General features: G+C 32.5%; 15 protein-coding genes across 27 annotated transcripts in view; 7 read left to right on the forward strand and 8 right to left on the reverse strand.

Annotated features, from left to right (window-relative positions):
* The first annotated feature begins 3,122 nt into the window (after window positions 1–3,122).
* Window positions 3,123–6,792, forward strand: LOC105134042 (bifunctional L-3-cyanoalanine synthase/cysteine synthase 1, mitochondrial). The gene is made up of 10 exons (XM_011038286.1): window positions 3,123–3,446; window positions 4,002–4,111; window positions 4,192–4,249; window positions 4,352–4,615; window positions 4,768–4,905; window positions 5,022–5,073; window positions 5,580–5,659; window positions 5,774–5,833; window positions 6,093–6,173; window positions 6,436–6,792. The coding sequence occupies exons 1-10, from the start codon at window positions 3,267–3,269 to the stop codon at window positions 6,532–6,534; spliced, it is 1,122 nt and encodes a 373-aa protein (XP_011036588.1). The 5' UTR covers window positions 3,123–3,266; the 3' UTR covers window positions 6,535–6,792.
* Window positions 6,793–17,065: 10,273 nt separating this feature from the next.
* BRM (transcription regulatory protein SNF2) lies at window positions 17,066–29,192 on the forward strand. 3 transcript variants are annotated; one of them, XM_011038307.1, is made up of 15 exons: window positions 17,066–17,666; window positions 18,512–19,828; window positions 19,947–21,278; window positions 21,500–21,612; window positions 21,874–21,961; window positions 22,086–22,172; window positions 23,135–23,227; window positions 23,305–23,388; window positions 23,475–23,678; window positions 24,439–24,681; window positions 24,787–26,340; window positions 26,428–26,961; window positions 27,182–27,433; window positions 28,168–28,663; window positions 28,709–29,192. In XM_011038307.1, exons 1-15 carry the CDS (start codon window positions 17,496–17,498, stop codon window positions 28,945–28,947), a joined length of 6,807 nt encoding a protein of 2,268 aa, XP_011036609.1. In that variant the 5' UTR covers window positions 17,066–17,495; the 3' UTR covers window positions 28,948–29,192. The 3 variants fall into 3 exon arrangements, with proteins under 3 accessions (XP_011036609.1, XP_011036600.1, XP_011036616.1); XM_011038298.1 differs by having other exon boundaries at window positions 28,168–29,192; XM_011038314.1 differs by having other exon boundaries at window positions 24,529–24,681; window positions 28,168–29,192.
* A 1,537-nt stretch (window positions 29,193–30,729) lies between these two features.
* Window positions 30,730–33,668, reverse strand: UBC6 (ubiquitin-conjugating enzyme 6). Its single transcript, XM_011038327.1, has 6 exons — window positions 33,406–33,668; window positions 33,206–33,285; window positions 32,561–32,675; window positions 32,387–32,439; window positions 32,156–32,284; window positions 30,730–30,997 (listed from the first exon to the last, which is right to left on the reverse strand). Exons 1-6 carry the CDS (start codon window positions 33,447–33,449, stop codon window positions 30,867–30,869), a joined length of 552 nt encoding a protein of 183 aa, XP_011036629.1. The 5' UTR covers window positions 33,450–33,668; the 3' UTR covers window positions 30,730–30,866.
* An 8,347-nt stretch (window positions 33,669–42,015) lies between these two features.
* LOC105134073 (ARID/BRIGHT AND ELM2 DNA-binding domain-containing protein) lies at window positions 42,016–45,993 on the reverse strand. 3 transcript variants are annotated; one of them, XM_011038358.1, is made up of 3 exons: window positions 45,771–45,993; window positions 44,253–45,379; window positions 42,016–43,413 (listed from the first exon to the last, which is right to left on the reverse strand). In XM_011038358.1, exons 2-3 carry the CDS (start codon window positions 45,369–45,371, stop codon window positions 42,568–42,570), a joined length of 1,965 nt encoding a protein of 654 aa, XP_011036660.1. In that variant the 5' UTR covers window positions 45,372–45,379; window positions 45,771–45,993; the 3' UTR covers window positions 42,016–42,567. The 3 variants fall into 3 exon arrangements, with proteins under 3 accessions (XP_011036660.1, XP_011036652.1, XP_011036644.1); XM_011038350.1 differs by having other exon boundaries at window positions 44,253–45,398; XM_011038342.1 differs by lacking the exon at window positions 45,771–45,993 and having other exon boundaries at window positions 44,253–45,764.
* A 15,136-nt stretch (window positions 45,994–61,129) lies between these two features.
* On the reverse strand, window positions 61,130–61,681 carry LOC105138256 (protein TRANSPARENT TESTA 12-like). Its single transcript, XM_011044306.1, has one exon. The coding sequence runs from the start codon at window positions 61,679–61,681 to the stop codon at window positions 61,130–61,132; it is 552 nt and encodes a 183-aa protein (XP_011042608.1).
* A 1,396-nt stretch (window positions 61,682–63,077) lies between these two features.
* RLK4 (receptor-like protein kinase 4) lies at window positions 63,078–66,047 on the reverse strand. Its single transcript, XM_011038385.1, has one exon. It carries the CDS (start codon window positions 65,833–65,835, stop codon window positions 63,262–63,264), a length of 2,574 nt encoding a protein of 857 aa, XP_011036687.1. The 5' UTR covers window positions 65,836–66,047; the 3' UTR covers window positions 63,078–63,261.
* Window positions 66,048–68,155: 2,108 nt separating this feature from the next.
* On the reverse strand, window positions 68,156–71,331 carry LOC105134090 (E3 ubiquitin-protein ligase At3g02290). Of its 2 annotated transcripts, none has more exons than XM_011038373.1 (5): window positions 71,001–71,331; window positions 70,609–70,674; window positions 69,342–69,714; window positions 69,079–69,188; window positions 68,156–68,788 (listed from the first exon to the last, which is right to left on the reverse strand). In XM_011038373.1, exons 2-5 carry the CDS (start codon window positions 70,669–70,671, stop codon window positions 68,753–68,755), a joined length of 582 nt encoding a protein of 193 aa, XP_011036675.1. In that variant the 5' UTR covers window positions 70,672–70,674; window positions 71,001–71,331; the 3' UTR covers window positions 68,156–68,752. The 2 variants fall into 2 exon arrangements, with proteins under 2 accessions (XP_011036675.1, XP_011036670.1); XM_011038368.1 differs by having other exon boundaries at window positions 70,609–70,721; window positions 71,001–71,323.
* Window positions 71,332–76,484: 5,153 nt separating this feature from the next.
* LOC105134109 (Pentatricopeptide repeat (PPR-like) superfamily protein) lies at window positions 76,485–80,358 on the forward strand. 6 transcript variants are annotated; one of them, XM_011038413.1, is made up of 3 exons: window positions 76,485–78,629; window positions 78,734–79,300; window positions 79,762–80,358. In XM_011038413.1, the coding sequence occupies exon 1, from the start codon at window positions 76,660–76,662 to the stop codon at window positions 78,472–78,474; it is 1,815 nt and encodes a 604-aa protein (XP_011036715.1). In that variant the 5' UTR covers window positions 76,485–76,659; the 3' UTR covers window positions 78,475–78,629; window positions 78,734–79,300; window positions 79,762–80,358. The 6 variants fall into 6 exon arrangements, with proteins under 6 accessions (XP_011036715.1, XP_011036706.1, XP_011036722.1 ...); XM_011038404.1 differs by having other exon boundaries at window positions 79,858–80,358; XM_011038420.1 differs by having other exon boundaries at window positions 78,734–79,009; window positions 79,145–80,358.
* Window positions 80,359–81,020: 662 nt separating this feature from the next.
* On the forward strand, window positions 81,021–84,373 carry LOC105134144 (calmodulin-binding receptor-like cytoplasmic kinase 2). Its single transcript, XM_011038445.1, has 6 exons — window positions 81,021–81,341; window positions 82,157–82,398; window positions 82,487–82,655; window positions 82,790–82,879; window positions 83,002–83,303; window positions 83,567–84,373. The coding sequence occupies exons 1-6, from the start codon at window positions 81,092–81,094 to the stop codon at window positions 83,831–83,833; spliced, it is 1,320 nt and encodes a 439-aa protein (XP_011036747.1). The 5' UTR covers window positions 81,021–81,091; the 3' UTR covers window positions 83,834–84,373.
* A 415-nt stretch (window positions 84,374–84,788) lies between these two features.
* LOC105134154 (transmembrane protein-like protein) lies at window positions 84,789–92,862 on the reverse strand. Of its 3 annotated transcripts, XM_011038465.1 has the most exons (14): window positions 92,386–92,860; window positions 91,736–91,794; window positions 91,348–91,456; window positions 90,890–90,990; window positions 90,714–90,782; window positions 89,505–90,110; window positions 88,233–88,768; window positions 88,089–88,153; window positions 87,212–87,291; window positions 86,754–86,858; window positions 86,170–86,309; window positions 85,963–86,091; window positions 85,477–85,629; window positions 84,789–85,366 (listed from the first exon to the last, which is right to left on the reverse strand). In XM_011038465.1, the coding sequence occupies exons 1-14, from the start codon at window positions 92,579–92,581 to the stop codon at window positions 85,222–85,224; spliced, it is 2,493 nt and encodes an 830-aa protein (XP_011036767.1). In that variant the 5' UTR covers window positions 92,582–92,860; the 3' UTR covers window positions 84,789–85,221. The 3 variants fall into 3 exon arrangements, with proteins under 3 accessions (XP_011036767.1, XP_011036758.1, XP_011036775.1); XM_011038456.1 differs by having other exon boundaries at window positions 85,963–86,309; window positions 92,386–92,862; XM_011038473.1 differs by lacking the exon at window positions 92,386–92,860 and having other exon boundaries at window positions 91,732–91,794.
* A 942-nt stretch (window positions 92,863–93,804) lies between these two features.
* On the forward strand, window positions 93,805–97,298 carry LOC105134171 (syntaxin-71-like). Its single transcript, XM_011038485.1, has 9 exons — window positions 93,805–94,081; window positions 94,181–94,306; window positions 94,410–94,575; window positions 94,703–94,788; window positions 94,930–94,998; window positions 95,089–95,133; window positions 95,486–95,548; window positions 95,653–95,729; window positions 97,059–97,298. The coding sequence occupies exons 1-9, from the start codon at window positions 93,926–93,928 to the stop codon at window positions 97,069–97,071; spliced, it is 801 nt and encodes a 266-aa protein (XP_011036787.1). The 5' UTR covers window positions 93,805–93,925; the 3' UTR covers window positions 97,072–97,298.
* Window positions 97,299–103,250: 5,952 nt separating this feature from the next.
* On the reverse strand, window positions 103,251–105,069 carry LOC105134179 (uncharacterized). Its single transcript, XM_011038498.1, has 3 exons — window positions 104,684–105,069; window positions 104,357–104,421; window positions 103,251–104,194 (listed from the first exon to the last, which is right to left on the reverse strand). Exons 1-3 carry the CDS (start codon window positions 104,843–104,845, stop codon window positions 103,516–103,518), a joined length of 906 nt encoding a protein of 301 aa, XP_011036800.1. The 5' UTR covers window positions 104,846–105,069; the 3' UTR covers window positions 103,251–103,515.
* A 12,803-nt stretch (window positions 105,070–117,872) lies between these two features.
* LOC105134186 (uncharacterized) lies at window positions 117,873–121,097 on the forward strand. Its single transcript, XM_011038511.1, has 8 exons — window positions 117,873–118,105; window positions 118,660–118,681; window positions 119,378–119,434; window positions 119,523–119,604; window positions 119,802–119,897; window positions 119,995–120,119; window positions 120,204–120,222; window positions 120,533–121,097. Exons 1-8 carry the CDS (start codon window positions 118,006–118,008, stop codon window positions 120,770–120,772), a joined length of 741 nt encoding a protein of 246 aa, XP_011036813.1. The 5' UTR covers window positions 117,873–118,005; the 3' UTR covers window positions 120,773–121,097.
* Window positions 121,098–126,356: 5,259 nt separating this feature from the next.
* On the reverse strand, window positions 126,357–127,365 carry LOC105134195 (E3 ubiquitin-protein ligase RHA1B). The gene has a single exon (XM_011038522.1). The coding sequence runs from the start codon at window positions 127,209–127,211 to the stop codon at window positions 126,714–126,716; it is 498 nt and encodes a 165-aa protein (XP_011036824.1). The 5' UTR covers window positions 127,212–127,365; the 3' UTR covers window positions 126,357–126,713.
* An 11,973-nt stretch (window positions 127,366–139,338) lies between these two features.
* LOC105134202 (RAB6A-GEF complex partner protein 1-like) overlaps window positions 139,339–141,934 on the forward strand; it is an 11,349-nt gene continuing 8,753 nt past the window's right edge. The window contains exons 1-6 of the mRNA XM_011038536.1: window positions 139,339–139,736; window positions 139,844–139,951; window positions 140,470–140,618; window positions 140,811–140,892; window positions 141,017–141,432; window positions 141,756–141,934. The exon at window positions 141,756–141,934 is cut by the window's right edge and continues 254 nt beyond it. Coding sequence (XP_011036838.1) covers window positions 139,587–139,736; window positions 139,844–139,951; window positions 140,470–140,618; window positions 140,811–140,892; window positions 141,017–141,432; window positions 141,756–141,934 — 1,084 coding nt within the window. The 5' untranslated portion in view covers window positions 139,339–139,586. The remainder of the gene's footprint in view (window positions 139,737–139,843; window positions 139,952–140,469; window positions 140,619–140,810; window positions 140,893–141,016; window positions 141,433–141,755) is intronic.

The raw sequence follows: 141,934 nt of genomic DNA on the forward strand, positions 1-141,934 counted from the left end.
TGGAAAAAAAAAAAAAAACTAATAAGATTGTTTTCAGCAGCTCTATCTTGGACGAATCAACTCCTGGGATTCATCTGTCCTTATACACAATGCATCTGCTTGTAATTTGGATTGGAATCCTTGATAACATAAAACATGCAAGATGAATCTAAACTGTTGATTCGTCTATGGATAGGACAAGTCTACTCTGTCACGGATATATTAGAAAAACTAGAAGAAAATAATAAGAAAAGCCTGAGAATGACCCGTGCATTTCCTACTTAACTTTTCCACGTGTCCCCTGGATCATGGCCATTGCTTCTAGTGGAGCGAATCTTAGTACGATCTTACATTTTTTTATTATGTTATAATGAAATTACCAGTAAGTAGATTGAAATTTTACGTTGTCACTAACAAAAAAAAAAAAAAGAGCTGAAACCACCTCGAGGGGAGATGTGTTGCCCAGGAACAGTGTTTTGTTTTGGTACGCAGTGGCTGCGTATGAGTCCCCGTCTGCCACTCCGGCTGCAACAACGATGGAAAGCGAATACTAATTTAAAGTATTTGATTTATACCAATCACACCTATTTCAATGTGGATCCCACTCGAAAATTGAGATCGATCCTCAGTTTGTGAAAGGCAATTTACAATTGCTTCGTGCCCGTGTTCTTCTCTCTCACCGGCTGTGCATATTCTCTCTTCCACCCAGTGGAGAGTGAATTAATTCACTCTCCGCTGTGGGGATACAGGGTAGAAAGTCTAGTGTTATGAATAATGGATAATATATTTATTGATTTGGTCGGATCAATCTAGTTTAAATTTTATTTTTTATTATTTCACTTGACCGAATTCAGCCAAAACTTAAATATATTTGACCATGTCAGATCTAATAAAAAATTAATTTTTTAATTATATTTTATTTAAAAAATTAATATTTAATATTATTTAATGACAACATATAAATTAAAAAAATCATATAATGATATAACATTTGTATAATTTGATCAAAATTTTAATTTTGTTCTTAATAATATTTTACCTGATTTTATTGCAAGCTCAAAAAACTATCAAAATTGTAGTCCTTATTGTATAAATTTTATAAATAATGTAATTTTAGATAGTTTATGGAACAATAAAACATATTTAATATGAAAATATTATTTATTTAATAATGTAATAGTAATAGTTAAATATATAATATTTAAATTAAAAATCATCAACATATATATATATATATTATTTTATAATCTTAATTTGAAGAATATTTTTTATCACACATTAAAATATTTCTTATTCAATCACAGTTTTAACCAATAATATATAAATATCAAACTAATTTTGACTAAAATTACTTTTTATAAAATAATTTTTTAAATTTCAATTATAAAAAAGTATTTACAAGTTGACTAAAATTACTTTTTATAAAATAATTTTTTAAATTACAATTATAAAAAAGTATTTACAATATCAAAAACACTCGCTCGCTTGAAGAGGTAGATATTATATTTTAAAATAATTTTTATTTAAAAATTTATATAAAATATTTTTTTATTTTTTATTTTTTAAAATTTATTTTTAATATCATCATATCAAAATAATTTAAAATATTAAAAAATAAATAAAAAAATCAAAATTATTTACTAGCATAGTTTCACATCACTGCAACCATTACGAGGTTCAACTTGGATTTTTTTGATGGCTTTGCTCTTGTTTGGCTTATTTACGAATAAGAATCTGATTATTAAAAATAATTTTGCTGCCCTTTCCGACCGGCGAATGTGTTTGGTCGTGGCCAAAAACAGATTGAGGACTCCCCCCCGCTAAATGCCGAAGGCCCACCCACCACCATTGAGCAGGAATTGACAACGTTTCCTTCCGGTAGGACCTACTAGACCACTACAGACGAAGGCTTATTTCCTATCAACACTCACATGTGTCCATCTAATGTAAAAAATATTAAAGTAACTGAGCACTCTGTAAAAGTATCGCCAATGGTTTCCTTTGTTTGCTGAAAAGCCATGAACGGACCTCTGGATCGGTGCTTCGCTGTAGCTGAAAAGGCAAGGGCACGAGCACCTCTCATATTATGTTTGCAGGGGACACATGGAAAAGTTCTCATTATGCTCATTTATATCACATTCAAATGTTTTTCCATACAGGCTCACCGACGCAACCATTTTTATTTTTAATTTAGGTATTTAACTAATTTATATATTTTTTAACTAATTTTATAAATTTTAAAATTAATAATTATATAAATTTTTAATGAAAACTCAAACTAATGATTTATAATGAGTAAATCTAGAATTTGATTAATTTAGATATATCTCTCAGAATTAATTTAAATTTTACTTACTAAATTGTGTTGCTGTTATTAATTTAAATATCACATATTAAATCACTATGTCCGGTCAATTTAATTCTTCGTATTATATTCATGTTTTTGTTATTGAAAAAGGAAAATGTATGTTTCGGAAGGGGCGCAGCTAGTTTGATAATCCACTCACGTTTCTGCTTCCTGTTTAGCTCATGTAAGAACGAAAGGTGGCCATCTTTAACCAGTCGTGCCGCCTGGCCACATGCAGTGCATCGACCAGGCCCCAGAGGTTCGCAGTTCCACATTTTTAATGAATTTAACTCGAGAGTCAAGCCCGCCACGTGGAATAATTATTTTCAACTCTATGCGAATATTATTGGATAAGTCCGTGCATTTCATGCATTTAGAGATATGCATGCTTCTTATAGATTTTTTTTATTATTATTATTCATCAATAAATATTTGCATTTTATATATTTCGTGGATTTTTCTTCTATTAATCGCGGCGGCAATTATTGGCTTCCTCTATGTCATGTTTTTTATTTTTCTCTTGATGTTAAAATTAAAAATTATATTCATAAAATTAAAAATTATTAAAAAAACAGTTTACATCACAAGCTATTTAAATCCAAAATATCCACCTGGGGAATATTCACTGTTTTGATGACATTGTTTACGGTGATTTAAAGAAATGGAAATCATCTAGTATTTGTTAAAAATTATTTTAATAAATTTTAAAAAAATACTTTAAAAAATACTCGCTACAATAACTTTAAGAAATTGAAATGGACTGTCTTTTACTGTGGAAGCCAGAGAGTAGAATTTAGAAACCTTATAAAAACGCATCTCCCAGGACTCCTAACGCGCTCACCTTTCATGCGCGACTCTTCTTCAACAAGTGGCTTTTGCTCTAGTAACCTTCTGGGTGTGTTGTTGCTGGCTAGTGTCTACCGTGTTAACATCTCGATAAATGGCTGCTTTAAGGAGCTTGTTGAAGAAAAACTCATCATCAATCCCAACATGTAACGAGCTGGTGAGGATTAGAAGATTGTTCTCTTCGGAAGCTGCTGCTTCCCCTTCTTTTGCTCAAAGACTCAGAGATTTGCCTAAAGATCTTCCTGGCACTAAAATCAAGACACAAGTTTCCCAAGTATGTCCATCTCCCTCCATATCTATTGATCATTAATTTTAACAAAAAAAAAAATCTCTTTGCTTAATTCCTGGCGCATTAAAGCCGATAGTTTTCTGCTTTGCTATCTACCATTTTCTTCAAGTACAGTGGTACTCTTTTTCCTGGGGTTTTTATTTATGATTTCAATGTTTTTCTCCTCAATCCGGCTATATATATGTATGTATGTATGTATGTATATGTATATATTACGGTCCAATAAGAATCCTCATATAAAAAATGAATAGAAACATCTTTCTGTGCCCACCGGATTGGTCACTGCGCTGTCCGTTTTTTCTTCTTTCCGACAGTTTATGTCGAGCCACGAACTAACTGCACCGTTGCCTATTCAGCTCTGAAAAGACAAGTTGTCTTCATGTTTGCGAAGACTAGCCGTCGACATAGGTTTCAGCTAGTTCAACCAAGTTGTTCATAAGAAAAAGAGAGTGGATTTTCAGTGTCGTGGATTTTCTAATCTTGGACCAAATTTTGTGTCCAAACTAACTCAACTCTTTTTTTATAATTCAAAATATTCAGCTCATAGGGAAAACTCCAATCGTGTATTTGAACAAAGTGACTGAAGGATGTGGAGCTTATATAGCCGCCAAGCAAGAGATGTTTCAGCCCACTTCTAGCATCAAAGACAGGTATCACAGAACTCAAAACTATTTTCCTATGATATCATAAACCTTAAGGTCAAATAAAAACCATAATGTTTATGCTACAGACCGGCATTGGCAATGATAGAAGATGCAGAAAAGAAGAACTTGATTGCTCCTGGGAAGGTTTGCTCGTAGTCATAGCTCCAAAACTTTTAGATATTATAGGTTCAATCAGATGCTTGAACCTTTTGAATTTCTCTAACTTTTTTATTCTTGTTATACTAGACGACTTTGATAGAGCCCACATCTGGTAATATGGGGATCAGCATGGCATTTATGGCAGCCATGAAAGGGTACAAGATGATTCTAACCATGCCTTCTTATACTAGTTTGGAGAGAAGGGTGACCATGAGAGCTTTTGGAGCTGAGTTAATTCTGACTGATCCCGCTAAGGGAATGGGAGGAACAGTTAAGAAGGCTTATGAACTTTTGGAATCCACTCCAGGTGCTTTCATGCTTCAACAGTTCTCAAATCCTGCCAATACCCAGGTACTTGATCTCACAGTAGCAGTGACATTGCATAGCTTAAAGGGCTTGTCAAGAGCAATGTGCTCGAGTTATTATTATTTTGATGATTTGGGATTTTAACTCTCTTACTTTGTAACTATTGGATTGATTTCTGAATCCAAATGGAAAAACAGATCCATTTCGAAACTACAGGCCCGGAAATATGGGAGGATTCACTCGGAAAAGTTGACATCTTTGTAATGGGAATAGGCAGTGGAGGGACTGTCTCTGGCGTCGGGAAGTATCTCAAATCCCAAAATCCTAACGTTAAGGTATCTAATTTTAAATTCTTGCTGGTGCTTTCACAGCATCACTGCCATGTGCTGTCATAAATGCTACTACTTTATTTCTCCCATAATGTTTTATCTTCATTTTTATATGATTGTAGATTTATGGAGTAGAGCCTGCGGAGAGTAATGTACTTAATGGTGGTAAACCAGGTAAGAGTCTCGCTCTGCTCTAGTTCTTTTCGTTTTTACTTTTCTCCTCTTGTTATTAGGAAGATCTAGTTCTTTTCGTTTTTACTTTTCTCCTGTTGTTATTAGGAAGGAATTATAAAGAGTAAAGCTAGAATCTTCTCTCTGCTTCTTAGAAGTAGAATTTTGTTTCCAATAATTTTAAGCTTAAGGTATAATAACCTATAGAGGTGGAATGGAGGAATATAACATGATGGAGGTTATGATTTTTGTCTTTGTAATTTTGAAAATCTATGTCAAGTATGTGCTAAATTCTATACTTATAAGGCCCATCCCAGCTCAAGACAGGTCATTGGGGTTTGACTGGGTCAACCTCCTAGGTGGCTCCAAAGCAAACCCAGCTTGGGCAAGGCTCCGGGTTTGCAGGTCATCGGGTTGACCTGCCGGGCTGGGACGAGTTTGATTACCATGCTAAATCCCTTGCTATGGACAGAGAAGTTGAATCTCTATTGTTATGTCAATTGAAATAGGTCCTCATGACATTACCGGCAATGGGGTTGGATTCAAACCAGATATATTGGACATGGATGTAATGGAAAAGGTCCTTGAGGTAAGTACCGCTGAATTGAAGGAAAGGGTAGAGAATAAATGTAACTAAAAGATGAGGCATTTTCAATGTCAGATTTTGAAATGCCGAACTGACAGTGAAAAAATTAAATGGCAGGTTAGTAGCGAAGATGCTGTGAATATGGCTAGGAGGTTGGCACTGGAAGAAGGTCTTATGGTATTTACTCTTAACAAAGTCTGTTATCGTTGACATTTTGGTTGATTTTCTATCTTTGACAGCCTCTTGCACACATATGCTAATGCAAAGCGCAATGCTTTAATTTTTGTATATGAATCCGTTTTCTTTGAGCTCTGGCTGCAATTTTTGGGTTCTTGGATTTGTAGTTTTCAAGACTCGCATCTGCTTTCAAGAAATGAGCAGTGGCAGAGTACTGTTTGTTGTTTAAATTTTATTCAATTATTTTTGGTTTGTGAAGGTGGGAATATCATCCGGAGCCAACACAGTTGCCGCACTTAAACTTGCGAGAATGCCGGAGAATAAAGGCAAACTTATAGTGGTAAGAACAGCTTATATTCCAATTCTCAAAAACACGGAATTTAAATTTTCTACTGACAATTTACACTGTTTGCGGGATGAAGGTACGCTGTTAATAATGACTTTTCTATTCCTGAAGTTGTCATATTTGATTGTTAAGGAGGCTTAAGGTTTCATCAATTTAAGCAAATTTCCTCATCATTGAATCGGGAATTCTTTTTTTACCCAAGTAAATTAATTTAAGTATGAATGCTCCGTAAGAGTTGTTGCTGGTTGACTTTCAGACTATTCATGCAAGTTTTGGGGAGCGATACCTGTCATCTGTTCTCTTTCAAGATCTGAGGAAAGAAGCCGAGAACATGCAGCCAGTTGCTGTAGACTAATTCATTCAAACATCTTACTCGATGAATGTCGAAGGCCTCTTGCACAACCATGTCTCTCAATGTGGTTGTTGAACGATGTGCAGCAAAATATGTACTCTGTGTCCATGCAGGCGGCTTATCTCCATAACATTTGTGGTGATAGAGCCTGCTTGTCTCTTAAAGTTTGGCTTTAGTTTATAATTTCACTTGAAGAACATCCTCTGTATTACAGAATTTAGTTGAGCAATGGAAATTATTTTTCCTTGATGCCCGCTTGAACTTCTTGCAGTTGATTTTAACCAGAGTCAGTTGAGTTACTATTTGTTGATCAATGAATTTTCCAGTGAAAAACCATACTTTTTTTCTATGATTCTCTAAGATTTTAATACTTTCATGGCTAGGATGAAGCATCGCTACCTCAAAACTGCCGAAGATCGTAGATAAGGAAAGGGATAGGAATTTAGAATTTCCACGCTAATTTCTGCGTTATGGATGCAACATTTTCAAAATCTTGCCTAGCGCAACCTTTCTACACATTGATATTAATTGACCCCACTCTTAAGACCGACCTTAGCTCAGGTGGCAGAGAGGAAAACTGCAGTGGAACCTTAAATCAGTCGGCAGAGTGGAGGTGTGTTGCGAAAAATTTAACCCCGTGACATCTGGTCTGTCAGATAAGAATTGTTGGCGAGCATAATTATTTAAACTGGTCTGGTCTGTCAGATAAGAATTGTGGTAAGAATCGAGACTCCTGGATAAATCCTGGTGAGACCAGCTAGTTCAACTCTAAAGATTTTTTATATAATTTTGTTCCAAAACAACGTTGTTTTTTATATAATAAAACTAAGTGTTTTCTTATAGACTTGAAACATATTAAGAATTGATTGCTATTACCTGACCTGTCATATATTATTGTTGATAAATTCTCCTGGGTTTCAAGTCATGCATACGACGCATGTACTCGGTGTCCACCTGATGTGAACGCTGTAACGCCGAGTGTCTGACGCAATGCGCAGTAAAAACTTCTTTCATAACAAAAATGTTCATTTATTTCGAAAATTTGAGCCTTTTTTTTTGTGTGATATTAGCACAAAAAGATTAATATTTCAAGGAAATAAAAACATTTTTTATCAAATAATGTAATTTATATTTATGGTGATCCTATAAAGAAATTACAATTGAAAAACACGAAATTAAATAAATAATATATTTACAAAACATGACTTTCTTATATAAAACAACATTTAAAAAAGAAGGTTCGAGTTTAATTTTACGACAAACTAAAATTGTTTTATTTTTGTAATATTTTTAATTTATTATGCTAATTTTATTTAAAAACCACTTTTTTTCTTCTTTTTCCTTTCCCTTTTTTATTAAATTTAGCATATTTCTAAAGTTGGTTTCTTTTAGTTCCTTGGATCTTAGAGCATCCACATCCATGCATAAATTCTAGCTAAAATATCATTTTAACTAGCTTTCTAAAAAATGTAATCATGCTCATGCTCTTTAAAATAAAAAAAACCATGAATATTTTATTATTACATGTGAGGTGAAAGATGAATATTGAAGTGTATGCTATTTCCATTACCATGACATTTCCCCAATCCATTAAGGTTATTTCTTCATTTGCAGAGACCACAATGGCCTCCAATATCCACTTGTAGCTTCCCAGCGAACCTATTTTTTTTCAAATTAATGACTCTCAAATCATACAAATTTGCAGTTCCGTCAGGATTCCCTCCTTCCAACAAGTTATCAGACAGATCAAGAGAATGCAGCCCTCTCAAATACATATATAATTCAGATGGCAATTCTCCACAAAGGCCATATTCCTCGTGTTTCCGTGTCCCTGCCATTCCAAAGCAAAAGGGGGAGAAATCTGCTTAATTATACTAAAGCTTTTAGCTGTGCAGTATCTGAATATCCAGTTACTTCTAACTGAAATAGCATTGGATCAGAGCAGCAGCTTCAATGAAAATATGATTAACTCAGGAACCCGCGAATCAATACTATACTGATTGCCTAAATATATTGATGTGTTCCGTGACCAAAAAAAAATGGAAACCTGCTGGATATATGATTGCTGGCAGAATAGGATAACATATCTTGAGGAGCACATGAGGTAGCGTTGCTTTTGTAGTTTGGCTTGAATACTATCAAGCCAAGAACTTTCATCGTCGAACGTTGAGTCCAAACAATAAGCAAAGACATTTATTAAAAACCATTTTGGCAATTGAGGATTCAACTTCGCTAGCACCACAGATTAACTATTGTACGAGATCGCCATAGTTGAACTGTTAATTGCTAGGAAAACTAAAGCCAAGAATAAAAGACAAGACTCGGATGCCATGTACAATCTTTTTTTTTCCTGTGACCTTTCTCTCGCGTCTTTTCCAAAAGCCAATTGAAGAGTGCTACAGGATACATGTAAAAAAATTAATTCAATTTAAAAATTTAAATTGTTTAATAAGATTTTTAAATATAATTTATATTATTATTTAATATATTTTTTTAAATAAAAATTATTTTAACTTGAAACTTATACAAATTCATTATTCTGCAGCAAGCACGAGCCCCATTACCAATTCAAACTTAATTTTGACGGATTTTCTCAGTTTTCAATTAAGTCATCCATGCGACAATTCAACATCTAGCTTGTTGTGCACCTAAATTTCTTCTTAGATAAAAATGGGCTTTCCTTTTCCAAGTCGTCTTGTACTATTTTGCACTCTCACTGTTGAGTATTTGCTATTCTTTTGATGTTGTACACAGGATACAGCACCTGCTTCTCAGATTCTCCTAAATTTAAGTCATGCAACTCTAACTTCTGATGTAATGTTTCGTTTTGTTAGTTGATTGGAAGGCACAATTTTTTTTTCTGATGCGATTACTGAGATATTTCATCAAAAAATGTTTTGATTCACTTCACATATGCTTAAACTTCTTTTCTTTTCATTCCCATGTGAATCTGTCTTAAATATTGTTGGCTTTACAATCTCATTTTGCCAATGACTTGGAGGATAGAGTGGGTTTAAATGCTAAGACATGCACATTGTTGATACAGTTTGCGCACATTAATTCATGCAGTTAGGTTATCATATATGATGCTGACGAAGACACGGGATACATTTTTGTGTTCTTCTTGACATCTTGGGCCACTCAGACTTCCCTTACAGGCATTGCTGTATTAGTATGAACTCTAACAATTCTATTACTTTAGCGCATATCTCTGGAATTGCCATATGTAATAGTGCCTTGCTCGTTTTCATCATGAACTTAGAAATGCTTGGCATTCAATATCCTCGTACGTCGAATGTTCTTATGTTTTCTTGCAGTTTATTATGAACTGTCAGGTAACATCTGTCCTATAATGAAGCGTTGTTGTTTTCTGAAAAATAACAGCATTAGAGAAAATCAGGGGTCATGGTGGAATTATGAATTTATCAGTTTATTTGTCTTCAGTGTTTTTGCTTCTTCTTTTTTTCTTTTTCTTTTTCGTGCTTTTTCTTTGCAGACAAGAATATTAGCTTTGAATGCAGCTGATCTCATCAAAACAGGAGGTCATTTTGTGCTGTCAATAAAGGTTCAATCTAGCATTTAATTGTTCTTCTGTTCTGCACTTCTTTCCATTACTGAGAAATCTAAAGCAACCGTTAGATTATTATTGTTATTGCTATTGTTATTTGCAATCTTGTGACTAGCTTATAAATTTGCACATGTTCTTGAACCTCTTCAGGCAAATTGCATTGACTCCGCCGTGCCTTCTGGTAAAGTATACGATATTGAAGTTGCCATGTTGAGGGCGGATCTGCCATTGAAGTTGCCATGTTGAGGGCGGATCTGGTATACCATGCTATCTCTAGTCAGTTTTTTTTAAACAGAGATGGTGACATTAGATCGATTTGAGCGAGACCATGCCCGCGTCATTGGAATTAACAGAGTGCCAAAGAAACAAAAAATCGCTGCCTAACAACTGTTGGATGTTCAGCACTTGGATCCCCGCTTCCTCGAACATTTAGCTTAAAAGTTAAAATTACCGTTCTGGGTTTTGCTCGTTCATTTGAATAGTTTGGCAGACAATATAATTTAAAATTAAAAAATCAAAATTTATTAAAATTGCGGTGCATACACAGCCCTGTACGAGCACTTAATGATTTCAACTCTAGGAGTCGTCGTTTTCACTCTATGGTCATCGTGTGGAGGTGGTACGTGTACTTTCAGTTACCAAATGGTTCTTTCAGTAGTGGATTATGCTCGTCTGCAGAACGTGTGTGGATAAGAGATAGACAGTTGACCATTGTAATTAGATTTTAGGTGGCTGGCAGTAAAGCTACGCGAGGACATTTTGTGGATAGACGATTATTATATTAATAAAAATTGAAAATTTTGGTAATAGTTTTTTTTAAAGTATGTTTTATTTAAAAATATATTAAAATAATATTATTTTATTTTTAAAAGTTATTTTTAATATCAAGATGAAAAAAAAAATTAAATAAAAGTAAAATAAAAAATTTTATGTTTTTATTTTTAAAATGAAAAAACAATCTTACTCTATTATATGTACGCGAAGTCAAAGGCCAAAGTATGCGTTCGGAACTTTTTGAAGCATGTCAGTTACCCCAGCTAAAATTTATCTTTAGAGGCAGCGCAGTAGACATGTTATTTTAAAGAAACTCTTTCATATGTGTTGTGTTTTTTTATTATTATAATTATTATAGTTGCTTAAAATAGCCTGGATATATTTTAATTAATTTTATTAATTTTAAAATTAATAATTATATAAATTAACAATGAATTAAGTCTTTTGCTAAAACAAGTCGCCAGTATACTCTACACTCTACCCTCTAGTCAGTTTTTTTTTTAAAAAAAAATAGCATGGTAATAAAAATAAAATAGAAAGAATAACATGGTCAAAGATTTATTTAGAAAAATAACATAATTTAATTTAACTATTCATGTGAGATATTTATGATTCTAGTCCGAAATATTTGAATTGAGATGTTTTTTCAACTTTTTGTCATAAAAGAAATCAACTCAATATTTTACAAATTTATAATTCATAATCAAACATAATTATAATTTATTTAAATTTTTAATTTAATATAATTTAAACTAAATTCATAATCATAACATTAGGGAAATATATCTCAAGAATATCAAAATAATGAATGGTAACTCATTCTAGTTATAAATCATTTACCTCTCAGCATATCATTGGTAAAGTTGCTAGTATCAAATGCTCAATATAGAGCATTCAATTAATTTATCAGAACATAAAGGAGATGCATTAGAAAACAATTCATCACTAAAAAATAATATCATGTGCCTGGTGAGGGGGCAGGTACTTCTGTTTACTGTTTAGGAATATAGTCATGGATATGGTTATGTTTAAAATTATTTTTAAAATATATTTTTTAATCAGTCCATCAAAATTATTTAAATTTTTTAAAAAAAATATATGAATTTAAAAAATAAAAAAATTTCAAAATTTTCATCACTTTTAAAATACAAAAATAAATATGACTTAAGTGTATATATTGTATGCTACTTTTCAAGCTATGTCTTTTTTTCTAAATAAATTTTGAATTATATTAATTTATTTTTTTATTTTACCGGTGCTACTTTAAAAAAAACAAAGAACCAAAAAAAGCTCAATATTATACCAGGAAGTGATTCTATATTGGCCATCAAGGGACTCTTTGAAATCTGATCCTCTTATTGATGCCCGGATTGGACTATCTGCCCACGCATTCGGGATGGGATGCTCTTGAAAACTTTCGAACACTTTTGTTTTTGTTCTCAGGCCTCACTTGTAAGATATATATTCCTACAGAAGAAGCAAAATTCTACACGTGGCCTCCTTTGTCCCTATTCACTTCTTGCATTGCCACCTGTAGTACTTGTTTTAGATAGATTTAAAGCCAATAGATGCAAACTGTAGAGTGAAATGAAAAAATGTGGTGCAGATGTTCCTTTTTCTCTTCTTCTCTATCTTGCTCCGTATATATATTTTAGATAGCATTTTACATTGTGTTTCGGATATATTTAAAAAAATATTTTTTTAAAATTAATATTTTTTTTATGTTTTTGATATGTTAATATCAAAAATAAATTTTAAAATATAAAATAATAAATTTTAATAAACAACAGTTACCATATCCAAATACCCTATTAAATAGATATCAAGATAGGTATAATTTATAAATGTTAGTTAGTTGCTGTGAAGATGTAAAATATCTTGATCAGGGAAGCTAACCAGACTAAGTTCGTTATAGAAATCTTAACCGTAAATCTCAAACTAAATGAATCGTTTTTTATTTATTTTTAATACCTGTCCAGTCTCCTGAAAGTGGAATTTTTTATGGCTAATCATGAAAGGATTAATTATTAAATTTAATTAATATATTTGCAAAACCAGTGCAACATTTTATAGTATCTCGTGATATCATTAATCTTGCCATATCATGTTTTAACATACTCAAATAATCTCTAACAGGACTACTATATTGAGATAAAATACCAAGAGAGAGATTCGCGCCGTGATGTCTTTTCTTTTTTGCCCTTGGTGTTTTTTCCATTTAGACCCCTCAATTTTTTTTTATATATATTTAATTTTTTGACATTGTGTTATTAGTCTTGATGATTTATTTTTTATACATGCATACTAAGATTTTATAATGTGAATGAAATATTTTGTGGCTTAGATAATGCTTGGTCTAATAAAAATAAATTTTAATTTTATTAGTTTAAGAAAATTATAGCTTAGATGATCAAATTTGAAGCTTTGACAGATATTCAATCTTCTTTCTTATTGCTGGCATCATGGATTGATCTGTGTGAACAAGGAAAAAGTTTATGTTTTTTTTTTCAATCACTTGATTTTTTTTTTAATTTGATTCTTTTGCTTTGACTTTTATTTTGGATTTGACTTAATAGATTGTTTTGGTTGTCTAGATACAGAGATTTTGAAATATCAAAAAAAAATAACGCTTGGATAATGCTAAATCTAAAAAAATAAAATAAAATTTTATTAATCTAAAATAATTAATGCTTAGGGGATCAAATTTAAAACTAAAACAAATGTGATGGATTGAAATGCACGAGCGAGAACGATTTGACTAATGCTTGCAACCCATATGACAGTGTGCGAGGGAAACTACCACCCTCTAGCGGCGCGCGTGGCTTCCTTTAAGGTTAGAATATCAATGTCATTGATGTCATTGGATGTGTCTCTATAAATGCTTTTAGTGGATACAATGTGTGTCGATATAAAAGCGGCGATGAGGCTTCGACGACTATTTTCTATTCCTCCTTCTTTTTTCTCTCTCGTCTTCTTAAGATTCGCAGTGATCCATCCAAAATTGCAAGATATGCTGTCAATTTGTTTTTGTGTTAATTTTATTCTTATTGTTTAGATTGCTATTTTTTTTATTTTGAATATTTTTTTCAATTTCATCATTTAATATTAAATTGATCGTGAATCGAGCTTTCGTGTTTTTTTTTGATAGAGCGATCTCCATCTCTTAGCTCAGATCACAAGTTTAAAAATTTAACCTGGATCGATATCATACTTTTTTTAGGTCATTTTTTCTTAACTTGTTTTCATTTTCAATCTTATCATTTAATATTGGGTTTTTAGAAGTTCCATGATTTTAGTTGTTTTTCTTTCCATGAGGTATCTTGATTTCAAGACCCGTGTTGCGAGTTTGGCAAGTTAGTCTTGGGTCGTTTTTATAAAAAAATTAATTGTTTTTTTGTTTTGTCATTTAACGTCAAATTGGTTTGAAAAGTGATCTTTATAATTTTTCTTGTTTTTTATTTTGTTAGGTTATTATATCCACATGGTTCTAGTCACGGGGTTTGATAAACTAATCTAGGTTTGTTGGTGTTGTTTTTTTATTTTTTTAATTGTTTTTTATTTATTCTTCTAGTTTGTTATAAATCGAGTTTTATTATTTTTACTATTTGTCCTAGGCGGGTCTATCTCAACCTCATGACCTAGATTACAAGTTTGGCATGTTAACTTGAATTAACTCAGAATTTATTTTTAAATTGTTATTTATTTATTTTAAAAATTTTCTCATTTAGTGTCATGTTGATTGGAAATTGATCTTTGTATTTTTTTTCCTTTTGACAATTTTTTTTTTCAAAGGTCACTGTGATTTTTTTTTTAATTCATCATATTTACCATTATTTCTTATTTCTTATTACATAAGTAAATGAAAACCATCTCTACTAAACTCATAATGTTTGTTGTATAGTAGTGAATTTTTATCAAATATTACTTTAAAAGGCATAGTATTTTTACCATGCAAGCCTCCATTGTTCATCCTCTCAAACGTTACTGTAGATTGGTTGTGCAAAATTTCATATCTCTTCAACTTGGTCATCAAATTTCCTCCCAATAATATAATTATAATTAAATACCAATAGATCTTGATTTATTATGTTATTTTTAAATTGTTATTTATTTATTTTAAAAATTTTCTCATTTAGTGTCATGTTGATTGGAAATTGATCTTTGTATTTTTTTTCCTTTTGACAATTTTTTTTTTCAAAGGTCACTGTGATTTTTTTTTTAATTCATCATATTTACCATTATTTCTTATTTCTTATTACATAAGTAAATGAAAACCATCTCTACTAAACTCATAATGTTTGTTGTATAGTAGTGAATTTTTATCAAATATTACTTTAAAAGGCATAGTATTTTTACCATGCAAGCCTCCATTGTTCATCCTCTCAAACGTTACTGTAGATTGGTTGTGCAAAATTTCATGTCTCTTCAACTTGGTCATCAAATTTTCTCCCAGCAATATAATTATAATCAAATACCAATAGATCTTGATTTATGACGAGAATATGGGATTGAAAAAAGATAAATCAAAATGAAAAAAATATCAAATACAGGTGACATGCTATAAGTTTTGCAAAAATACATTTTGGTCATAAAACTTTTAAAATCATGCAAATTATACAATTTAAGTACCTTGATATTTTTCCAATTCAATTTTGGTGAGTTTATTTTGTTATTTTTTTAGTCTTTGATTGAGATAAGAGAGAGATAGATTGCTAGATTTTGATGGTATAGATAGAAAATTATTGTTGGCACCGATTTAAGTTATCAAAATAAATTATATTTATGCTAGGTGATTTCATTTGATAAGCAGAGTTCATATTAGCTGTTCTTGTACCTTTAAAGTTCGTGAAAAAATAAATATAAGTTTGAGTTAATTTCAGTTTTTAGCGGTTTTTTAGGCCATAAACAAGGTCATCACAATTTTTACGATATGTTTATAGGTGTTTTGGGAAAAAACAAGTTTTTGGATAAAAAATTTAAATCATGATTTTCTAGCTATCATAATCGCCGAAATTTGGACAAATTAGATGATGCGTCATTTGATTTTTTTTTTCAAAACAATCTAGAGCAAACATTCACCCTAATTACAAAAAAATAAATTTGAAGGCCTAGTCACGCGGGGGCTGACAAAATGGGCCGGACGGAGCAATGCTTTCTAACTTTTGTTTTTTTGTTTTCTAATTCTTTTTTTTTTTATAAAAAATTAATGATTTTCTTTAATGATTTTCTCTCTAAATTTTGTTAATTTATATTTAAATTAATACATTTTATCTTTTTTATCTTGTTTATTGAACCTTTTTAAATGACAATTATTTTTTTAGCTATGCATTTAAATTTGAAGGATTTTTCTATTTTTTCTATATTTTTTATCTTTTATATGGAAAAAATTTATTTTTGAAAATAAAAAAATATTTTCATATAAGATTTCTAATTTGTACAATCTTGGATAATGTTTGTTTTTCTTTTGTTTTATTTAATCAATTTAATTTATGTTTTCATTTACTTAAATAAAAAAATCTAGCAAATATAACACAGTAAATATTATGTATTTTGAGATTAAATATTTTAATCAATATTTATCTCTTGATTTTTTAAGTTTTATTTTTAGATGTTATTAATAAATTTTAAGTTTTATTTTTAGATGTTATTAATAATTTTTTTTTATTTACACATATAATTCTTGATTTATTTGATTATATATATATAAAATTTTTTTATATAAAAATGTATTCAAGATATTTAAATATACAGTTTTTTTATACAAAATAAAAATATTTTACTAACAACGAGCTACATATATATTATTTATCCAAGACACGTCAGCTGCACCTAAACATTCTCTATGATGTTAGAAAATTGTTTTGATCTGTAGCAAGTAGAGTGCAGCGCAGGTCACCAATCCTGCGAGAAATTCTCTCCACATTTGGCTGGGCACGCATTCACATCGAAGGAGCTCGCAGGAACCTAATATTAGAGATCTCACATCACATGAACCGAAGGACTAAAACAGTAATTATAACCAAACTGCAGGTTAAACTCCTACCCGACCTTTTCGTAAACTTGTAGCAGCAGGAGTCACGTAGACCCCACCCAAATATAAGAATATAAATTAAATAAAAGGCAGAAAAAACTCACTCTTAACCTACCCCAATTGACCCCCCCTCTTAAATAAAAAAAATAAAAACCCCAAATAAAACCACCAAATCTTTAGGGTTTGTTTGACCCTCAACGCCCTTTTTTTGTTTCTTTCTTTATTTTTGTTTCTCTCGACATCCAATCGCGAGTTTCAGTGAGAGTGAAAAACAATCAATCACCTGCTCTGTCTCTTCTCTCCCTTGCAGGATCCATTCCGCTTCACTTCACCGATATTCTCGCCTTTTTTGTAGTGTGCGAAAATCCGAAAACCTAGAGAGAGAAAGTGGACAGATAGGCTAAAAGGCAGCAAGCAAGTTCTGTCTTTATTTTTGTAACGTTGGGATCGGAGGGTAAAATTGAAGTTCCATTCAAATTTTTGGAGGGATTTTTTAACAACACCATTTTAGCTTTTGATTTCTTTTCTGTTCGGACATGACTTTTTTTTGTGGTTTATGTCATAAACTTGGGGTTTAAAGAGTAAATTTGTATGCAATCTGGTAGTGGTGGAGGAGGTGGGCCCAGTTGGGTAGGACCAGCTGGGCGGGCTGGGTCCACATCATCAGCTGCAGCATCGCCTTCGTCTTCGTCTTCGTCTGCTGCTGTATGGAACCTTCAGTTGGGATTTGATTCGGTACAGCAGCAGCAGCAGTCTAGGCAGGTAAGGTTTTTCTTTTCAATTTATCAAATTTGATTAATTGATGCGTGTGATTAGTGAATTCCAGTTGTAATCAATGTGATTGATTAGTTTTTTGAACTTTTTATAAATCACGAGTTTGGAGGAGGCACACTAAGCATGCATTTAATCTTAGGAGGAGATTAGGGCATTTAAATTATTTTGAGGTATAATTAAGCATCTGAGTTTGCTCGGGGGTTTGTTTCAAGATTGAAGACCAATGACAACTAAACGCGGGTCGTGCTATTGGGTATTTTGTTTTAGCAGTTGGCATTCCTTATCTGGGTGATGTTGAATCATTTCTGCTGTTTTCCCTGTTGGTTTATGTGGATATTATTATTATATTTTATTTCTTTCACTTTTTTTTAGAAAAAAAATAAAGAGCCCCCTTTTTTTTATCGGGATTATGGAGTAATCCTGCAGAAGTATCATAGTTGGTGTTCATGGTGGAATCTGTCTAATTTTATGGTTCTTGTTATCTGTCGTGTTTTGCCGGCATTGTTTTTTGAGCTACAATTTTAGATGGAGGGTTTTTTTTTGTACTGAAAATTTATGGCGCAGTTTGCATAAAAATGAATCTGTAGATGCATCATGCATGCATTTATTTTACTTTCTTCTTTACATTCTTGTCAATATGAAGGTGCAGTGGCGATTCTAGTGTGCAGTTGACCATCTTCGTGCTTGTTTCCAAATCCAATTTTGTGTACTTTGTGAATTGTATGAAATTGTGCTTATTTCTAAGATTTCCTTACGGGCAAGGGTAGTTTGCACTTTCATTTTTAGGTTAAATTTTGGTAGCATTTGTTTTATATTTCTAACTGTGCATGCAGGCATTACAGCAACAATTACTTAGAAAACCCGAAGGGAATGAAACCCTTTTAGCTTATCAAGCTGGAACTCTTGAAGGAGTTACAGGAGGGAACAATTTTGCTTCATCTCCAGGCTCAATGCAAATACCTCAACAGTCCAGGCAATTATTTGATTTGGCTCGGCAACATGGTTCCTCTCAGGACGGACAGAATAGGAATCAAGGTGTTGAGCAACAGGCTTTGAACCCAATTCAACAAGCATATCTTCAATATGCTTTCCAGGCCGCCCAACAAAAGTCAGCTTTGGCAATGCAGTCTCAGCAACAAGCTAAAATAGGAACACTGGGCTCTCCTGCTGGAAAGGATCATGACATGCGGGTGGGAAATTTGAAAATGCAGGAACTCATGTCCATGCAGTTGGCAAATCATGCTCAGGCTTCATCTTCTAAGAACCCATCTGAACATTTTTCCCGTGGTGAAAAACAGGTGGAACAAGGTCAGCAGCAAGCCTCTGAACAGAGGAATGAGCAAAAGTCTCCAATGCAGCCTACTGCCACTGGACAACTAATGCCTGCAAATATTACTAGACCCATGCAGGCACCACAGGTTCAGCAAAACATCCAAAACATGGCAAACAACCAGCTCACAATGGCTGGTCAGATGCAAGCAATGCAAGCATGGGCACTTGAGCACAACATTGATCTGGCTCAACCTGCAAATGCCAACTTGATGGCGAAGCTTATTCCAGTCATGCAGGCAAGGATGGCTGCACAACTAAAGGCAAATGAAAATAATACTGGTGGGCAATCATCACATCTCCCCGTGTCAAAGCCACAAGTTGCTTCTCCATCCATCGCAAAGGAGAGTTCTCCTCATGCAAATTCATCCAGTGATGTCTCTGGGCAGTCTGGCTCTGCAAAAACCAGGCAAACTGTTCCATCTGGTCCCTTTGGCTCAACTTCCAGTGGAGGCATGGTGAATAACCCTAGCAACCTCGCAATGCAGCAGCAGGCTTTTCACAGCAGAGAGAACCAAGCACCTCCTCGACAGGCAGTTGTGCTTGGAAATGGAATGCCCGCAAACGCAAGCCAAGGTGCAGATCATACTCTGCCTTCAAAAAATGCATTAAACAGCCCAGAAACTTCACAGACACAGCAATTCCGGCAGCTGAATCGATCTTCTCCACAATCTGCTGGTCCTTCTAATGACAGAGGCTTGGGCAACCACTTCTCTCCACAAGGCAGGCCAGCTGTCCATACGGCACAACAGCGCACTGGGTTCACTAAACAGCAGTTGCATGTTCTGAAGGCTCAAATTCTAGCATTTAGGCGACTGAAGGTCTAAAAGTCTTTTACTTGCCACTACACATTTTCTCAATGTCCACCTGAAAATTTCAATTGACTTAATAAGTTCTCAGTGGATCATACATACATATATATTTTTTTTTGCTTGATAGAAAGGAGAAGGTACTCTTCCTCAAGAGCTTCTTCGAGCTATTGCTCCGCCACCCCTTGAGTTGCAGCTGCAGCAACAACTTCTCCCTGCAGGAGGAAGTAATCTGGACAGGTCGGGTGGAAAGATTGCTGAAGACCAAGCAAGGCATCTGGAGTCCAATGATAAGGGTTCGAAAGCAATGCTATCTATGAATGAACAGAATTTTTCTAAAGAGGAAGTTTTTACTGGCGATGAGAAAGCAAGCGTCTCAACCATGCATATGCAAAAGGCACCAGCTGTGATGAAGGAACCCACTCCCCTTGTGGCTTCTGGGAAAGAAGAGCAGCAAACTGCTACATATTCTGTCAATTCAGACCAGCAGACTGAACATGGACTTCAGAAAACTCCTGTTAGAAGTGATCTAGCAGCAGATAGGGGAAAGGGCGTTGCTTCACAGTTTCCTGCATCTGATGCTATGCAAGCTAAGAAAACTGCACAAGCAAGCACTTTGGTCCTGCCGAAAGATACCGGCTCTGCCAGAAAGTATCATGGACCATTATTTGATTTTCCCTTTTTTACTAGGAAACATGACTCTGTTGGGTCAACTGGGATGATTAACACGAATAATAACCTAACATTGGCCTACGATGTCAAAGATCTTCTCTTTGAGGAAGGCATGGAAATGCTTAACAAGAAAAGGTCAGAGAATTTGAAGAAAATCAATGGTCTACTAGCAGTAAATTTAGAGAGGAAAAGGATTAGACCAGATCTTGTGTTGCGGTTACAGATTGAAGAGAAAAAGCTTAGGCTTTTTGATCTACAGGCGCGTTTAAGGGATGACGTTGATCAACAGCAACAGGAAATCATGGCAATGCCTGACAGACTATATAGGAAGTTTGTTCGGCTATGTGAGCGTCAGCGGATGGAGCTGACAAGGCAGGTACAGGCCTCTCAAAAAGCCATAAGAGAGAAGCAATTGAAATCCATCATGCAGTGGCGCAAGAAACTTCTTGAGACTCATTGGGCCATCCGGGATGCACGTACTGCCCGTAACAGAGGAGTTGCTAAATACCATGAGAGAATGTTGAGGGAGTTTTCAAAGAGAAGGGATGATGACCGAAATAAAAGGATGGAGGCATTGAAGAACAATGATGTTGAAAGGTATAGAGAAATGTTGTTGGAGCAACAGACTAGCATCTCAGGCGATGCTTCTGAGAGATATGCCGTTCTCTCGTCATTCTTGACTCAGACAGAAGAATATCTCCATAAGCTGGGAGGTAAAATAACAGCTGCTAAGAATCAGCAGGAAGTGGAGGAGGCAGCTAATGCTGCAGCAGCAGCTGCACGACTGCAGGCATGATTTATTCACCCCCCCTCCCCTCCCTCCCAGCAACCCACCAATTAGATGTTCATGTTTTATTTTTTCTAGTAAAATTAAGATTCCTGCCTCTTAGCTATAAACCAAAACCCCCCCCTTTTCTTCATAAATTCTGATGCATGGATTTCCTTTTCATATTCTTTATGTGAGATTTGGTTTGGAACTGCTAATTCATCTAGTTTTATTGTTGATTAAAGGGCCTATCAGAAGAAGAAGTACGAGCAGCTGCAGCTTGTACTAGTGAGGAAGTAATGATAAGAAACCGGTTTATGGAAATGAATGCACCCAGGGACAGTTCATCTGTTAACAAGTAAGTTAATTGTTTGATTAAATTTGTCATGTTTCCTACGTTGAGGAGAGGAGTGAACTGGTTATTCGATTTGTTAAGTGCTGAATGGGTTTAGTTGGTTCCAAGAGATGGATGCTTCTGTGTGCTATACAATATATCCTAAAGGCATCTAACACATGCCACTAATGATCTTCACATACATAATTTACTTCCACATTTTCATCATGTACAAAATTGATGTTTGATTGTAACAGTTTTTGCTTTGTCATTCCCTGTTAACAGATATTACAATCTTGCACATGCTGTGAATGAAAGGATCATAAGGCAACCATCTATGTTACGAGTTGGAACCTTACGAGACTATCAGCTTGTAGGCCACCAATCTTTGGTGTTTTTTTAATTTCATTTCATTTTCTTTTTGCTACATTTTAAGCCTTTTCATGTCACAAGTTTCTTAAGCTATTTATGTTTGTGTGCTTGTTTGCCCCCCTCAGGTTGGATTGCAGTGGATGCTTTCTTTGTATAACAACAAATTAAATGGAATCTTGGCAGATGAGATGGGGCTTGGAAAGACTGTACAGGTTTGTTTCTGTGAAGCCTCTTCTTTTTATGGGAGCTTAAGCCTTTAAACCTCATCCTTTTAAAAAACGAAATATATGAAAACCAACATATCCCATATATTTGCTTTCAAAACCCTAGAGGTTTAATGTCTCTGAACTCCATGCCTCATATATGGATCCTTTGTTCTTGGAAAAGTTATTAGTAAGTTCACTTCTCTCAAGCAACAGACTAATTCACCAATAATAATTTTATTTTAAAGGAGTTTATTTCTTTACATGCTTCCTAAAGTATCCTCCGAAACTTTGCATTGCCTATTAAAAATCCTAGAAAATTTTCTTTTTGAGGAAAAAAATCTAATAACTTAAAGGTGAATTTGTTGTGTCAATGATTAAAGACATAAATTAAAAAAAATATGAAGTTATATGTCCTAAGAAAATGTTCACTTTTAAATTCAAGAAGTAATTAAAAATTCTAAAGCTTTAGCTGATTACATACAAGGAAACTTATTGCCATGAAAATCCAAGTCTAAAAACCTTTTTTCCTTATATATGCATTTATATATGTAATAAAAAAGTAACTAGATAAGAATTGTAGTTTTTGACCTGAACTATAAAAATGTTGAGCAAATCAATAGTGAAACCCTAAAAGCTAATGTTATACATGTTGAAAGAAGAAGAAGAATGGTGCATGTACCCGTTATCTTTTAGGAAACTTGCATATGAATCTGAGAACAATTCTTATAATTGAGCTGATAGTTGTGAAATAATGAAGGATAAATTGATAATTTAGAATCTCAATTATGGAGTATATAAAATTGAGATTTTGTGGAATGAAAAGTTGCATAATGAACTTATTGGTCTTTTGCATGTGAATGGTGAACCCATTGGCACTTTTCCATTGGTAGTCAACTAGAATAATTTATAGATGACATAGCAGACATTTTTTTTGTGTGCTATTCTTAAATAATTTTGTTCCTATGCAGGTGATGGCATTGATTGCTTATCTAATGGAATTCAAAGGAAACTATGGACCACATCTTATAATTGTTCCTAATGCTGTTTTGGTGAATTGGAAGGTTAGTTACTCTTGGTTGCATGTTTATTCATTGGATTTTTTAGTGCTTTTTGATGTCTGACCGAGTTCATGCTGCAGAGCGAGCTACACAACTGGCTGCCATCTGTATCCTGCATTTATTATGTTGGTGGAAAGGATCAGCGGTCAAAATTATTTTCCCAAGTAAGAACACATTTGGATGCTCATTTGTTTTTCACTCTTCAGATTTATTATGAATTGCTGAGCTTTCTTTTACTGTAACTCTGTAGGAGGTTTCTGCCATGAAATTTAATGTCCTTGTGACAACTTATGAGTTCATCATGTATGACCGGTCAAAACTTTCTAAAGTTGATTGGAAGTACATCATAATTGACGAGGCACAGAGAATGAAGGACAGGGAGTCAGTTTTAGCCCGTGATCTTGATAGATATCGCTGCCAGAGGCGCTTACTTCTCACAGGGACACCATTACAGGTCTGTTAAAGCTGTCTATTTTGTAGCTACACACCATTGTTACTCAAATGCTTATGTGTGTCTTGGGGAAAACTTGGATCTAGAATACAGTTTTGAAGTCTAGCCTTTTGTTCTTCCATGGCCTAACTGTAATTTAGAGCATGTTTGGGAGAGGAGAAATGGGAGGAAAGAGTGAAAGCAGGAAGAAAATTGGAGGAAGAATAGGTGATGTGATGGCTAGGAATTCTGTATTAGATCCCTCATCTCATTCCAAAGTCAAGTAAGGAGTCCTATTTCAGAAGCACGGACGCAAACACTCTTTGTTTGGAAGATCATTGTTCTTCACTCTCTTGCTGTTACCTGCAGGCAGCGCAGCTGGATTATTTCTGTTTAGAAAAAGTGAGTAATAGTAGTCGGGGACAAAATTATCTCCTTGGACTCGTTTTCTTTCACCAACATGAGAGAAAATGAGAAAGATAATCCTTTAAGTTTTTACTGGATTGATTTACATAGATGCACGCATTCACATTTGATTTTATAGATCAGCTTTGTTTTGCAGGACTAGTACATATTTAGCCTTTGTCCCCCCCCCAAAACAATATTTTCATAACTTGATAGATTGGAACCTCTGCAGTTTACAAATGAAAATTAGAGTCTCAATCTGACATATATGAAGCAATATTGTGATGTTAAGAAAAATAATAGCTCAGAAATTCAATTTAATTCCGTCAACAATGAATTTTGGCTATGACTTTACACGGATTGATTTTGGGTTCTGCAGAATGACTTGAAGGAGCTATGGTCGCTATTGAATCTACTTCTGCCAGAAGTTTTTGATAATCGTAAAGCATTTCATGACTGGTTCTCAAAGCCCTTCCAAAAGGAAGCGCCAATGCATGATGGAGAGGATGACTGGCTTGAAACTGAAAAGAAGGTGATCATAATTCATCGACTTCATCAAATTTTAGAGCCTTTTATGCTCAGACGTCGTGTTCAAGACGTGGAAGGTTCACTTCCACCCAAGGTATGGCATTAATTTGTCCTCGTCAATCATGATGTTTTCATGTTGTGGATTCTAATATACTGCAGTTTTTCATGTGGCGGATTCTAATACAGTGCTACATTGCAGGTTTCCATTGTCTTGAGGTGTAGAATGTCTTCTATACAGAGTACAATTTATGATTGGATCAAATCTACTGGCACTATCCGAGTTGACCCTGAGGATGAGAAGCGCAGGGTTCAAAAAAATCCAGCATACCAGGCTAAGGTGTATAGAACTTTAAATAACAGATGTATGGAGCTCCGAAAAACTTGCAATCATCCTTTGCTTAATTACCCATATTTTAACGACTTATCCAAGGATTTCCTTGTTAAATCTTGTGGAAAACTGTGGGTTCTGGATAGGATTCTCATAAAACTTCAAAGAACAGGCCATCGGGTACTACTCTTTAGTACCATGACAAAACTCCTTGATATATTGGAGGAATACTTGCAATGGCGCCGACTGGTATACAGAAGGATTGATGGAACAACTAGCCTTGAAGATCGTGAATCGGCTATCATGGACTTTAATAGCCATGATTCAGACTGCTTTATTTTCTTGCTAAGTATTCGTGCTGCTGGAAGGGGTCTTAATCTTCAGTCAGCTGACACTGTTATCATATATGATCCTGATCCAAATCCTAAGAATGAGGAACAGGCAGTTGCGAGAGCCCACCGGAGTGGGCAGACAAGAGAAGTCAAAGTCATTTATATGGAAGCAGTTGTTGACAAAATTTCTAGCTGTCAAAAAGAGGATGAATTAAGAAGTGGAGGCACTGTTGATTTAGAAGATGACCTTGTTGGTAAGGATCGATATATGGGTTCTATTGAGAGCCTAATAAGGAATAACATCCAGCAATATAAAATTGACATGGCTGATGAGGTTATCAATGCTGGGCGTTTTGATCAAAGAACAACACATGAGGAGAGGCGAATGACTTTAGAGACATTATTGCATGATGAGGAGCGGTATCAAGAAACTATGCATGATGTTCCATCACTCCAAGAGGTTAATCGCATGATAGCCAGGAGTAAAGATGAAGTTGAATTATTTGATCAAATGGATGAAGAGTTAGATTGGACTGAGGAGATGACGAGGTATGATCAGGTACCTAAATGGCTTCGAGCCAGTTCAAAAGAAGTGGATGCTACGATTGCTATTCTATCAAAGAAACCATCAAAAGCTATCCTTTTTGCTGATGTTATGGGTATGGTTGCTGGTGAAATGGAAACTGAAAGAAAACGGGTGCGTCCAAAGGGGAAAAAGTCTCCTAATTACAAGGAAGTCGATGATGAAAATGGAGACTATTCTGAGGCAAGTTCAGATGAGAGAAACGGTTATTCTGCACATGAAGAAGAGGGAGAAATTCAAGAAATTGAAGATGATGAATCCAGTGGTGCTGTTGGGGTACCACCCATTAATAAGGACCAATCAGAAGATGATGGTCCCCCGTGTGATGGTGGCTATGAGTGTAATGGAGCTTTGGAAAGCACTAGAAATAATGTACTAGATGAAGCTGGTTCGTCAGGATCATCCTCTGACAGCCAAAGAGTTACACAAATGATCTCTCCTGTCTCTCCTCAGAAATTCGGGTCACTTTCTGCATTAGATGCTAGACCAGGTTCACTTCCGAAAAAGCTGGTATGTTTCTTCTATACCTATCCTTGCGCTTCATTACTGACTTGGGTAGTATTGCTATCCATTTACTGTTCCATTATTATTGTACAGCCAGATGAATTAGAAGAGGGGGAAATTGCCGTGTCTGGAGATTCTCACATGGATCACCAGCAATCTGGAAGTTGGATGCATGATCGCGATGAAGGTGAAGATGAACAGGTTCTGCAACCTAAGATTAAACGAAAACGTAGTATTCGGCTTCGACCCCGTCACACTGTTGAAAGGCCAGAGGAGAAGTCTAGCAATGATGTGCAACGTGGAGATTCTTGTTTGTTGCCATTCCAAATGGATCATAAATATCAAGCACAGTTGAGGAGTGATGCTGAAATGAAAGCATTAGTAGAGCCTAGTGGATTCAAGCATGATCAGATTGATTCCTCAACAAGTAGGCGAAATTTACCTTCAAGAAGAATAGCCAAAACATCCAAGTTACATGCTTCGCCAAAATCTGGCAGATTGCATTTGCAGTCTGCTCCAGCAGAGGATGCTACTGAGCACTCCAGAATGAGTCGGGATGGTAAAGTTCCAAGTACAAGTGGTACTTTATCTTTGGGCACCAAGATGTCTGATGTCATCCAGAGAAGGGTATGAACTCAGTTCATTTATTATTCTAATTTATTTTGTCTTGTTAATATAATGTAATTGGATAGGTCATATGCGCCTAAAAGAGGCTTGACAGTGGAAAATCAAGATTGGCTTGGCACATGATGTTCTTTACATGAAGTGTAGACTATTTTTTTTTTTAATTGTCTGTCCCTAGTTATATCATTTTTCTGTATATTAACTGGAAGTTTCAATTGTTCAGTGTAAGAATGTTATTGGCAAGTTCCAAAGGAGGATAGACAAGGAAGGACAACAAATTGTACCTCTTCTAGCTGATTTGTGGAAGAGGATTGAAAATTCCGGTCACGTAAGTGGTGCTGGAACTAATCCTTTGGATTTACGGAAGATTGAACAGCGTGTTGACAGATTGGAGTATAGTGGAGTGATGGAGCTTGTGTTTGACGTGCAATTCATGTTAAAGGGTGCAATGCAATTTTATGGGTTCTCACATGAGGTATGATTTCTCATCTAAACTTTCACTTCAACATTTTTCTCTAAAACATTTTCTTCTGGAAAATGGTACCGGCGGATATCCTGGTGGAGCATGAATATGGTCTCTTTGAAACTTTTTTATAGTATGGCATTTGTCAATGATTTGATGTGGAATTTGTGTCCAGTCATGCATAACCAATTTCCAGAGTGCTCAATTATCTTTCTTTTATAAAAGTTGTGTTATTCCGTCTTGGAAGATGTCATATTATCTGTTTCGTAGTATCATTCATTTACAAGATTTTTAAATTCTTTTTTATGCAAACATTTTGGATATAATTTTGAAATGTCCAATTATATATTTCTTGTTTTGGTTTTCTTTTTCTCGCACTTAAACATAATGGACTGGTATGATTGAGTAATTTTTGGAAACATCATCTCTGAATGTAGCACAGTTCAACTTTTGATTTTAAGGTTTGATCTATTATCCCATTAAAGGATGAGACAAAAAAAAGGCTGGGAACTATTCTTCTTTATTGGTTACATCGTATGATTTTCGTGTGAATCAAAATTTCCAAATTCTTCCCTGTATACAAGTGAACATATGCTCAGTTGTCAGAACAATGGAATTTTGTGATTTCTTCTATCTAGTACTTCAATTAGCTGCCTTAACTCCCAATGGTGCCAATTACCAGAGCAAATCCACTTGGTCAAACTTCAAAACAAGTTAGAATCTCAAGGTATGTTTACATCATGCAGGTTAGAACTGAAGCAAGAAAGGTGCATGATCTCTTTTTTGATATCTTGAAGATTGCATTTCCAGACACCGATTTCCGAGAGGCCAGGAATGCTCTATCGTTTTCTGGCCCATCATCAACTGCCGTTTCTGCTCCATCTGCAAAACAAGCTGCTCTTGGTCTAAGCAAGAGAAACAAGTCAATAAATAATGTGGAACCTGACAACAGCACTACCCATAAGCCAGTGCAGCGAGGATCCATTCCTAATAGTGAAGACATTAGGAGCGTCCGTGTGCCCCAGAAGGAAACAAGGGTTGGGAGTGGAAGTGGCAGTAGTAGGGAACAATATCATCAGGATGATTCTCCACTGCATCCAGGGGAGTTGGTTATCTGCAAGAAGAAGAGGAAAGACCGGGACAAGTCAGCAGTGAGGTCAAGGACTGGATCAAGTGGTCCGGTCTCCCCCCCTAGCATGGGCCGTAATATCACGAGTCCTGTTTTGAATTCAATACCTAAAGATGCGAGACTGAATGCGAGTCCTGTTTTGAATTCAATACCTAAAGATGCGAGACTGAATGCGAGTCCTGTTTTGAATTCAATACCTAAAGATGCGAGACTGCATACGAGTCCTGTTTCGAATTCAATAGCTAAAGATGCGAGACTGGGCCAGCAGAATACGCATCAGCAAGGGTGGGTGAACCAACCACAACAACCAAATGGTGGTGCGGGGAGTGTTGGTTGGGCAAATCCTGTAAAGAGGTTGAGGACAGATGCTGGTAAAAGAAGGCCGAGCCATTTATGATTTTTCTCAAGGATAGTGTATAATTTAATGGAAAAATTTGTTGTTGAGTTCAGCCGCAAAGGGTGCAAGTGGCCCTTTGTGGCCTGTACCAGTGCTGTAGCAGCTACTGTTAATATAGTTGTAGGTCAATGCTCTTCCATTGTATGCTGCTCCTTGCATGATGTTAGAAATCCAGTAGTTTTTGCATGTGCGTCTTATAGTTATTGTTGCTATGCCTTCACCAAATGAAAGCTCATCTTCGGTTTGCTGTCAGCTTTTCGAGCTCCTGTTCGTGTGTGTAATGGCACACAGGAAGAACCATGAGAATTTTGAAATCTTTTTTGTAGGGCTGAATTAGGTATGTGAGTAGGAAACGTGATTCTGGTCGGCGGTTCCTGAATATTAATTGAAGTCTGAACCATGAGAAAGAAATGGTCACATTGGTGAAGATTCTAAGGATTACAAGATAAGTTCTAAAAACATATTTTTAAAATAATTATTTAATAATAATTTTATTTGATATTAAAAATAAAATTTTAAAAATAAAAAAATATATTAAAACAGTATATCTTAAAATAAAATATTTGAAAAATAACTGCTAGATCGGAAATAAAGTAACAAATTTGCGTTCGGATGACAATAGATGGTGGTGCCGTGCTGCTGTGGCAGTGGTACGGATGGATCGCGTTTTACTGTAGCTGTACTAGAGCTGAGCAGACGGCACTAATTGAAGCACAATCGAACCTTTTTTTTTTTCCCTTCAATTTTATCATTTTATTTATTTTACGTGTTGTCATTTGTTTCTTTTTGTATACATTAGCGTATACAAACTGTCTTAAAAAAATTCTGAAATTGAATTAACTAACCTGATTATAAGATATAATTTAAGGTTATAGTTAAAGAAATAATTAAAAAACAGGAATAAAAAAAAGGAGTTATTTTTAAAATAACATGAAAAACTTGAATTTAATCAGAAGTTTTAGGTTAAAAAAGGATTTAATTAAGTTACTAGCATTTGTTTTTAGGTGTTTAAAAAATTAGATTTTCAAAACTCCTGAACTTTCCAGTTAGTTACCACATGTGATTTATTTATGCGCGCAGGCTCATCCTCCTAGACTCGGCACATTGCCTCTTCTTATGTGGCGCTTTATTTTTTAATTTTAAATAAAATTCATTATAAATAAAATAATATTTAATTATTACCCGTAGTTTTTAAATAAAATTAAAGTTTTTACAATAATATTGAAAATTAATTTGTGAATTATTATATATAAATCGTAACACAAGATTTATTAAAAAATGCAATGAATATTAATTAAATAAAAATAATATATCTATTTTACTATTTTTTATTATAAGTCTTTTACATTCTTAAAAGCATGTTGGCTTTTTGCGGACCGCTTTAGTGATGACCTTGCTACAAAAAGCCAACATATGGCTTTATTTTAAGAAAGTAATTGCTTTTTATATTATAAAATAAAAGCCAACATATTGCTACCGATAAATAAAAGCATGTTTTTTATTTTAAAAAATCATGTAATAAAATATATTTCCTTTAAAAAATTCAAATTGTTTTCTTTCTTACAAATATTTATTTTAATTACAACAAAACTAAATGAAAATTAATTTTGAAAACGGCTCAACAGCACCATGTGAAAAAGAAAAAGAACTAAAAAATAAGAAAAACTTCCAGCGGGAATTTCATCTTTAGAGAAATGATGTCTCACATGCATGCATGTAGCTTAAACATAATCGCAAAAGGTGGGATCACGCAAGAAAAACTAAAAGATTGGAACACGAAGCGAGAAGACAAACAAATAAAGAGCCCATGGAATTCTTTTTTCCTGCTCGATAAACAAGTTCATTTGTTAGGATTGATTTTTACAGAAGCTAGAAACATGTACAGATACAACAAGCTTGGGAGGCCAAGCAAGAGCCCACTATGGATCTGCTTGGCCTGCCATTTCATCATCAAGAGACTCGTACTCATCCTCACTCAACTCCTCGTCACTTGATTTTTCTTCTGGGGCAGCACCAATGTCCTCTGGCTTAGCATATTTCTCACAGTATTCTGGTTGATAAGCCGATAAAAGTAAGTTGCGGTGATGTTAAATTGGCACAAATTAAGTTGAAGTGTAAAGCAAAGGACATAAAGAGTGAAAAGTTCAACATCCACTTCTGGAAGAAGCAATCAACTATCAATGTCTAATAACTTCAGTTAGATATGCCACAGATATGCAATATGGTTGACAACACAAAGCATCTCCCGGAGAATGATGAAGTATATGTTAATTGTCTACAACTTTGTTTCTAAAGAAGATGGAGCACGGCTCAGTTGTTCAACATTGATAGCAAAACCTATATAATCAACCATACAACGAGCCTCGTTCTACTTGTCGTTTGATATACCTTACATTTAACATCTTCATGATTCCTACTCGAACAGAGAGAGAGAGAGAGCTCACCTCAGCTAAAGGTTTATCCTTCCAAGCCAAACATACAAACGAGGCCTTTTGTTATACTCAAATAAAAAAATCCATCACTCTTGGAAGGTCCATCTATTTCTAGTTCAGTTTTCAAATTATGACATAACAAATCAACTGTGGTCATCTCAGAGATTCAGTAGCTGTCAAATGCTCAGCTGCAATTCTTAGAGCATGAAAGATCTATTCAAGATCATAACTTGTGTGATGATTGAGCTTTTCATCAATGGTGGAAAGCTCAAATTTTATGAAACTTGACAGGATGAGCATAGATCATTGCTAAATGGTTAGTAGTCAAGTCTTTTGCGATCATATAATTTGGGATGCTGTGTATGCCATAATCAACTAGTGCACTCCAAAAGGTTTTGACCAAGCGAGTAGACTACTCAATGAAACTAAATTCAAAACAAGCAAATCAAGATCTTTCCATATGTTTCATCACGGGAAAAGGTGACCTACCAATTTGGAAACTAAATATCATATCACATTTCACAATCTTAAGAATGCGCAGCTCACTTCTCAACCAAGAGCAATTCTGGTACAGCAGAGCAACTGACTCTCTTATGTGCCACTACAAACTATTCCCTTTCAATTGCCGGTATAAATAATTATAACCCAATTTAAAGAAAAAGGTTAAGGAAAGCAAAAACAAAAGGCATATATTCGAGGGTAAAAATATAAATGTTTAGTCCAGAATTGGATAATGTGGCGTGCCTAATCAGAAAAACAAGAAAAAAAATGACTACCTTTAACTCTTAGCTCATAAGCAGGCTTGTCACGCATCATCAGAGCTGCAGCCTCGCCATTCAATGGATCTGATGGGTTAGGATACAAAAGCAGCTGTGGTATGAATACTTCAAACACGTTTACCAAATCTGGAGAACATGTGTTTCAGCTTGTTAGACATATATCCAAAACATTATAGCTTGACAGTTGCTTCAATTTTTTATCTTAAAAGGCACGAAGAAAATATTTACCAAACATGGGGCTCCAAGTCTGATTAATAACGTCTAAACAAACTGAGCCAGACCTGAAAATTAGAACCATGAATGTATTCAGCTTCAGAAAATGTTCCTCTTTAAATGGATAAATATGGTGATTTACCAGGTATAGAAAATCACAGTTCTTGTTTTCATACTTGACTTACTCACATTTCATCAACATTTGGATGGTAGATCTTATTAACAAAGCCTATTGAGGGAGATCTATAGGGATACGCATCTGGTAGCTCAACCTTTATCCTCCACACACCTCCATGGTAAGGACCTGCAATATCCATCACATGACAGAAAGGGGTTAAAGATGCTTGTTTTTGCTGATACCAAAAATAGCATATCCAGTCTGCTACATTAGATTTGGACAAGGAGAAAAAAAAAAAAGCCAGTTTCAAAAAGAATATGACTTCGAGAATTATAATTGTTCTGAACTAGGCTAAAAAGGTCTGACAAAATGCAGATCAGGCAATAGAAAAAACCAATAACCTCCTAAAAATGAACTCCTTTCTAGAATCAAAAGGCATTCAAGGATTTAGAATCTACGAACTGCATAAAACAGTTGAATGAGAGAACTGTATAGCAATACAAAAATAAAAGTTCTTTTTTAAAAAAATCGAGTTATTAATTATTAATCACAAAACACAAGATAATATCTCCATTTACCACCATCTATATCAATACAAATATATATATAACACCCACAGAGCAATCACTTTGATTATCCTATAAAAAAGATAATAGAGTTGAAAATAAAAATGTAACAAAAAAAAACAAAGAAAGAAGAGCGCAATGAAGATTTACTTTCATTGGGTCCATTGAAATGAACATAAAACTCTTGCATGCCATCATTGATCAGCTCTACCTTGTAATCACTCATCATCCTATTCAAAACCCAACAGAACAAAAACCCAAAAAAAAGAAGAAAAGTAAATAGTTACAATCAAGACCAGTAAAAAAGAAAAGATAAGAAAAACAGAAGATAACTGAGTTAGAGGATTAACAATTTCATCAAGTCCATCTCTCTTCGTTTGCTAGGGGAAGACATGATCCTTTCTTAGTTCTTAGGAGAAATTTATTTTATTTTTTTATTTTCTTTTTGAGAGAGAGAGAGAGAGAACGGAAGCAAGGAAGAAGATTATGGTTCAAGGTTTTGCTTGTACAACTGAAGGAAGCAACGACAATGCTTAGGACATCAACTAGATTAGTATTTAGTAACCCGCGTAACAATTAACTAAAATAAATAAGTTGCAAATATCGGGAGGAGGAAAAAAAAAGAAAAGAAAAGGATCATTGGATATTTATTTTCATTCAACTGTGGACAATACACACCGAGCCCTATTGCAAAAGAGTGAATGACAGCTTTTAAAATAGCCTCACGGGTCGCTGGAGAAGCGCCGTGGAAAAATAAAATAAAAATTATCATTTTATTTGTATTTATATTAATACAATCAATTTTATTTAAATGAGGAATAAAATTTATTTATAAAAAATAAAAAAATAAAGTTAAAAAAATAAAACACAGTCTTTAATTAAATAAATATCAAAAAATAAAATTAAAAAAACATTAATTTTAAAAAATATCAAGTAAATCCTGAGAAAATATTCTAAAAATAAGTTTATTTTTTTATTCTTTAGATATGCTAATATAAAAAAATATTATTTATTTAAAAAAATATTATTTTAATATATTTTTAAATAAAAATAATTTTAAAAACAATAATTATTGTATTACTAAGATTTACTAAATAAGACATGTATTTAAGTGTGTTTTAGGTAGTTTTTATGGTCATCATTTAAAAATAAAAAATAAAAAATGTGTGATTAATTGGATTTAAACACGTATTTGGTAAAAAATTATAGTTGTGTAATAAAAAACATATATAAAATATTTAATTTACATCAAAATATTTTTTTATTTTTTAAAAATTATTCTTGATATTAGTACATCAAAATTATCTGAAAATATCAAAAAAATTAATTTCAAGTAAATAAAAAAACAAAATTTTATGAAACTTAATTAAAAAAATATGTAAAAACTGCATTTCAAACTTAATTTTTTAATAAACTCTACAATATAAAATGTAATTTAATATATTATCAAATATTTAACTATATTTTTTACACCATGGATACAGAAGCAGATGCAAAACAAACGATCCAGGAAAAAAAAAAAAAAATAGCCGCTTGCGGTGATGCTCTCTTAGTGTTTTATTGGTGAATTATTTTTAATGTAACATTTTGTCGGTGATAAGCTTGAGTATTGATCTTAATATGATATGATAGAAGTTGTTCCGTCCAATTTTTATATGTTTTATCTTTAGAAGTAGTAATTTGACAGTGTTTGAAATGTAATTACGATGATTATTTTTTAAAGAGTATTCTATTTAAAAATATATTAAAATAATATTTTTTATTTTAAAATTAACATATATTCAAAATTATAAAAAATATTTTAAAATTAAATATAATTTTTAAACACAAAAACAAACACACCTAGCGGCCCTTGGAAACCTTGCTAGAATCTTCTCTTTCTTCTTTTTGCCAAGAGCTAGGAATAATTAAACACAATTGCATTAATTAACCATGAGAATCTTTCCTTTCCTTTTCTATATTTCTTTTTATTTTTCAAAAGTTAGATGTATCATCGCAATCTATAGAAAAATAACGAGAACAAATAGAACAACTACATTTCATCCAATTTTGACTGATTATTTTCACTCAATCTTCATTCTTCACCGGTAATGGATTCATAAATCACATGACTCCACTCTAAATTTAATTTGTTAGGGACACATGACTCCACTCTAAATTTAATTTGTTATGCACATATTAAAATAATATTTTTTATTGTTTAAAATTTATTTTTAATATTAAAAAAATAATAAATACTAAAAAACTTTCAAAATCATTTTTTTAACCCAAAAACAAAGCAAAGGTTCAATCATTAATGAGGTCTTTTCGCAATCAATGGGCGGCCGACGTTACATTTTGAACGATATATATTCTGCTCGATAACGGGTGGGGTACACATCAGCTAAAGAGTTGGACGCAGTACATTTTTCAGCGGTGGCTACGTGGTCTGTGGTTTGTAGTTGATTTTTAAAGTATTTATTATTTTAAAATATATTAAAATATATATATATTTTAATATTAATATATTAATATTATTTAAAAATATTAAGTAAATAAAAAAATTAAAATTTTTAAATCACAAAAAGTACTCTTGTTTTGTGTTTTTTCCCTGGAAGAGAACTGGACCTTTCAATTGTAGATCACGTAGTGGTGCTAATCAACCTCTCCTTTTCATTTCAATTATCAAACGAAGAAAGTAATTTCAACCACTAGTAGAAAAGGGTTTGCTTTTACCAGGCTTTGGAATAAGGGCGCGCCCTGCTACATGCCACTGCACATCTTGTTCCTGCACCTCACTCTCTCTCTCCACCTTTCAATGCTGCCACAAGCCACCCACTTACTTACCATTAAAAATCAGCACATCCCACCCTTTTAGATCAAGAAGCTAATATTTTTTTTATTTTTTTATTAATATATTAAAATAATTAAAAATAAAAAAAGAATGAAAATTAAATTTTCAGTTTGGATTACAGAACAATGAGGGGCAAATGGGTGGAGGAAACGTGTACGAAGAGTTGGTGCATGCATTCATTCGGTATAAATAAATGGGGCTGCTTTTGAAAGCACAGAGGAACCCAGCTGCTGAAGCAAGGTATACAGCAGAGTTGCTTGACCCGAACGTTGCTGATATAAAAAGAGAGTCCAGTAAAAGCATCTTATATCTGATGCAATGCATTTTGACGTTGTATATTGTTAATGGGAGAAAGCGACAGGTGAATTATACAGGGAAGGCAGGCTGAGAAGGATCCAGAGCTAGCACATGGCAGCAAGCTGCTCTCTACTTTGATGTTATTGAACAGGAAATAATAATTTTCTTTTTCTGCAACTGAAATTTGGAAAAGAAGTAATCTTCCCATAAATACAACATAATCCCCCCTTGATCCTTATTTATGGTGTCATCGCTGTGCAGTAACGTGAAGTCATCATCGCAGGAACCTTATAATTTTGTTGACAGAAAATAATTGATTCTGGTTATTCATGGAGTGACGATAAATTCTTCGTATCCAGTATTTGACTTTTTTTAAATGAATGATTCTTCCTCGACAAATCTTTTTGTTCTTCTTTTTCCCATTTTATTACTTTATTCTTGAGTGTACGAAATTCTTAACGCGTACGATCTTAATACCATAATGACATTACACAAGCAAAGGAGCACCACAAGGTTGCTTCCTGGCTGCTACAGACAGAAGAGGGCTTGAAAAGGGACACAGCTCATAGACTGCAGGGTGCAGACAACAGTAGTCAGCTTATTGCAAGCAGATAATAAAGACAAAACATCAGGGGTTCAGCTGATCTTTTTGCACGGATCCACTCACCCTTGCAAAGTTTTGTCTCACATCTTAATGTGTTTTAAAAATACTTTAAAAAAGCAAACTAGGGCTTGACCTAGTGGTGGAAAGGGTTTGTCTCCTTTTTATATTATTTTAATATACTAATATAATATCCGTAATAATTTTTTAAAAATAAAAAATAATAATCACAAGCATTTTTAATAAAAAATACTTTAAAAAATAATAACCACAAGCAAAATGATAGATTTTTTTTTTATTAATATGGATACTTAAATTAATTTGTATATATCTTAATTATTAATATAGATATTTAAATTAATTTAATTTGTATATATCTCGATAAATTTTATTAATTTTAAAATTAATAATTATATAAAATTTTAGTATACTTCAAAAACATATAAATTTATAATTATTAAAAAATAAATAAAATATCTCTCTAGTTATTAAAAGGTATCTCTCGTGATTAAAGACGATAGATAATACGACAGGATGTTGCATCAAGGAGCCATAATCAAGTGGCCCATAAATTCAGCATTTTCCTTTGCCGCTACAACATCCATATTAAGGCACACGGAACATAAGTAGCTAACCATTTTTCCCTACTCCGTTGATAACAACAGCTTAAATTAAGTGAAATTAAAAAATAAAAATAATGAACTGAAACTAAACATGTCCTTGTTTCACTCTAATTCTACTGTTCATCAAGACTCGTTGTAATGTCCACATCAGTACTGTTCATATACTTCTTTTGCATTTCTAGGTCCCTCAAGTTCTTCATTATTTGCATCTCAGTCATTAAACTTTATTTCTCTTTTTTTATTCTAGTCCTTCTAAGTCATGTGGTCTTGGTTTTGTGTGTTGGGTTTCATTTCATATTGAATGCTCTCCCGGATGGGACGTGGGAAATTTTTTTCTACGTTATAAAGATATTAATATTACAAAATATAATCATGGGTTTAAGTTAAGAAAAATTGAAAGAACTGGTGTCATTATTGACAATAACAATAGAAAAGCACAAATTATATTTTTTCCATTTTAATTGTTAAAAACGTGATATTATACATTTTCATTTATGTAGTTTTTCACCTTTACATTTTTTTCTTAGTTTTTTGCATTTCAGTCCTTGCTTGTTAACGAAATAGAGGGGGTTGTTGGAAAAAAATGATGAAAGAGCATGCTCTTGGGTGACCACATTCTATATAGATGTCATGAATATTCAATTAGATGAAAAAATCTTTTTTTTTTTAATTTTTTCCCCATAAAATTCTCTTAATCAATTGTTCATTTATCTTCACGCACATTTGCATAAAAAGTTTGCAAGGCATTTATCTAAATTTTTTTAATTAAAACTTGTTTTTCAAGTCACGCCAAGTCATATTCAAGACATTATGCTTCGAATCAACAAAATGTTGAGAAAAAGAAATACATAAAAATGAGTTTTAACCTGATAAAAATTATAACGGCAAACTGTTTACCCAACACATTCATTTCTCAACATTTTCTTGAAGTTTAAGAAATCTTTTTCACGTTGACAATGCGTTATTCCCTACCTTATTAACCTTCGTGTGTTGCAATCAGCTTCTAATATAAATAAAGTAAATCAGATTATATGCATCCTCCATGTTTTTTATATAAAAAAATAAACTTTTAAAAACTATTCACTAGCTAAATTGCAACCCACAATATTGCTTGGCACACGGTTTGGCCTCTTAGACCCATGAGCACCTAACTTATTTCTTAAAAGGCTGCGTGTTTAGATGAGTATTGTCTATTTTATTATAACCATGAAATAGAGTTTGCATTCTTTGACCATGAATATTTTTTTAACCTAAAACATTAAAAATTATGATAAATTTATTAATAACCTATAAAAAACATCCAAAAAACCAAACTCGATCCAAAATAAAAAAAACAACATAGTTCAAATTACCGAACATGAACTTTCATCAAATATGAAATAATTTGATACGAATATTATTTATTTGAGATGACTAAAATAGTATTTACGATATGTTTTTCTCTCTATCACTATAATTTAGTAATTTCTCTCTTCTCTCTCAATCATGAATAAAAAAAATAAAAAAAATATTTTTTTATCAAAATAAAATTGAAACAATTTTGAGGGATGAAAATTATATAATTTGGAGGATTGTTTAATTTGGAGGATCAAAGTGTATTTTTTTCAAAATTTATGGTTCACCGCCTATATTTAATGTGTCTTTCATTTCAGTCCCTTCTTTTCTAATCCCATCTTTTTATAAGAATTCTTGTTACAAACATCAAATTGGCACACGGTTTGGCCTCTTAGACCCACGAGCACCTAACTTATTTCTTAAAAGGCTACGTGTTTAGATGAGTAATGTCTATTTTATGATAACCATGAAATAGAGTTTGCATTCTTTGACCATGAATATTTTTTTAACCTAAAACATTAAAAATTATGATAAATTTATTAATAACCTATAAAAAACATCCAAAAAACCAAAATCAATCCAATCCAAAATAAAAAAAACAACATAGTTCAAATTACCGAACATGAACTTTCATCAAATATGAAATAATTTAACACGAATATCATTTATTTGAGATGACTAAAATAGTGTTTACGTATGTTTTTCTCTCTATCACCGTAATCTAGTAATTTCTCTCTTCTCTCTCAATCAAGAATAAAAAAAATAAAAAAAAATTTTTTTTATCAAAATAAAATTGAAACAATTTTGAGGGATGAAAATTATATAATTTGGAGGATTGTTTAATTTGGAGGATCAAAGTGTATTTTTTTCAAAATTTATGGTTCACCGCCTATATTTAATGTGTCTTTCATTTCAGTCCCTTCTTTTCTAATCCCATCTTTTTATAAGAATTCTTGTTACAAACATCAAATTTGGAGTTTGAGCGCGCAGCTTCTATAAACCCCATGCCTGACTTTTCTTAACCAAACATGAGGGGCTGGAAGCTAGAAGCCCAACCTACGAACGCTAATCGCACCCATTTGGTCTAAAGAAGCTAGGCTTTGGACCAGCTTAAGTTCTACAACTAAGAGACTGAATTTGACGTTACTTGTCGGGATTCATATCAGCTCTTTTGTGGTTCATGGTCAAGACTCGAGATTTATTTTTTCATGAACTTTTAAGATTAAAAAACACATCAAGTGACATGTTTCTCTCTCTACCGTCGTAATCTAGCGATCTCTCTCTTCTCTCTCAACTAGAAATAAAAAAATAACAAAAATATTTTTTTTACTAAAATAAAATTGAAACAATATCAAGGGATGAAAATTATATAATTTACATGATTGTTTACTTTGAAAGATCAAAGTATATTTTTTAAAAAACTTATAATTCACCACCCATATTTGATGTGTCTTTCATTTCAGTCCTTCTTTTCCAATCCTATCTTTTTATAAGAATGCTTGTTGCAAATATTAAATTTAGAGTTTGAGCTTGTAGCTTCTATAAACCCCATGCCTAACTTTTCTTAACCAAACATCAAAGGCTGGGAGCTACCAGCCCAACCTATAAATGTCAATCCTACAAACGTCAATCGCACCCGTTTGGTCTAAAGAAGCTAAGCTTTGGACCAGCTTAAGTTCTACACCTACGAGGCTGAATTTGATGTTATTTGCCGGGATTCATTTCGGCTCCTTTGTGGCTCGTGGTTGAGACTCGAGACATATTTCAATTTTTTTTTCATTAAGTCATATTAATGTTTTATTGTTTTTTTTTTATATTTTTAATTTAAAAATAATTTTTATATATATATATATATCATTCTTATTCAAGCACATCAAAACTATTAAAAAATCAATTTAAATTTTTAGATGAGATCCCAAAATATAATTTATATTTTTCTCTAACAAAATAAATTCAAATTCATTACCATTTGGTCATCAAGATTCTGATACTATATCAAAAAATTATCTCAACTAATAATTTAAATTTTCATGATATTATATCAAAAAATTATCTTAACTAATAATTTAAATTTTCAGGTGAGTGATGTTTCAAGATATAATTTATATTATTTTCTAATAAAAATATCAAAAAATATTAAAAATAATATATTAATTAAATGCTCTTTCAAGTCAAACGCATTTTTAAAAGCATCCAAATAATTTTAAACGAAAAAACAAACAGCTTCTAAATAATACACACACATATTATTCCAGTATACATAATATTGATTGAGATATCTACAAGAAAACATAACTCATGAACAGCCGTGAAGACCACAGGCATCAAAAGTTGCTTTAGCCTGCCAAAATCCAAAAGATCCCAAGCATTCAAGTGTAGATAAACCCTTCACACTTGTTGTACTCGCAACCCCTTTTGATTACAGTTTGTTCTATAAATAGAAATAGACAAAGGCGTTTTACCAAATCACCTAGGTTACTTTCGTTATTTATCTTTGTTGATTTTTCCAACTAAAATAGTGTTTGTTCCGCACAGTAGTTTTATTCGATCTAAATAACAAGCTTGCCAATCCTAACCAAAGACGCATACTACCAAGCACAAAGCTTGTTTCGCTCCATATCAACTGCGGAAATACACTCAACGAAACACACCTTTGCCGAACATTTTCGCTATCCATGCATTCCATTTTGCTCAAGCCAACACGATCGTCCAAGCTTTTACGACACATAAACTAATAATTTGTTGGTTAGTTTCAATCAAACTTGAAATCGACCCTAAATATTCAAGCCAGCCATTTTCTTCCATTAAACGGTCCGATCCATTCAAAAGGAAGAACAAATGTGTGAAACGTCTCCTTGAATGTGCATGTCCAAATTGAGTACTTCCACTACAGGAAAGACTAGAATGGAACATATGACTCGAGTCGAAAAGGTTGTTCTTTTTATTTACGTCTCTACAGGTGCCAATCCTGCATCTAGAAATCCTTAGTTTTCTTCACTGCTTTCCTTATCTCTTGTCATCCAATGAAACCGTTCCTCACCCAGCCACATCCTAGTCATAAGCTCATGTAGCACAACTAGTCTAGAAAGTTTACTTCCAAATTCATAATTTGTTTATAGCATGCAAATCCAACCATCACATTTGAATCAATCATCCTTATGGTGTTTTTTTCATTTTCAATACACTAAACGCAGCGTGCTTTTAATATTTTGTTGTCAGCATGTAATCCTACAAAACAGGCAATCATTGGATGCATGAAACAGAGAAACCTAAATGCAAATGCCTGAGGCAAGACTAGTTTCCATACATGTTTAAAATCAATCATATCAAGTGCATGTTCCAAAAATAGATGAGAGACTACAATTGAATCACAGTATACACTTTTCTTCTATTCATCTCCATCTAACTACCGAGTTGACATTTCACGGTATTCCTAATGTTCCTATCGAAGCCAGCCTTATCACCAAACAGCTTAAAAAGAAAATGGGTTTGCAAAGTGAAAATACCTGAAAGCGATGTAGAAATATATAGGATGAACAGGAAGTATATCTCAAAAACCATAAGAAATGAAGCAAAGGCACTTGAAAATCAATTTGGCTGGTTGAGCCCTTACAGTTTGCCGCTCCCACAACAACAGCTGTCATCAATTGTCTCCTCTAGCTACCCACTAAAGAAGAGACCTGAATTGCTAAACTTCCGCTTTTCAAAAGCACTGAAAATTCTGTGGTAGCCATGCAAAATTGCCAAATAGCCAAAAATATCTGAGAGAGAGAGAGAAACTGCCAGATTCTATATCTCAGTTAGGCATCAACCTGATCAGACACTATTTAACATATTTATGTTGTTTCTTTGCTGACAAGAGGGAGCCTGGTGAATTGACTGCCTCGCGCCTAGAGCCATAGTTTACCGATTCACATTCTGATTCATCATCATCACTATTGATGCTGTCTGGAGTGGATCTATTCTGGTTTGCTCTGCGCTGCAAAAGAAATACATTGTAGTAATAGCTCACCAGATCTTCCCTTCTCCTACTTGGGAAACATCGGAATATCTCGTCCCAAAAACACTTATCAAGAGATAGAGGATTTGACCTCACTATAGCTCCAAACTTCTTTTGATCTTCCACCGCCCAGGAGAGTTTTACTTCTTCACCCATCTTATCAAATCTCCATTGATTAAAAGCCTTCCCCAATTCACGCATCACTCTCAACCTTTGCTCAGTAATGTGAAATCTGACACATTTGATAGATTTTGGCACTTGGCAACCACAGAAATCTGACCGTCCCTTACCGATAGGTTCCCTTTCAATAACAAATTTGTTGACTGAAGTTTCAAGTGGCCAAACCCGAGTCCCAAGCCACTTTGAGTCACTTTCAGAAGCCATGCCGGTCCATTCTGGTACTTCAGCCTGAAAAACTGGCCCCACAGGAATTCTCTTTGTAATTGGCAGGTCAAGCACTGAACATTCAGTTGAAGAATCGCCATCATAAACCCCTTCCATGCAAGAATCTGAATCAGTTTGGGTGGCTGCAGAAGATGACTGTGAGCAAACAAGTGCTTGAGACGATGTTTCCCCAGGAAAAAGCTTTCTACATTTTAACCTCTCTCTAAGATTGTAACTAGATCCAGCATGGTCATCATACATACATGGATGCATCTTCTGATATTTCTACAAAGTGGTAATATATTGTGACTTACATGATGTAATAAATTGGAGATAATTGGATTGTTATGGTATTAACATAAACTGAGTTATATACTAACATTTGCAGGGATCAACATAAGCATTATATAAATAGCAAATTAAGGTATTAAAATTGATGAGGACATCACAATCAGTGGCCAATCCATAGCAGAACAATTTCCATCAATCAAAAACATGCATCTGTGACCTAAAATCAATTTTAACATAGACACAGCATGAACAACCAGTGATCTTGTTTTTTAGCAGAGCCCATCACGTGATAAATTCAAAAGATGCAAGGGCCAAAATACTAAGCAAATTAGGAGTTCCCTTGTCAAATGGGTACAAGTAGCAGATGGTGAGAACATTTAATCACCTGTAAAACTGTTTGGCCCTAGTTGAATGCAATACACTAGAAATACATACCAGTCAATAAAAATTATTGCAAAAGGCCCTATACAGAACCAGATGAAGCACTTATACATTCATTCCGCGCATAGTGTCAATTGGGTATAACAGCAGCTCGGGGCCAAAAAATTCAATAACTGTGCTCAGAAGTCATGAAAATGATTACAGTGCACTCTGAAGAAATGAGCAAAAGTAACAGAAGAAAAATGATACTTTAATAAACAAAGTCAGTGTGTGATCTATATACAATCATAAATCCATATTTAAACATACAGACATGGAGCCTGAAAAGGTTTTTCAACCAATGAATAAATAGAGTAGATACACAGAACCATCTATGAAAGACAGTATGCTATCAATCACCTTTACCAATAATAGCAGGAAACATCAGTAAAACATCAGTAAGTGATAGATACCTGCTTAACAAACCCCTCTGCACTTGAAGTTGAATCAGCATTTCTTTTCAGAAACAACAATTCCCGGGCCACCAAAACCTGCTTCCAGCATTCCTCATTCCCATAACGTTTCCACTTTGACCACTCAGGTAACGATCCAACCACGGGATCACATGGATCCTTTGCAAGCTCAGTAACCCAGTTCAGCATTCTATAAATGGAATCCCGTTTCCTCTTACGACTAGAAACAGATTCCTCAAAAGTTGCTAAATCCAGTTCTTCAATCTCACTGTTAATACCCTTATTTCCTTCCTCATCTCCATCAGTTTCCACCACCACGACGCTCTTCACTTCATCCTCATTTTCCACTTTCTCACTTTTCCTTGAATCAGATATCAAATTTTCATCAACATCCTTGCCTTTTATATCCTCGATAGTAAAAGAACCATCCATCATGAAACTCTTTACTACATTATCACCTGATTCCCCAACTTCCACAAAATCAACACCACTCTTAGTTGAGTCTATATGCAATGACTCTTCATCCTCGGCAAACTTCTCACTCTCATAAGACTCCACCTCAGCATTCACATTCAACTCCGAATTCAATTCCAAGAACTCATTCTCTGGCATTTCAGATAACAACCCTTTAAACTCTGCCCCTAATTCCATCAAAGCGCCACCCACATTAACCCCCCTATCACTCAACTTAGCGTTCAATCCTATACCATCAACAAGAAGCCTCTCTAACCACCTCTCCAAGGAGTCTAAGTACTTAATATAAACCAATTTCACAGTCGGGGCAAGGTTCAATCCAAACCCAAACTCTTGAGCGACCAAATCCCACAACCCATTTTCAGAAACAACACCATACCCACCTTTCTCGCTCACAGCCAAAAACAGTTTAAGCAGATCTACAAACTGCCCATTTTCAAGCATTGGAGGTAGAATCCATAAACAACCATCTAACCCACAAATCTCTTTGAAAACCGAGTCCAGAAACTTATCGAAACGGCTTCTGAGCTGGAAATCGAGTTCGCTTTTCAAAACGGACCCTTTTGAATTCGGCTCAAGATCCACCCAAAACCCGTCCGGAGCTATCTTTCTTTGTGGTTTTTTTGTAAAATCATCAGCTATCATTGACCATCCTGTCATTGTGTCGAAACACTAAAAGTGGGTCAGTTGTTCTCTTTGTTATCATAAAAAAAAAAAAACCAAAAAACTACATAATTAATTAGCAGTATTTATCACATGCACAGTTTAGAATTAGGTCATGTTTAGGAGATGGGGTTTTGGCGGGAATTTGAGGGCTGATCTAGGGTTTTGAAACGCCTGTAAAAATTCTATGGTCCCGCTGTCTCTCTCTTGAACGAGTCAAATGGGTCTTGTGCGTGTAGACAGCGTAGAGAGAGAGTCTGTAAGAATTGGGGGGCTAGAGAATAAGTTTTGAACAGACAGAGACCCTAGTTTTCAAAATCTAAAAGATTAATGCTTTAGGGGTTAAAGAGAAAAAAAAAATAGAAAGAAGGAGAGACATACCAGAATTTCGTAGGTTCTGTTTGCGTGGAAGTTGTATTGTGGGTGTGGGGTTTCAATGAGACCAACACGGGTGAGGTGGTTGCTGCCTCGACCCCCTTCGGTTTTTGGCCCTTTTCGTTCTTGCCTGCCCCTCCCTCCCTCTTTTAGTCTTTTCCTTTCTTATTTTTTTTTAGGACTAGGTTTAGATGAGAGTGCAAGAAGCTCTAATCGAAAAAAGCTTTCAATAGAGTAGGGTTTTGAGAAATATGGCCACAATGGTCCTTTATTTATAGTGGTCACCTTTGACTTGACCCTGGTTAATTATTAACTCTTGGGTTGAGTTAAGGAGGGTGGGTTTATTGTGGTTTCATCAAGGGGGTGAGAATATTTTTGGAACTAAAAATATTTTTTGAGGGTTAAATATGGTTGTGGGTCCATCTTATTGTCTTTTGAGCCATTGAATTTTTTTTATATATTTTTTTTTCCTTTCAAAAGTAATATTTTTCAACTATAAAAAGATTTAGTAAAATATTACAACCAACAAATAGACACGACATTATAAGTTGATCTACTATATTAAAACTCAAATATTTAAACTATAATTGGATTGTTTTCACAACAGTTATATTAAAATCGATATGAATAAATAGAAATTTTGTCTGAAAATAAAAATCATACTAGTTTTAACATGATATATTTATTGAGTTGTCGTGGCTTAATTTAAGTGGATGTTATATGTGGAATTTCATAGGTTTTTAGAATTAATTAACAATATTTATTTCATGAATCTAATGCTGAGAGAGAGAGAGAGAGAAATACATGAATCTAATGCTGAGAGAGAGAGAGAAATCCAAAAAAAAAAACCATATCAAATCCTGAAAAAAAAAAGAGAGAGAGAATATTTCTATGTATGTTAAAAAAATATTTTTTTTCTCTCTCTACTTCTCATGTCTGTAATACATGGAATAACTACAACAATTATTTCCAAAATAATATAAAATTTCTTAGTATTTCACTGGGTAATAGATATTCCAAAAATACTAAATTTTTTGTATTCTTTAGCAGTTTTTTTGATTGGTTTTTTTCTCTTTATTTCAATCAATGATTAAAATTTAAAAAAAATAAGAACCAAAACTTTTTTTTATTTGTGATTTAAAGTAATGCTCTAAAATCTAAATACTAACACCCATACGTATCAACCTTGACGAGAGAAGAGGGGGTCGGATGAACATAATACAATTGATAGAAACTTGATGCTTAGTGATATCAGGCAATTTATTAGGGCTTTTTATCATTTGTGTGAGATTTTTTTTGTGAATTAAAAAACTAATCAAGTAAAGAATAATAACAGTAACTCATTTATGGAAGTATTTCAATAGGGAAAAGTATTTTTTTGAGAATTATCAATTCATGTTTAATTTGTTATTGAAATCATTTAGCCACTATTTCTATTATTTTCTTTGAATCAAAACCATCATCGTGTTAATGTTATTTTTATTTTCACTATAATTACTTGATTGTATAATTATTTTCATTGTTGCCATAATAGTAAAAAATATTGTTGTTTATAAATAATAATTTAATATAAAATTGATAAATATTAATATAACCCAGTCCAAATAAATGGTTATTTTTTGGATAATTACTTTAATATATAAATAATGAGTAAAGTATAAATATTATCAAACTTATCTTAAAACTTGTCAACACTTAACCTAAAATATGTGTGTGTGTTAACTATTGTGGTTTTTATTATCTTTTCACCACTTAAAAAAAAAAGGTTAGATCATAAACAATTTAGTATTTTTATACATAAAATATTATTTTGAATTGAAACCTTTAATTTGATACCAACAACCTTTTTTTCTCTTCTTTTGTTTCTCTACCTTGATTTTTATGCATGATCCTATAAATTTCAAAGCAGTATTTTAATTTATTTTTTCTTTAGATTTTGTTCATATTTTTTTTATTACTATTTGTTGTATTTGAAATAATTCGTGAAATATTTTGTTTTTCAATTTCATCCTTCTTTGATTTTTTATTTATTTATTAGATTTAGTCATTGTTATTTTAATTATTTTGTTTTGCTTTTAATTTTTTTTCAATTTTATCCCTCAATATTTGACTTCATTTAATTTTATATCATATTTTGTCCTTATTATTTTAATTGATAATTGTTTTGTTTTAGATTCTTTTTTATTTAAACTTTTTTTTTTTCAAATACAAACTTTGACATTTTGTTGATCGGGATTTTGGCTTCATTATTTTTCAAGCTTGACTTTTATGGGGTAATTTTTACCTTGAGACTTGAATTATGAGTTTAAAAGGTTAGCTCGGGTTAACTTATGGTTTTCTCGTGTCTTTTTTTTTTACAATTATTTTTTTTGCAATCTCATTTTTTGATATTGATTTTGTTGGAGATTATACCTTGATATTTTTTTTCATGTGATTGCTCTAATCTCATATGTTGGGTTACATGTTTAACAGGTTAGCCTGCATTAATTCATTTTATTTATTTATTTGTATTTATTTGTTGTTGTTGTTTATTATTATTTTTATCATAATATTAAATTTACTAATCTTATTAAATATAGTCAAATCAATGACCTAACTCTTGAATTTATCTTGATTTTTAAAAAACACTACCATCATTTAAACATTATTTTTTTATAAGCCACCAATCTAATGACTGCTATAAATAAATATTGTGTACATTTTATATTTTGAATATTTTTGCAAACCAAAAATATACTCCAATAAAGAAAAAAGGTATGTAAAGTTCATAATCAAAACATATAAATAGGAAATAATTTTGAGGTCTTGGATTCAAATCTTACCATTAACTTTAAAGGTGTGTTTAGGTTCTAAAAAATTATATATATATTGTTTTAATGTGCTGATATTAAAAATATTTAAAAAAATACTGATATTAAAAATATTTTTTTAAAAAAACTATATTTTAACATATTTTTAAACAAAAAATACTTTAAACTGTCACTGCTATCACAATTCCAAGCATGTCCTGAGTTGACATGTACATGTCAAATTAATTATTCATAGATATATTTAGATCTTGATCATATGTAGAATATATAATATTACTCTAAATATAGAAGACATAGTATTTTCACCATACACCACCATATTATCCACTCTATCATATGTTAACGTGGATCTATTGCTCAAATTATTTTTTTTAATTTGATCTTCAAACCTTTTTTCACAAGATTATATTTTTTGGACCAAATTGAAGGCAGAATACCACAATAGAAAAGGATACCACAAGTAGGTGATGGTTTTGAAGTTTACACAAAAAATTAACTGTATCCTTAAATTTTACAAATTATACACATTTAGTTGCTTAATATTTTTTCAATTTAATTTCAATGTAAAAGTTTGTGTTTGTTATTTTTTAGTCCCTAATTTGAGTTAAGAGAGAAAGAGATCCCTAGATTCCAGCTATATGAGAAAAAAAGTATTAACATCAATTTCAACTACTAAAATGACTGATTTTGTTGTCAATGAGTTTCATTCAATAAGAAGAGTTTTACTTAAGTGTTTTTATGTCTTGAAATTGCCTAAAAACCAAATATAAACTCATATTTTTTTTTTGCTTTAGGTTGATTTTGTTGTTTTTTTGTGTGTTTTTTTGTTAATGATATCTATGGGTTTGTTAATATGTATTGGCATTTATCCACATGTTTTTGGTTAAAATAAGATTTTAGATAAACAAAATATAAAACCTGCTTTTCCAGCTACTATAGTGACAAGAATCTAGGAAATACCAACCAGATAACGGGTCATTTAACCTATTATCCGCCTCAATTACATTAAAGAAAATTAAGACTCATACACGTGGCCCTCCTAAATGGACCAGACACTATATAATGATCTTTTTTTTTAAATAAAATAAAACATATGTATTTTTTAATTTATATTAAAATCAATACATCTCTTTAATTTCTTGATGTTTGTAGTTAAGCTTTTTTGAATAGTGATTGTTTTCTAATTATTTTGTTTGTATATAGTTTTAAAAAAGATTATTCTAATTCATTAATATTTTTTATATTTTATATAATTGAACTTTATTTAAAAAGATAAATAAAAATTGAATGATATTTCTAACAAATATAGCAAGATATTTTTTCCTTTAATTTTATTCAATTAATTTTATTCGTGTTTATTTTTTCTATGATTTGATTAAATGAAAAATTAATTTTAATAACCAAAATCATCTAGTAAAATTAGATAAATTAAACCACATTGCAAGATCAAATATCTTGATCTGTATCTTCCTCTCTTTTTTTAGATACACATTTAGTTATTATTAATGATTTTTTTTATTTATCATAAATAATTCTCAATTTATTTAATTAAATACACACATAAACTTCTCATTTTACACTTAATATTTTCTATGTCAAGACTCAACCCAAATAAAGGCCAAGTTTAAGTCGGGTAGGCTAATCTATAAATTGTGAATTAATCAGGGTTTATTGGTTTTTTTGTTCAAAATTATATAATTTTAAATAAAATTAAAATATATATCGATAAAATCACCTAAATTATACATTGACCTACCACATCAGCTAAGCATGATCAAATCAACTTTCCAAATAGTTTAAAAACAACCCCACATAAACTAGTCTTGTGTCAACCCATCAGGCCAGACTAAATTTTATAACCACCTCAATTTACTCGAATTGACAAATTACCTCAATTTACTCAAATTGACAAATTTTTATAGTGCTCCAAGAATAACTAATAACATCTTATTAATTATTTACTAAGCTCCACTTTGGAAAAAGAAAGACATAAAAAGGAGAAGGAATTAGAGAGCTTTGGTACTACTGTATGCATATTGACTAGATAGAATCATAGGTTTACCATTTAATATAAAATCATAATCCATAAAAAATGATAAAAATATATTTATATAGGATTTTTATCTCATAATTGTATCTCTATATTTCTTTTAAAGTAAACCTTGTAAGGTAACTAATACAACATCATTGGTTACCCTTAAACACCATAAAATTACTTGTAAACTAACCTATGTAAAATTCCTTGAAAAAAAGATTGAACTTGAAAACATTATAATTTTAATGATTGAATAATATTTTCTATTTGTATATACATGAGTGGTCAATAGATTTCAAAAACAAATCACATGATTAAAGGAAAATAGTCATGTTAATAATTGTGAAACTTAATACGAAATCTAATTCAGCTAAGAGTCAAGTTACTCTTAGTCATTGAGTAAACCTATGTTAATTTTAAAACAGTATCATTTCAATTATTTTTCAATGAAATGATGTCATTTTATCAAAATAATAAACATTAAACTTAACCATCAAGGTCACTCGAGTTTTAAAAAGTCACTGATTAAAAAAATAATTGTCTCCAAACAAGTTTTGAATTGACGAGTCATTAAATCAACCTAGTAAACAAGACTTTAAATAGATAAGTTACCAGATCAACCTACTACTAGGTCGGACAAGTTTAAAAACTATATTTATGTTAATGATTTTATGATAATACATGCATGAGAAAAATAAATTTATCACATCACCTGGATTCTAAACGTGGCATCACTTATAAGCAATAACCATAAAAAAACATCAAAGAAATAGGATATTCAATTACATATAATTCATCTTGACAAGGAATTGTTGATAATATAAAAAAATATAGTTTCAAATAACTATGAAGAATGATATATTATCATTTAGAATGTTGTTTCATTAGAATCGTAAGCTATTGGCGAGCTCGGTAGAAGAAATCGGAGCCATATCCTCATTATTGTTCGATTCACACACTAGCTATGTTGCTCGCCCTTCACCGCAGGCATAACTTTCCATTGTGCGATCACATGTTTTTGAATGGTTTTAAAATGGGATAATGAAATCAACTGTCAAATGCAAACTAAATGCACAACGTATGGTAAACAAACACAAACTTATTTTGTATTTAAAAATCAATCCCAAACCCTCCCTAATATTAGAGAATTCTATGCACAAAAGATTAATAAAGCTCCATATTGTTTGTCACTGTTAATGAACAAAGATTCAAATTCCTAGGGCATGCAACAAACTGGTGCAAGAACTTGGTGACTACTTTTTTCAAGGCTAATACTTAACTTGCAGTGGAGGAAGATAGGATCACATAACATGATTTATCAGTTTTTTTTCCTTTGCTTGCATGGTGCAGCGCAAGTTCTGGAAAAGACAGATAATCATTGAGCTTGTAGGGGAAAAAAAATGTGTTAGTAGCTGTTAAGTGAGGGCAACAAATGGAATTCATAGGAGCTCATACAATGACAGTGAAATGAAGTGAAAGAATTCTAAGCTATAATGAATGTGGGTTAAATAATTAAGGATAAGCATAAGCCATGTGTGGGTGTCATGGAAGACAACATAGAATAAGCAGTCTCTTAAAAAGCAATGTTATAAAAAGCAGCGACGTTGCAGAGGATTCCATGAGCAAGTCTTTTATGGTGGTCGAAATGTACCAGCAAGTTACTATTTCACAACAAATCATAATGCTGGGATAGATAGATAAAAAATAAAATTAAAAAAACACAGAAGCAGCGTTAAAGCAAGCGTGAGTGTCCTGGTTAAAAGAAAGGTGCAAGGAAAAAGAATAAGCTAAAACTGATAACAAAACTAAAAAAAGAACTGGTACCGAAACTAAAAGGGGGGTTAAAAGGTTGACGGAGGTCAAATATAACAGACATCAAAAAACCTAAAAGCCTAAAAGAAAGGCAAAAGAGCTGATAACCATGCAAAGGAAAAGGAAAAAAAAAAATGAAAGAAGACAAGAGCATGCCAAATGACAATATTGGGAGATGGGGATGTCGAATCAGATCATTGTAAACGATCACCAAAGGCAACACTAAATTTCAGGAGAAGCTTAAGATCTCAGCAAACAATAGTTTAAAAAGAAAAAAACAGATGAGAAAGATAAACAGCCGGTGAATAAACCATTCCTGGGAATAGAAGGGGGAAAATGATAGCAATCAAGTTACATCGTGGAAAAAAAAAAAAGAAGAATCAGGAAAGCAAAGTGACAATGCAAGGGGGAATGGAACAAATATAGTCACCATGTAGAAGAGACAAGATTAAAGCTATGAATGGGGACAACATCACAGCAAACGACACAGAAAAGGCAAGGAGAAAAAAAAGAGGGAGAAAGTAATACCCTGTCAAAAGTCAACTTAGGCAACAAAGAAAATGAAGGACTATGTACGCCAAGTCAAAACAAAGAAATTATAGGAATGATTGTAAGATAATCGAAGGGAAAAAAGATTGAGCAAAGAACATGTCTAAGTCACTATCGATACTGGAGAAAATGGGACATCTATGAAGATAAATGGTGATAAGCAACGATGATTGAGCTCAAGGACTGTGGCAGCTCAACATCTCAGCAAACCACAACGGACACCCAAAACCGAGGAGGAAAATAAAGACATTGTGAGAAAAAACAAAGAAAAAACACAAATCAAGCAACATTATGGAAAGAAAGAAAGAAAGAAAGAAAATTAAATACATGATCCAAGCTCCATGGCAATGCAGCAGGAATTGGACCTAAACCAGCTCCATGGCAATGCAGTGGAAATTGATGGATCCAAGTATCAGAGGCAAAATCTAAATCCTGCAGAGCTCCACAATCCGGCAATCAAAACAGGGAAATTTAAAAAAAAAAATCAAAGAGAAAAACCAAAGAAAAACAAAGTGATAACTGTAAGTGATGGATCACTATTTTTGGCATTTTATGAAAAATGAATTTGGAGCCTAAATGCTTGTTTAAAAAATCCAAAGACATGATGATAACCCATTGATAAGTGGGTGGGGCTTACATCTATACCTAACATCCTTAGACTAGACAGAATGTCAGGCCCAAGTGACATGGGTCTAACTCGCTTCTAGGACTAGCGTCTTTAGACGTGGTTACGAGCTAAGCCCAAATAAGCATAGGTTTGGCAAGCTACCAAACCTAGCACCCTTGAGTCTGGTTATGTGTCGAGTCTAAATAGACACAAGTCTGGCAAGCTGCTAGATCTAACATCCTTCAACTTGGCTGTGTATTGAGACCAAGCAGACACGACTTATTAATCTTGGGTCTAACTACATTTTGAGCCTAATAGGGCACAAGTTTGGCGAGATGCCAGATCCAATGCTATTAGGCTCACCTACATGCCAAGCTCAAACGAACATGAATCTCGCAAGTTACCAAACACACCACCTATGAACTTAGATGTGCACCACGTCTAATTAGGCATGGGTCAAGAAAATTGCTAGACCCATTGATCTTGATTGCTATAAAGGTAAAAAGACATCCTAAAGCCTTAATATTTTTTATAGGGTTTTAGGAGTACAAATACCATTACAATCACACAGGTAAAAAGTTCACATTCTCTATTGTCAACAAAAATGCTTTTCTAATTTCAGAACATTTATCATATCAAAACTAAGAACAAAAAATTTTGTTCTTAAGAATAAATACTCATTCTCTCATTTATTATAACTATTTGCTTAAAGGTCACCAACTTTTTGTCATTTGAGGGTCTCCAAATCCCACCAAATGAAACTGTTTTGCAGGTTACATGCTTTCTATAACAAGCTACAAATTTCATAAATAATGGAGAATAGACTATTTTACCACCGCTAAAAAACTTATTTCTAAACACTTTGGATTTTGGAACCTCATCAGAAAAGAAAACATAAGGCCTGAAAACTGATTCGGAACATAATTTAATAACAAAGTGAAATGGAAAGCGTTGAAACGACTGAGAAACCTGACTTTCTTTTTTCTAATATTAGATATTTAATGCATTATTGTGGGATAGGAATCGAAATGAACGTGATAAATAACGAATAAAAGCAGCCAAAAAAATGAAAAGCACTTCTTATGATAGCCTAAACTTTAGAGGCAAAGGCTAAGAGAAATCACCCAGCACATAAAAACAAAAAATCAATTAGAATAAGAGAAAAGAGTGGGAAGATGATATATTAATCTTAGTAAAATATATTAACAACTCATTTGAAGGCAATCTATTTATGGAGGAATGAAACGTTTTCACGGCATTGCTGAAAACTTCCCTAAACTGTTAGTAATGTCATAGAAACAGGGAAGGGGGGGAAAAAAGGACAACAAACAGTTCTATCAAACCCACCATACAAGAAAAAGATCCAAGAAAAGAACAAAGCATTTCACCAAAATCTTGAAAAAGCTAAAAAAACAAACAAATAACGTTGGAAGAGAGGCAAGAAGAGGAAAAAAAAAGAGAGAAATGAAACTAATTAGGATGGCTTCAAACAAACAGTATGAAAGAGCCCTAGAAACCACTCACCAGTGCTTGATGTCAAAGCTGTTTCCAACATTTAATCGCGTAATATAGAATCAAAACCTTATCAACCAGAAAACATTAGAAAATATAACCTAAAATCCAAAAATAATTATGTAGAAAACCTCAACATCTAGCTAACTTACTAAAACTTGTGTTCAGCCTACCTTGTTAGAACCAGGAACTAAATTATATGACATACTCGCTTTCTCATTGACCCTACTCCTCTGTAAAAAGAAATAATCACTTTCAAAGCAAACTCACATAAATTAAATCTTGTCTTTACCGTACAATCAAGATAAGGAATGATCACAATGCATTTCTCAGAGGTGGGCTCAAAGAGAGTACACTAATAGAAAAAAAAACAATAAGCAAAACAAACTCAAAGTACAAATAATTGGAAAAGGGATACTTGTGAATAGACACAAAATCAGCTCAGGATTCAGTAGAAGGGACGTGGAGCCCAGATTGATAGCACTGATGATTGTGAAGGGGAAAAAAGAGATTAGTGAAACAAATAAGGCAATTTTGTTTCAATTCAATTAAAAAAGACTCCAGATATCAAACAAACAAATAGAAACAAATCAAGATGGACGTAGACAGCGTCAATGAAGCACAATAGAATAGAACCATGGTCAAATAAAAAACCTAGAAAAAAATCCAGAAAATCCATTAAATAACAAAATATCAGAAACCCAAATAGCCAAACAAATCTAAATAAGCAAAAACAAAACCCAAAACTTAAAAACCAAAAAAAAAACACATCGAAAAATTGAAAGAAAGGAAAGGAAAAACTGGCATGATGGTGGCATGGGTTTTAAGGACCCTTGAACCAAGGAAGGTTCCACCATTAATGGTTGTCACTGGTTGCTGCATTACTAACTCCATGACAATTATAATAATACATCACCACCCTCTCTTTTCAGGCTTCTTCCGTTCTTGTTCTCCACTTCAATGCGTAGAGAGAGATAAAGAGAAGGGAAGGGAATGCGAGGTTTGTTTTGGGTGTTGATGAGGGCTTCATTCCATGGAGGTCGTGGTTGATTTATGTTTAGTAGGAGGAAAAGGAAATGAGATGAGAGAGAGATGAAGAGAGAAGACACGATTACAATTCCGCCACTTAAAGGTCTCAAAAGAAAACAAATTAAAATGCAAGGACCGAACCTAGTAACTGTTGAAGTCCAAGTGAGGAGATCCAGGATAACATTCTTTTTAATTGAGGGTTTAAAATTAAATAACAAAGATTGAAGTCCAAGTGAGGAGATCCAGGATACCATCCACATTCTTTTTAATTGAGGATTTAAAATTAAATAACAAATAATGGAATTAAAATAAATACAAGAAAGAACGACATTATTGTTAAGAGAAGAAAAGATGGGGTCAGAATATAATAATTAAGCAAAATAGGTCAAATTATAATTGTTAAAAGATTTGACTAAAAAAAATACTCCGAACCGGCAGCAAGAGTGAAAAAAAAGAGGAGGGAGGAGGTTTTCTTCTAACTTAATTACAAAACTTCAGAGAAAATCCTATAAAAATCGAAGGGGTTTGAGTCAGATTAATCTAGGTAGTGGGAAACACCATCAACGCAATACTCAAAGGAAGGAGATTGAGAGAATTTGAAAATTTGAAGATGGATAGAACCGGCCAGAAAGGGGAAAATAGGAAGTGCCAAAAAAATTTGATTGGTTAAGGACTTTTATCACTTGAAGATGTTGTAATACTCGTTCAGCAGGGAACCATTTCACGCAATGATTGAGAGAATTTGAAAATTTGAAGATGGTTAGAACCGGCCACAAGGGGGAAAATAGGAATTGCCAAAAAAATTTGATTGGTTAAGGGTAAAAGTTTACTTTATCACTTGGAGATGTTGTAATCCTCGTTCAGCAGGGAACCATTTCACGCAAAGTTAGGTAAGTGATTGACATCTTAAAATTTAAATATTATTTAATTGTATTTGTAATTTTTTTTAAATGTATAGTAATTTTATTTGATAAATATTAAATTATTGAAAAAACTAGTTATCCTGATAAAAAAACTGATAGCTGCTTAATGGGTGATTTAAAAACTAGTTATTTTAATAATGAGATTAATATCCTAGTTAATAGGTAAATAAAGATATTAATTTCCTGATTAATGAGATTATTGTTTTGATTAATTACCCGACGGAATCGATGTTCTGGTTAATGGGCAAATGGGGATTTTGATCCCTGATAAATAGAACAACTTCTTGATTAATAAAAAATTAGAGAAACCAGTCCATGAGATTATTGTGACATGTGCCCTGGTTAATGGGAAATTACAAAAATCCATAACGTAGAAACAGAACAAGTGTTGGTTTGGCAAGAGAAGATGTTGTGTTCTTAAATTATATAAATTGTGTGAATTAGGAATAATTTCACATAAAAGTAATGATAGTAAATATTATGTATATAAGCTAATTAAGTGAGTATTATATAAATTTTAGGTACCTCAAAATGACATAACAAATAATGGATATCACGTTTATAATTTTGATGAAATCAATACTTATTTTTTGTTGTATTTTTGTTATGTAGTATGATTTTATAACCGAGTAGTGTGTAAACCTAAATTAAACATGTATATCTTAATTAGTTTTTCTTCAACCTCTATAATCACGTGGACTAGGTTTTAGGTTCGATTTGCATTAATATGAATGTGTTGGTTTTATGCCATAACTAGCTCAATCATCCCATAACTGAATATTTTGGAATCATATAATAGTTGATTTGTTTGAGGAAATATGAAAGACAGAAAAAAAGAAGTTGTTTTTGTGCCAGAGGTAATATATAAACATAGAAGTCCCATGCGGTGAAAATATGTTGCTGTAAATGTGTAAAATCCATGTACTTTAAATTGCAATACTATGTTACAATGAACGTGATAAAAGAAGATAAAAGAAAATTGGGGTTATTATGGAAAGTTCTTAGCTGGTTACATTTTAATGATAAAAAAAATTAATTTTAATGTTAATGAATTTCATTTCACAAGAAATATCCCACTAAGATGTTTTTAAATCTTTATGTTTTTTTAAAAAATAGTTCGAGGTCATGAGAAATAATTTTGTATCAATTTAACTGTGTTTGTAGGTTATTTTTTAGGATTTTTTAGTTGATAAAATGTTTTTTTTAATGTTATAAAAGTTTTTATAAGGATTTTTAGATGAAAATAAGCTGAAAAATAAATTTTAAAATAAAAAATATTCTTTTATTTTTTAATCATTGCTGTGTTGGTTGAATTATGTGCAGGCATGCAATTTTCTTTAATTTTTTTTTTAAATAAATAACATGTAATTTATTATTTATCTATTTATCAAAAAAAAATCCAGCACACCGGTCTATTTTTATAGACCCATACGTGTTACCTTCTCTGTTAATAGGCCAGACACACTAGGTTCCTTTTTAGCTTTACTTTCTTTAAAAAAAAAAGAAATAAATATTAATTAATTAAAATATATTGATTAAATGTGTGCATAAAATGTCTAACCTAAAAAATATTGAGTTTTAATTGAGGTTATTTAAAATAAATAAATTAGATTGATTTTTATAATGTTTCTTAATAGAATATGGCTTAATTTTTACATAATTTACAAATAAGATTGCAATTTTTTTTTTTATACTAGTAGTCTTTTGTGTGCGCGCGCATCTCTTCATATATTTTATTTCTTTGTCATGCATTTATTTTTTGTTAAATAAAAAATTAATTTAAAAAAATAAAATTATTAAATATAATAGGATTCATAACTTCACATTTCAAAATTAAATATCTAAATCAATGTCAAACTCTTAACTTTTCAATTTAATTTTTAATTAAATATTATTTAATTTTTTCACATGAAACAATAACATTTCTTTTTTTAATATCGATAGGCTTTATATATATTGGATTTTATTCGATCTCTTTTATACGTGTATGCGCTTTTATTATCATTTGATCATATATAAAAATAATTATAAGAAACAAAACCATCAAATATAATCGGATACATGATTCGTGCTGCAATATCAAATATTTTGATTTGTATCTATCTCATAATTTTTTTATTTAGTCATTGATTATTATAAGAAACAAAACCATCAAATATAATCGGATACATGATTCGTGCTGCAATATCAAATATTTTGATTTGTATCTATCTCATAATTTTTTTATTTAGTCATTGATTATTATTAACAATTTTTTTTATATATATTCAGTGACACAAATGATTTTTAATCTACTTAATTAAATACATGTAATAAATTTTTAATTTACAAAAAGAATTTTTTTTGTTGTAAAAATCATGTTGAAAAGATTTATATATTTATTTTTTTATATATATTTTTTTTACCCAACTGATGACGAAGCATTGACCAAGTAGCTAGTATATTTTAAAAATTAAGACCTAATAAGATGAAGAAAACAACAGCACACGGTCAGATTAAGAATTTTCAACGGTGAAAGATCTTATTAAATTAATATTGATAAATAGGTGAACTGTGAATAATATCTATAATGGTAGTATTTGTTTTTTGATTCAATCATGTTTTTGAATTTTGTGAGTGTGATTTCGAAATTAAAGAAAAGTTGGCGTTCGAAAAAAGAGGACAGGGATTGTTACATGGGCTACGTCGCCGTTACTCAAAGTGAGAAACGGGGTTAGTATGGTAATTACCGAAAGACGAAAGCGAGGCCCGGGAATAAACAGAATTTGAGTGGCATTGGTGATATTAGACATTTAGAAAGTGGGTCATAAGAAAAGGTGGGAAGACTATAAAGAATTGCAGAGGAGGGTTCCGTTTTCAGAAAATACCAGAACGCCCCCAAACTTGATGCGGACAAGGAATCTAGAGAACAAAACATGAAACGCCGTGTTTGGAACGAGGGAAAGTGGGAAGCCGGATTGTCGTCATTTTCTCCCTTCTAAGATCAGAGGAGAAACGGAAGATGAAGAGAAAATCGTACTCAATCCGCAGAATCTTTTCTCTCCGACTTGCAGAGGAAGTGGGTTATTTATTTATTTATCAGAATTTGATTTGAAGTGTTAGATCTACAAATTTCACTTCATAAAAAGATTATTTTGTTTTAAATGTAATTGCACTCCTCAAAATTTCCCATCATGTTTCTTCAAGCATCCAAGCCAAGGTAAAACAAATTTTTCTTGATTTTCACTGCTCCTTTTTCTCTCCATCCAAACACGAGGAGGAGCTTTTCATCTCGTTTTCCCTTCCTTAATTTTCACCCCTTCCTTCCATATAAAGAAGCAACATTATTTGTAGAGGACAAAACCTACATGCATGATTTACATTGGGTTTCCGAAATATTTTTTTAAAAATTTAATTATTTTATTTGAAATTAATATTTTTAAATAATTTTGGTATGCTGATGTTAAAATAATTTTTTTAAAATGAAAAATATTATTTTAATTTATTTTTAAAATGAAAAATGCTTTAAAAACAATTATTATTCTGCATTGTTTAATACACTGTCTAATTCTTGAAATGACTTTGGGAAACGAATGCAATGCTCGATGCAAGAAAAATTTTCATCGTGTTAGGAGAAATGTATGTCGCTCGTATTGTTATTTTTTGTTTAATTCGACTAGTTAGGCCAGTTCTGCCCTGACTGATTCTTTACAGAGAAATTTCCTTACATTTTGAATAACAGTAGATGGTAATGTAAAGAATAAACCTGTTCAGATGCTTGCGTTGGTTCGATCAGTACAATATATATATATAAAAGGGGGCCAGAAAATGAGGTAAGGTTAGCTTTACCTTATGCCTGCATTGATTCCAATAAACAACATGCCTTCCCAACCATCGATGTTCATGCTGAAGCGCAGCCAAAATCAATAAACCAATAATAGTTCTGTAGCATGTCTCCTATAATCAAACAGGAAATGGTGTTTCTGCTTCTCTCAAGGTGCTTCTAAGATTTGCTTGGGAATATGTTTTCAACTCTTTTTTTTTCTTTTTCTTTGCTACTGTGAGATACTGAATGCAAACAGGAAGTGTTAATTCAGCAAAGGGATTTCTCACCAGATGGGAAGTGACCCAGTCGCGATGATAGGATCTTCAAGGTGTCCAGTGAGAACAATTATGGCCATAAAATACCAAATCTGCAGGAAAAGGATCCAGCTGAAGCTGTAGAGAGCCGAACAAAGGCCCAAATGTCCTTGAAGGCAAACTAAGACAATCCTGTCCTTCCTTCCTTGCACCAACCAACCACATAGCCAACTGACCCAAAGCAATGACCCAAACTGAGAGACGTCATAAGAAATGGCAGCACCAACCAACCCCCACTTGAATACGTTAGCGAAGAGATAAAGCACTCCAATGTGCATGATCAAAGCTGCAAAACCAATCCATGCCAAAACTCCAACCTTGCTTTGTGCCTGCAAGAACTTTTGGGTAGGGAAATTGATGGCTAATGAGAACATTTGAGGAATAACTCGAATAGTAAATTTGCCGGTAAGCTCTGCTACATCTTTTCGTTGTCCAAGGAGTTTTAGGATTGGAGTGGCAAATATATAGAGAGGCAACAGGAATAAGCAAGCAACAAACTGAATTATCCATGATCTTTGCATGTCCAATCCCAAGAAAATTTACATGTATTTTAATATGAAAAATTATTAAAAAACCAACCATAATTATATTCTCAAATAAATTATTAACTATAAGATTTATGAAATTTCTGATTTCAAAGTTAAATCCTGTTGGTGACGTAGAGAGTATCCATTTGTCAACTGAGCCAACCCGTTATCTAACTTCATAACTCGTGCTTCGTGATAGTCTAAATGAAAATATGAAATGGAAACCACAAAATTTTCCATGCTTTCAGATGCATTTAGAAGGGCCAGAAAGAGAAGATACCTGTGTTTAAAAAGAACGTTGAGGTTTTTCGTGGCATTGAGAATATAGGATGTTCTTTTTGACAAAAATAAGAATGATGGTGGCGTGTTTTCTTTATGCTAGAGAGGGTTGAAAAGGGCATTCATGAACCCGATTCACAGCACACAGCAGGAGGCTCAAAAGGGGCTCTGCTCATTGGTATGTTTGGATAGAACAAAGCAAACGGTTAGGCAGGTAATGGACAGTATTTGACAAAACGTTATGGGGCATACACCGTATAATCCCTCCCTGTCTGCCCTCTTCTTTATCCTTGAACTGCCTGTCTACCTGAGGGATTGTCAAACGGTGATCATGACCCACAAGACCTCTCCCGCCAATTGCCAAACCATGAAAAGAAAGAAGAAATTGAAGCCGGCTATAAGGACCCACTTGGGAATATGATGTAACCTATATTTTTTTAAAATTTAATTTTTTATTAAAATTTAATATATTTTAGATTTTTTTAATATATTAATATTAAAACTGCCTGTCTACCTGAGGGATTGTCAAATGGTGATCATGACCCACAAGACCTCTCCTGCCAATTGCCAAAACATGAAAAGAAAGAAGAAAGTGAAGCCGGCTATCAGGACCCACTTGGGAATAACTATATTTTTTAAAATTTTAATTTTTTATTAAAATTTAATATATTTTAGATTTTTTTAATATATTAATATTAAAAATAATTTTTAAAAAGTAAAAAAATATTATTAATATATATTTTAATATAAAAAATTATTTAAAAAATAGTCACGCTGTAAATCTTAATATATATTTTAATATAAAAAAAATAGTCACGCTGTAAAACAAACTCCAGTGAAGCACATGCCACTTTGAAGTTGACAGGCCACCAGTGAGTGGTTGACTTTTAGCTAGGGGAACACTGCAAACAATAAACACCAATAGCTAAACATGGCCATCCAGGCCCAACTTTCTCCTCCTTTTCGAATCTGTGATCACTGGAATGACGTGTGCTGGTCTTCAATTGTACAAATAACGTTCATTTTAAGAAGCATGACAGATCTAATGAATCTCGGCTCTTGGCACACGAATGATCATCAAATATGAAACGGACGCAGCATAAATAATGGGACAATAGAATCTTGAAGAGCTTGAAAATTTGAGCAACAAGCAATTCCATTTACATTTCTGATACCGTTCAAGGCTACAATTCACCTAAAATGAAAGCAAAATGGGAGGGGAGGGGGAGCAGGAATTAGTTTTTCCTCAGCTATCCACCAATCTCCAGGACGCTTGTCAGTTAACTTTCACATTTTCATTTAGCTGGTGAAGAGGCATTACCAAGAGATGAAGGTGAACCATAACTATATACCCCTGCATTATCACCACAACAATCACCACCTATAGATACTCCCTTACCAGAATCTATCTGAACACCATGATAAGACTCCCCGGACACCAGTGCTTGTAGCAATTTTGGTGGTGGAGGAGTGGGCACTTCGACTACCCCTTCTAGCATTTTCACTACCATTCCCATTGTAGGCCTCATTTCCTCGTTATCCTGTATACACCAAACGGCAACCGAGGCAACACGCTGAGCTTCCTCAATGTCATATGCGCTGCCTAGCCTATCATCCACCACTGCTGCCACATTGCCTTCGATTATTTTCTGTGCAGCATATGGAGGGAAAAACCATTTCTCTGCCTTTTCACCCTCCCTGCCACCAGCACCACGAACAGATGGCGGTGCCTCTACATTTCTACGGCCTCCAAGCAATTCCAACAATGTCATTCCGTAGCTATAAACATCTGCTTTCGTGGTAATTGCCACACCAGATATCCATTCTGGTGCAACATAGCCCCAGGTACCTCTCATGGTAGCTAATACTCTACTGAAGTCGCGACCTATAAGCTTTGCTAAGCCAAAATCAGATACCTTAGCTGTGTAATCACTATCCAAAAGGATGTTTTCTGGCTTGATATCACAATGGATAATACAATCTCTACATTCCTCGTGTAAATATGCAATTCCTCTAGCAGTACCAACTGCTACACGAAATCTAACATCCCAGATCAAATTCAGACCATCTCGTCGCAGATACGCACTCAAAGGGCCATTTGGCATGTAATCATAAATTAAAAGCCTGTGAGAACTCTCTGAGCAAAATCCTCTAAGCCTGACAAGATTGATATGCTGAATGTTTCCAATAGTACACACCTCTGCCCTGAACTCTTTCTCTCCACTGCCTGGCCTTTCAAGGCGTTTCACAGCAACAAGAGTAGAATCCAACAACTCGCCTTGAAACACTGCCCCAAATCCACCATGTCCAAGTTTATCCGAGAAGCCTCGAGTTGCAGCACAAAGCTCTTTATAAGTGAACACTTTCAAATTCAACCCTGGAAACACACCATCTCCTTCCACACCCTTGCCGTTCTTTCTTCTCTTTCTCAAAATCAGCAGCATCCCTGCCACCAACCCCAAAAGCACAACTGACCCACCAATGCTACCAATCAAAAGCACAGATTTCGACACACCCTTCCTCACAATCCCCTCCTTCGGCACCCTGACATATAACACATCTTGAAAAGTACTATCAGAACTGGAATTTCTCAAATTCAACAAAGATCCATATAGATTCTTGCACAAGTTTGTCTTCCCATCGTGAAACAAACCGATACATGAACAATTACTCAAACAAGTCCTCTCACAAACATTCCTAGTCCCCCCAAAAGACACCATAGCCGCTCCCTCAAATCTCACAACACCAACCTCCCTAAACCCATCACTCTCTTCACACAAATCCCTCCTCTCTCTGACACAACCACCAGTATAATCCTCAGACTCCCAATCATAATCACTAACAGGAACGAACCCAGAAACACAAACACAAGGCTTTAACAATGTGCTATTACAAACACCCAAATTCCCACATAATCCATAAACTCTGCACTTATTGTCTGGCTGTGACCAAAACATGTTCCAATACTCATTCTGCTGAGTCCAAGTGTACTGCTTCAACTGCCCAATAACATCAACTTGAAACCTAGTCAATGGTGGCCTTAAACCACCATCTAATTCCCTCTCTGTGTACCAAAAGGATGCACTTGGCGTGAAAGGATCCGAAAAATGGAACTTATAAATGTAAGGAATAGTCATTTCAGGTACACCATCGAATGCATCACCAGTCCAATTACCTGTACTCCAATACCTGGCACTCTTGTTATAAACAAGCTCAAATTCATTAAACCCTAGCGGGTTTATCCTCAGAGAGAATAAACCAGGCGATGGATCGTTTATGCTCCTCCATGAAATTAGAGATCTTTCACTTGTAATATTCATGCCTGGCAGCCATGTATCTGTTGGAAAATCGAAACTTTGCCAAACAATCAACCCTTCGGCCGATAAAAGAACAAGATTTCCATTCTCTTGAAGGAGCAAGCGTCTTGCTTCTTCTGTGTTTGTGCTTTGCCAAATCGTTAAACCCGGTAATGCAATGATGGCCAGTTTGCCTTCCGCGGTGATTTCTAGCCTTGTAGAGGTGAGATTGGTAATGGGTTTTTCACGATTTGCTACCCAAACTATTGGTGGTGTTGGAATTGAAGCATACGAAATGGCCAGGTACCAATTGGGTTTCCCACCTGGGTTAACGAAACCCAGATTGAATGTCTTGTTTAGGCTTGAAATGGTTGAGTGTCCTGTGACAAGGACATTGGCAGTCTCTAATTTCTTGCTTCTACTGCTTTGTATTGGGTTGCAGGGAGCTGATGGTGTAAATGTGTTGCTTGTTGCAAATTTGGAAACAAGCAAGGCATTTGAGGTTGGTAAGAGAAGGGAGAGGATGAAAGCGAAGAAGATGGCTAGTGTCATTTCACTGATCACCAGCGGCATTGTTTCATGGCTTTGGGGTCTTGAAGGAGAAAGGCATGACTTTTTCACTTGAAGGGTGACATTGATGATGATGATCTTTGCACTTACTAGATGACATAAAATCTTTGTGCTGTGTGGGTGGTTCAGTGATGGGAGCAGTCTGTCTCTGATTCAAGCTTTCAACTTTTTAGAGTGAGCAGAAGATTTTTTTATGGAAATCTGAAAAAACTGCCACTTTGAGTACTCAAAGCTACAGACAAAAAAGTTAAATTTCTTGGAAGTCTTGCGTAATTACAAAAATGTCCTTTACACATTTTGCACTGAATCCATCATCTTTTATTTGAGAAGCGCTTTTATTAACAGGATCAAACCACATATTTACAAAAAATGCCCTTCATCACTTTGCTTTGATCCTGTAAATATATTATTATTTCATTTCTCTTTCACTGATGGTACGCTTTCATTTGAAATCTATATCTTGCTTAAAACACCTTAGATTAATTTGATCATGCATGCCTTTGATTAATCGCACTACTGAATTTATTATGATTAATATCGTGCGATGCAAATGAGGGCATTTTTTAAAAATATGGTTCACTCATTTATTTAAAGTATTTTTTTTACCATAAAAAATATTAAATTAATATAATTTTCAGTATTTTTTATAATTTTTCTATGGTATATTAAAATAACACGTATATTTTAATACGTGAGGGGTGGTTTTAAGGACATGAGACACGGGAAGCGGTTTTGTAGGGCTGGTTTGGTAATTAGAAGCTTGGAGGACTAGATAGTAATAAGAAGCTTTTGCGGGGGTTACTTTGGTAAATCGGAAGTAGAAGGTGAGGAGGTCTACGGGATAGTGTGGTTTGGTGGCAGGCAAAAGTGCTGAAACCCACTCACGAGGTCGCCGTATCTTTGTAACAAAACAAAATTATTTTTTAAATGCATTTCAGAAAACCTTGTTCGAGAAAAATCATAAAATAATTACGCGCGTGGGTTGCGTTCTGGATGGGTGAGATTTGTGGTTCTCAATGCCAGAAAGTTGAGAGATCGTGTAGGAACTTTATTGGCTCAAAAGTGCTTAAAGTCAACGATCTACTACCTACTTTGACCTTTGTGTTCCATATAATTTTAAAAATTTTCTTAAATACTTTTTTTAATTATGTCTTTAGTTAAGAACTTGTATCAGAATTTTAAAAATCATGACATTACTTTGCAATTCTGCCCATAAGATGTTTTCAAGTTATACCACCAAGTGATGGAAAATTGGAATTTAATCACCAAGAAACCCTCTGAATGCTTTTTTTTTCATGAAAAAAATAGATATTCTTTTAAGAAAAATTCAAAATATAAATTAAGAAACTTATGCAACTATCTAATTAAATAAAATAATAATTATTTTTATAAATAAATAAATAAATAAATAGTTAAAAATAACTAAAAGAAAAACTAAAAAGATTAAAAATAATTATAGATTAAAAAATATTTAATCCTGCGAAATAAAATTTTACCAGCGGGGACAGACTGACTAGTGCTGCCATCTCTAGAAGCAGCCGCTGTTGAAAATCACCGATGCCCTTCTTTCTTTCTTTTTTTATCAAAAAGAAAAGGAACTGTCGACAGCATGAAAAATCAAATGAAAACCTCAAATAGAAGTTGAAAATTACGGCATCTACTGATTGGCCATTGAAACGAAAAAATTGACAGACGAATACGACCGCCTTTTACTTAATCCCAAGAATAGTGTGATGGTGGGGTTCTCACCACCACAAGTTGCCGAAGTTTGGCGTGGACACTGACACAAAACCACTCTGATATTTTCATCTACCGACTACCGGAGAAAATGATCTATCTAGCAAGTCCCCTTTCTCTTTTGTTCTTTTTTTTTTTTTTTGTGAGGACATGACAGCTCCAGTTAGCAATAGCTAGTGTCTCTTGGGCTTTGCTGTGGATCGCGGTGTGGTGATCCAAAAGTAGCAATGCAACTACCACAGAGCATGGCCGCCTCTTGAAGTTTGGTTAAAAAAGGGAAGAAAGTTCCTTGAAGGTAGGCTTCAGGTAGTTTTTCCCAAAGAAGCATTTAGATGAAGGGATTACAATTGTTATACAATACCAGTAACTTCAAGCTTTTGACGTAGCACTGAGCAGCCTGAAACAATTTCACAGACCATCCACTCATGTAACCAAAAAAGTAAATGAAAAGAGAAGGGTATGGGGAGGTGCTGGTAGATCTGGGATCCTGCATGTGAAACATACATGCAAGGAATTGATATGCAGAAGCATGAATCTTAGTGGATGGTGATCCAGGATTTTTTCTTGAAACTAAGCAGTAGTGTCGTAGATCTCTAATGCCGTGTCAATCTGAGTTCATGTAAATACAGTATAACTTTTCATTGTTCATTACACTTTTCATACATTCATCTAATCCTAAATGCCGAATCCATCCAAAAACTAACAGTCGTAATTTACAAATCACCCGGTGCAGAAGAACAACTATATGCAGCATACGACAAACAAGTAGAAGATAATATGCATAGGAAACAGAAAAATAGTTTGCTGACGCAACATGGAAGACAGGACAGACCATTTGCTTTTAACTTGGAGTTTGCATGTACTCCAATTCAACAACCGTGTAGATGTCTGCAGATCCATTTCATTACTAGCAACCAGAGTATTAACAAGGACAAGGGGGCACGAACAGAGAGAAACCTGTTCCCATGTTTTGCTAAACTTCATTCCTTTACCTCTGAACTTCTCCAGAGGAACCGCATTAATGATAAGTTGACCCTTCAAACCAAGTAAGACCAAATTAAAAAATGAACCAGGAGGCACTCTGCTGACCAGTTGTGAGACAAAGAACTGGCACCATCTGCAGCCCACTAAAGTTGGCAAGCTCTTAATTGAAACAACAAATAAACCTCCATCTCAAAGAGCATTAACAACTAAATGAAGTTGTGGTCAATATTACTTCCTGTAACATTAAAAAGGCAGAGTGCAAATGAACGTATATAAGAATCGTGTCAATAGCAAGAACCAGAGTCATTCCACCAAAAGCACTAGTAAAGTAAATGTTTCCCCTCGTATGTGCTTCCAACTTCTATGTAAAACAACCAACTGAATAGTAAATTGGTGTGTGGTTTTGACCAGGGGTTAGCAAGCGATATTCACAAGAAATCCAGATTATATCAATCATCTCATCAGTGATAATAGCAATAAAATCATCCGCTAACTGCACATAAAGTCATTTTACAAGAAACAAACCTGGTCACATATGGGGCAGGTGTCACTCCTTTCCATCCACTCTAGAATGCAGGAGAGGTGAAAATGATGTTCGCAGTTTGTTAAGTGTTTTGGATTCTCCAAGTCATATTCTGCAAGTGGAAGCAGACAACGCTGACTAATTACTTTAGGAAAACCACACATCATTTCAGGCATGACCTTGATTATGCTTCCACCTATCCAGAAACACTATAAAAGAATAAAATGGAAATAACATTTTCTTCTAGGAAATGGCACCACCGCACCTTCAAGGCATATGGGACAGGCATCTTCCTCTTCTGTTGCGGACGCAACAGGTTCATGTAATTTTGTCACTTCTGACTTCCTTGGAGAGACAAGCAATGAACTGGCTTGAGTTTTGCAGTCCAATTCATCAAGATCTTCACATGTTGCCAACGTTCCAAAACTACCGCGACTAATTGTTTCTTGAACAGATTCAGAATACGGTGACTGTGGGCATCCCAAAATCACATCATATGGCAGAGGTGCAGGAGGGGGGCGGAAAGTATCAGGCGTTGATGTATTCAAATGCAATTCGACCAGGAGACCTGCAGTGAATGCAGAGGCTGCGCCGTTGTGAGATGTTAAGGATTCATGCTCTTCCAAAGCTGGTGGACACTGCACAAGGGTGTTTTAAATTTCAAGATGGTATTTTGTTAGCCAAAAGAACCCATTTGGTTCCATTTCAAGAGATTTCCGCTTGAAAGTGGAAGCAATGTTAGGCCATGTCGTTGTGAAATGGTGTGGAAAAGGATGCAAGAACTTTGGGTGTTTCTAAGATTATTTTATCATGGCAATTTGCATCATTTCACTGACAGAATCTTGACAATAAAAATCCTCAAACCTCTAATATTTCCCCCCCTCTTCGTTGATGGTCAAATAGAAATATATTTACTACGATTCCATCAATACATCACTCATGAAAAATGATGGAGCAAATTTGAAGAGCATCACGAATTTTCTCTATTTATCTTGCTGTCAGACAAGGCATAGATTGTGAAATAGTGCAAGAATTTGAAAGGTACAATTAGAGGCATGGTTTTGAGCTCATATTCAAGGCTAAAAAAACTGAGTTATAACATGCTTTGTCCTCTACAGGTGCAATGCTGACCCTGAAATTCTCCCATTATCTCAAAACATAATTAAAACGTGTCTTTTCCTTTTCCAATCCAAGTAAAGTTGATTCAAGACCGAGACGTACAAATCACAAATGCCATCATGTATCATACAATATCAACCCATGTTCAAGACCCCCAGAGACATCCTAGGACTCTTGCTTGCTAGTTCCAAATCCTATACGCGATTCGGGAATCAATAACAGCTATATCCAACTCCCAAATTTCTCAACGCTCAACATCCACTTCAATAAACCCGAGACACCATAAGCACACGACATTAAAATCAACCACTATCTACTAGAACATTATAAAAAATATAAACATAAAAAAAAAACCCGATAAGCAGACATCAATATATACTCAGGAGAACGAAGATATGAATAATAATACTAACATAGTAATACACGGGCGTTCCGTGTAAATGAGGTTTCCTTGAAGAACAACGGCAACCTCCCATTCCCTGCAATTTTATTACTGTTATTCAACCAATGGTTGTAGCATAGCTTCCTGTTATTTCCATCAAGTGAACAGCAAAGTTAAAACGAGTCACATACATGACCTTAAAAATCACAAAATTAACACTACACAAGTTATCAGCACACAACATCATGCTTCGAATTCAGAAACCAAATGGGCAAAGAGAGGAAATAAACCCTAATCTGAAAGGTTTGCCAGTAATAGACGGGAAAGAAAGAAAACAGTAATTTGAACAGTAACCGAGAAGGATGATAAAGCAAGAAGAATCTATCAGACGAGGAAGAAGATGATGAGAAGGGTGAAGCTTACCTGAAGAGAGATGCGGAAGCAAAATTCGATCCGGTGAGAGGAAAAGGAAAGGAAAGGGAGGAGAGGAGCTGAATAGTGCAGTGATTTTGTAATTTCACCTTTGTTGCTTTATACTTTGTTCTGTTGTTGCATTCCACTCATTTATCCAATTGAGTCCGGGTCTGAGTCGACTCGTGCCTTTTAGCCTAGTTAATTAATGGGCATCTCAGAAAGATCATGGCAACTTGATCATTATTGATAAATTGTCAAGTATATATGAAAGTAGATGGGTTTGGTCTATTTTCCAGTCAATTTTCTATGGTTTAGCCTTAACAAGAATGATAAATAAATTGCTCCCCAATCTTGAAGACGTCATTGACGTGCTGGTATGCAACACTGTGTATATTCAACTTCTTCTGTTTTTTTCATGGAACCTTTTTTCTGTCGTGCTAAAAGGAGAAAGAAATAAAAGGCATGCTTGTGTATCTCATCAGCCATTAACATGCAATTCGCGAGTGGAATAGCGTATCTCACAAGCTCGGTGAGTAGGGAGCGTCAAAACACTCGGCAGTTATTTTGAATAATTTAGCAGGGAGCGTGGTTACTGTTACCCGCATAATTTTACTTTTAAAAATATTTTTTTAGATGTAGCAAAATAATAATTTTTTATTTTTAATAATTTATTTTTATATCAATATATTAAAACAAGCTATAAATATCAAAAATATTAAATTAAAATAAAAATTTCTTAAAAATAGATTGAATCACAATGTAAAACCTAGGAAAGTAATATGCATGTTCTTAAAAATAAAAAAATTACTAGGCTCGCGGCATACCATCGTTGCATTCATCAGCAATGTTTGAATTCCTACTCTTTTTCGTATTTGATTTTGTCCCTCTACCTTTTCTTTTGTATTAAAGGACTCTTCATTTACAAGTTATTAATTCGTACGTTTATGTAGTGCAGAGTATTGAGTTGAATGCTTGGTGACCCATAATCCAATAACTTTTTTTTAAAAAGGTGACCCATAATCCAATAACTTTTTTTTTTTTAAAATCACTTTTGAGATTAAAATTAAAAGATTGAGATAAAGTAAATTATATAAGACAAAAAAACTAAATGCATCTAATTAATTAAAGTAAATTATTTTTTATGTCTTATTTTTTTCTCTTTAAATTATAGGATTCAGAAAATGAAAGAATTACTGTAATATATCGGTATTATTATGATGAAGGGACCCTTATATAATAAAATAGAGAGTGCAAATACTCAATCAAGACAAGAGGAAGTATGGCAACTGACAGCCTTACGATGGCTAAAGATAACCTTCTTTGATGTGGTTAGAGTTTCTTTGTCTGTGTCTTTATTCTGTTTCTCATTTTGCATTTTCATGTCTAGCACTATAAATATTTAAAGCATTTTTTAATTTTTTATATTAAAAAATATTTTATATTCTTTATATTAAAATTTATTTTATTTAGAATAGTTTATAAAATTGAAGAAAAAATATTTTATTTTTTAACTTTTTATCTATCAAATTTAATCTTTGTTATTTTAATAAATTTAAAAAATAAAAATTAATAAATTATTTTTTAGTTTATTTTTTATTTTCATTGTATGGCCAAATTCTATAAACTTTTTCACTTTTATTTTTTTTTATTGTACTGCTGAGTATTGAAAAATAATATATTTTCCATGAATTTACTTCTTATAAAATCAATTTTTCAAATAATAAAAATTTCTAACAAAAATACTCTAGCAATAGTACTCTCGTGCCAATGCTAGTACTCGTTTTCTGTAATTATTTTTTATTATCTATATTTACTTGAATACAGAGAAAAACTAAAAAAAAAAAAGGAAAAGTCTATTCACAATATTGAAATCTGATCTATTACATAGTATCTTATCGACTTGAAACTGAAACTAAATCAAGTTAGAGAAAAACATGGAAAAAAAATCTAATATAACTTAATTAATCTATAAAACTCGCATAAAAATCATGTTGCAATTCGATAACCTAATTAAAATCTAAAATCTAAATTTTTACTAAAATACTAATGTTTTAATTAAAAAATTAATTTAAATTACCCGATAACTTGATCAAAATTCAAAGCCTGGATTTTGAACTATACCAGGTTTGAAAACCATGATTCCATCTATTCTACAAAATCCAGAAACGTCGAAGATCATTCGTTACTGCTCCAGTCATCAAAGAAAATTGATTGATCAAATTGGATGAATCATAGAAGAACTGGGGAGGCTTGCATTAATGCAATGTTTCATAGTTGCTGCACCTGCTCCCACTAAACCAACCAGGCCTTTTCTTATTCCTTCGTGGGTAAATAATAACAAAGCCCTGAAAAAAAGGGACATCCTAAAGACTAAAACTTGATCATTTTTCTTTAATTTTTTAATATTAAAAAGGATTTGATGGAGTTTTTTCTCCAGAGCAAAACATGTTTTCTAGATATCAATACCAGAATATATTTTATCAGCACTAATCAACTTAAATTAACATATTAAATTCATAATTAAAATTACTAACTTATTAACATATTAAATTCATAATTAAAATTGCTAACTTTTTGTAAAAAAATAATATAAAATTTAATTTTTAATGAATTTAATATTGAATAATAAAATTAAAAATTAATTAATTAAAAAATATAAAAAATAATCTATATCAATTTGAATTAACCTGTCAATCTCATCACTCGAATTATAAACTTGAGATAACCTCGTAAAAAACAAACTAAAATAAATTATTTAGTGTATTTTCTAACCAATTTAATGTTGCAAAGAGAAATAAACAAAAAAAAACCTAAGAAATTACTTGAATTAACTTGGCTGGCCAACCAAACCTGGGATCCAGATAACAAGACTACTTGAATTAACTTGGCTGGCCAACCAAACTTGGGATCCAGATAACAATGATAACTTCATAAAAAATCAACTAAAATTAATTATAAAGTTCACTTATCGGTTAACTCAACAATAAAGTATTATAATAAAAAAATTAATTAAAATTTAAAAACATTTTAGTTAATTGGATTAATTTTATTATATTCATAATTCGAGTTAACATGTTAAGTATTATAATAAAAAAATTAATTAAAATTTAAAAACATTCTAGTTAATTGAATTAATTTTATTATATTTATAATTCGAGTTAACATATTAGATTAATTTGTAAGACTCCAACACATGCTATAAATAACTCTATACAAAGTAAGTTAAAGATAAATTAATAAATTTAATTATTAATAAATCTAATAATAAAAAAAACTAAATTTAAAAAGAAATACAGGGAAAAGAAAAGGACAGATCAATGGTGCTGTGCCCAGCAACTTCGAGAAAGGAAACAATGAATTCCTCTGAATCTTGGTAGGGACGAGGCTTCTGTCTACAAGTCTCTCGTCGTCAGAATTATACCAGTTTATAAGAAAACTAGGAAAATCGTGCATTGTAGGAGATGAAAAAAAATGAAGAATCTAATAAAAGCCACATTTCTCTGTATACTTAGAATGTGTTTAAGAGCATGCAATATATATTTTTTTTTTGTACGTGGAGTCCATCTAATACACAAAATGCGTTAGATTTTCATGCTTTTCCTTACTTTTTATACGGGTCTGGTAGAAAAAACATTACACATTTATAAGAAAGTAGTTTTTTTTTTAAATAAATTTTTAAAAAATAAATTATTTTCTGGTATTTATTAGTGTAATGGAAAAAAAATTAGAAAATACTTTTTAGTATTTGATTATATCATAAAAAATACACTAAAAAATAACTTATTAATATTTTATTTATTTCAAGTTTATTAAAATAATGAGGATCAAATTTTACAAGTTAAAAGGTTGAATGAGAATGAAATTGAAAAAATATAATTCATAAATGATCTCAAATAAAATAAATAATAATCAAATTAATAAAGATTAAATATAAAAACTTAAAAAATCAAAATAATAATAGTTAATATTTTATATATAATTTTAAATAAAATAAGTAACAATTAAAATAACGAGGACCAAATTTGATAGATAAAAAATTTTAATAAAAAAATAACAAGGAAAAAAATAATAATTATAAAAATGAGGATCAAAGTTAATATAAAAATTAAATTTTAAGAGATAAAATTAAAAAATAAAGATTCAAAACAAAATATATATAGTAATTAAAAGTTTGATGAACAAATTTGATATAATCAAAAAATAATATAACATTTCTAAATTTTTCATAACTTTTAAAAAATATTTTCAGTCCAAAGTTTTTAGAAAAACACTTTTATAGAAACCAAATTAAATTTTTATTTAACTGAAAAGTATTTTTTATTTATCAATTTTTTTAATTTGACTAAAAAATATTATTTATTAATTAATTTTTTTAATAATAAATAAATACAAAAAAATATATTTTTTTAAAATCCATTTTCAAGAAACAAACATTTCCCCAATCAGACCAAACTTTCGAGCATCATGTATAAAAGATTTCAAGTACGGTTTAGAATTGTATTTCAAATAATATTTTTTTAAAAAATGTTATATATTTTCAAATTATTTTAATATATTAATATAAAAAATAATTTAAAAAAACAAGATACGTGCTCTAACTCCACTTAGACATGGATCTTGACTCTCGAGGCCTCGCTAAACGACAAGGGTCTCAAACATGGTGGTGGATTCCTTCGAATGTCACGGGATAAGCACGCTGCAGTGTTGTTATTGGCTTACGTGGACATGCACCCTTCTCACGTTAATTTTTGCTGCTCTAATTATCGGATATGTGGACATTTAAAAATATTTTTGAAGAAATTTAAATTTTTGTATTTTAAATTGATTTTTTTATACTTTTAAAAAATAATTTTTAAAATAGAAAAAATATTATTTTAATATATTTCAAAACATAAAATATTTTAAAAAATAACCATTATCCTAATACTTTCACAAGACTCCTGGACATGTAGTTATTTTTTGCCCTCTTGTTATTATAAGAAAATAATCTCATGGCATTATCTCGGATATTATTACTGGCTTGATGCACATTTCAGCCATCCAGCGCCCTCGGCTCCAGGAAGGTCTCGTAGCCACACAAAATCCCACCTAGCTGTAAACAACCTGCACCTTGTATCTACAACCATTCCCTAGAAGACGAAAACCGCAAAGTCTGCCTTCGTGATCCCTGAACGACGGCACTACTTGTACTTTATGCTATCTTAATGTCAAATATGAAAAACAATTAAATAGTTCCTTGACCAATGCTAATCATGCATACTTTAGCATAATTTTGTCACAAAAAATGTTTTTTTCGTCAACCTTTTCATATTATTTATTTTTTAAAAATCAAAATAAACTAGAAAAGAGCATAAAACAGACAAAGAATTTTATAAATGGAATGAAAAACACAGAGATTTATATATATATATATATATATATATATATATATATATATATATATATATATATATATATATATATATTTCTTAAAAACATTGAGGACCAATTGATCATTTTTTCTAAGTTCCAGAAACTAACTCCATGATTTTCCTACGTCAACTTTGGTGCTCAATTCATATATTGCATCTTCCGATGATCTCCACATCCCACTTTCTTTCAATCCCTACCGTCCATTCTCAAACTTCAGTTGACATTCCCGCCATTTCCTTCTCCAAGAAACCATATCATGCCGCCAAAAACAACGACCGTTTTCACCAAATCTCTCTCACTTCTCCCTCCTACTCGACTCAGATCATTAACAACCGTTCCCGAGTCAACTCACTTAACCGATCCCCACTCAACCCATTCTTTCTGCTCCAGAGCCCTAAACTTCTCTGCCAAAATGGGTTTTCTTCGTGAAGGAAAACAAGTACATTCACATGTTATAAAGTTGGGATTTTGTAATGTATTGTCCTTGCAAAATCAGATTTTGAATGTCTATATAAAATGCAAGAGCTTTAATTATGCGCACAGATTGTTTGACGAAATGCATGTGAGAAATGTGGTTACATGGAATACTGTGATTTGCGGGCTTGTAGACTGCAGGGGCAGTGATTATGAGTCAAGTGTCTACATGGGTTTTTGTTATTTCAGGAAAATGCTGCTCGATAAGGTAGGTTTTGATGCTATAACTCTTAATGGGTTGCTTCGCGCATGTCTCGAGTTAAACGATGTCGAGATTGGTAGAGAATTGCATTGTTTTATAGTGAAATTGGGTTTTGCAGTGAATAGTTTTGTCAACAGTGCTCTGGTTGATTTGTATGGGAAATGTGGATTAGTCAAGGAAGCGAGGCGTGCTTTTGATGAAGTATACTGTAGAGATTTGGTGTTATGGAATGTGATGCTGTCTTGCTATGCTATGAATTGCTTAGCTGAAGAGGCTTCCGGTTTCTTTAAGTTAATGCAAGAGGAGAATTTTATGACAGATGGTTTTACATTTTCTAGCATACTCAATTCATGTGGAACTCAGGGATCTTGTAACCTAGGAAGACAGATCCACGGTCTTGCTATCAAACTGTCTTTTGATTTAGATGTATTGGTGGCTAGTGGCCTTGTTGACATGTATGCAAAGAGTGAAAATATAGATGATGCTCGGAAGGCTTTTGATGGGATGGCTGCTAGAAATGTAGTCTCTTGGAATACTATGGTTGTGGGTTATGGTCGCCTTGGAGATGCGGGGGAAGCTATGAAACTTCTCATTGGAATGTTTCAAGAAGATTTAAGACCTGATGAAATTACTCTGGCTAGCATTATTAGATCATGCAGCAGTGCATTGACCTATTGCGAAATTATGCAAGTCAATGCTTATGTACTTAAAAATGGTTTCCATGCCTTTTTATCAATTGCAAATACTTTAATAAATGCATACTCCAAGGGTGGTAGCATTGCAATGGCACTTCAGTGTTTTAGCACAGTTATGGAGCCTGATCTTGTTACTTGGACTTCACTTATTGGTGCGTATGCATTCCACAGTCTTCCAAAAAAAAGTATTGATACTTTTGAGGAGATGTTAGCTGATGGTGTATGGCCAGATCAAATTGTCTTTCTGGAAGTCCTTTCTGCCTGTAGCCACGCAGGGCTAGTAAATGAGGGGCTTCATTACTTCAGTTTAATGAAAGATTATCATATTTGGCCAGGTTTAGAGCACTATACTTGTCTCATTGACCTTCTCGGTAGAGCCGGTCTCTTGGACGTGGCTTTTAATATTTTGAATTCAATGTCAATTGAGTATAGCTCAGACACCTTGGGAGCATTTATCGGGGCATGTAAAATCCATGGAGACGTAAAATTAGCTAAATGGGCCGCAGAAAAGCTTTTGGAAATGGAGCCAAACAAGCCTGTAAATTATACTCTTATGTCTAGCGTCTTTGCTTCTGAAGGTCACTGGCATGATGTGGCAAGAATACACAAACTGATGGGGGATAGGTGTGGTCACGGAGTTCCAGGTTGTAGCTGGATGGAATATGCTGGTGCCATAGATGAAGTTCCTGTCAAAATTTAATCGGTGTATGGTATGTTAGGGAATGCCCCATGGGTAATACAGGAACAATATTTTCTTTCCCAAGTACATGCCATGCATGACAATGTTTGTGATGAACGTGCACCCTAGCTCCCCTCATCTGATGCCTTGGCTTGAAACAAGCTTCTCGACTGGTGGTGAGTGTTTATCAGTTTGGTTCTTGTCTTGAGGTATGCCTATTTGCAAATGTGGTGATCATTAATTTTAATTCTTTTTGTTGTTCCTAACTTGAAATCCGCAGAAAATGTTTTGATAGCAAGGCTGACCCCCTTTCATCTTACTGGGCCTAGTGGGGCGAGACGGTCCAAATATAGAAGGCAAGTTAAACCGCGACTCAGGTGTTAAGCTTTTTGCTCACTCGAGTGTCATTGAACAAGTGGCTCAACTAAAATCTGATCGTAGTATGCATCTTTGAAGTCATTTGGATAATTCTCATACTGCAAATATCGCAACATCCTTGCTAGAAGTATCTTCCATACGTCCTTTTCTTTGTGTTGCTGACATCAGCATTTGTTAGGTAATAGAGATCCAGTATAGAAACATCACCCGCCTTCTACCACTAAAAGTTGGTTGGGTTCTGATTGAATTGTCACATCTCCCTAGTAACAAGTCAAATTACCACCAATCCATTTTTTTATTTGTTGTAAAACAGGTGTTGGTGGAAAGTTTCCCTTTAAACTCTGGCAATCTTCAACAAACTGCAAAACCCTGTCATTTTCCACTGCCATTTCAGTACTCATCACTGTTTATAACTCTGACAATCTCCATCCTAACTGCACAGACCAGTTGATTGACTTCTAATCAAAGAGTTTCTATCTTCATGTGCGGTGCACTCTCATGATATAAATGTTGTTTCTATGTCTGGTAAGCTCCACTTCTGTGGTGGATTTGTCTGGTACGAATTCTGCACATGCAAATGATTTGGAAATATTCTCCTCGAACTGCAATCAGTAATTTAGCCAATGCTCTTTAAAGCTGCAAGCAATTTTAATTTTAATTCCCGAACATAATACAAAATGAATAGTCTGAAAGGAGTTTCTTTCCTCATGGACACGACCTCTCTTTTGCAACGGCTATCATATTTTTTCTTAATCTGGGAGGGTATGGTAGAATATAATCAAATTAATGTTTCTGTCATAAGAGTTATTATGCATTGTTTCCGTGTTAGTGTGTGAAACTGGCTTGAGGAACAAAGAAGGTAGACAATCCAGATGATTTCTTGCTTGTCAGTAACGGAATTTGAGGTTTTTGTGAAATCTATTATCCTAGGATCTGTGGGGCCTGCTGAAGTGATCAACCACTCAGCTTCTGTTTCTGAAGTAGTTTGCAAGAATTCTTGATCAACTAAACGTTATACTCTATTAGGGTTTTTGGTGTGAAACCAACTGTGATTTGGACAGGGAAAGGATCCAAACTACCATCCATTACAACTTGGGGACACATTGAATAGAGCACAGACCCTCAAGACACTCTTGAAACTGACACGTGACAGTTAAGTGTAACATCACAGCCCTTCTCTGTCTCTGTGCAAACTGTCCAGCACAAAGAGAGGCCAAGATGTTTCGGTGTCTTTATGAGTGAAATGAAGGCCACTAGCTGCTACCAAGTGCTGGGATTTGACTCAGGGCACGACCAAGCAATAAGATAACCTTTTCCTTGTGGGATTTCTGTGGTTCAATGAGAGAAGATTGTCCACACTCCCGGCCTCACGATTTAACAACTTTTTCTAATTTTTAGAGTGTTGATAGCGTCAACAACCAACACATGATTTTGTTTCTCTGCGGAATGTCAATCGATCAATCTTTAGATCCTTTTCTTAACTAGTCAAAATGTATTGGTGTCATTTTAATCTTATTCAGTTGTTCATCCTAGTGTTCTGACTTGTTAATTGGTTTTCTTTTCTGGTTTTGTTCTCCTTTTTAATTTAATCTCCATAAAGAAGCTCCACTGCTAGATTACAAGTTCTACTGACTCTGCCAATCTTATTATTTTTTTATTTTTTTTACCATTGACGACTCCTCTCCCTTTGTTCACCATCATTATCAACACTTGCGTGTTACTATCATATTTCTTATGGAAACTCATTGGAAGTTTTCCCGGTCGGTATCTAAAATAAACAATTTAAAATTTCATCCTCACACTTGTTATTAGAATTATAATTTTATTTTTCTAGATTATTTTATCTTTTCAATTATTTATTAAGAAAGACAATGTTTGAAATTGTGTTAATGATTGCTTTTTAAAATATATTAAAATAATATTTTTTTATTTCTTAAAATTTATTTTTAATATCAAACAATCTAAAATTATAAAAAAATAAAAATATTTTTTAAACATAAAAACAAAAACAAGGATATTTTATATAAAAAAGTAAAAAACTTTCAATTTAAGAAAAATAATACAGCGGGCCTTAATACTAATCATTTATAATAATCAAATTGAAACCTCGATGATCAAGCTTAATTATAGTTGGTGCCAGTTACCATTCATAACTTCAGCGGCTCACGTTAGCCCCACCGACCTTTGAAAAATCAAAGTCTTCCCCTTTTTTTATTAACACAACAGCTACCCGCCATTTCTACCCACCTCTCTCTAAACAATGAAGAGCCCATATTCTCGCTACGCTCGCCGGACCCCAGCCTCCGGCGTAGGGTATACGCCGGACTGTGATCCATACTCCCCGACATCCTCCTCATACTCGAGCGGCTCCACCTTGAAGAAACGGAACCCGTTGTCGGTGGCCGCGAAATCAATGGCCGGTGTGTTTGTTGCTTGTTTCACGCCTCCCGAGCCTGAGCCGAACAATTCAAAGGACTTTGGTTACTCTGAAGAGTTAAAAGCTCCATCTGGTAAACTCCTTGTTTGTTTTGTTGACTTTTTTACTGTTTTGCGGTAAGGTTTTTGCTGAGAGAAAAGGTAAGAAACCTGAGATGTGGTTCTTGATTCATATGATGTAGTCTTTTTTGGAGACTTTTCTTTTTGGGTTGGACTATAGAATGCGATTGCAACGCGGTAATGATGGTTTGTTTTTAATTCATCTTCTGTGTAAACAAATCATGGCCTAAAAGTTGTGTTGGAAGCAAGGGATCAGATCCTTGAATATTTTTCTTTTACTATAAGTTTTTATTTGGATATAAATGAGAAATTACTGAATGTGCATGGTTTATCAAAGATCACTTCTTGTCTACTTATTGTTATGCTATGACAACGTTTGATTATCAATAAATTTCTTGAAACCTTAACAAATGTGTTTGGTACCCTGCCCTTCCCTTTCTAAAGGCAGTACTTGTTATATACACCAATTTGATTTACTTCTTTGTTATTTATCGATTTTATGGTAAAAGTTGGGCCGAATCTCAATGTGTTAGTATGATAATAACAAATTAAATAAGCAGATTTGGTATTACTCCAAAGCAACAGCAACTGGGGGTTCTTGGCCCATTTCAAAAAAGCGTAATTAATCTAAAAAAAAGAAAGAAAGTAGACTTGTATATCCGATTTTAAGTTTATTTACTAAACACATAACAATTTGTGAGACAACGCTTTAGTTTCAGAGCATTGAAGCATACCTGAAGTACATGGTGAATCTTTTTCTTTTTTTTCTTTTTCTATATGAAATGAATTTGTAGACTTAGAATGAACTGCTCAAATTTGTTCCTTCCAGTTGCATCTAGTACTTCTGGTGGCAATGAAAGGAGACGAAGTTCAAGAAGAGGTATATATAGCGGTCCAGCCAATTCATTCCATGGGAGAGAACCTGGGAGTGTAAATTTTACCATGGAGGAAATCTATGCAGCCACAAGGAACTTCTCTCCTACATTCAAGATTGGACAAGGTGGTTTTGGGACAGTATACAAGGGAAGATTCCAAGATGGAACTGTTGTTGCCATCAAACGTGCCAAGAAGGTTGGTGAAAGTTGCAGTTTATTTTTCTGCTTCAGTGAATGTGAGTATTCTGAGGTTTCACAGATTGCTTGGTTACCTGTGTCTGCAGAGTGTATATGATAAGCATTTAGGTGTAGAATTTCAAAGTGAGATTCGAACACTGGCACAGGTGGAGCATTTAAATCTAGTAAAGTTCTATGGATATCTGGAGCATGAAGATGAAAGAATTGTTCTTGTGGAGTATGTTGCCAATGGAACTCTCAGAGAACACTTGGATTGTGAGTTCTTCGCAACCTCTCTCTGTGCCTGCATGTGTGTCTGTTTGCACGCTCATGTGTGTTGGATGTGGCAGATGAAGATACATGTTTGCAAATTTGGGAATTTTGTTGATTCACGAATGACATTGATGCAGGTATTCATGGAAATGTTATTGACCTTGCCGTGCGCCTAGATATTGCAATTGATGTGGCTCATGCAATCACTTATCTTCACATGTACACAGGTTTTCTTTTAATTCCAACCAACCTAATTTTACTTGTATCAAAGTTAGAGCTGCTGCTATTTCTCTGACACTTGCAGAAAAGCTTGAGATATCTTATTGGATCATTGTGGCTTTCTATGTAGATCACCCAATTATTCACAGGGACATAAAGTCCTCCAACATCCTCCTCACAGAAAACTTTCGAGCCAAGGTAGCTGACTTTGGTTTTGCTAGACTGGCAGCTGATAGTGATTCAGGTGCCACCCATGTGTCTACCCAAGTTAAAGGAACTGCTGGCTACTTGGACCCAGAATATTTGAGGACTTATCAATTGACTGAGAAGAGTGATGTTTATTCATTTGGTGTATTGCTGGTTGAACTAGTGACAGGTAGGCGCCCTATTGAAGCGAAAAGGGAAATCAAGGAGCGTATAACTGCAAAATGGGTACAATACTCTTTCCCTTTGTTTCTTCAGTAAATAAAAGTCTTACTAAATATTAATTATGTCATGTAAAACTATAAACTCCCAGCTCTATAGTTATCCACTACTAGCAATATCTGATGGATCCCACCATGGAAGTCCTCAACAGAGCCTAGAAGGCAATCCCAGCCCTCCCATCTAATCTCACATTTTGTAGGAACTTTGTACCAAGAGAATTAAAGCAATCAATAATAGACCTGTTCTGATTTCAGTCAGTTTTTGCGCAGGCAATAAAGAAGTTCGCGGAAGGTAATGCCATTTTAATATTGGACCCGAAACTAAAATGTACTGCTGCAAATAACTTGGCCCTGGAAAAGATTCTTGAACTGGCCATGCAATGTTTGGCTCCTCACAGACAGAGTCGGCCAAGCATGAGGAAATGTGCTGAGATTCTTTGGAGTATCCGTAAGGATTACAAGGAACAATCAGCCTCAGATTTTCGTTCTCTTTCTTCTAAATCACAGGGGAGTATTTCAGTAATAACAGAAGAATAAACAAATAGCTGCCTAGTATTGCAGAAATGATAATGTGAAGAGAAAAAAGCCAAGCAGGTTGCTTTTTAAGACGAACAAGTGAGTCGAGAGTAATTGTGCAGGGTGGTCAGAGTAGAAAAAGGATTGATAGCTTTCCATAGAGCGATTTCCAAGATGGCACAATATTGCCCAATAAGACTCCGCTGCTTGCAAGATCACAGGAGGTGTTCGTTGTGAAGTTATGAATGTATATAGGAAAATCGTTTTAAGGTGACGAAGTGCCTTTGCTTCCACCTGATTTTGTGTTTACTGCTTCATCTTTTTGGTTACAATTGTTTTTTAATCTTTCATGTTGTTTCCATCCATTCTGCAACATTTCTAAACAGGGTGGGGTTTGTATTTTTTTCTGTATTGTTGCAGACAAATATTTCTTGGAGACTATCCCCCAATCTAGAACATATCATTTTGAGAAATCCATGTCAAATGGATGTTGTGTGAGAACATAAACATTGTAAACTATGTGATTAATATTGTATATCGATAGGCTTGCAATATTTTCACTACTTTTTGAGGAATTACATGTAAACATTTCCTCTCGTGATCTCCATTTGGATGCAAACTGCGTCCTAGTTGGAAACTGGATGTCTGGTTCAATCTCTCTCCAGCATTTAGTTTATTCAGATTGCAATAAGCGGCTGACACTTCTCTTGTTGAGGACGAGGTCCCATCTATCCACTTGCTAATTTATATGTCAAGGTACAATAATTTCATTTCATTTAATGACCAATAACATCTTTGTCCGTGGGAGAGACATCAATGCTTTTTGAACAACCTCCAAAACTAAAATCCAGCTTTTATATGTTTTGTTCATTTTCCAGTTAGTCAACAGATTCTGACTTTTATGGCATCCAACTACCTCTCATCATTGTAATTTAAGATCTGATTTGCAAGTAGTCAAGAGCGAAGAATAGTCAAATATGATGAGTAAGTCAAATTTAATTAATAAGAAAAATGTTTCAAATAACCGAAATAATCTTACAAGACTGATAAATCAAGAAATTCATCGTCAATTGTGGATCTATTCCCCCCAAAATCTTTTCAATATTTCCATCTTTTCTTAATTCCCCAACCTGTCGAACCTGCCTTTGTACACACACAGAAATGTAAAAGAAGAAAAATCCTGGCAAAATAGGGTTCATATTTATGAGAAGAAGAATTAGCAATACGACTCTTGTTGATGTAGGAGGACGCATGTTTAACTTCGGTAAGAGCTGCTTTAGCGGATACAATCGAAGAAGTCTTGTTCAGTATGGACAGGCTATATTTTCTCATATGTACTGGAGATAGCTTATTTTCTTTCAGGAATGGAGAGCTAAATTCTGCAAAAATCTCTCCTCCTCCCTCTTTAACTATGGCTCAGCTCTTGAAAATGAATCCTGCCGCGTCAACCCATAGTTTCCATCTGGGGTTGTTTGATTTTCGCTATTTATAATAATGTCTACTTTTGAACAAAGGAACAGGAAGGAAGATGTATATATGGTGACATGCCACAGACTGCAAACCATTTTATACGCCAAACATCAGAGAAAGAGTTATAAAAAATAAACTAGTGACATAAACAATTAATAAAACCATATTATATTTGCTGAAGTATTTCATAGTACCTGTGCCATATCCAGTAGCTTTCGCTGCTTTCCAGCTTCCAGCTTATTGCTGCCATGGCCAGGGCAGAAAACCCTGCTAGCACAAAACCCCATCGGAATCTTCTCAAAAGTGTCTTGACTAAATTACTGAGCTGGGCTCCAATGGTTTCCCACCTACAATAAAAGACAAGCTCGGTTTTCTTTAAATTGAAAACCACAATTTTTTATTTTTGTATACACAGCTTCAAGCAATGCATGCACCCTCCAGTATGGAATGTAAAAATACTTTTATCAGCAACTTATTTTGTTACCGAAAGTAATGAGAATTTCTGAGGATAAAATGGCAAAAAAAGGCACAAACTGAAATTCAAGCACACGAGCCACATTAAAATCTTAATTTGAATACATTGATGTCAATGTATGCATTTATCGCAGCTCATTGTTTATTATATATCACATTTGAGCATGATATTAAATCTTCATTGGTGGTCTCAAAAAGATGCTTACCTTGTGGGCACATTTAAACAGAATCCCCTTGAAAATGAAAGTGATCTTAAATTGGTAGAGAATTCTACCAACCATCCAATGAGAAGACCAAGTGCCCCAATTGCCATCACAAGAATAATATTAGAAGACCTGCAGAGTTTAATCAACCTTACATGCTTAAATTCCCACTGTACCCTGCTAAATGCATCAGAAAAACTTAAAACATACCTGGTTGCCTTAGTTATTGCCATTAGGGCAGTGAGGATGGCAACAACTGTGTGAATCGCTCGTTTAGAGACTTCATCAATGGTGGTTAAGTATATAAAAGTGCTCACCACTGCCATGAAAGACAGCCAAAAGTCCATGAACTGAAACATTCCAGGTGACGAGTCAATAACATCTTAAGCCAGTAAACCTAAGATCTCACATTTCCTAAAATAAATAAATTAATAGGCAATAATATATAGTTATACAAGAATGAAGGCATGTGAGTTGGAGAGAGATTCAAAACTGCTGAATGTTATACAACTCTTATTTTCTAAACTAATACAAACACATTCCTTCAAACGATCTGAAAAAGGGAAAATAAATTTGTGTTTCTAAATACCTCACTAATGTTCCTCAAATAGCTTCAAGGTTTGTTTATTGTGTTTCATGTCAAAACAAACATAAATCCTAGGTTCACTTGGTTCTGAGATACTTTTCTTGGAATTATTACAGTAAAATATAAAAGCAAATCATCTTTCAAGGGCCGTCAGAAATCATATTCTCCATCAATAGTGCATACAAAAGCAAGGAAAATTGAGATGTACCTGTAAGACGCCAAAGGATAATGCACACCATGTGCCTACATCACACGCATGATATAATCCACTTGAAATTCCACTAGAAGTAAAGATAACCCATTCTGCAAATGCCTGCATTGATTAAAAAAAGGTCATTTGGTAATGTTAAACTAAATAGTGGGGATTAAAGGTTCATCTTCTCCAATTGAAGAAATCAACTCCAAAGCTGAATGTTGGGTTGGTATAGATAGGAACATTATCCCTGATATCTACCACTGGCACATCCTTGAGATTCATGAATCATCGCTCACCTCTTCTTGTTGGTTGCAAGGCAAATCAATCGTACACTGTTACTAAAAAACCAATTACAAGTAAAAGGTTGGGCTATTTGGAAAGTGTTTCACCATGACATCAATAAGAATTAAACTTTGCTTTAAAAACGTAAAAAATAGTCAATCCAATAAAAAAAATTACTATAGCATCACCTTATGCCTAAGAGCCCAATATGCAGGAAGTATAGCTGCAGCATTTGATCCAATTAGAGCAATCGATTGCCATATGTGACCTACATAAGTTGAAAGCTACTTGAATAGGGGGCTATTGTATTGCATGATAATAACTCCTGACCTTCATTTCACATGCAAAATGGAATTCTTCAAAGAAAAAAGAGTGAAAGAAAAGGTGCAAAGCGCATGTCTCTCCAGTTTTGTCTCACAAACTTGAGTCAAAGAACCATTGCTGGCTTCCTGCAACTTCCAACTAGCTAATTCATTCAGAGGTCTATATACTTCATAAATTCAAGCTTGTTAGATGAGATTAATGCTTTTCTCAGAAGGCTTCCTAAAGTATCTTTCACAACCCAGGAAAAAGAAAAGGAATTACATAGATCTCTGTCAAATGGTGACAGTTTGACTATGATTTCAAACTTCCTGTTCTAAATTTGCCAGTTTTCTGAAAGCCTTACAAATATTTTTCTTTTAAAGCAACCATTTGCATGCCTAAGAAGTTACATAGGCAGTGAGCGATTTTTCAAAGCTCTGCTTACTTCCAATGTGACAAAGTGTAGTCATGAGAACAACATGATAGCGATTCCAGAAGTATTGGAAGAAAAGAATTATCAGGGATGAATTTGCAAGGAAGGATGTCTTCTATTAAAAAAATAAAAAGAAAACTAAAGTTATATCCCCACTGAAGTGTCCTAGGAGAATTTGGAGAGAGTCCAGTCTTTCAGCATTTTTTGCATGAAGTGACGACTGACAAGACTCAAACCTACTCTCCGTGGCTGCAAGCTCTAAGAGTTGTACCATTCACTAGGTAATGTCCCCTACAAGGATGTTTAAAACCAAAAACCAAAATGTGTACCTTGATGTGATACAATCTCGATGCTACAGTCAAATCCCCCATGTGTTCGATCACAGGAGCAGAAGCTGAGAAATAAAAAGGCACAGTTATGAGAAGTTAGGGGGGTGGATAAGTGTCATACTTTGGAAGTGCTGAATATAAAACCTGTATGAAGCCAATCCACTGGCATCCAGAGCTACTTTGCATGCCCCATGAGAGGAGCATCTTTTTGGGCATCTCTCAACAGAGACTGACATGACAGTCTGATCATTTGAAGGGATGGTGGTGGTATTTAGAGACCTTAGTCCAAATGTCCAAGTTCCTTCCTTGACATATAGAATGTAAAAATCAATCTTTTCTTCAGTTGAATTATACGACGTGAAAAACATGGAACCATCACTGCTTCTTGTTCTGTTTGCATAATAATAATCCCAACTGTCAAGAGATGGCAACCCACCATATCTAGCATATATTTCATAGTTTATCTTCACATCTGAAGTCATCCGGATGTGGATGTTCCCTCCAGCTGCACCACGAGGAATGTTCAAGAGAAAATACGTCCAAGAAGTATCTGTTTCATTGCTGTATGAGGAATTGCTTGAAAGGGGTTCAAGAGGAAAATCAGCTGAATCTGGGGACACTTTTCCACTGAGGGGCAAATAATAGGATTCAAAGGGGGTGGATTCTCTCCTGAGAACTGTCTGCATGAAGAAGTCTTGGCTTGTAAATGAAAAAAGAAAATGCCCAGATAACTTCCATCAAGCGTTAATAAAACAAAAAGGTGCTGTGTAAAACAAGATATCTACAAACTTCTTCTAAAATTGATATTAATATCACACTCCACAATCCGTAAGTCAATTCATAACTATTGTGAAGTACAGAAGAGTGCATCCAACACAATATCTCTGCAACAAAATCTTGATCCCATTTTGTTAGACACAATTGCTACACATGCTTTTCATCACCATCACCCATCCTTTGAGTATGTGTGTGGGAGAGTTAGAGGAAGGGAGGGGGAGCCCAGATTGTATATCAAGCCATTCTATGGTTTATGAACTCAAATTTCTACAGCTCAGACAAGCAAGGATCGGTGTGGGAATTCATGGTGGTGTATGTACACACTAACCAAATTTACATGTAAGCAAAAATAACTACAATTATTTTTCTATGTTAAAGATTGAATTCTCTATTCAATTAAAATCCTAGGTTTCAATATTTGTCTGTGGTTTCAAGCATCATGCCTATTTCTCTGCTACCATAGGAGCATAAGATGTACAGCAACTTCATCCATACAAACCCCACTATCAGTGACACCAATATAAACAAATCCAAGTATCTGATTCAGATAATTCTGAAGTAAATCATATAACTAGATTTGCATGTCGGAATATACTCATAATCAAGATTCAAAGAACACACATTCCTAGAACAGTTTACCTGAAGCATGTATTTTTCTAAAGAGCAATTCAATCCAGCCTTCCCCACTGGACAATTAAGCAATTGCCATGTAATGGAATAGCAAACTTGCAAGTTAGTATTCTGAATCCCTCCAACTTCTTTTGAAAGATTAGTGGGTAAAATAGTAACAAACCATCGACCAACCTTTGGCGTATGAATGATAAGAGGGGCTTTACTTATGTCACCAGAATAATCATACAGTGTCATTGAAGGCATTGCACCCAGCCGAGCGAAATACATTAAGTTAGCAACACTAGCATTACCAGTGCTATTTGTTGGGGCAGCAGTGAAACTGACATTTGTTGCCACAATTTTTAATTGTTCTGCTATTCCCAACACCTCCAATGCATATACTTTTGGCTCACCTTCTCCATGGCAATAACTTTCAAAAGTTTTGCATGGAACCACATTTTGAATTTTCTGTGAGTTAGCACCAGAAAAAATTTCTGTCGGATTGTAGCTGTAAGCTTGAGAACATGAAAAAGGGTCAATTGTCTGGTTGCAATACTGTCCCCACATTGTTGATGTTGCACATCCTTCCACACTGATGTTGGCACTAAAGGAGTATGATGGGCTACGGATAATCTGCAATGCCGGATGACTTATAGTAAATTCAATATTTAAATAATAGCAATATTCATCGTTGTCCCAATGTGAGTCCTTCGATGAAGGGGGGGCAAATGAAAAAGGCTATAGGAAATAAACCAGTAAGACACCAAGACAGCCACAAAGACACTGTTATTAACAAAAACCAATTAAATGTGACTATAAAGAGGAGAATGAATTCTGTCTGTCCAGAATATCAACTTCAGTATTCTAGGGCTTTCTAAATCTGCTACTATAAACACTTGTATCAGAAATCTCTGAAACTTTTTGATTCTCTCTTTAATTGGAAATAAGAAACTGCGTTCATCCTGCTATTACAAATGAAAAATTAACTTCAGCCTATCAAAGTGATTTCAACATTAAGTTATTATATTTGGCCAAACTTTTCTCCTAGTGAACAGCAGCACCTATTTCACTAAAGCCAGTGCTCCTATTAGTCAACTATATTCCTTTTAGCTGGTGCAACATGCTGGCTAGCTTCCTAAGATTAAGAAGTTCACTGAAACAATAGAATTTGATCAAAATTCAAAAGAGACATCACAAGGAATGCTTGCTAATACAGCTAGTTTAAATGAAATGTACCATTTTTGATTGTGTCCTTGTAGGTCCGATGCCATTAAAAAGACCTAGATACCAAATTCCTGGAGATATCTGCATAAAGAAATTATAATATAAACTCTGCTTGCTGACATGAAGGAAACAGAGCACTTGTGAAATAATCCACACCTACCACAATTAGGAAAGGATTGCTGGCATACCTGCTCATTTGTGAGTTTCGCTGTTATATTTCTCTGCATTGGATAGCACTGCACATTCTGAGGACCTTGAATTCTTTGAAATGAGCCATTAGAGAAGGATCCTGACACCAAAACAGTGACAGCTACTTCAGTCTTTCCTTCATTTGATTCAAACAATGAGACTGAATAAAGAAAAGATTTTCACTCATCCCGACCAAAAGCAGAAATAAGGACTACAGAAAAAGGACTATCAGAGAAAAAAGAGGCAGGTTCTGGCATTTCATGTACAACAATGTTGTGAAGAATTCAGTGGGCAAGAATAAAATAGTCAGATGCTTTCGTTGGAACAACTGAACAAAGAATTTAGGAAGTAATAAAAGGTATGCAACACATTTGATTATTTTTTCTTCTTTCTTCTTTTGGAAAAAAGAGCTTCATGAGGATAAACTAAAACAATTTGATCTGTTTCTCTCTTTTACCTAGTTCTATAAGGGAACTGTTTAAGACATCTGGCAGAGGAGGACTGCCATCTCTGATGCAGATGAGTGGCAGTGTGCTCTTAGGAACCTTTGATATGCTTTTAGCATCCTGTGAAACACTTGAACCATGAGCCAATAAGAAATCAAAGACATGATATGAGCAAAATTAACAATCAACATCAGCAATTGCATCGATTTTCAAAGGCAATCTGTATAGCACAAGTCCACTATCCGTGCAAGCCAATTAAAGAATAGCAATTCAAATGAAGGCATCTAAAGTAGCCATCCGAAAAATGCACAGTTCACTTCTTTTCTTCTGTTTTCTTCTCTTGCAAAATTCAAAAAACTGATAAGATTGACAAAAAAAGCTAAGATAAAACATACTCACAAGGTCTACGTCCGACTGCACTGTTACGGAAACAGATGAGAACCACGCCGGCAAATCAACTGGAACAAGGCACAACACCAGAAAAGCTAAGATTAGAATATCTTCCAACCAACATCTTGCGAAATCCAAGAAGCTGATGAGATTGAATTGAGGTTTGAAAGAGCCATCCCACATTCAGTAAATTTTAAATCTTGATGTTGAGGTCCCTAAATTTTAACACACTGATTAAGAGAAATTACATACGGGGATATGAACATCATAGTGTTCAATAAAAACAAAAATCAAGTAGAACAAATGAGTAATTGAGCTCACTTTCATGGGCTCAGATAAATTACACTAAACAGAATCAATCTGAATCATACAATAATTCAGATCATGAATTCCATTCATGATCTCGAGATCAAATGAAAGCAATAAGCAATCAAACAAGAGCCGAACTGTAATCAAAATCAACAACTAGCAAGGACATAAAAGTAAAAACAGCAATCACTTTCAACAACTGGGACGAAATTCTTCACTTAATTCAGAACTTTTGAGACGATCAGCCAATCATATAACAGCAGACAAAACTAATCCATAAAAAAAAAAAAAAAAACAAAGACTCGGCCAATCAAATGCTTAAAAGGGTCAGTTCATATTAACTTACAGACCTCGTATGTAACGCAAATCAAACGGCCTGACATTAGTTGTTGGGTAACTAAAACTCGAAATAGTAAATGTATTGTACGGACCCAACTGATTTGCTGAATGAGAGCAGCCAAAAAGAAGAGAAAAGAACACGAAAAGACGTGACAGGATCGTAAAATAACGAGAAGGGAAGCAGAACAGAATCGAATTCTCTGCCATTTTTTAGTGCAGAAAATGATGATGATGATGATGATATGATAAGAGATGGTGTGATTTATTAAGCAGGGGATTCATGTAATAAATTAGCATTTGTTTGGCGTGTGTAGCTGATTTCTTTCTTTGGTTAATGTGATTTCGCGTCAGGTGACTACGTCTAGTTGTTGACTTGTGTTCGGCGACTTCTGTCTAGGTTTGTTTGGGGGAGAGTGAACCACACGTGCAAATGATGGAGTTTTTTGATCACGCGCCACTTGCCTGAGGGGAGGACTAAGGACAGGGAGGACGGTTTGTAAGGTAGAATCTTTGATTCCTCATGGAAACAGCATTACATCAGATGGTACCCGTTGATTCTCTCATGAGCTTTGTCACTTTTGCTGAACATTTTTTCGTAAATTTATGTTTAACCGTTTAAAATTATATTCCAAACAATATTTTATAAAAATTTTAATTAAAAAAATAAAAAATTATTTTTTAATTTTTATAAATTTTTTTGATGTATTAATATTAAAAAATATATTTTTAATATATTTTAAATAAAAAATAATTATTAACACACCTCAAAAACCTCTTAAATATATAAATTTTCATGTTTATAAAAACAATAAACATGAATAAACGTCGAAGAGGGGGGGTGGATAGAAATATTATTATATTTTTATTAGTTTCATAATTAATTTCATAATTCATCTATTTTTCTTCAAAATAAATCCATAAAAATAACTATTTTTGTTTAATTTTAAACACCATTAATTTTTTTCATACCAATGTGTTTTTTATCATCAAAATTTTTCATATTTATGTGATACAAACTTAATGAATAAATTAAAAATATTTTCAAAAATATTTTTAATTATATTTTTAAATAATTTTTTAAGTATGTGAATTTTTTTGTTTATAAAAACAACTATAAGGAAAAGTAAAAAAGCAGAAGAGAGTTCAGTATGGATAGAAATATTGTTATACTTTTTTAATAACTCTCATATTTAATTTCATAATCTATCTATTTTTAAAAAAATCCAAAAAAAAAGCTATTTTTATTTATTTTAGAAAAGACAAAGAAAAGGAAGAATGTTTGTCCTCCTCCTGTCCCGCAACCATCCGATTGATCAAAAGATCTCTTCCATGTCAACACGTGTCATTATCAAGCGGCCATCTTAAAACTGTAGGGACGAAGACATAGGACCCACCGAATTTTAGCCTTCGAAACTCTCGCCGTCCTTTTGTTCTATTCTGTGTCCAAACAAAAACAACTTTAAAACCAACAAAAAAACCGCTCAAACGAAACTGGTCAGACACAGAACACGTAAAAAGATCACAACTTTCAGTTTTAATCCAACCGGAAAAATGACTGTCATCGATTTGGTTACGCGAGTAGATTCAATCTGCAAGAAATTTGACAAATACGACGTCGATAAGCAGAAAAACCTTAACGCTGCTGGCGACGATGCTTTCGCTCGCTTATACGCAATCGTTGAGGCCGGCCTCGATGCTGTTCTCCAGGTAAATATCACCTCGATTTCCCCTTTTTTGATTTTTATTCCCTGTTTGTTTTCTATGAATTGAAAAGGGAAATAAAGGGTGTTTCTTTTTTTTTGGTAGAAATCAGAGGCAGCGAAAATAGAGAAAAGCAGGGCTACGGCTGTTGCTATGAATGCAGAGATTCGAAGAACAAAGGCTCGATTGCTTGAGGAAATCCCTAAATTACAGAGACTCGCTTTTAAGCAGGTTGTTTTTGGAAATTTATTATATCTGATTAGCTATTTGAAAAACGTGTTTTTGTTGTTAGAAACAATGGAGATTAATGGGATAATAATAATCTTGGGTGCAGGTGAAAGGGCTATCGAAAGAAGAGCGCGAGGTGAGAAGTGATTTGGTTGCTGCATTAAAAGATAGAATCGAAGCTGTAGCAGATGGAAATATTAGTGCAGCTAAACAAGGTGGAGATTCTGCGCCTTCAGCATCGCATGGAGGAATTAAATTTGATTCAACTTATGGTAAAAAAATGAATTTTTTTCTAGTTGATTATTGGTTTTTTGATTGTTTATTCTTGTTTCGTGGATGGGATGATTGTAGTTGAAATTTCGATGATTTTTCTTCTTTTTTTTTTCGAATTTGGATCAGATGGAAGATTTGATGATGAGTATTTTCAGCAAACTGAAGAGTCGGATCGGTTCAGGCAGGAATATGAAATGCGGAGAGTGAAACAGGCAAGTGTTTTGTGCTTTTTCTTGTTTTTACTTGCATCGTGATCGGAAAAGGTCATGATTTCAAGTGCAGTAAGGTTAATGGAGCAAACTTGAATGAAGTTATTGATGATCTTTTCTGGGATTTGATTTGACTTCTTGCAGGATCAAGGTTTAGATGTTATAGCAGAAGGTTTGGACACTCTGAAAAACATGGCCCATGACATGAATGAGGTTTGGTTATGTCCTATTTTCAATGAACTTCCGATGAGTGGTAAATAGTTTGAATATTGTTTATCACTGAATTACGAATCCTGTGTGCAGGAGGTGGATAGACAAGTGCCATTGATGGATGAAATTGATGACAAGGTATTTTTCCACTTTCCTGGTGTTATAGTCCTTTGAACTGTACATTTTACAGGAGGTATTTAACAGCTATAGCATAGTGGCAAGTGGGCTTTCCCCTTGGGCAATAATAGTATTCACCTGCTTTTGATATATTAAACGAAAATCACAGTTCCTATTCGTGATTTGGTTACTGGGAAGTGACATTTTTCTTAGAAGTAATGATCATTATGTTGAACATAAAACGATCATCTAATACTTTAGATAATGGTAGAAGCTGTGCATATTATTCATTGCAAAATGGTAGTTATTTGTTTTGATGTTTTAACTTGAGGTTACATCAAATTTCAGCAGTAATCCTCTGACATTCTTGCAGGTTGACCGAGCAGCCTCTGACCTTAAAACTACTAATGTGAGACTTAAGGATACTATAAACAAGGTATGCATCATTAATTTGATAGTCCGAAACTGAAAACTATTGCTGTCCCCTGTTTCAAGTCTACTATTCATCTTTCCTATGTTTGCATTTTGATATTAAAACAGATGAGGTCCAGTCGCAACTTTTGTATTGATATCATCCTCTTGGTTATAATCTTAGGCATTGCTGCCTATCTCTACAAGTAAGTTCTTTTTGGACGGGATGTACATGGGACTTCCTTATATTGCTTGCCATTTTGTTTTGGAATATCAAATAATAATTTGCTTAAAGAAGACCAACCATGCTACATTATTGTTTCAACATGCTTTAGCTTAAGTCAGAATTAGCTCAATTACAAGCTATTCAATGAATCAATCAGGTGCTACTTAACAAATCATGAGTGTTCGAAGTTCAACCTGTTTCTTGTTGACTTCATGTTGGACAAGTCCTGATCTTCCTATGAACTTGAACGATATTTGACATCTTCGTAATTGTTTATGCTTGGCAACTATATATATATATTTTTTATGTTGCCATCATTTGCTTCCATACTGCTGTTTATCCAGTGATATAGTTTCTTCCGGATTGATGTTTGTCTGGAGGCATTGTCGTCACTTGCTTTCCCCTGCATATCAATGATGTGGAGAGCATCTGGTTTCCTAGAAGTGAAACTGTTAGATTTGGATTTATACAATTTGAAGGCAAAATTTTCTTTCCATCAAGTGTGCTTACCTACAACCCTTCCCCCACAACATAAGACGGAAAAAGAGGGAGAATTAATGAAAAACCCATCCCAGTATCATAACTTGTAATGTCCTAGAATCCAAGATATGTAACTATAAAAAGGTTGTGTTTGGGATAGTGGTTAATTAATATATTCAAGTCCTTGGATTTCTTCTTTTTAATCTAAAGGACTCTAGGCTAATAATAAAAGCTTGAATATTTGAAAAAACAGTTCTAATCGAGGGAACTTAAAGACTTTCCGATTATAAAGTCAATATATTTATAAAAAAGGTATAAAATGACTTAAGGTAATAAATGATTTAAAAGAGCTTTAAATTCAAGAAACGATGTTTGTTTTTGAGTTTTAAACCGGTCAATGCTTTGAAATATATGTATTTTTATCTTAAAAGATGAAAATTTATGAGTCTTTTACTTAGATAGTTCAGGGAGTATTAATACCCCCTGAACTTTGTCATTTCTAGAGAAAGGAAATGGTGAAATAACAGAAGCCATTAAATGGGGAAAGCAAATTTTTCCATAAGATGATTCCATGAATATGTTGTCAAAAGATTGTTTAAAGGTTTTGTCTTGTCTACACGTTACGAGCTTCAAAGCACTGGTATGTTTGGCCTTTCTGCTTTGTTTGCCATGCATTTCGTGTCCGGAACTGTCTGGGCTAAGCTAGGAGCTGCTTGAACCATCTTCCTCTGATCAGTGAAAGAAAACGCAGACTACTTAACCTCGGATTGCTGATGAAGCTTCTGACGATTTTATTACATATTTTGAGATCATTGCTTCTCTCTTGCAGTGTGCTGAAGTGAAATGAGCATTCCAGCAACCACTTCCACAACTACTAATCTACTGGCATATACAGCTTTCTGCTGCTACTGGGTCGTCTTTGCATGCATCATTGTACTACATAATGTTTACTGGAAGAGTGTTTACATCTGTAGCTATTAATTTCTTCATAAACTGTAATTTCCAGCAACTTGAGACTGAAACATTGAGACATTTTAGCATAATTTCCACTTTATCAGGGTTTCATCGAGTCTCTTTGCAGTTGGCGTTTTCAATTCTATGCTGCTAATGAAGTATTTTGAGAACGTTAGTTAGTTTGCGCCATGCATCGCTAGATGCTAATGAAGCATTTTAGGATGATCTTGCATCCTCCTATCCACTTCTACTTAAATATATGGATTTTTAGACCCCTGTTTGGGAAGGGTAGAGTGTTTGTTTTTGTATTCTTATCAATTTTTTAAAATATTTTTTTATAAATTGATATTTTTTAATTACATTTTTTTGAAGATTCTGACATACTAAAATTAAAATCTGAAGAAAAAAAATCATTATCCAAGCTATTTGCTTGGATTACTTTCAGGTTGGGTATAAAACATACAAAGCTATAAATTTAGTTGTGATATCAAGTGAATAAATAAAAAACAAAAAGAAGTTAGATTTTTTTTTTTTTTACCATAGCAGTAAGTACTGTCGAATATGTTTTATAGGAAAATAAGCAGTAAAATTTATAGCTTTCTAGCTCAGCTGTTGCCATTCAATGGAAAAGGAAAAAAAAGAAGCCGTGGAAACAACCATGAAAGCATAATTTAACACAGCTACCTTAACATTTATGCAATGAAGAGCTGCGTTTTTTATTTTAAGATATATTAAAATAATTTTTAAAATTTTTAATATCAAAACAAACAAAAAATATTAAAAAATAATTTTAAATAAAAATAATAAATTTTGAGCAGTTTCTTTTTAAACCGCACTCCCAAAGGGGGCCATCGGCAGCTTCATTCAACCCTGATTCAAATAATTAAATATGGTACATTTATTTGATTGCCAAATAATCAACAGTGAAATAAAGATGAGCCATCTGATTGCAGCCTTTTCTGACATGAGCCATCCACTTCTGTCCCCACGCTCGCATGAGGAGCGTGCTCTTCTTTTCATTTCTGGGAGTTTATTCAAAGAATCCGAACCAAAAGGGCGAGGGTACGTGCCCTTGTGTCCCCCCAAATTGAAATTAAGTAATTCACGAAATTTGGCCTGTAAATTCCTTTGTCTTCCCACCTCCCAACATCCCAGACACTCGTGTGTGTACTCAGTTTCTTGGCTCGCGTATATATTTTAAAAATATTTAAAAAAAAAATAAAAAAAAATTATTTTTTTTAAATTAAAAAATTTAATATTTTAAAATTACTTATATATATATTGATATTAAAAATAATTTTTTAAATATAAAAAAATATTATTTTAATATATTTTTAAATAAAAAATATTTTTAAAAAATAATTCCAATCATTCTTTCAGAAACTCACGCTATTACACAATTTCACCACACATGTACTAGTTTGATCTATCATTTCCATTCGAAAATTTTACTTTTTTAGTGGTTTCTATTTTTTTTTATCAAATGGATGAATAATAACCTTTTAGAAAATTACTTAAAACTTGGGTTTGTTTTATTATTTATATAAATACTAAGACATTTTAATATTTTTCAAAATAATTTTATAATAAATACATGTAATATCTCAGTCAATTAAGGTTCATGACAGGACAAAAATCATGAGTTGGAATACTAGTTTTTACACCGGAAAAAATTTATCAAATTTGATATACCTCTTAAATACTATTATAAATTTTTATTTTATTTTTTCAATTATTATATATATAATCTAAAAATAATAATATCAACAATAAATTATTCACGAGAATTCCATTAAAATCAATTTTTTATTGTTGAAATTTTTAAATAAGTTTTTCACATGATTTTATAATTTTTTCAGCTTTCAATCACGTAAAATATTGACATATTATTTTAATATTCTTATTAAATTTCTATCATAAAATATTAAAAAATAATAAATTCAATGATTCCAATTAAAATTATTGTATTGTCAAGATACGCTAATAGAAAGATTTATTTTTAATAGAAAAATCAAAATATATTTTGAGATTTAATGACAATGCCAGATATATAGTTTTCTAAGACCTGAGAATTTTTTTTTTTTACTTTTAAAAAAAATTAAGTTCCGCTAAAACATAGCTAACTCTAACATACAAACTAGTTATTGCCCTAGCTGACCTCGTTAGGTATTTTCTATTATCCTGCTAAATTAGGAAGTCTTGAAATTAATGCATAATAAATATTAGAAATTCGACCACGTGATTAGTTTAATCAAACCAAGTCACCGATACTACAGTGAAGTGAAGTCAGCATAGCCTAGCATGCATTATAATATAAAGTATAAACCGGTACGTACAGGATGCATTTTATACTATATGATGGTCTGCACCATTAACTTTCACTTTTCGTATTATTCTGTCGCATTCAAGAATTAAATAGGATGATTCTTGTTGTAAATGATGGGATTTTTGTGACAAATTTCGGATAACTCAGATGGGCATATGCTATGGGTAGCTGAACGTGAAGTGAGAAGTAAACAATAAAAATAAAAATAAAAATAAAAAAATTGCGTCGTTTTGCTTGTCATGAAAGATGAGACTTTTATACATGGTCGGTCCAGGCCCATCGTTGGATTTATTTTTTTTTAGAGATATATTTTTTGTAATTAATTTTTCCACGCTAATTCTAGTTTGTATCAAAAACCGTTATCCCACTTGATCCAGAGTCTAGACCCACTCCAACCAGGACGGGTCTCGCACGTAAAAAATCAACTTTCAAATCCCAGCCATTTTTCCCAATGGAAAACCAACTTTTCATGTCATCGGTGGCTAGCAGTATCCGGCAAGTAAGGTTAAATATTATGTGATAGTAAAAAAAATTAGTCAATAGTGATAGCATTTTTTTAAAAAAAATAGAATAGTCATCGATTTAAAAGATTTAATAATATAATTATATATAAAAAAATTACAATGACTTGTAAAAAAAATAAATGTTTATTAATAACTCAACTTGGGTTTAGGTGAAAACGTTTTCATGCCCAACTTGGGGTTGCACGTGGACAAGTTTAGACTTTTAATTATAATAAAAATAAAAATAATTATAACATAAATAATATTATTTTTAATATTAATACTTTTAATTATAATAAAAATAAAAATAATTATAACACAAATAATACTCTTTGTAATATTAATACTCTTAATCATCAGAAAAATAAAAATACTATTTTTAATAATAATACTTATAATCATAATAAAAATAAAAATAATTATAACACAAATAATTTTTTTCAATTTTATTAATTACTTTATTCATAATAATAATAATAATAACAATATTTTTAATTTTCACACTATTAATTATAATAAAAATAATAATATTTATAACATAAATAATTGTATTAAGAATTTCAAGGATGATTGCAACACAAATAATAATATTTTTTATATCAATACTTTGAGTTATAATAAAAATAATAATATTTATAACATATATAATATTATTTTTTATCTTAACACTTTGATTTATAAAAGAAAAAATAGTACTTATAAAACACATTATTATATTAACACATGTTGTTAGGCGCGGATGCATCCAAACCCAAGATGCGAGTAGGCGCATATACGTGGGGGTAAGCGTGGACGCGTCCAGCTTTAACCCCAAGTTGGGCATGGATGCCTCCTTTTCCACCTTCGCATCCATACCTAGCTCGAGTTTGGGCGAGCAGGCATCTAGACCCAACTTAGGTCTAGGCATGAATGCGTTCAGCTCCAACTTAGGTGCAGGCATGAATGTGTGCAAACCAAACTTGGATGTGGGCATGGTTGGATACCCCAAATTAGGCGTAGACGTGTTCAACCTCACCTTAGGGTTGGGCATGAATGCTTCCAAACCCAACTTGGGTGTGGGCGTGGCTGGGGCGAACTCCACTTAGGGTTGGGCGTGGTTGTGTCCAACATCACTTAGGGATGGGCATGGACGCCTCCAAATCCAACTTCAGGTCTATCAAAAACAATTGACTTTTTGCCAAGACTCAAGCGCCAAATGTCACTCGAGTTTGGCCAGAGTAAGGGTAGGGCTACCCATGCGCCATGTGGCACTCGGGTTTACCTAATTGCCACGCGTTTGGGTTAACATAGCTAATCATGCAATCAAAACGCCAGTTGTCCTTGCATGGCCAGTGTCAAGTGCTCGCTCCCCATAGTTTGCAACCCCATCAAAACTTGTGCTAACCATTTCTTCACAACCATCCATTCAATGTCAAATGCACCTCAACAAAAAGACAACCTCATCTCTTGCTTATTGTCCTTGCAACTCTTTATATTAAGGGTTGGGCTGTCATTACACTACTCCAATTCACAATACTTTATGTCTATATAAACAGCAATAGGGACACTGAGTGTACATATACATATATACATACATACATACATAGAGAGAAAGAGAGATAGAGAGGGGCAAGGGAAGTCAAGCCTAACCGTTTAGATTTGCCTAGATGGCTAGGCTTATACGATTGTTTTCTTAAAAAAAACTCAAACGAACAGCTTCTTTTAAAAAATAGATGGATAGAACATTGTTCATTGCAAAAGAATATGGATATGAACCTTAAAGGGTGTAGCTCAACTTATCAAACTTTATGTTTGCTTTCTAGAGGTCACTGGTTCAAGTTCCACAAACCTCAAGGCCACTAGAGGTTTACGTGGTCATTAACTTCAGGTTCCGTGGGATTAGTCGAGGTATACATAAGCTAATTTGGACACCCACATTAATTAAAACAAATATATCTTAAAACTTAAATATTAATTATTTTTATCTAAGAATACCTAAAAACATTATAAAAAAAACCCAGAGTTTCAAAACACCCCATAATTAATTTAAAAACTTACAATCAGACCAAATAACAAGAAGTTTTTTGGGTTTAGATCTACTTTTTATGGTATAATTAAAGGCTCAAACTACTCAATTAAATTTTTTTCACAAAATAAATTAGTAACATCAAAATTAATATTTTTTCTTTATTAACCAGAATTTTTCTCTCATCTTTTTTTTTTCCCTTGAAATCCAATGATTGAACGGACAAGAAAAAATGAAGTTTTAAGACTGAAATACCAAAGCAAACTACATGGACCAGACATAAAAATTAAAAACTTCATGGACCAAACCGTGCATTTCCGCACCTCATGAATAGTTAAAAATGCACCGTGTATCAATCTGCGCGTCAATTGAAACAGTAAAGTCTCCCTGAGTTTTAATCTATTTTGTAATATTAATTAAATTTGAATAAAAAAATATATTGTTTATTTTTCAGAAGATTAGCGATATCCTCTAACCAACTTTCATACATCAAGACTAATTTTCATATAAAGCAACTATCCACGTCAATCACCACACGAAGTTAAAATCTTGGTGGTCAAAGAGACCATTTGTACAATCAAGACAATTCCTCATATTAACTAATACTTCCTTTGTTTTAATATGTTAATCAAGATTTGCCTAAGCTAATTTTTTAAAGGGTAGTAGAGATTTTTTTAAAGATATTTTTTATTTAAAAATACATTAAAACAATATATATATAAAAAAAATTAATTTTAAACTAAATAAGTTAAAAGCTAGACCGAACTTATTGCATTTTTGTTAAAATAATTAAAACATCTTTATGAATGAAGTTAACTCACGAAAGTGGCTAACATACTCATAAAAGATGATCGAGGAGAAGGGGATTGCATTGGTTCCTCGATTGTTGAAAAAGTATTTCATCATGGACTTAACTTATCCAACTAAATTAATGTCTTAAGCTCGCAATATAATGTTAATTTAATTGCTTCCAAAGCAATATTACTGGCAAGGCATCGTACCTTTTATCTCATGTTTCCGTAACGGGGTTTTCTTTTCTTTTCTGCAATGAAAATTCAATTGCTTCCGTCATGATAAAAATAAAAGCGAAAATTACAAAATGTAATAATCCCTTTCATGTTATTTTATTTGCAAAACAATCATATAACGCGCCACGTCACTCCATATCGAAAAAAATCTGCGCACCTACATTCCCTAAGTCGCTGTTGAAAAATATCAAACAAAGACTCGAGGTTACCAAACTACCCTTTCATTTTCAAACCATTGACTTACACAATCTTTAGGTACACTCGTCTCACACCCTACAACTTCTCCTACTGGCATGTTACAGAGAAAAGATTAACCTCACGCATGATAATACACAACAACATGTGCAACGAAATTATCACAAAAACTCCTCTACCCAAAAAAACCCGATAGTTTCAATACAACAAAATAAAAATAAAAATAAAACAGCAGCCGCAGCATCTTCGCCTCTCTTGCCCCTCCTCCAAACCCTTCACATAAGAGACTTCAGAGACCTCGCTTTCACGGGTTTCCGCATCCGTTTCTTGCCACTGTCTTCCTCTTCGTCGTCGTCGTCCTCGTCAACATAATCAAACCCTTGATTATTTTCAATCGGTGAATAACTTGAAGACGGTGTCGTATTTGGAATCATGGAACCGATAACAGTACTATTATCGACATCCTTGGCTTCATTCTTGTTGACAGTATCCTTATCTCCTCTTCTCTTTCCCCACAACGGCCCAAACCCAGAATAATAGTAAAATTCATACGGATTTGAGCTCGATGATGACCCTTTTTTGACTGACTTTGCCCGACCACGGCGTGCCCCAATAATAGAAGCAACCTTATCGGGTTTTTTTGTAGCAGCACTACCATTAATGTTGTTGTTGATGTTGCTATATGATGATTTGTGAGATGTCAAATGATGATGATGGTCGCACACAGTGCGCCCATTTTTAGTGTCGTTCTTGCAATGCCAGCCTTTTCCATCGGTCTTGTTGCATTTCTTGAGCTTGAATTCGCTATCTATTTTCATTTCTTCATAATCACCGAACATTTCTGATCTCTTGTTACCTTCATTTTCATAATTATCGTCAACAATAACCATATGGTCGACCTTCATTTTCATCATTCCTTTCTCTTCTGAATCTTCCATCATCATCGACGCGACACTGCGCATAATTATATAATCCAACAATATTTAACAGCCGCAAACACAAACTTACCATTCCATTAAGAATTTCCAACAATTACTTCCGAAATATCGAGCTATTCCAAAAACCCTAATGCTAAACAATACGATATATCAAAATTGGTAGTAGCGATTAAATTACCTCTCAACAGCACCAACAGAATCACCTAAGCTGCCATTTCCATTAAAGCTATCCTCTCCTTCGAACTGATAGATAGAAGAACCAAAGAGTAATCAATGAGGGAGACCCATTAACCTAATAATCTATCAGGAGAAGAATACACGATAAAACCAAGAAAATTTAGGGTTTTAAAGCAACCCTAATGTTTGATATCTGAAAAACCCTAAGAAGAAGAGGAGGAAATGCAGGCAAAGAGAGGATAAATAGAGGAAGGGTTTTGGTAGATCTGTCAAAAAAAGAAGAAAGTGAAGGAAATGAAGAGAGACATTTCATAACAAAAAAACTTACCTGGTAGAGTGAAGAAGATGGGTAATAAGTTTCTTGAGAGAAAGAAATCACATCCCATGGTGACTGGTTTAGCTGGCAAACGTGTGTCTGCAGTGGCTGAGCTCCTGAAGAACCCTGCGAGAACATGAGAGATGAGAGCTTTGCGTTCTTTCGAATCCTCATGTTTGAAGAAGAAAATAATAATTACGGGTTTATATAGTTACAAGATGAAGGTGGTTGTATCTGTATATTAGATCCAACGGATAGAGGGAGGGCAAGGTTTTTTGGGATTCAAAGGGAAAAAAGGAAGGGAAGGAAGGAGAGGAAGAGGGGGCTGGCTCTCTTTGCTATTGTTTTTGCTCGCTGCAGATCTCACAGAACTCGATATTGAGGGTTTTCTTATTAACTTTCTGTTGCTTTCTCGGCCCTTCATATGTTTCGATTTTTATTAATATTCTTCATTTGGACAGTTTTGTCCTCACGTTGTTTTATTATTTACACTGGAGATTTGAGCAAACGGAAAAAAGCCTGCCGCTATTACACGTCATGATACATGTCCAAAGCATCTATAGATGGGCGATTATCGTATGAGGTTAGTCCTTGCTAAGGTAAGGTGTATCTGTCTTCCTCTCAGTTGCCATCCACTCATTTCTTGAAAGTCCTTCCCATTTTTTTGACTCGTGTTAGAAATTAAAAGCCAGCGTGCTGTCTAATTGTCAAAATAGACTTTATACTTTCATCACTTGAGTACTTTAGTTTAAGATTTCTACATACAAACAGTAATTTAGTTATTTTCTTGGAATAAAAAATATATTTTTTAAAAAATTAAAAATATATAAAGACAGAGAAAATAGAAGTGACATGTCCTTTTATATTTTTTTTTGCAAAGTATAAAATCCATTTTAAAATCATGACAAAAACATATTTATTATATGTTTATTTTTATATTTTAAATTAAATATATTTTTATCTGTTTTGTATTTATTTTCTTATCTAGTATAACAATATTTTAAAGTATTTTTTTTCATCGTTATTATGATATATAAAAATTGAACTATTTTACCATGAGAAACAAAAAAATTAGAAGATAAAAATAAGTTTATTTGATTTTTTTAATCTAAATCCCAGTATTTAAAAGCCTGTTAAATCTTAACTGATCTGATTAAACCGAGTTGGTAGAGGTAAAATTTAACCAGCAATAATATACTCTATATATACGAATAGAATTTAAGATTTTTTTTTTAAAAAAAATACCGAACCACCTAAACCACCTTTTTTAATTCATTCGACTAATTACTGCTCTTGGACACGCAAAAGCAAGAAAACATAAAATCAAAGAAGATGTAAAACGTGTGAGCAAACTGCAGTTTACAACTGTAGCGGCGTTCCATAATTGATAATGTGTACTGCAGTAACAATACAGAGTTGCATTATTAACAGTTAATCTCTCCTCATTTATGCAATGACCTTCTCGGTTTGATAAAACTCCGTAGGAGCTTGCCCACGTGATCATTACCCCAAGCGTATCAGGATGAAGGGGTATTTTGGGTAACATGAAGCTTTTCAAAATTGATTAAAAATACGTGAAACCTAACGCCTTTTTTCCCTAGAACAAAGGGAAGATAGACGGTGCGTGGGCTTCACGCTCAAAACCCACTCGCGGTTGGAGAAGGTGGCAAGCACGTTTGGTCCACATAAACATGGATTTGATGAGTGTACTTAGTGGGTCCCTGTTGTCTCAGAAGATTGACGGCTCTGATGCATTGAGAGACGATGGAGACTACCAAGGCTTGATAACTCACAATCCGATACCAGAGATTAGTGTCTTACGTGTCAACTGGAGGTAGGCTTTCAGAAAAAGCATGCTAGTAGAATACTTTTGCGAGGTGAAAGCATATTACTTCCATTCCAGAATGCCTTATCAAGGGGAATGCCCCTCATTACCCCTTCCTCCTCCTCCCTCCCTCCCTCCCTCCCTCTCTCTCTCTCTCGCTCTCTCTCTCTCTCTCTCTCTATATATATATATATATATATATATATTAGCATTTAAGTGAGCAGATGAAAAAAACACGAGGAAGGACGAGAGAGTTTTGTTGTTTGCCTTAATCAGTCCTCTCAAAAAAAAAAAGCTTGTTATCATAGGCAATGTTCTTCTGTGGCCTTGAGGAAATTGAAACTGTATATTGTTTCCTTTATGGATCCATCTCGAGGCATCGGTCAAACATCGACTCATGACCGAAGGTGCATGCGGCCATGGCACAGAATGGATAGCTAGCAGATGATCGATTAAATACAGAGAAACGTAAATGCCTAAAACAAGAAATATGGATATGTGTGTTTTTTTTTTTTTTACCTCTAAAAGCAATTAGAACAAATAACCGTGAGTTGTTATGGAAAAGGCATTTTAAAGCAATTAAAAACAGAGGGCATTCTAACGAAATACGTTTCTTTTTATCCACAGGAAGAGCCATGCGCAGGGTCCCAGTCTGTGCAAAACAAAACTTGGATGCTAGACCATTTTGAGCTGACTGTGAGCGTAAGGATTGTGCCCTAGAGAAAACCAACGTTGCTTTTTTTAATGATCACTGGAAGAGCTATGGCTAGAAAACGCAACACGCAGCAGCCATGGATAGACCAGTGAAGATGTTGAAAACGAAGGACCCATGGAAAAGAAAGAAGAGAAACCTGAGGGGGGCGGGGAGGCATGTTGAGCTGCAATTCATGCATCCCTGAGGCCTGAATTAGAGATTATAAAATACAATCTTTCCAAGTTAAAATAAGAAAGATGCGGGCACCACTAAAACACAAAAATGGCATGGGCCATGGCTTGCTTGCTGATCATAAAGGGTTGCTGATTTTGATCTTTTGTTAAAAGTAATGTACTCATTGGAAGCTCCACGATGTAAAAAAAAAACAGCTAATGTGTCAAATATCAGGACTGCTACTGGGCTTGTCCCAATGTCATTTGTTTTGTATCCAATCTCCTATCAGAATTTGAAGAAAAGTATTGTGCCAAGAACCTAAGACACAGTGTCGAAATTTAAGGTTGCATAATAGTTTTACATTATTTTATAATAAACTTTCTTGAATAAATTTTTTTGATATTAAAACTTTAATTGTTTTTAAGTAAAAATTTGTTTGAAACTTATACGGGTATGTATTTATTAAGATTTTAATATCATTTTAAAAAATTAAACTGTTAATTAAGATTTGAAGAATAATTTTATATTAATCTTTAATATAAATATTCGAACCATCTTTACCTTTGTTTCTATTTCAAGATGAAGATGTGCTTATCCATGGCTAATAAGAAAAAAAGATGGAAGAAAAAAAAAAAAAAAGATGGAAGATGCGATTCCAAGATCACAAAGGCAGCAGAACAATCATTATATTGGAATTGGTAAAAAGTTTTTTTTCTAAATTTGGTTTATAAAAGAGTGTGATTAATAGATTAAAAAACATCAAATTAATATTTCAAGCGTATACATTAAGGCAACGAACACATGAACAGTACCACATTCCATAAATATTCCTTTACCTCATGCTTGACTGTTCATGGATTTATTAATTAATCTTTCTTTACCTGAGAATCTTACCCCACTCCTGATCACAAATATTTTGTTGGTGGCTCATCGATAAAAATATAGCGGAAAGGTTCTGAGAAAAAGCCCTTTTCTTCTCGTATATATCCTTGCTTTTTGCTTTTTCTTTGTTTTTTCTTGATTAATTATTGAAGACATGATATGACGGCTTAATCTCTCCTCGCATATAAAGAAAAAACGCATTAAAAGCTAGAGCTTCTGCTCAAAGCATTTTACTGTTCATACAGAATCACTCTGACTGTCAACATATATATATATATATATAGATCAGAATAATTGAATCGCTTCTAGCTGATATCTGGGGATTTTATGAAAACTCTGGAATAATAGAGCGCTAATTCTTTCTTTTCTTTTCTTTTTCCAGGGAAATTCAATAAGAGGAGTTCCGCGGCAATGATATCTATATCACAACATTCTTTTGTTGGTCATCCTGTTATCGATGCAAGACTTCAATCACAACAGACATTTCTTTCTACTATAAAATTACAGAAGAACGATATTGTTTTTCCTTGATTCTGTATATAGAGCTCTACTCTATTTATTCTGTCAAGTGTTATCTGATCCAAAATATTAGTCATTGCTGCTCTTCATGACATCCCGATCGAAACAAGAGCGCAGAGAATTAACAAACCGGCCCCTTCCAAAATCCAGTAGAAAGAAGGAGAGAGACCAGGTCGACTTGCAGAGAAATGGCCAGAGAAGAATGGAATACCTCTGGGGTTTTAACAACAAGATCTCTTTCTCGTAAAGTCCTCTGTTATAGCTAGCTGTGAATGGGGCAGACCTTATACAGAGAGGAAAGGAAGCTTAATATTATCTTCAAGCTGAGCTTGAATGCTGCAGTCCATTCGCATCCTTGAGAAAATAAAGTTCTGCTATGCTGTATTTGTAATATGCTTCATATAAATTCTTGCAAAAAGTAACTTAGACAATTTTAGCTTAGTGTATGCTTCATATACATATTTCATGCTCTTCAGATCTCTTCTCTTGCTAATGACGGAAACTATCTAGCTTCTGCTATGAATTTAAGAGACAATGCTAGCTCTTGATATATAGCTCTAGTCTGAAGCAGGAGGGAAAGGATTACAGATCACTTAATTTAAATCAGATGCCTTGTGGCATTCCACACTCACTATAATCTGTATATCAAAAAACAAACCCTAACTTTTTTTTTTTGAAGGTAGTAGAATATTTCGGGTTCCTGATATATGTTTTCAGATTTGGTGGGCACAACCCAGATAAATAGATCTTTTATTTCGATTTTGACAGCCGCCAGTGACATATCTATAACATGAATATAGCCGCTAACCAGTTAACCAATGCCTACATTGGTGAAAGAAGTAAGATCACAGGAAGTTTGTTTAGGGTTCATCAGTAGCATGAGAAAGTCAACCAGGAATACGGATAGCCCTAGAACTTAAAAGCCAGACGTGTAGAAGAATATAATATAAATATATAATATGTTTGAAAAGGAGCCAAGAAAAATTATGGAGCTTTATGGAACCAGCTAGGCAAGGGAAACCAGGAAAATAAATTAAAAAAGAAAAAGAAACAGAGTCAGAGCCCTGGACAAATAATTAAGCATTAAAGGGGCAGATTTGCTGGTGATGGGATTTCGTGTACGTTTGGCATTTTTTTAATAATGGCATTCTAGAGTGAAAGATGTTATTTAAAATATCTCTTTTTATTTTTTTATATTTATACATTTTTTTATATTTGTATATCAAAATTATTAAAAAAATATTAGTTTAATATTTTTTTAAAATTAAAAAAAATTAGTGAAATAACACATTTGAAATTAAAAAAACACAATTTATATATATGATGAGATTAAAAACATGATTTTAAACAAAATTAAATCCACAAAAAAGAGAAGGAAATAAAAATTAAATTATGAAAACATACAAAAATTTTAATTATGATATAATTTATATTTTTATAAAGACAAATCTAATAATACTAAAAAAATATCATTAGCAATGACCTGAGTAGACCAAATTCTTTGCCAGAAGTCAGAGGATGAACCACTAATTTTAAGTGACAAGTATGGCCAATATAAGTTATTATTGATGATTTTTTTAGTATTAGTAGATTCATTTTATAAAAAAAAATTAATGATATTGATGTTATTGTAGTAAGAGTTTTGATATACATGTCTCCCATGTTTTTTTTTTTCATGTCCATTTATTTTTTTTAAAAGGAAATCAGTATTCTAAATAGTAATAAGTTATAAAAACTGTATTTTATAATTGTGATATGTAAAAATTACGCTAATCCATCAAAAAAAAATTAGTTATGCTATTTTACGAAATTTTTAATTAACTGTTTTGATTTTAAAAAAAAAATAAAAACTTCAAGAGTTGTAAATTTATTAGTGGTTCCATTATTATGTGCATGCCTGGAATCAGCTGCAATGATGTAGCTACCCGAGCACTTTAATAAAGGTATTCTAGGCTAGATTGGACAGCCTCCGCAGTTCCACCGGCTTTCTGTTGCTTACCGAACTCACGCACCTTGCAATTTGGTCGTAATGATTCGAGATCATTTGCATCATAATATCAGTATGTTTTTTATTTAAAAATATTTAAAAAATAATTTGAAATAAATAAAAAAAAATAAAAATATTTTAATTCTTTTAAAAATCACCTTTAAAACACAAAACAATCAAGTTCGAAATCAGTCTGAATTAATGTGTAATTCCTTAATTTCTCTTAAGAAAACAACACATAATTAAAAAAAATTACAAATTATATTTTAAAAAAAACATTTAAAAAATAACATGTTTTTTTATTGTGATGTTCACAACAACACAATCTATTATTTAAAAAAATATAAATATTGTGCTATTTGAAATAGTATAATTTATAAATTATGTTGTTCCTAACATAATAAATTTCAAAAAATTATGTTGATTGATTAGAATAATGATTGTTTTCCTAACATAATAAATTTCAAAAAATTATGCTAATCGATTAGAATAATAATTGTTTTTATATCTTCAACAGGTTATATTATTGAAAATGATTTAACTTTTTTTTTTTCTTCTTGAGATTACAGTGCTGGAAACGATGTGATCTCAAAAATATCAAGTGGTGATGTGGTTCAAGAGGTTGTGCTTTTATTGTATAGTTTAAAATTTATTTAAAAATATATCAAATTATAAAAAATGAGTAAATAGGATTAATATAATTAAGAAATTGAAGAATTAATATATTAATTAAAATTATGTTAAATAGTATTTGAATAGATGTAAATGGAGTGAAAGAATAATAAGTTTTTTTTTTTTTTAAAGATGACCCTTCTATACTCTCTACATTGATTTCGGTGGAGTGAAAGAATAATAAGTTTTTTTTTAAAAAAAAAAGATGACCCTTCTATACTCTCTACATTAATTTCTGCTAAGGCTATAAAAAATAAGAGGGTTGAACTTCGACCTTGATAGTGAAAGAAGCATGTTTAATTAAGATTAATTGATGTGTTCTAGGAAAAATATATGTGAATCATGTTGAGTTTTGTTAATTTTAAATTTAAAAGTTTTATATAAAAGATAGGATCAATTCTCATGGTAAACTAATGATTAGTGATTTATAGATTTTTGTAATACAAGTGAGGTGTGGAGTTAAGCTAGCAGCACGGGACCGGGACCGCACGTGCATTATGTAGGTGTTTATTGTCTTGAAATAAATTACTTGTTTCTTTCTATAGTTCTATAAGGAATTTTTTTAATTATAGTTTAGTGAAAAATATGAAAAAAAAAATGTAAATAATGTCATGTTGAATGGATATGTCAAGAATTATTTTCTAGTTAATGAAAATAATGCATTATTGAATAGACATGTCAAAAAATTATTTCATATTAATGAAAATAATACAATGTTAAATAATTATATCCTGGTAAATGGAAAAATACTTAGTTAAGGATTGATCTGGAAATGGAAAAATACTTAGTTAAGGATTGATGTGGACATTAACATATCAATAATAAGTTACTCCATTAAATAATGTATTATTAAGGATGAATTAAATGGTTTTTATTTTGTTTGTTTATTATAAAGTCTAAAATTTAATTTTTACGTGATATTTACATCCATATAAATATGTTATTAGATACATAGAACCCTCGAGGTGAAAAATTGATGAAAAATTAATGAGTAGAAAGAAATATTTTGTTTAAATTAATTATGTATTTAGAAACATTAATATTTTGTTGTTATGTAATATGTGAGTTTAAGAATTTAAATATTTAAATTATCTTTGGCTAGCAATGTAATTAATTAAGGATATTAACTATATTAATTCAGTATATAGTTTTGTTGTGTGTCAAATTAAACACAACTATTTTCTTAAAAAATTAGTAATTGTTATAAGCTAATTAATCTTATAATTTTGTAATATGGAATATTATAATGCTAGCCCTGAAAGAGAAAAAGGGAAGTTGATGTTTTGGTTGAGTTGTGAACGCTAATGTGATGGGGCGAGCATTTTGATTGTTATTTATAGGCTAATAAATTTTTTGAGTTGATAACTTTGGTATTAAAGATATAAAGGAGAATATAAAAAAAATTTAAAAGATTGTACCAAATAAAATCGACACATGTATATATTTCTATATTTTTTTTTTGGTTGTTATAAAAAAATAAATATAGGATTAAAATTTAAGTTAATGTTCTAAAATCATAGCCCTGATAAATATAAGAACTTGATTTAATCAGAAAACTCAATTCTCAACCAATTTCAAATTAAAAGATAAAATCAAAAATAAAATATCAAACTAAAAAACTTGTCAGGATATAAAATTAACAATTAAAAGAACAAAGATCAAACCCAATTGAAAAAAAAATTATAGAATGAAAACAAAAAAAATATATAAATCATCTTAAGTAAAATAAATAGTAATAAAAAAACAAAGATTAAATTTGAGAGATGAAAAAATTAAAGAACAATAAAATTAAAAATATTTTTTTCAAATAAAAAATTTACAATTAAGAGAACTGTTATCAAATTTGAAGGGTAAAAAACTAAACTTGCATCAAACCATATTCAATAACCATACACATACTCATCAAACCATATTCAATAACCATACACATGCTACTCTACTAAGGAGAAAAAAAAAGTTAAGATGAATTAAATAATATAGAGAAAGCACAACTATAATCACAAGAGTTAGTTACATGCATTATCTAAAGATAGTTGATGCGTGGTTAGTACAATTAAATATATTATTTTTATTTTTTTTATCTTAAAAAATATTAAAATGTTTTTATGATTAAATGATAATTCAAGAAAATAACATTATAAAATTACTATCAAACCTTTAAAGTCAAGGCTAAAAAAAATTAACGGTAAGGACAATGGAGCCATTACATTGTTTAGAATAAAATGAAAATCCTACAAAGCCCTTAGACTAGACGTCAAATTTGTTAACTTTTAAGGGTAATATAGTAATTTAACTAGTATGAAAAAAAGCATTGTTATCCACAAACAAATAAATAATGACAAATTTATTTTATAAAAATAATATTTTACCTTAAATAATGATTTTACTATTACAATTCACAATAATTCAAAGCATATCCAATGTGTTTTTCCCATATATTTTAAGTTTTGTAATGGTTAAAACTGTTTAGTGTCAGTCTAAGTGTTTGTTTTGTAATGTAATGTAGTATTATTTTCATAAATATTTTTTAATTAAAAATATAATAATAATTTTTTCAAGAAAAATTATGATATCATCGCACCAAAGCTGTATTAAAAAAAAAAACTCAAAAGCATCAATTTTATGCCTTTCCAGTAGAAAAAAGTTTCTAAACCACTTTTAAAAACAGACAATCCACATAAACAAACACTATATTTTGTTTAACTTCTATATGCTGCTTTTTGGCCCCTGACTTGGCTTTTCATGCGGCAGAGCAGATTTATTCAGAGTGTTGGTGGTTTGGAGTCCAGATAGTTTGGCCGACAGGGAATATCATGACTGATTTTTCCAGGCAGCCCTGAAGCTCCCAAAGAAGAGTATCACGGCTCCTGTCTCTTTTTATTTACGCGGTAATGCAAGTTTTCTTAAAAAAATAATTTTTAGTATCACGGCTCCTGTCTCTTTTTATTTCTATTTATTTACGCGGTAATGCCAAGTTTTCTTAAAAAAATAAATATTTTTTTTATTTTTTTGAAATACTGATGTTAAGAATGAATTTAAAAAAATAAAAAAATATTATTTTAATATATTTCAAAACAAAAAATATTTTAAAAAGCAATTTTTATCATAATATCAAACATTACCATACCACCAAGCTTGATTTTAGGATTTGGACTTTTTTGTCTGGTTACTGGGCTGATAAAATGGTTTTCAAATGTTTTAAGAGTTTTTGTAATATATTTTTTGGGTTAAAATAAGTTTTTTAGAATAAAAAACTTTATTTTTATTTTTTAATCATTATAATAATAATTGAAATTTGAGTGAACAGAAAACATTTTGTTTGCTTAAACAAAAAAAAGTGTCATTTATTTTTTTTAAAAAAACAAGTGTCATTTATTTTTTAAAAAAAAACTTAGACAACACCACTCAAATAAATTAACATGAATAAAAGTTTTGGATGTACTAAGATTGGCTTAAAGGCCTGCGTGCCTAGGCTTATATTTTATAAGCCTAGGTGCATGGGGGCATCGGATGTGATTTTGTGCTGTTTTCTAGGTTTTATTTCTAATGTTTAGATTTTAAATATATTAAAAAGAAAAATTATATTAAACTTGATTGAATTTATAATTTAAATTATGAGTTTAATATGCTTATTCAGATTTTTTTTTTTGTTGTCCAGTACATTCTTTATCCTTCAATTAAAAAATACAATTTAACCCATTTTGTTATTGATAATTTTTTAGTTATTTTGAAATTAAAAAGAAAATAATTTTACTGTTGTTGTCAATTATCTCTTGTTTTTAACTTAAAATAAAATAAAATAAAAAACTCTTTTTATTATTTAGCTTAAAAAAAACCAGGCATGTTTTTACTGTTTTATTTCCTCACAGCCGTCTTCGTAATCTTTTTTCTTTTAAAAAACTATTCCATACTAAAATTTCTCATGCACTTTATTGTATGTGGTTTGATGAAAAAAACATATGGGGTAAAAAAAACATTGAATCCAGTAATATGCACAATAATAATAATAATAATAGAACAAGAGAAAGAAGTAATAAATAAATAAATAACCATAAAAAAAAAGAAAAAAAAGTGAAGTTTGACCTGAAAAGGAGACCGAATTGTCTTTCTATGACATTTTCCTCTGTAATAAATAATAATGGCATTGAATAACCAAGGGTCGTCTCCCCGGTTGGCAGAGAAGAGTGGTTTCTCTTCGAGAAATGAATAAACGTCATATAAAAATAGTCAAATATACATTCTAATGACTTTTGAAAAGTCATGAAGGCTAATTAAAAATTGGGCAAAACGAGTACTATTTAACAGTTGTTTTTTTTTTTTTTAATATAGCAGTTGTTATATATATATATATATATATATGGAAAAACAACGACCATGGGTCCCCCCTCCCCCCCCCCATCGACATGACAGTGAAAGAGATTAATTTTATTTTTTATTAATTATATTTTCCTGTTGTTTTTCTTTCCATACATTTTTTTATTTCCATTAAATGTTTTTTTTCCTCTCTCAATCTTAACATCGGATAATTTATTAATTTCAAATTTATTAACATGAATGGTTTGGGTTGATATCATCATATTTTCAAAGCAATTTGCTCAATAATTAATTAGTATTTAATTTATAAATATTTAATTTTATATTATATAATTAGATAAAAAATAGTTTTTTAACAAATTTTTTAAATATATAGAATTTATGATTTAAATTGTATATTTGATGAGTTAAAACTTCAAGTCAGGATCATTACAATATATTATCATTTTAATATTAATAAATATTATCTTAAAAAGAATTTTAAAATTAAATTATGTTTTTATTAATTGTGTTATATTATCTTTAGAGCTACTAACTTTTATATAAATTAATTTTAAAATTAGACTGGATAATAAATAAAGTTGAGAGTTTTAAGGGTTACACACTAAATTAAATGTGATAATAATACAAATAATTTTTTTTATTTTTTTTAATTTTATCTTTCATTTTTCTTCTTTCAATTGAATCTTTTTTTAATTTTATTATTTAATATTTAATAAAATTTAAATTAATTTTATTTTTTATGAGATTATTACAATCTTACATAAATACTTTAATTTTAAATTAACACTCAATTTTATATATATTTATTTTTATTATCATATTTATTTTACAAACTTTTATTTCGCATTAATTTTTTTTTTTAATCCAGCTGCGCGGGCGGGAAACCAGTGAATGCATGATAGACAAAAATTATTATCTAACCACAGCTAAAGTCAATAGGTATAGGTTTAATTCCTCTGTACATCCATGTATTTTTTATTTGAAAAATCTCTATTTTATTTTTCTATCTTAATATCAATTTTATATTCACCATCCTGTCACCATCACATTCTTTTGTCGGCGGGTGGTACTAACATCATTAAATAACCACCAACTCCATTGCAAAATTGCCCATGAAATCAGAAAATGCTACAATTCTCTAATAAGAAAATTCTACACAGAAGAATTGTTCATTTAATTATTTAATTAAATGAACAAATAAAACTAAGAAATCACTACGCCCACAATAAAATTGGTGTGCCATAACTTGGCAATTCACGTTGGAAAATTCCACAACCCATAAACAACAATTCAACCCTCACAAAATCAATTTGTCAATTTAACCCTTCCATCATACTCAAAACAACCAATAAACCCTTCAAAAATGAAAAAAATAACAACACAATAAATCAAAATCATGAAAAAACAGCCATATCCATGATCAATTGATCGAATAAAAAAAAAAACAACACAATAAATCAAAATCATGAAAAAACAGCCATATCCATGATCAATTGATCGAATAAAAAAAAAACCTATCAAGTAAAGAAAACGTTAAAGGATCTATTAGCAAAATCAAGAAGAATAAGGACTGAGCTATTACCTTAAAACAACTCATGTCATGACCGTTTAATTGCGTGCCTACTTACTAGTATTAGTCACATACACCAACACAAGTGGCGTGACAACATTGAAAAAATTCTAACATAAAGGGTTAATATTAAAACAAAGAGTAATCGAGGGACGTTATAGACAATAAACAAAGAGTATAAGGATGTGAGGAATGAAAGCCTTAAACCCTTGAATAGATTTGGATTGGATTGGTTGGAGGTGACAATGAAGGGTATTTTATTTCTACCTATGACAACTTCAAATTAAACGGTCAAATTATTTCTAGAAGGTCTTAATTTAATTACGCCATCGCGCGTTTTCCAGCTGTACAAATCTATAATTTCCACGCTACTGTTTCGGAGCTGTTTGTAATTGTGTTTTAAAGGGTATTTTATGAAAAAATAATTTAATTTCATTTAAAGTTAATGTTTTTAAATCTTTTTAATACGCAAAAATTAAAAATATTTTTTAAAAAAATTAACAAAATATTATTTTAATATATTAAAAAAAATCATTAAAAAAAAAAAACGAAGCAGCCTTCCCTGTTCGCATTGCGTGCTAGTACTATTTCTTTTTTATTTTACGAGACCACAATACTGAACGCTACAATTCCTTCCCGTACCTGACAAGATCCTCCTCCCATTCTCCTCTCTCTCTAAGAAACAAAGAGGAAAATGGGGCTGGACGATCAAGTTGAGAAAATGGAGATGCGTAAGAGTTATAGGAATGTCTGGCACACCAATCTCTTGGGCACCATCTCCGCCGATACTCCTTGTATGCACTCTTCTCTCTTTTCCACACCTTTTCTTTTCGTTCTGTTTCTTCGTTTAGAATTTCTTTTACCGGTTCTATTATTTTGTTTGATTCGTTGTTATTTTGTCAATCTTGATTTGATTTGATTTCTGAACGCGATTCTGTTAATGCTCTGTGAACAGAATTTTCGCCAAAACTTAGCCTAATCTTGCTTTTCTTTTTTATGGCGTAGTTGACTCTGAGATTTTCGTAGGTTGAATTTGTCTTCCCTCTCGTTTTCTCAGCTGCCAAACAAATTAGCGCCCTTTGTTTTTATTTTTGTAGCCATCTGTTTGGTTGTTTGTAAAAATATAAACGTAAAATTGAAACCGAAATGTTAATTTTTAGGACTCGTCCAAACTGCTTGTTTTTTCCGGTTAATGTTCTTCTTTTTTTATCTTGGCAGTTGAATTTATTCTTTTTGTTTATAATCATACTTTGTCTTCTCGCAAAATTTGATATATTATTGATAATATACTATTATTTACATCTGATCTCTGTTCTGATTTTCTGCTTTATTGTGGACTGGTATGCAGATTGTCTGTTCTCATTATTTTGGTAAGTTCTGTCATCTTTTTAATGCATTGTTGCATGAGTTCTGCATTTGGATCTTGTTTTTTGGGTCCGTTTTTAATTTGTTTGAAAGAATTTATGATTGTGGGATTGCTATACGAGTTTGTTTTTCATATATTCTTGTCGATCAGGAATATGATGTTTAGTGTTTTTGGTTTTGAGTTTATAATGATTCAAATTGCAGTTCCTGGTCAGTGTCATGGATTGTTTAGCAAACACCTCTGACTTAATCATTTGAAGATTGAAGTTGTTTGTAGTGGTTGCTACTAAAATCAAGGATAAAATAAAGATGTTATTGCTGCATGCTTTTTAATAAGATCGGGAGAGTGATGAAAGCAGTGTTCTCTAATGAGCATGGTTACAAGTTTATTGTGTTAATTAGTTTTTGAGTTAGTGGGATGTGGTTTATGAAGCTTTTAATGCCTGGAAACTGAGCGCCTGATATAGATTAAATGGAAAGATTTTTCCTAACTAGAGAAAAGAAGTTCCTTTATTGTATAAAAACACATCACTATGGAAGTTGGACTTCGAAAAATGAATTGTCATTGTCATGGACTCTGGCTTACTTAAGGTGTCATGTGATTGCCAGTGTTGCTTTTGCTGTGTTTGAAAATACTGAATTGTGTGAAAGATATGAGAATATTTATCAGATTAAAAACTTTTTTGTTTTGTTTGTGATAGTGGACCATGTGTCTCATACATGCTGCGCAAACGAGCTCTTTACAATGACATGTCAAGGTAATTGCTGTAGCTTTCTCCTTAGGATTCCACTCCGACAAGAATCAAAGCGAGTACTAGCATAATTTTCGCACCTGCTCTCCTGTAGGTATGTCTGCTGTGCTGGCTATCTTCCATGTAGTGGGAAGTGCGGAGAAAGTAAATGCCCTGAACTTTGCCTTGGCACTGAGGTTTGCCACTGATCTGTTATTTTTTCATCTATTTATGGGGTTCCCCAACTTCTTGTCAACAACTAGAGGGATAGGCAGAGAATCTTTCTTTTGGACTCTTGTTTATGGATCATCAGAGTTTATAACATGCTGTCCACCCACCCGACAATAAGTATCCTTGAAGATTAATTTCTCTTCCTGTTTCCCTTATTCTTCAGGTCGTCTGCTGCTTCTGTAATTCAGTTGCCTCAACTCGCTTCCTATTGCAAGATGAATTCAATATACAAACTACACAATGCGACAACTGCATTATTGTACAGTCTCTCTCTCTCTTGTGGATGATGTTTTCGCATGGATAGCTCTTCCATTTTTCAGAAAGATACCTCAACTATGACATTCTTCTTTTTGTAGGGGTTTATGTTCTGCCTGCAGCAATTAGCATGTATATGCTCATTAGTTGCTTGCATAACTGGAAATGATGAAATTGGAGACCTTGCCCAGATGCTGAGCTGTTTGTCTGATTTGGTTTATTGCTCGTAAGGAATTTAGTTCACTTGTTTCAATGTTCGAGAGACTTCAAAATCTTGAATTAATTCTTTTCCTTTTTTCTGTCTTGACAGGGTCTGCGCATGCATTCAGGTATGCTATAAATAAAACCTCAAGTGCCTGCTGAATAGATCGGCATATTACTCTTGTAGCCAAAACAACGGGACCTGCTTTAGGTCATCTAGGATTGTTGAAATAATTTATTAGTATAATCTACAAGTTACCCTTCTTTAAGTAACAGGATTGAAAAGGTCACACATCACAAAATCTTGATGCCCAACTTTTGCAACCAGTGGCTTTTAATAGATTTATAAATTATCAATCTTACTTATCTAATTCCTTGGTGGATTAAAAGAATCGTTTTACAATTACATGATTTTCTGCAAATTCCTGGTTTATGCAGACCCAGCACAAGGTTGAAATGGATAAGAGAGACGGTAAGTTTGGGCCACAGCCTGCTATGGCAGTTCCTTCGGTGCAGCAGATGTCACGTATTGATCAGCCAATTCCTCCATATGCTGGCTACGCACCTCAACAAGCATATGGCCAGCCTTATGGCTATCCTCCACCCCCGCAAACTCAAGGTTACCCTCCTGCCTATCCACAACCTCATGCTTATCCTCCACATGGCTACTCAAGGTGAACTGGATTGAAATGCAGTCACACGCCAGTGAAAACATGCTTGTTCTACTCCATCTTCCATGATTATGAGTCTTTTTATGCTCTTTATTTAGATACTAATAGTAAAGCAATTGTATCCGGGATTGTCCATTATCCTAATACTTTAGGAACACTTTGCCTGAGGATGTATTGATGGAGAAGTATAGTCTGGAACATCGAATACCTTTAATCAGATTGCTCATACTGTTTAAGTGTTGGTTGAAAAAAAGTCGATTGTTCAGTGTTGAGTTTGGACTAAGAAGGTTTTGGGTTTTTTCTAGTTGAATTTACCAGTAAATATATATGCAGAAGCATTGGCATTATCCTCTATTAATTTAATTCACGAGGGCAGACACTTGATGAATGATTGATTATACACCACAGTTTACCATTTTCATTGCGTATTTAGGGTTATCAGTTATGCTAGACTTTGCTTCCTTGTGCATTTTTTTTTTATGAAGACCAGAAAATAAAGATAGGTTTTAGCCCATTGTCAGGATTTGTGCACTTTGATCGAGTGACTGTCTGTATAGTTTCGGATACCCTGCAATTGTCATCAGAAGCCTATGAATGGTGTGGATTATCATTGTCAATCACAATCAGGAATTGTGGTATCGTATCTTCATCACCATTATTAGTGATAGGTTCTGGAATTCTGGATGTTTCTTATAGTTAGCAAAATTGGCATGACTTTTCTATTTGTTTTTGCATTTCAAAAACATTTTTTTTTTAAAAAAAAAATTATTTTATTTTTTAAAAATAATTTTAATAAAATAAAATAATTTAAATATTTTTTTAATAATTTTTTTAAAAAAAACAACCTAAACAAATATTATCCACTGCTTATTTAAACATGCCTACGCGTGAATACTGGGGAAATTGGAACTGTCTGATTTAGGATCATGCTCACATCTGTATCACTATTGCTTTACTCTTAAAAAAAACAATTGTTTATAGTTGAATGTTTTGACGAGTTTATTACCACCTGTAACACGCATGAACCAATAATTATCAATTATGTCTGGATGACCTCTTCGACTGATTAACCTTGCAATGCATATTGTTTATTTTTTTAAAAAATATTTTTTTTAATATTTAATTTAATAAAAATTTAATATCATAATTTATTATATTTTATTTTCAATATTGTTATTTCAGTTTCATAACTTCTGTTGCAAGTTAACCTAATTAATCTGTCTTATAATTCAAGTTATAAACTTGATAAATTAATTTAAATTAATTCAAGTAATTTATTTTTAATTTATTTTTTTTAATTTTATTATTTAATATTATATTGATAGATAATTAAGTTTCATAATTTATTTTAATTTATTTTATATTGATTTTAAATAATTAACTCAAATTCACTAATATTAATTTAATATATTATTGTTTTACTATTTAATAAAAAAATAAAATATCTTAAATTATTTTAGTAAAAATGTTTCTGTTCATCTTTTAAATTATTTTTTAACTATCAAATCAACTAACTTATCAGATCAATCATGTATTATTAAAAAAAAATTATATAAAAATATATTATTGTTTTAATATTTAATATATTAATATTTTAATATTTAATAAAAAATTAAATTATTTTAGTAAAATTATGTTTCTATTTATCTTTTAAATTATTTTTTAATTTATCAAATCAACTAACATAACATGTGAGCTCAACCACGTATTATTAAAAAAAAATTATATTAAAAAAATGTTCAAAATGCTTGAAAGTGTTTTTTACGTTTAAAACATTTTAATCCGAAACAACCATTTAGTGGGGATTAAAGTGGGATTAAGCCTTTATGTCGATAACGCGCACATAAGTGGGCCCGGCTTCTATTCGTATAGCCTTTTGGAAATCAAAACGTGCTTTCCAAACAGTAGAAAGATGGACTTTTTAACGGCTGCTGATTAATCAACCTCGTTAACATCATGATAAAGATGAAGAAGAAAAAGGAAAAGGAAAAAAAATACAAATAATATTACCTTCTCACGTGCTAGGATTGCCAAATAGAATTTAAAATTAAGGGAGTAGAATCTTAAGACTTTCATAAATTACAGTGTTTTATTTTTTATTAATATAATACAGCATTTTATTTTTTTCCCCTTAATATTAACATAATCAAGTTAATAAGATCATTAAAAATCCGACCAGTCAAACAAGTTTCATTGCACAAAGGCTGCTTCTTACCATGATTTTAAGTCTTTTTTTTTTAACACCAAAGCAATTAAAAGATTTTTATTTACGTAATTCAATTACAGAAAATGAGTTCATTTTTAACGAAATCATGATAACTTCAAGGCATCCATAACATGGTACTAGAGCACTACATACAGCAGATGATTAATGGCTGCATGCTCTCCATCTATATCTGGGCCAAAATCATGCTCCATCATTGTTTATTTGCTTAAATGTTCTGACCATAAATCCATGGCCAAGATCTTTCTTGTACATCTCTCTCGCATCTAATATTTACAGGTTCTTTATCATCTACGGCCACTGGACAAACAGCTCCGAACCAGAGCTAGGCCTCTCTCTTTTCCTGCTGTGATCAGATGGTATTAGTTCATGAGCTAACTAATATTCTTGAGTCTGAATTCGCATTTTCAATGTTAGGAAATCTCGAAGAAATTAGCTTCCAGGCGGTCTGATCAGAGGGAATTGACAGATTCTGAACCTGTGTCATGCACCTAGTCTGCCCTGTCCTACTCACAGAAACCGATTTCATTATCACCACCAAACATCAAAATTATCAACGCCGCCACCCCCCCCCCCCCCCCCCCCCCCCCCCCAAAACCTTTTCTGCCAGCCCTCGCCATGGTACACCTGAGCACCAACCCGATTGCAGTGCCATTTTTGAACAGATAAGATTGAGAGAGGACGCAAACTGCCATCCCATAATGATCCATCAAAGTAGTTCATCTCCTTATATTGAAACATACCACGTTAGTTCTGATCTCAAATTGCGTGATGAATCTCTCGTTACTCTTTAAATAATTATTCATATATACTTTTTTAGAACTAGTTGAAATTGTTCTTTTATCATTTTTGGTGGTTCCCATTTTTTTTAATTCCTTTTATCAGCTATCTAGTAATTCTCATTACTATAAACAATTGATCTTGGGTTACGGGGGTTTTACAGGATTTTTATTTTATGATAAACAATATAATAACTTCATTGCCCTGGTTATTGTTTTTTTGGCCTTCACTTTAGGGTTTAGTGGTGATTTTATAATTTCTTTTGTTTTTTGGTATTATAATTTAGATATTTTAGTATTTTTTAAGATGAAATAAAATAAAAAAACAATGTTAATATGTGCTAACCATGTATCAATTATTTTTGAACAATGTGTACAATTAATTCTAGTGTTGTAGTTTTTCTTTCGTTTATTATATTATTTGATTTGTCTCAATATTTTTTTTAGATAAAGTGTATTTTGTGCATATTCATTTTTTTTTATTTTTCATCCACCTCAATTTATACAATACTCCTTAAAAAATCCACACTATCCCTTCAATTTCATTACCCTTTGAATTTAATCAGAGCTCTCTCAATTGTGAATTTCTTATTTGAAAAAATTATTTTAAATTTTATCATTCTTTAATTTTTTTATCTCTTAAATTTAATTATCATTTTTTTTATAATTGTTTGTTGTACTTTAGGTAATTTATAAAGTTGATTTCTTTTTATGATTTTATTCTCCAACTGGTTTTTAATTAGATTTGATTCTTGTTTTTTTAAATGCTAATTTTATGCCTGGAAAGTTTCTTAGATTGATTTTTTAATAAAAATTTAGAAAAAAAATTGTTATAATTCATAGTGAATATACAAGAAAGTTAACAATAAAAATATCATATGACTTAATGTTTTGTTAATTAAAGCTAAATTATAATAAGGTCTTAGTTTCAAATATGTTATTATAGTATTCTTTTAGTATATCATGGCTTTCTATTTTATTTTCTTAGTTTATTATTGTTAGTATTGTACAGATGACATTTATCAGGGTGACGCATGTCAAAATCTTAATTTCATTCTTTTTTATGTTTTATTCTATTGTCAAGTAATAATTTTTTTAAAACAAAAATTTACACATGTGCTAAATTGGAGTTAAATTTTATTTATTATTTTATTGTCAAAAAAGAAGGGAAGAAAAAACACAAGTGGTAAATTTGAAATTATTTTTTTTAATTTTATTTTTAAGAAACAAAAACATATATAGGTTTTGTTTGTTAGCTGAAAAGTAGTTTATTTCGGGAAAGTGAATTCCAGAAAAATAAATTCCGAGAAAGTAAATTATTTTATGATGTTTGACAATGTAATATAAAATAAATTAAAAAATATTTTTCAGTATTTGATTATGTAATGAAAAATAAGTTAGGAAATAACTTATTAATATTTTATTTTTCTCAAGTTTATTAGAATAATAAAGAAAAAATCCTTCAAATTAAAAGGGTGAATGATAATGAAATTGAAAAAAAAGTATAATTTCATAAATTATCTCAAATAAAATAAATAATAATAAAAATAAAAGATGAAGAAATTAAAATAATAATAATTAATATTTCATAAATTATTTCAAATAAAACAACCAACAATAAAAAGAATGAGGATCAAATTTGATAGATAAAAAAGTTCAATAAAAAAAACAAATAAGAATTATAAAATAAGAATCAAAGTGGATATAAAAATTAAATTTTAAGAGGTGAAATCAAAAAAATAAATATTTAAAAGTTTAAGGATCAAATTTGATATAATCAGCAAATAATATGATATTTTTAAATTTTTCACAAATTTCAGAAAATATTTTCCAGCTAAATTTTATAGAAAAACAATTTTCTTAAAATTAAGCTAAATTTTTTTACTTAAAAAGTATTTTTTATTAATCAACTTTTTTAATAATAAATAAACATAAAAAAATTTAAAAATGATTTCCATAAAGTAATTTCTAGATTCAAACAGTCATTAAAAAAAAGTTCTTAAATTCAAATTTAATTTCTAATAAGTGATAACCTCTCTTGATCGTGACGTATTTAACACGGACCATAATCAACTGTTAGCTAATTAAAAGAAATGACATGGTAACAGATTAAAATACACAGTATAAATACATCATATAGGCCATTTATATTTATTTTTATTGTGATAAGGAATGCTATTTAAAAGTTTTTTATTTAATAAATATATTAAAATTATTTTTTTTATTTTTAACATTAAACCATAAAAAAACACAAAAAGATATAAATTTATTTTCCCCCATAACCAACAGGGTCTCCAATACGCCTAACAATCCAAACTTCAATAATTGTAACTTTTTTCCCCCATAGAACACTAGGGTAATCAACTAGAGAGCGTTGCATGAGAGACTGGCCTAGCTTATCAGCCTTTTCATAAAATATGTACCTTGAAAGGGATTTCAGGCTCTCTTAAAATAGTATTTTTTTCCCCCTCTTTTGTAAACTACGAGATTGATGCCCTATGGCCTACGGTAGGCGAGGAGGATTTACAGCCAAAATCTCACTAAAATCAACACGCTTAGCTCTGTTTTTCAGAAGAGATCACTAGATAAAAACCAAGGAGTAGATTAACAAATTAAGCTAATAATTAATGTTATTTGTGAGACCCACACTAATCATATCGACCCATTAATCATATGGGTAAAAGGTTCGTGTACCCAGTTCATGAAGCTGACCCGTTTCTCCTGAAGTCCAACCCCAGCATCAAGAAATTGACCATCAATCATGCATTTCAATCCCTTTTTACTAGTTAAGAATACATAAAATAAAATACTGACAGAAATTCATGCCATGAGAGTAAAACATTTTAAAAAAAAAAATTCTTTTATTTGGCTGAATTGCCAAATCTCCATGTATATATACACTTTAGACAACCTCATCAAGCTCTCTAAGAAACCGAAACAGGACTCTATTCATCGTAAAAATCACCATCATCGCTATTTGCAGCCCATAACCGCTGATTAAACTCCCCCTGCATCTCATCAGGCACAAACGAAGTTCTACAAAGTGGACACGTGTTCCTGTCATGATCCATCCATCGGTCCAAACAAGCCCTGTGAAAAATGTGCTTGCAATTCTTCAACCACCTGATCTCGTCCTCTCCTTTAAACTCATACAAACAAACAGCACAACTCTCCGGCAAGTCACAACAACCACCATCTCCGCCGATCAAGTCCTCGAACTTGATGACAGGCAAGATTTCCCGGATCAGGGCAGCCGATAGAGACGGGTAGAAGGACGTTGGGGTCGGGTAATCGGGCCAGATATTGTCAGTCTCAAGGAAATCTGAGAGACCCACGTAGGTAAAAAGACACAAAACGAGGCCCCTGATGAAACCCAGCAAGGAAAGTGCGTGAACGAACAGCTTGGGTAATAAAACCTCCGAGTACCCAACTGGAAACCCCATTTAGCTGAAAAAAGGAGAGGAAAACAGAGAAAAGGATTTTCTTTCTGATAGATAATGGGAGAGAGAAGGGCCTTTCTTCAAGAATTTATTGAGAGAGAAGGGAAGAGAGAAGGGAAGCTTCTGCTTCAGCTGCTTCAGTTTTGGGATGGAGGTAGTGCTTCTATACTCTTATATAGGACAGAGAGACTGGAGTGAGAGAGTGATAAGCTCACCAGCTGTGATGTTTGGTGTTCCTACCAGGGCCAATAGAAAAGGAGAAGGGTGGGATCTTAGGTGGGTCACCGCAATTGGATTCGATTTGACTGGTCTGTGATAGTGGTGATCAGGGGTAGTTCTGTAGTTTCACTGTGTGGAAGGCCGCGTAAACCCTTAAGTTATTCGAAAATAGCCACCGGTTTTATTATACAAAAGGAGGACATTTTTGCACAAGTGCCACGTGCTGTAATTATGGAAAGAGAGAGGAAGTGATGCTGCTGGCATGGTAATCATCTGTCTCGGCTACTCCATGTCTTTTGTAATTTTGCTCTTTTTGATTATCTTGTGGTGATTTGGGTCTATTAACGGAGAGGACAGTAAATCAACACTGCCATGAATGAAAAATCTCTCTCTGCTTTGGAGATATCGGTGAATCAAGCACCAAATCTTCATAGATTATATTATCTTTCAAAGGCTGCAATGTCTTGAAATGAAGGATTTAAGGACTCATTTATTTGTAAAAAAGCAATTTCTTTTTGGAGAATAGTTTCATGGAAATAGAATTTTTTAAAATAATTGTTTAATTTTTTTATGTTTAGTAGTGTCATAAAAAATTAGTTAAAAATACTTTCATGCCTTGAAAAATAAATTGAAAGATTATCTAGTAATACTTTATTTGTTTTTCAAGTTTATAGGAAAAGAATGTGATATAAAAAAATGTAGTAGTTTACTATATTATATATTTATATACAGTTTATTTTATAAAATGTAATTATTGGTATAATATAAATATTTTAAATAAAATATTATAGATATATAACTATTTTTTGGTGTTTTATAAATATTGAAAATAGAATTTTTTTATAATATCCTGATTTTATAACACAATTTATATGATTTCTAATTTTATTTTTAATTTGTTCCTTTTATTTTTATTTTTTTTATTAATCATCTTGTGAAGGTTTTATTAGTTTTCAATTTCATCTTTCAATCTAAATTTATGATATATTATGTTTTTTAGTTTAGTCCTCACTCTTTTGTTTTTTATCTTTTTTGTTAAATTTATTTTTCTTTTCAATTTCATCCTTCAATAAAAAATTTATATTTTTATTTTAAATTATTTTTTTTAATTTTAATTTTTATTCCTTTAATTGCTATTTTTTTCCTCTCAATATTTTTTTAAAAATTGAAGTAATGTATTAGTAATAATTGAGTTTGCCTTGTGGATTCATTAAATTGATCAATTTATATCAAGTTAACTCACACATAATTTAATTAAAAACATGAGTTAAATAACTTTTAGATTCAGGAGATTAATAGATTAAACATGCCTGGTGAGGCTAACAACACTATAAAAATAAAAAAATTGAGCACTCTTGACTTTTTTTTAACTATCACTATCATAAGATTTAGATTTATCTATGAAATGTTTTGTTGGTATTTGCACTACCATTCTGTTGGTAATTAATTTACCAATAAAATCACTATTTAAAATTCTTCGTCGGTGAATCTTTCGTCTGTAATTTTGTATCTATTGGTAATAAAAAAATAGTATTATGATAGATTTACTAATGAAAAGATGAGTACAAAAAATTACCTGCTTCATTTCATCGGTAATTCTCTCGGAAAAATACCATATGTAATTTTATTAATAATTATTTAAAAATATTTTTAAAAAATCTAGTTTAAAAAACTATAAAATAATTAAATAAAATTAATCAACACTCTATAATACTCAAAATGATTGGAAAAAAAGAAGAATAAAATCAACTCAAATAAGTTTGCAATAAATAAATAACATGAAAAAATAAATTGAACTAAAAAAAATCATATGAAAAAAATTTAAAAATCTTATAAATAAATCAACTAAAAATTGATCTCATATGAAAAAAAATCTTGCAACAATATTCATACAATTATTAAAAACAAAAATAATTAAAAATAAAATAGAAAAAAATATAATGAAAAAAACATGAAAAAAAAAAAATTTTGTTTGCCTTAATATAGTTGCAAGTGAAGTTAAAAAGAGAGAAAAAAATAAAATTATAAAGTATACTAATATAAAATTACAAAATGAGAAGAATACATACCTGGGCATGGAAAAGAAGAGAAGGAGTTGAGGACAAAAGAACTGAAAAAAAGAAAAGAAAAGGAAGACATACCTTAGTATGAAGAAAAAGTGAAGAGTTGAGGAGAGAAGAGAAGAAGAAGAAAAAAGAGACGAGTCTGTTGTGAAATTAGAGATTCTGGGCTTTTTATTGGGGTGTTTTATCAATGAATAATTAAGTATTAATATTTTTAATTATTTTATTGGTGATTCTGTCTATAATATTTAATTTAAATTTTGAATTTAATTAAATTTTTTCATAAACCACCAAATATCATCACGACTTTTCAATCCGTTAGTGATTCTGTTTATAATATTTAATTTTAAATTTTAAATTAAGCTAAATTTTTCAGAAAACTGTTATATAACACCGATGACTTTTCAATTTGTTAGTGATTTTGTTGATAAAAAATAATAATTAACAATACAATTAGAAAATGAATAGTTTCAGAGCTCTCTGTAAAATACCAACATAAATTTTCACATGTAATTCCCTTTGTCATTGACCTAATGAATAATATTTACAATTTACCAACGATTTTAACAACGGGATTTATTCTATCAAAATTATGTCGATAAAAATAGTATGTTATCATTTTTTTTTGTTTTATTTTAATTTTTTTTACTATAATTTTTTCAATAAATACTAAAAAAGATATTTCTATCAATAAAATTTATCAATAATTTACCAATAAAAATATTCTCTTAATATTTATATTTGTATTTATCATTTTAAAAAATTCAACCCTGGCTGATGTACTAGTTGACGGTAAATTAAAAAGATAAGGTGCATCTGTAGTTAGTAATCAGAGCCATTATTAGTACATCGATTAGCCCATCATGAAAAGGTTCAAGCTTCGCAAATGGCGATGCAAACTTTTTCCACTCATTCGAGGGAGAGTCTGCTGTGCATTAAGTGGGAGTTAATTTGTTTTTCTCATAAAATTTGATTTTTTTTCTTTAAAATATTTTCTTTTATGCTTTTAGATTCTGTTAATATATTTAAAAATAAATTTTAAAAAATAAAAAAATATATTATTTTAATTTTAAAATCATTTATTACCACCACTAGCTGAATGTTAACAATCAATGGCTGCCTGCATTAAATAGCTATTTAATGCACATATTTTTATTTTCCCTGTCATAATGTTAAATGATTGGAGCGCTTCCATGTGTGGTCTGCTTTGGCTGTACGTCCTCGAAGAGCAAAGCAATCAATCAACGATATGCTCCCTCGAGGTCCATTAATGGCATTAATTACAATATTACTCTTACGGATCTCTCCATCCCGCATCTAATCATTGTTGACTTGCCTCCCCGCTAGCCACTTAAATATTTGCTTATTTGTGGTTTTATTTAAGAAGGAACCTTCCATTCCAAGGAGGCTTACTTGTAGTATACATGTGAGCTAGAAAAAGCCATGGCAAAAGGGTTTATCATCGAGCACTTTTTTGAGTGTTAGATGGTTTGTACGTAAAGTTGCCTGGCATAATTTCGAAGCAAATTCAAAATTAATTTTCTTTCAGTGCTTGAAATGTTGGAGGATTGAGGGAGAAGATTGGCCATTTTCTATTCACTGAACCCTCGCCTGAAAAATTAAAAATATACTTTTAGTGGACAATTATATATGTTCTCATACAAGGAATCATCAAGGAAGAAGAGGACAACTGCGAAACTCCATTCCCCTACCAAAACCTATCATCATGAGAACTGAATTATTATTCCCGTCCATCGATAAAGATCCAAGTTTTAGTTTTTATTTCCAATATATACTTTGTAAAGTAGCCTTGTAACTTCCTGGATATACTTTTTTTTTTCTAAAGTAAATCGTAAATCGTTTAATTTCCAATAAATATAAAGAGTAGAAGGAAAAGAAAAAGGTGGTACTGTTGAAAGAAAGTGCCAAGTCCAAGTGATGGCAGTCTGGACCAAATTGAAATAGACGATGTGGGGCAAAGCCGTTTTCAAAAGTCCAAGCATGATAAGGGGGCAAGGCAAGAAGAATCCGGGGGTCCTTCAATACTCGAGAGTGGCAGGCCAGTGGGATCAGAGAGGCAAAGAGGCAGGACAAATATCGTCGGTGGTGCGAACCCTGGCTAAACAACAAACCCTCATGGGTGGATCAGGAGACCATCCTTTAAGCTCGAGCTTTTCTGAACATTCAGCTGATGAAAGTGCGCACCATGACCATGAAATCCTATCTAACACTTGCAGCTGCTTGCAATTGCCTGGCTAGGACAAGACACTCATGTCCCAGATGTTCGAACATATCGCTGTCCAAGTATTTAGCTGTTGATTCATGGCAAGTAGTTAAATTGTCATCAAACCCGGCCCGTAGGGCATGCCAAAATCTACTAGGACTTAGCGGGTAAATAAACAAAGAGTTAAAACTTCATATATATATATATATATATATATATAGGTGCGTAGTTTTGATGAAGGGAAATGGCAAACTACACAGACACACACACGCTATCTATTCAAACAGTTCACATCCATGAATCACGAAAAGTGTGAGGGTGAGAGAACCCAGGGATCTAGACATTGCTTTGCAGGGAGAGTTAAATTCAACAAACAAACAAAAAATTTATGGCAGCGTGTCGGTACTATCTTTATTAAAAAAAAAAGGCAACACTTTTTATTTCTGAAAACAGCGAAATTATTAGTATTATTCCTAATGACAGAACAAAAATTTAACCCTTAGCATGGTGGGGTTGGCTCGAATAAAGAACGGGCAAGCTCTAGGGCCTGTGCTAGGTTAGCTAGACGCACAACCAGGATTCGACTCAACATCTTTATAGATGCAAATTATAATCATCAATGGAGTTCTCAAAGGAGAAAAAGGAATTCTCTCAAGATCAAAACGCAGAAAAGTAAAAAGACAAGGGAGTTTAGTAAACAAATTTCCCTCTCCACGGTTTTGGTGTATCGGATGCTACAAGATCCCAAGCTAAGAGAACATGGAATCCCAAAGCAAAGCAAGAAAAAAAAAAAAAAAAAAAAAAAAGCTACCTGCCTCTTTTTTTTTCCTTTTTTTATGCACAGGCTTCCCGGACAATGCTCATAAATAGGGCACAAAATTGTACCCATGTTATACCTAACAGAATCTGGTTGGATTTTCACATTATTTAAGTTAAGTGCAGGCCATGTATAAAGCTGAAAGTTAATTTTTTATACAATGATTTGATGTGAAGGATAGTTGGATTTTCCTGTGTGTCTTTGAAATTTACTGACATGGGACCTAATGCAAAACCAAGTTGTCTGATCTCTGTCTCCCATCCAACCGTCTCTAGTGCATGCACCCCCACAGGCCTCAAGCCAGCAGCTCAATTATAATCTTATCTTCTCTCAAGTGTGGGCTTCGATCTTGACTCCTGATTTGTTTTATTTTCCTCCCTAACGTGGCTTTTCGTGGCTCCATCTTAAACTGCATTTCACATCTTCGTTCCTCCTCCTCCTCCTTCGTCTGTTTTATATATATATATATATTTGACGTGGACATGTTTCTATTCTGCGTCCATTCAATTTTATTAATTCACCACTTGGTTCTAGCCAATGCTCTCGGAGATCTCTGATTCTGTATGACCAGCTAATTTCCTGGCGAAATTCTATATAATAAATAAATTTTTTTGATTTATTTAATTCTATTTATTTATAATTATAATTTATATTTAAATCAATATATTAAAAATCTAGCAAGCCATACATTAATAAAAAAAATATATATATGAGCCCATAAAAACTGAGCTCCTTTCTAAAATAAAACCCACTAATCTAGATTCATATATATTATTTGAGATCATAAGTTTTTAAAAATTAAATGGTTCGGGTAAGACCTTTTTTTTTTATCTCTTTGTCACTCATGACAATGGCAAGAATGTTTGTTTTGTATAAATAATTTACAGAGATTTGGTTAGTATATATTCAATCTGTAAACTTAATTTACTTGTTAAAAGATATTTCCAACCCATAAAATTATCTAAAATAGTTTAGGGATAGTAATCAATTCAAAGCACTATTTTGCTGCCATCTTCTTCCAGCAACGTTACAATTATTTTCATTTTCATTGTCATAACAATCAATACCATCATCATCTTATCAATAGCATTATATTTATTATTTTTCTTAAAAAAAATTCCATGCTCATTTTAAAACGCCCCAGTCCCCAAGCACGCAACCATCGCCTGTACGTCGTGAGGAAATTGGGTCTAGAACATTGAAGGCTCTCCTCAAGCATGATTTCGGTGAGTCGTACGTGTGGATGTCTCGTGCAAACATGTTTCCTTTTGTTTTCTTTCTGAACCGGAAAAGTTTCCTTGTGTAGAGACAGGATCAACTTCTGCAACATGATATGATGTAAGTGAGTAATTAATGTAATTATTTTTAAAAAAAGAAAAAGATTAGCAAAATTAGCATTTATACAGTCCACAAGGGGAGGACCAAATGGTTGAGAGTGGGAAAGGGAAGCAAATAAATACTCTTTAATGCAATCTAACATTTTGGGCATTGCTCTGACATGAACGATCCCTTTACATCAAACTCTCTCCTCTCTATTTGGATCTCGATATTTCTACACATTCCCTCTGTCCATGTCAAACTGTCGTGACATGGGGCGGCATTAATTTCCACACCGCCCACTGCCGACTGCTCTACCAAAAAAAAATCCACACTTCAGGTTGCAGGGCCATGAAACGCGCGGACTCCGGAGCCATTGTTTATTAGGAATTAGCACTAAGATTATGGGATGAGCTCGTATGCAGAGAGAGTCCCATGATCCCAGGCGTACAGTTGCAGGAGACAATTGATTAGAAACTGTGGAAACAAGCTTTCAGCCTGTCCTTTCCATTAAATTGAGAAAATGCCATCTGCTTTCTTGTTTATATATGAAATCGTATATTGACCTGAGAACATTTTTCAAGCCGGAGGTGCGGCGATGTAAGATCAAGGAAAAATCTACAACGGGTACATGGCCACTGCTTGAAATAGGAGGGGCAATATGCATGCCAGCGGTGGATGATAACGGATGGACTGTTTTATTTAAAAATATATTAAAATAATATTTTTTATTTTTTAAAATTTTATTTTTAATATCAACACATCAAAACAATTTAAAAATATAAAAAAATTATTTTTTTAACAAAAAACTATTTTAGTTTTTAATCAGCTTTCAAAACAGTTTTTATAATTTTACCTAGTATATTTTATAATAACTTTAGGAGAAAAAATCCCGAAAACCTATTAAAAATAAAATAAAAGCCTAGTTGCAAAACGGAAACTTGGTCCTCTTTGAGGCCATTGTTATTTATCGGTTGTTGAAAAATGACGAGTCGAGGCGACTGGAGCACATGTATTTTTAAATCAAATAAAATAATTATTTTTCAGAAACACCATCTGAAGAGGACTTGAAGCTGGAAGCCCGTTTGCTAGCCAGACAGCCCAGTGCGTGGATTTCCTATGGGCCTTGTCATCATTTGTTGGTCTCAAATTTAGTTTGTATTTTATCTCTAGGTCCATCTTATAAATCTTTGTTGGGCTAATATGTGTATCATGTGACTTTAAAAGCATGTTTGGGGTTTCGTTTATAAAATTTAAATTTACTTTTTATATTTTATTAATAATTTTAATGTGTTTACATCAGAAATAATTTTTTTAAAATTTTAAAAAATATTTTAATATATTTATAAGTAAAAAACACTTAAAAAAAAATATTACCACATTTTCAAATAACCCTGAACGATTTCATCTACCACTCTCCTATTTCAAAAAAAAATAATGATAATAATGTCGAGTTTTTAATCAATGGTTTTCCTTTTATTTGTCTCTTTCCCCTTTTGACGAGTAGAAAGGAGTTTCATCGATGTCACCTAGCAGTAAATTACAATGCAAGCATGTGTAACAATATAAAGTATGTGTTATTATATGTACGCGTATATATATTATGAGATTACGTTAAACCACAGTCTACATTAATAATTATGAAATTACAATATTTCCATTCGATTCTCTACCAGACCAGGATGAACCTGGAACTGTGTAAGTTTTAATTAAAAAAATATTTAATTTTTTTGAGGGTACAGGATATTAAAGGAATATTTAAAAATATGATAAAGTCATTTTTTAAAATATTTTTTATTTAAAGATATATTAAAATAATATTTTTTTTAAAAAAATTATTTTTAACGTTATTATATCAAATAATTTAATAAAAAATTAATTAATTTTAAATAAAAAAACTTTTTAAAAAAACACGTGGTTTGGAATGTAATTCCAGACCACCTCTAATACAATTGCAAATGGTGCCCAGAGGCGAAGGCCGATCCATCTAGCGGGTCATTTCATTTAAATTTCACAATGGTTGTTTATTTCATTTAAATTTCACAAAGTTTGTTTTTTTAAGATATTATAGTAAATTTATAAAATAAATATATTTAATTGTATTATAATTATAAATTAATATTAAAAAATAAAATTTAATAAGATTGATTTTTAAAAATCATGATAGAAAAAATAATAATATAGAGAAATACTATGACAATTCATAATATTTTATGAAAAAAATTATAATACTTACCTCCGTATAATTTAGCTTGATATTTTTAATTATTTTAATATAAAAAAAATAAAAAAAAAATTTAAAAAGAAAAATATGTGGAAAAAACGTTTTGTAGTGATACGAAAAAAAAGAAAAAAATTAGGAAAGAAAAACAAAAAAATAAATTTGACAAATAATTTTAAAAAATTCATAACAAAAAAACTATGTGAGTAACACTAGAGCAGTTCATGGTATTTAAAAGAAAAAAATTATAAATTAAATTCTTAACCAGCTTAATATTAAAAAATAAAATTAACTAAAATAATTTTATAAAAAAAATTTTACAAAACAAATGAAAAAAACAAAATTTTTTTTTTTCACAATAACATGTGAGGAAAGCTACAATATTTTTTTCACACAAGAAAACATATGAATAAATACTATAATAATTCATAATGTTTAAAAAAAATAAAAAATAAATTATTAGCCAGTTCAGTATTAAAAAAATAAAATCAATAGAAATAATTTTATAAAAATAAAAAAAATCATTATAATAATTTATATTAACATGTGAGGAAAGGTACATACTTTCTTCTTCGAGTTTTTTAAAATATTACTTGATTTTAGGAGGAGATTTTACTTATTTTTATCTTACTGTCGCTCTAAAATTATCATTTTAAAACTATAACTAGTCAAGTCACCTTTGTATTTTCGCTTAAAGTTGTAGCATTCTTCCCTGCTAATAAAACTCCTTTGCCTGTTAAAATTGTTACTTAAAAATTATCTTCAAGAATTTCCTTCTAAAAAATATTTCGGTCAAAGTTTTAATTTCTTCATAGCCTCTTTCCATGATATTGTCATTATAATTATTTTTATTCGTTTACATTTAAATGTCAACTTCGCACTAGACTATAAATAACACTTAGTTTCCCTAAACATAAAGCCCATGATTTAGATACTGCAAATTACCTACCCCGCTTGAATCACATCCATGGAGAAATGCACATAAAAATCACGATGTTGAAATATTTAAGACTCCACCTAACTTTTTACTATGAAAAAATTAGAATATTAATGCAAGACTAAATCAATTATATCTTAATTGCTTCATTTATATTTCTCCAATAGCTAAATTAACAATATCGCCGTACTAATTCTTTTACTTATGTATGGTATCATAAATATAATTATTTCGCTTATTAAGTAAGATATATAATTGACGGGGTTATGCAAAAAACTTCACCCAAGAATCAAACTTTTTAGTACTGGGGTGGTGGATTAATGATGTGCTTTAAGCTTTTGTTTCTTGCATGTTCTTTAAAAAACAGCATCGTATGAGAACAAAAAATACTTTAATTTTAATATTAAAAAATGTATTTTAATTAATTAAATTTAATTTTTTTTTAAAGTACTGGTTTAAGTATTGTAAATATTAAAGTTATTAAAAATTTATATAATTATTAATTTTTAAATTTTTAAAAATTAGTTAAAATATATGTAAACTGACTCGAATATTTATGGTTAAAAATAAAACATTTTAATTTTTTAGTGGGTAGATGTATAAAAGAAAAAAAATATACATACAAAAAAAAGAAGAAAAAATAAGATGAAGAGTAGGGAGAGTGTATCTAAATTTGTTGGCCTGGAAATTATATGATTTAGCCTAGTTTTGGCATAGCTTTCAATGTATCGAGACGACTTTTATGGTAATGAATGTCTTGTATGGTTAGAAGAGCTCTTGCTCATAGGCTTAACCCTGCTTTATTTGTCTGATGACTATGTTTATTCACCCATTCAGTTCTTGTAATAAAGAATCTTAATAGTGTTTTTGAACAAGTAGAGATATAAATGGATAAAAATTAAAGGTCTTAAATGTCTTCTTATATACACTCATGATATTTTAGATATTTGAAAATCTCGACTTGGAATATATATATATCTTTGACTCATGTTTATATCAAATACTATACAATTTAGTTTTTGTAATAATAAAAATAAAAGAATTACTATCCCATCTTTATTAATTCCAAAAATCACCCCAAAAAAAAAACTTGTAAACTTTTTTGAAAGGCGTTCAATTAATAGATAAAAAATAGAACAAACACTGACCGACAAAAAAGATGCATGACATACAAGTCTTTGATTTAGAAATTTGTTTAGTATCTCAAGGGGCGACGTTGGTTGGTCAATGTTCATACAACCTCGTAAGTTTTTTAAAATATTAACAGCATCAGTAAAACACAATGCATAACTGTATTTGGCTGTTTTTTTAAAAATATGCATGTTTCAAGAAAAAATATTAAATTAATATTTTTTATTGTTTTTTTAATAATTTTAATGTATTCATATTAAAAATAAAAAAAATATATAAAAAATTATATTGATATATTTTCATACGATAAATGTTTTTTAAAAATATCATATATCATGATATCAAATATATATATATTTTAAAATTATCTCGACAACAGTATTTGTTTTTATTATATATATATATATAAAAGAGCTACAGTCTAGTTCGGAAACCTATACACATTCCAAATTGAGCTGAAAGGCATAAATTTACCAACTTGGATATAAATATCTCAGAGAATTCTCAATCGGGCACACGCTTTTTCATCAAAGTTTCTTCAAAATAGCGCCCGTCTTGTTGCCTAAAACATGCATGTTATATAGAAAATACTAAAATAAATAAATAAATAAATAATAATAACCAAAGGGACCTATTAAGAAATATTAGAAACATTTTAGACATAATTCATAACTCTACAGGTCTGGAAGCTATTTGAAAATGGGTTTTACATGTTCGAGATTAATGAGGCATTTGAAATTTCAATAACGGTTATTTTTCAAAATATTTTTTATTTAAAGATATATTAAAATATTTTTTTATATAATATATTAAAAAATAAAAAATAATTTAATTTAAAACAAAAAAAATCATTCAAAAGTATTTTTTAAATACAAAATGAAACACGCTATAAATTAAAGTTTTTGTTTCCTGATAGTTTCAATGGACGAGAGAAGAATGATAAATGATAAAGATTTTAAACGATCTATTTGTGTTTTTTATAAATCTTAAATTAATTTTTTTTAGTGTTTTTGTATCATTTCAATATGATAATAGTAAAATTAAATTTTAAATTTTAAAAAATAATATTTTAATATATATATATATTTTAAAAAATATTAAAAATCAACGACTATCCTAACATAAAAAATAAAATAAAATTAAACTCACCGTGTAAAATTCCTCTAATTTTCAATGCCTTTAGTTGGGTGCAACGTCGTTTTTCCATCAAGACTCAAATATGGTAAAGACCCGAAAAAACAAAACCAACACTTCCTAACTGAATGGATCTGCGAGATCTACCTGAATGGAATTGAGAAAAAAAAAATAAAATTGCTACGCTGCTGCATCACTCTCCCTGCAAATGCAACAGATCTCCCTCTGTCTCTCAAACCTAATAACCTCTCCATCAAATTCCATACATCACTCCTAGATTGATATCTAAACCAACGCATCAAGACCGAATCAAAGATGTATATGGCATATGGATGGCCGCAGGTTATACCTCTAGAACAAGGACTCTGTCCTTCTTCACAGAAGCATATCATTTATTTCAAAGTCATCAATCGTCTCTTCCTCGTTGTCTCTCCTTCTCACCTTGAGCTATGGAGCTCCTCTCAGGTATTTTCACATTTACACGGAGTTTATGATCACATTCATGTGCTTGTTTTTCTTTGATTGTGGAAAACTAGGGTTTTATATTTGTGAGTTTTTGTGATTATCTGCAGCATAAAGTGAGGTTAGGCAAGTACAAGAGGAATGCAGAGTCGTTGGAGAGAGAAGGCGAGAATTTACAAGCGGTGTGGAGACCTGATACCAAATTGATCGCCATTCTTGTCAGTATTATTATTATTTTTTTACATTTAGATATCTTTTATGTATACTATTGCATTATTTATGGCAAATTTTGATTATTTTCGTGTAGTATATTCACATACATTTACACCTATTACACGATTTGCAAATGCGTGTACATGGTTCTGGTCGCATCACATTTTAGAAATAACGTGGTTCACGTATCCACATCTGTTAAGATTCTATTGAAATTGGAAGATCGGCAGGTGTCAAGAGTGAGTTTAGCTAGTTAGCTTCACTGGATGCACAATTGAATCCAGAACTTGGTGCTATCGACCAAATTATTGTACTAATAAGTTTTATGGGGAATAATCTTCGTTCTTGTTTTATTTTATTTTATTTTTTACTGGTATAATGATACAGACAAAACAGCACATAGAACGGTTCTTAAATAATTTTTTTTTTCTCGGCTCCTGGTCTGAAAATAAAGCCTGCATTGAATTTATGGAAAGTGAATTCTGATAGTGTTGCTCATATATATGTTTTTTATTGTTTGCAGACATCATCTTTCTTTCTACATATATTCAAGGTCCAGTTCTCTGATAAAAGAATACAAATAGGAGGGAAGCAACCTTCTGGTCTGTTTCTTGCTAATGTATCTCTTCTTCTTAGTGAGCAAGTGCCTTTTGCAGCTAAGGACTTCACAGTGTAAGCAACCTTGCATGCTCATTTTTATTTCGGTACCATTGTATATAATGCTAGTGTTTTTGAGATTTTTTTTAAAAATTTATATAGCTCTTGTTTATTTTCATATGGTCTTCCCTCTCTCTCTCTTTTTTCTCACAAGCTTTCACTCTCGGTCTTGATAGTTTTCCTCTGATATTGTTTTTTTTTGTCCAGGAGCAATTTTGTAAGTGATAACAAACATTTGCTACTAGGACTTTCCGATGGATCTTTATACAGTATCTCCTGGAAGGGGGAGGTAATCAGATAGAATAGGCATTGATTATTATTACTCGTGATGCTTGTTTTATTTAGTGTTACAAGTCCATTTACAGAGACTGTTGAGTGAATTCTTTTTTGATTCTATCTTAATCTCATAACAGTTCTATGGAGCTTTCGAACTTGATCCCTGTTCACGTGACAGCAGCGACGCCTCTGTTTCACCTCATTCTTTAGGTAATGGTGTTGCTTCTGGAAGGGCTCCAACAGATTCGGTATCTAATCATAATATCACCAGGAAGACTGCTATTGTGCAGCTGGAGCTTTGCTTGCTGATGAGGTTGCTGTTTGTCTTGTATTCCGATGGACAGCTAGTATCATGCTCTATAAGCAAGAAAGGTTTAAAGCAAGTTGAATATATCAAAGCTGAAAAAGAGTTGGGTTCTGGTGATGCTGTATGCATTTCAGTAGCTTCAGATCAACAAATCCTCGCTGTTGGTACCAGAAGAGGGGTTGTTAAGTTATATGACCTAGCAGAATCTGCATCTCTCATTCGTACTGTGTCTTTGTGTGACTGGGGGTAAGTTTTTTGCATCCTATCATTTGAGTTACTGTAGGTGTAAGGTAATTCAATAGGTCAGATGTTTGTTCTGTAGACACTGAACTCAAAATTTCTGGATCTCTGAAATGATCATTTGCTTCCACATGTAAACGATATAAAATGAGGATGTTCCTTAAAAACTTATTTACCTTATCCAAGGGTTTTCAGACTAACCTCCTCACTTTTACATGATCAGCTGCTTCTGGTTTGTGACTTGGAGCTATTTCACGTGCCTCTTTTGTTTTGACTTTTAGATCACAAAGTTTGAAAGCTTTTCTGTAATGGTTTTAATTATTTTGCAGCTATTCAGTGGATGATACTGGTCCTGTCAGTTGTATCGCATGGACACCTGATTATTCTGCTTTTGCTGTTGGGTGGAAGCTAAGAGGTCTTACAGTCTGGTCTGTATCTGGCTGTCGTTTGATGTCAACAATTCGTCAAATTGGTTTAAGTTCTGTATCTTCTCCAAAGGTTAAGCCAA

Source organism: Populus euphratica, unplaced genomic scaffold (genome assembly GCF_000495115.2).
Source record: "Populus euphratica unplaced genomic scaffold, PopEup_1.0 scaffold2.1, whole genome shotgun sequence".
NCBI lineage: Eukaryota > Viridiplantae > Streptophyta > Magnoliopsida > Malpighiales > Salicaceae > Populus > Populus euphratica.

Coding starts and splice junctions, on each gene's coding strand:
- LOC105134171 (XM_011038485.1), top strand. CDS start 93,926: ATGACTGTCATCGATTTGGTTACGCGAGTAGATTCAATCTGCAAGAAA. Junction 94,999..95,088: donor TGGCCCATGACATGAATGAG/GTTTGGTTATGT, acceptor TCCTGTGTGCAG/GAGGTGGATAGACAAGTGCC. Junction 95,134..95,485: donor TGGATGAAATTGATGACAAG/GTATTTTTCCAC, acceptor ACATTCTTGCAG/GTTGACCGAGCAGCCTCTGA.
- LOC105134154 (XM_011038456.1), bottom strand. CDS start 92,581: ATGGCAGAGAATTCGATTCTGTTCTGCTTCCCTTCTCGTTATTTTACG. Junction 86,859..87,211: donor ATTGGGCTCTTAGGCATAAG/GTGATGCTATAG, acceptor TAATCAATGCAG/GCATTTGCAGAATGGGTTAT. Junction 85,367..85,476: donor AGCTACTGGATATGGCACAG/GTACTATGAAAT, acceptor AATGGTTTGCAG/TCTGTGGCATGTCACCATAT.
- LOC105134195 (XM_011038522.1), bottom strand. CDS start 127,211: ATGGGGTTTCCAGTTGGGTACTCGGAGGTTTTATTACCCAAGCTGTTC.
- LOC105134144 (XM_011038445.1), top strand. CDS start 81,092: ATGAAGAGCCCATATTCTCGCTACGCTCGCCGGACCCCAGCCTCCGGC. Junction 82,656..82,789: donor TCTCAGAGAACACTTGGATT/GTGAGTTCTTCG, acceptor ACATTGATGCAG/GTATTCATGGAAATGTTATT. Junction 82,880..83,001: donor TTATCTTCACATGTACACAG/GTTTTCTTTTAA, acceptor CTTTCTATGTAG/ATCACCCAATTATTCACAGG.
- UBC6 (XM_011038327.1), bottom strand. CDS start 33,449: ATGTCTTCCCCTAGCAAACGAAGAGAGATGGACTTGATGAAATT. Junction 32,440..32,560: donor CATCCAAATGTTGATGAAAT/GTGAGTAAGTCA, acceptor TCTAATTTTCAG/GTCTGGCTCAGTTTGTTTAG. Junction 30,998..32,155: donor TTATGAGCTAAGAGTTAAAG/GTAGTCATTTTT, acceptor CTTATCAACCAG/AATACTGTGAGAAATATGCT.
- LOC105134090 (XM_011038373.1), bottom strand. CDS start 70,671: ATGGGAGGTTGCCGTTGTTCTTCAAGGAAACCTCATTTACACGGAACG. Junction 69,715..70,608: donor GAACGCCCGTGTATTACTAT/GTTAGTATTATT, acceptor ACCCTTGTGCAG/TGTCCACCAGCTTTGGAAGA. Junction 68,789..69,078: donor CCTGCCCCATATGTGACCAG/GTTTGTTTCTTG, acceptor TTAATGTTACAG/GAAGTAATATTGACCACAAC.
- LOC105134042 (XM_011038286.1), top strand. CDS start 3,267: ATGGCTGCTTTAAGGAGCTTGTTGAAGAAAAACTCATCATCAATCCCA. Junction 4,616..4,767: donor CAAATCCTGCCAATACCCAG/GTACTTGATCTC, acceptor ATGGAAAAACAG/ATCCATTTCGAAACTACAGG. Junction 6,174..6,435: donor ATAAAGGCAAACTTATAGTG/GTAAGAACAGCT, acceptor GTTGACTTTCAG/ACTATTCATGCAAGTTTTGG.
- LOC105138256 (XM_011044306.1), bottom strand. CDS start 61,681: ATGCAAAGATCATGGATAATTCAGTTTGTTGCTTGCTTATTCCTGTTG.
- LOC105134109 (XM_011038396.1), top strand. CDS start 76,660: ATGCCGCCAAAAACAACGACCGTTTTCACCAAATCTCTCTCACTTCTC.
- LOC105134073 (XM_011038350.1), bottom strand. CDS start 45,386: ATGACAGGATGGTCAATGATAGCTGATGATTTTACAAAAAAACCACAA. Junction 43,414..44,252: donor CAGAGGGGTTTGTTAAGCAG/GTATCTATCACT, acceptor ACCACTTTGTAG/AAATATCAGAAGATGCATCC.
- RLK4 (XM_011038385.1), bottom strand. CDS start 65,835: ATGCCGCTGGTGATCAGTGAAATGACACTAGCCATCTTCTTCGCTTTC.
- LOC105134179 (XM_011038498.1), bottom strand. CDS start 104,845: ATGAGGATTCGAAAGAACGCAAAGCTCTCATCTCTCATGTTCTCGCAG. Junction 104,422..104,683: donor CATCTTCTTCACTCTACCAG/GTAAGTTTTTTT, acceptor TCTATCTATCAG/TTCGAAGGAGAGGATAGCTT. Junction 104,195..104,356: donor TCTGTTGGTGCTGTTGAGAG/GTAATTTAATCG, acceptor AATTATGCGCAG/TGTCGCGTCGATGATGATGG.
- BRM (XM_011038298.1), top strand. CDS start 17,496: ATGCAATCTGGTAGTGGTGGAGGAGGTGGGCCCAGTTGGGTAGGACCA. Junction 23,679..24,438: donor TCACAGGGACACCATTACAG/GTCTGTTAAAGC, acceptor TGGGTTCTGCAG/AATGACTTGAAGGAGCTATG. Junction 27,434..28,167: donor TTTATGGGTTCTCACATGAG/GTATGATTTCTC, acceptor TACATCATGCAG/GTTAGAACTGAAGCAAGAAA.
- LOC105134186 (XM_011038511.1), top strand. CDS start 118,006: ATGGGGCTGGACGATCAAGTTGAGAAAATGGAGATGCGTAAGAGTTAT. Junction 118,682..119,377: donor TGTCTGTTCTCATTATTTTG/GTAAGTTCTGTC, acceptor TGTTTGTGATAG/TGGACCATGTGTCTCATACA. Junction 119,435..119,522: donor CTTTACAATGACATGTCAAG/GTAATTGCTGTA, acceptor GCTCTCCTGTAG/GTATGTCTGCTGTGCTGGCT.